The 144179-nt window shown below is 48.3% G+C and overlaps 1 protein-coding gene and 3 long non-coding RNA genes across 4 annotated transcripts; 1 reads left to right on the top strand and 3 right to left on the bottom strand.

The window, feature by feature from the left end:
• Nucleotides 1-74065: 74065 nt before the first annotated feature.
• Nucleotides 74066-105764, top strand: LOC144151484 (decapping and exoribonuclease protein-like). The gene is made up of 6 exons (XM_077682544.1): nucleotides 74066-74553; nucleotides 87111-87346; nucleotides 89018-89264; nucleotides 96116-96251; nucleotides 97945-98030; nucleotides 105247-105764. The coding sequence occupies exons 1-6, from the start codon at nucleotides 74195-74197 to the stop codon at nucleotides 105452-105454; spliced, it is 1272 nt and encodes a 423-aa protein (XP_077538670.1). The 5' UTR covers nucleotides 74066-74194; the 3' UTR covers nucleotides 105455-105764.
• Nucleotides 105765-109077: 3313 nt separating this feature from the next.
• On the bottom strand, nucleotides 109078-114175 carry LOC144153943 (uncharacterized). The gene is made up of 5 exons (XR_013319415.1): nucleotides 114038-114175; nucleotides 112750-112918; nucleotides 112414-112559; nucleotides 112205-112327; nucleotides 109078-111140 (listed from the first exon to the last, which is right to left on the bottom strand). It is a non-coding gene; the product is annotated as an uncharacterized LOC144153943 (long non-coding RNA).
• Nucleotides 114176-127520: 13345 nt separating this feature from the next.
• Nucleotides 127521-129324, bottom strand: LOC144153800 (uncharacterized). Its single transcript, XR_013319383.1, has 2 exons — nucleotides 129040-129324; nucleotides 127521-128557 (listed from the first exon to the last, which is right to left on the bottom strand). It is a non-coding gene; the product is annotated as an uncharacterized LOC144153800 (long non-coding RNA).
• Nucleotides 129325-139436: 10112 nt separating this feature from the next.
• Nucleotides 139437-140972, bottom strand: LOC144151652 (uncharacterized). The gene is made up of 2 exons (XR_013318931.1): nucleotides 140576-140972; nucleotides 139437-139791 (listed from the first exon to the last, which is right to left on the bottom strand). It is a non-coding gene; the product is annotated as an uncharacterized LOC144151652 (long non-coding RNA).
• Between the last annotated feature and the right edge of the window lie 3207 nt (nucleotides 140973-144179).

The raw sequence follows: 144179 nt of genomic DNA, 5'->3' as shown, positions 1-144179 counted from the left end.
CGTCAGGAGCAGCACCTTCACAGTAGACGGTGATCATCAAACTTGCGCGGGGTGGCAGGGTGACATGATCATCGGCTATCCTTACAGCTGCACGGTGTTCGGGGTTCGGTTCCGGCGTCATGGAGTGATCGGAGGAAAAAGTTATCGACTTGGTCTGCAGATCAATTATTGCGCCGTTGTCCGTCAAAAAGTCCATTCCGAGAATTACGTCGCGGGAGCAGTTAGGCAAGATGACGAACGCGGCAGGGTACGTCGTGCCGTCTATGGGGACGCGCGATGTGCACGTTCCACTTGGCGTCACGAGGTGGCCTCCTGCTGTGCGTATATGCGGACCGTCCCATCTGGTCATAACTTTCTTCAATTTAGACGCAAATGGTCCGCTCATTACCGAATAGTCAGCTCCCGTGTCTACGAGGGCGACTACGTCAAAGCCGTCGATGGACACCTTGACGTCAGATGCAGTCTTCCTCGAGTTCCGGGTTCGTCGGGGCGTCGTATCTCTGCTTGTACGTGTTGACGGTCGGGCACTGTGCATCGTCGTTGTCGTCGTCTTCTCAACGGACGTCTCGGTCAGGTCGGGTACGCGTCGCGCCGTGTAGCTGTGGTCGTGTTCAGGAGTCTCGTCAGGGCTGGGTCGGGTCGTCGGGATGAGGGCATGTCGTGAATCACTGTCTTCGGTGCGTCCTTGCGTCGTTGGAGGGTTTCCAGTATTAAATGCATAGCATTTTAGTAACTCACAATGTCACGCGGCGTTGGCGTGCCTTGTCGTAGTCCGCATGCGCGTCTTGTCGTAGTCCGCATGCGCGCCTTGTCGTAGTCCGCAGCCAGGAAGAAATAAAATAACAGTTTCCGGCGCCCGGTTTCGAACCCATGACGCCGCGGGCGGAACGCAAGGTGCCCGGCGCCCTACCGACCGAGCCACGAAACCGACACACATTTCGACGCACCGAACGCGCCTTATATCCTTCACTCATTTCTCGTTTGTTTCGAAAGCGCCACAAGTTGTCCCGCGCCTCCAAAAGATGGCGACACGGGTCCCGCAATCAAGAGATACGACTTGCCGGCGCACCCCCTCGGAAATGCTGTGCATTTGATCGTGCCCCTCGCGAGGGGGATGTCTTTTTGTAGCACCGCCATAGGCATCCAATAAGGAGTCACAATTTATTCTCGATGTTGACACCTACGGTGTCATGCATTGATTGGTCACTACATACAAAACCGCAAATGTGGCGATGTTACCTGTGGTGAACTGTGTAAGGTTTAAAGGGCCATTTAGTCTTATTCACTGCCATCTTATACAAACTTGCAAGTGCTCCCTCGTAAAGGTTTACAATATAGAAGTAATTTAACTGAAAGGCACAAGGATATGAACCGCTGCAGGCATTGTTGTCTCCAGAAAATTATTGTTGTCTCCGGAAAAATTTGTTGTTTGTACCTTACTGTCGAGAGCAGTTGCAAGGAAGTGTATCACTGCCGTGTACAATATATTTTTATGGCCAGGTTTTGCTGTATGTATGCAACAACCGAAATAAACTATTTTTATGCTTTTGAGGATCATGTTTGCGATTCAACAGTCGCTCGCGCCGGCCAGCTGCAGAACACAACAGTTGGCAGCTGTGAATGCTCTAAATGAAAGGAATGCAAAAAACAGGTAAGGCTACAAAACGAGAGGATACAGCTTGGCCACAGATAAAGCCCCGCTTATAAGATGTACGAAAAGGTCCTAGGGCATATGAAGCTCGTAAATTTGGGCGCCCACAAATTAACGTTTACTATATACCGCGGAGAGACAAGTACAGGCATCCAGCAGTGAACATCTGCGAATAGATTAAGACCACATACGCCACTGACGCGGGTGCGAGCCCTGCCTCGGGCCCGCTTTTCTTAAAGGCTAAAAGCGAAAACGCCCCTGCGTTTAGAGAGATTTCGGCCCACAGTAAGGATCCCCGGGTGGTAAAAATTAATTTGGAGCCCTCCACTATGGCGCGCCTCACGCCAGGTGTAGCTGCGGCGCGTCCCCCCCCCCCCCCCCGAAAAAAAAAGAAAACATTTATACCACTTGCAGTTTTAGGAGCACGCGGAAATCATGCAAAGATGGGTGGTTGCTTTCTCTTTCTCTCTTCACATAAGAACTACAGCCACCACTTGCAGGAATTACGTCTGTGACCTCGTGCCGAAGCACTGGTCAGCTGTTGTAAAATTCATTCTTGCGCCCTAACGCAGAGTGACGGCAACACATCGTGACCAGGGAATTGCCAATACGCAAGCATATAGTTGCAGTGTTACGAGCGTAAAGCCGTTGCGAATGCAGTGCCAACGCGTCTTTTTACCTATATGTAAACAGATGCGTTGACGCGACATTCAGGCCGACGAGTATAGGCACCAGCAATCCGTTAAATTTATCTAAATACTTATTTCGCCGTAGAGCAACTTCACCTCCAGAAGTTGCTGCTTTTAGTTTCCCCCGCGTGGGCTGGGGGACCTTCCACGTGCGAAATCAGCATTGCTACGGCGGTTAGGCGACTAGTATGGGTAGCGCGATGGCGATCGGTGTGAGCGGGCTGGTCCTCGGTTGGTGTTGGACAGGTATTCGTCGATCTCAGTAGGGCGCTGGCCGGGTCGGGGGCGTGGGGCGTCGACGGAGAAACCACGCAGTCCGAGTCTCCTGTACGGGCAGCGACGATAGATGTGATCGGCCTCCCCGCAATGGTAGCACAGCGGACGATGATCTGGCGTTCGCCAAACGTCAGTCTTCCTCGGCGTCTGGGTTTGGGCTGTGTACGGCGGTACGGTCGACGGCGGCGAGAGTGGGGACGGCGGCGAGAGTGGACGGCGGTACGGTGGAGCTTCTTGTAGACGGGTTGGAGCAGGGCGGGGTCGACGAACAGCCGCAGAATAGGTCATCGCCTGTGGCTCGCGGGGTGCCTCGGATGGCATAGAAGTGCCCAAAGCGTGTTGAACCTCTTCGCGGATGACGTCAGTCAGGGAAGCCACTTGAGGTTGCGGCGTCGTCGGAAAAAGCTTCCGAAGCTCCTCCCTGACCACTGCTCGGATGGTCTCACGCAGTGTGTCGGAGCTTGTAGCCCCGGCACCGATCGTCTCGGAAACCATCACGTTGACCGGGCGATCGTACTGCCTCGTTCGAGCTTCCAGCGTCTTCTCCATCGCGGCCGCCTCAGACGCGAATTCGGCCACCGTCTTGGGAGGATTGCGGACAAGGCAAGCAAAAAGCTCCTGCTTTACCCCTCGCATGAGAAACCTTAGTTTCTTTTCTTCTGTCATCTCCGGATCCGCACGTCGAAACAACCTCTTCATCTCCTCAACAAAGATCACTACCCCTTCGTTGGGGTGCTGCGTTCGAGTTTCGAGTAAAAGCGCTGCGCGTTCTTTTCTGACCACGGTAGTGAAGGTCTTAGTGAACTCGCTTTTGAACTGAGCCCAGTTTGTCAAGGAGCTCTCGTGGTTCTCGAACCAAGTGCGAGCCGAATCTTCCAAGTAAAAGAAAACGTGCCGGAACGTTTCTGCGTCGTCCCACCTGTTGAATTTCCGGACGCGCTCCAGTTTTTCGAACCATTCTTCTGGGTCTTCTGCGGGGGCTCCTCGGAATGATGGCGGTTCCCGTGGCTGCTGCAGAACGACAGGAGGATTGGCTTGGTTGAGCATGGTGCTGGTTGCGACGTCTTTCTTCTTCGTCTTCTCCGGTAGTAGACCGAACTCGGGTGGTAAATCTTGCACGCGGAGGCTGGCTCTTGTTGGACTGGCTTGGCGGCTTCCAGAGGTTGTAGTGGGCATGTAGGGTGCGTACCCCGCACCTCCACCAGATGTCACGAAGACAAGGACGAAGCAGTTGTCTTGAATGAGAAATACGTTTATTGGAGCGAACTTGTGCTCCCCTAACAACTCAAAAGAATACAGAGGCGGCGAAGCAGAGGTCAACAAAGTGACTTGCACAGGCGAGTGTCGTCGAATCGAATGCCCCGGCGTCCGCACTGCAGGCCTTTTATCTTTCGGCGCGCGTGGTTCTCGAAACGTCGATTCGCATCGAGAACATAGTAGATCCAAGAAGATTATTCTGGGCTGTTCACGTTAGATCGGAATGCTCTCCCTATCACAACAGATAACACATGCGGCACAGAAAGAAAGAATGGAACACGCGCTTCCCTTGGCGCAGAGATAAAGCAGACCGGCGCAGCCGGGCGGTAAAAGCAAAACACAAATAAACAAACCCAATGTATGGTTCGCGGCACTTTTCTCGGCAGTAGCCGCGGGCAAAATAAACAAAAGTGCGCCCCCCGAGCTTGCTGTTAGCGTTGCACGTATTTATTTCCTTTTTGTCGACAGCTCGTGGCAAGTTCGTATGTGCACACAAAAAAGGCCTTCAAAGGAAAGGGGCAAAGTGGTTTGAGGCTGACCACGCTGCGAGCACATTGCTACCAGCCAGGGAGTAGCGAAAATGAGAAAAAAAAAGGCAAAGGAAAAGGAAAAGGGGAGCTTCAACGGCCGCAGATTAGTCACGGAAACGTTCGCCTACTACCGTGACATTAATATGAATGGTACGGGTGACGGGTGGGTGCGGGAGCATCTGCAGGACGAGAACATATTTTGTGCACGAGTTCTCCGAAACCCAGATATTTTCGGGGGTGTGCCTTACTGCCATTTTTAATACGCCGAAGTGGAATACCACGCGGAGGACGCAGCAATTCCCCACTCGCTTGAAGTGATTTTGGGACTGACGTCGGGTGCCCATGGGGAAAAATGGTCCAATGGAGGCAGCGGAAACGCGAGTATGCAGGACAGTCCCACGGTCGAGGGAAGTTTACTAAAAAAAAGTTCACTGAGGAACCTGAGAACGGAACCATTCAGTTTCTGGATGTGAAGCTTTGTTTTACGGAGTGGCACATATGCTGGACGTACCAACCGCGCTCAAAAAAGCAGATTTTGAATTACCGTAAAAACCCGCGTATAATACGGACCCGTGTATAATACGAGGTGTAATTCGGGGACAGCAAAATCAGAAAAAAAGTTTTCATCCGCGTATAATACGAGGTAAAGAGCACAGAAAACATTTATTTGCACTGCAGTTACCCTTCAGTCATTGTCAGTTTTCGCCGGCACTGTCTCCTGACGTCCGTTCAGTAATCGTCAGGTTCGCTGCCGCTGTCTCCTGAAGTCGCCTTGTTGGAAATGTCTTGCCACAGAAAGTGGTCCGCAGTGCCATCAAGGGCGTTCGAGATGCCGCATTTCTTAAAAGAGCGACTGACGAGCTCCTCTGGGATACTGGCCCACGCATCCGCGATCCAGCCACAAAGCACCGCTGGAGAAGCCCGCGTCAGCCATCCGGTAGCTGTCACTTACGGGTCTCCTGATCTCATCCACTCTTGGTAGCAGGACCTGATGCAGTCTTTGAAAGGCTTGCTGATGCAAATGTCTAGCGGTTGCAGCTGGGATGTCATTCCTCCTGGAATGACAATGAGTTCGATGCGGGGTTCGCTCAACAACTTCTTCACGGAATCGGCCAGGTGGCAGTGAAAGGCGTCCAACACGAGCACTGGCGGGAACCCCCAACAGTGCTCCAGGCCGCCGACACCACACAGACTTTATCCAGTCAAGCACCAGTTGCTTTCTCCACCCGCGAATGCTGCATCACTGACGCCGAACTGCTGTCCTGCGGCGCAATTCTTGATGGTCTCAGCACATAAAATAACTTTTCTTTTAATTGCCGCTGAATACTGCCTTCGTATTCCGACATCGTGATAGACTTGCGGTGAACGTGCCGATCCTTCGCGAGGTCAAAACAATCAAAATGGCGTCGGCTGAGAGAAGCAGCAGCCAGCTAACGCCACCGCAAGATGGCCCACCCTCCGCTGAAACCGAAACCGAAAGTGAAAATTTTCGGCTGAAAACTTTGGGATCCACATATAATACGAGGCACAAATTTTACATAGTAAAATTTGGAAAAAAACCTCGTATTATACGCGGGTTTTTACGGTACGCTTCGGCCCACTCCAAGGTAGTTAAGCGCGGCATAGCGGCGAACTGCCTGCGCGGTGCCCTCCAGAAGTCGTGCGCTCACAAGGTATCTGGTAATGTGCAAGCTCAAGTGGCTCGTCTGACGCAAGCGGGCTTCCCTTTGGAGTTGGTGGCTTCGGTCGCAGAAAGCCTCATCAAGGAGGTTAAAGCCGATAAGGGCCCTTTAAGGGAAGAAGACGCCAATTTGGGAGAGGTTGCGACGCGTAGCCGTGCCATACGTACATCAGCTCACGCACCGCCTCAAAAAAGTGGGGAAAAAATGCGGCGTGGAAGTGCTGGCCACCGCGCCTGGCAAGCTGATGAGGATGTGCCCCGCCGTAAACGAGAAGCCACGCCAAGCTTGCACCAAAAAAAACAAAACAAAAAAAAACATGGCACCAGGTTTGTAACCTGCAAAGAAGGTGTCATCTACCGCATTCCGCTGTCCTGTGGCAAATGCTACGTGGGACAGACGGGGCGGTGTTTAAACGACAGGCTGAGAGAGCACCGTGCAGCAGTTTCGTCGCTTGCGGCGAGAGGCCATCTGGCCGATCATTGCAGGCGGTGCCCTGATTGTACGCCGGCGTTCGATAAAACACGTGTTGTAGGATCTGGACGTGACCAAACTAGTCGCGAGATTAACGAGGCATTTCAGATCTACAGGGAAGGAGTTAATTGTGTCAGCACCCCTTCAATCACTCTTACAGATAAGGAGATATGCTACCTACGAGGGCGCATGTGTGACACATAGGCTGGTGGTGTGTGGGGATGTGTAGAGGCAGATCGTGGTGATATGTTATCTTTCTTTGTTTCACGGACGCTATGTAAAATTTCAGTTGTAGTCTAGCGAGTGTTCTGTGTACTTCTTCTTCGTCCGCGTCTATTTTTCGCTAGTAAAATGCAGGCAGATAACCAACTAGCCCAACTTTATGCCTTAACAGTGCGGGACGACCATCGGGGCTGAGCTAAGTGCAGTAAACACACATATCATTTACTTTCTTTATTGATTCGATGCCGTTCTTTGTTTACAACCGTAATCTTTGCAGAAGCTCTTTCAGCATGTACATTTAAAATGGGCAATTTGGCGAGGCGAAGCGCTACGGAAGCTAATCCTGGCGTTTTAATAAATCGGGAGCCTACAATCGGTGCCTGATTTATAAGTGCTGCATAATTCGTGTACTACCTAAACATTGTTTCAAGAACTGAAATTTCGTCACTGGCCCTGGTAGCAAGTTCTAAAATGTCCTTATACGTTGAAAAATGGCGAGAAATTAAAAAAAAAAACTGAATACCGACCTTTCATAGTAAAAAATAAATTTCTCTAAATTTGTTTTTTTCTTAGATTGAATAGAAAGCACCGCCTCTCAAGTGTGTGTATATATATATATATATATATATATATATATATATATATATATATAGATACGGGACGAGGGACTCGGTAAAGATACATATCAAGGTTGCAGTCGTCATTGCCAGTGCTATTCGGCTTTTTTTTTTTTTTCGAAATATATAATAGGGCCGAATGACGTGTGCTTGTCACGTTTCTTTGATTCATTGATAAATAAGCGAAAATATAAGTCGAGAAAAAATCCGCCGTTTTCCGGGAGCGGGACTCGAACCCACATCTCCGCATAACCGGTGCGGTGCGTTAACCAATTACGCTATCCCCACAGCGGCTTCTCTCTCGACTTTAAAGCGGGGGTTTATATTTACAAGAGCTCTGAGGCCGGTCAACTAGCGCCGCCCCTCGACTACCGCGGGAGACGTAGAACGTCTTCTTTCCCAGCGGCCGCCACGTAGAACGTGGTCGGAGGTCGGGGTTAGCAATTGGCATATCCGAACTGCTGGAGCCAGTGCCTCGTAATGCATGTAGCAGAACAGAGAGATACGGGACGAGGGACTCGGTAAAGATACATATCAAGGTTGCAGTCGTCATTGCCAGTGCTATACGGCTTTTTTTTTTTTTCGAAATATATAATAGGGCCGAATGACGTGTGCTTGTCACGTTTCTTTGATTCATTGATAAATAAGCGAAAATATAAGTCGAGAAAAAATCCGCCGTTTTCCGGGAGCGGGACTCGAACCCACATCTCCGCATAACCGGTGCGGTGCGTTAACCAATTACGCTATCCCCACAGCGGCTTCTCTCTCGACTTTAAAGCGGGGGTTTATATTTACAAGAGCTCTGAGGCCGGTCAACTAGCGCCGCCCCTCGACTACCGCGGGAGACGTAGAACGTCTTCTTTCCCAGCGGCCGCCACGTAGAACGTGGTCGGAGGTCGGGGTTAGCAATTGGCATATCCGAACTGCTGGAGCCAGTGCCTCGTAATGCATGTAGCAGAACAGAGAGATACGGGACGAGGGACTCGGTAAAGATACATATCAAGGTTGCAGTCGTCATTGCCAGTGCTATTCGGCTTTTTTTTTTTTTTTCGAAATATATAATAGGGCCGAATGACGTGTGCTTGTCACGTTTCTTTGATTCATTGATAAATAAGCGAAAATATAAGTCGAGAAAAAATCCGCCGTTTTCCGGGAGCGGGACTCGAACCCACATCTCCGCATAACCGGTGCGGTGCGTTAACCAATTACGCTATCCCCACAGCGGCTTCTCTCTCGACTTTAAAGCGGGGGTTTATATTTACAAGAGCTCTGAGGCCGGTCAACTAGCGCCGCCCCTCGACTACCGCGGGAGACGTAGAACGTCTTCTTTCCCAGCGGCCGCCACGTAGAACGTGGTCGGAGGTCGGGGTTAGCAATTGGCATATCCGAACTGCTGGAGCCAGTGCCTCGTAATGCATGTAGCAGAACAGAGAGATACGGGACGAGGGACTCGGTAAAGATACATATCAAGGTTGCAGTCGTCATTGCCAGTGCTATTCGGCTTTTTTTTTTTTTTTCGAAATATATAATAGGGCCGAATGACGTGTGCTTGTCACGTTTCTTTGATTCATTGATAAATAAGCGAAAATATAAGTCGAGAAAAAATCCGCCGTTTTCCGGGAGCGGGACTCGAACCCACATCTCCGCATAACCGGTGCGGTGCGTTAACCAATTACGCTATCCCCACAGCGGCTTCTCTCTCGACTTTAAAGCGGGGGTTTATATTTACAAGAGCTCTGAGGCCGGTCAACTAGCGCCGCCCCTCGACTACCGCGGGAGACGTAGAACGTCTTCTTTCCCAGCGGCCGCCACGTAGAACGTGGTCGGAGGTCGGGGTTAGCAATTGGCATATCCGAACTGCTGGAGCCAGTGCCTCGTAATGCATGTAGCAGAACAGAGAGATACGGGACGAGGGACTCGGTAAAGATACATATCAAGGTTGCAGTCGTCATTGCCAGTGCTATTCGGCTTTTTTTTTTTTTTCGAAATATATAATAGGGCCGAATGACGTGTGCTTGTCACGTTTCTTTGATTCATTGATAAATAAGCGAAAATATAAGTCGAGAAAAAATCCGCCGTTTTCCGGGAGCGGGACTCGAACCCACATCTCCGCATAACCGGTGCGGTGCGTTAACCAATTACGCTATCCCCACAGCGGCTTCTCTCTCGACTTTAAAGCGGGGGTTTATATTTACAAGAGCTCTGAGGCCGGTCAACTAGCGCCGCCCCTCGACTACCGCGGGAGACGTAGAACGTCTTCTTTCCCAGCGGCCGCCACGTAGAACGTGGTCGGAGGTCGGGGTTAGCAATTGGCATATCCGAACTGCTGGAGCCAGTGCCTCGTAATGCATGTAGCAGAACAGAGAGATACGGGACGAGGGACTCGGTAAAGATACATATCAAGGTTGCAGTCGTCATTGCCAGTGCTATTCGGCTTTTTTTTTTTTTTTCGAAATATATAATAGGGCCGAATGACGTGTGCTTGTCACGTTTCTTTGATTCATTGATAAATAAGCGAAAATATAAGTCGAGAAAAAATCCGCCGTTTTCCGGGAGCGGGACTCGAACCCACATCTCCGCATAACCGGTGCGGTGCGTTAACCAATTACGCTATCCCCACAGCGGCTTCTCTCTCGACTTTAAAGCGGGGGTTTATATTTACAAGAGCTCTGAGGCCGGTCAACTAGCGCCGCCCCTCGACTACCGCGGGAGACGTAGAACGTCTTCTTTCCCAGCGGCCGCCACGTAGAACGTGGTCGGAGGTCGGGGTTAGCAATTGGCATATCCGAACTGCTGGAGCCAGTGCCTCGTAATGCATGTAGCAGAACAGAGAGATACGGGACGAGGGACTCGGTAAAGATACATATCAAGGTTGCAGTCGTCATTGCCAGTGCTATTCGGCTTTTTTTTTTTTTTTTTCGAAATATATAATAGGGCCGAATGACGTGTGCTTGTCACGTTTCTTTGATTCATTGATAAATAAGCGAAAATATAAGTCGAGAAAAAATCCGCCGTTTTCCGGGAGCGGGACTCGAACCCACATCTCCGCATAACCGGTGCGGTGCGTTAACCAATTACGCTATCCCCACAGCGGCTTCTCTCTCGACTTTAAAGCGGGGGTTTATATTTACAAGAGCTCTGAGGCCGGTCAACTAGCGCCGCCCCTCGACTACCGCGGGAGACGTAGAACGTCTTCTTTCCCAGCGGCCGCCACGTAGAACGTGGTCGGAGGTCGGGGTTAGCAATTGGCATATCCGAACTGCTGGAGCCAGTGCCTCGTAATGCATGTAGCAGAACAGAGAGATACGGGACGAGGGACTCGGTAAAGATACATATCAAGGTTGCAGTCGTCATTGCCAGTGCTATTCGGCTTTTTTTTTTTTTTCGAAATATATAATAGGGCCGAATGACGTGTGCTTGTCACGTTTCTTTGATTCATTGATAAATAAGCGAAAATATAAGTCGAGAAAAAATCCGCCGTTTTCCGGGAGCGGGACTCGAACCCACATCTCCGCATAACCGGTGCGGTGCGTTAACCAATTACGCTATCCCCACAGCGGCTTCTCTCTCGACTTTAAAGCGGGGGTTTATATTTACAAGAGCTCTGAGGCCGGTCAACTAGCGCCGCCCCTCGACTACCGCGGGAGACGTAGAACGTCTTCTTTCCCAGCGGCCGCCACGTAGAACGTGGTCGGAGGTCGGGGTTAGCAATTGGCATATCCGAACTGCTGGAGCCAGTGCCTCGTAATGCATGTAGCAGAACAGAGAGATACGGGACGAGGGACTCGGTAAAGATACATATCAAGGTTGCAGTCGTCATTGCCAGTGCTATTCGGCTTTTTTTTTTTTTTCGAAATATATAATAGGGCCGAATGACGTGTGCTTGTCACGTTTCTTTGATTCATTGATAAATAAGCGAAAATATAAGTCGAGAAAAAATCCGCCGTTTTCCGGGAGCGGGACTCGAACCCACATCTCCGCATAACCGGTGCGGTGCGTTAACCAATTACGCTATCCCCACAGCGGCTTCTCTCTCGACTTTAAAGCGGGGGTTTATATTTACAAGAGCTCTGAGGCCGGTCAACTAGCGCCGCCCCTCGACTACCGCGGGAGACGTAGAACGTCTTCTTTCCCAGCGGCCGCCACGTAGAACGTGGTCGGAGGTCGGGGTTAGCAATTGGCATATCCGAACTGCTGGAGCCAGTGCCTCGTAATGCATGTAGCAGAACAGAGAGATACGGGACGAGGGACTCGGTAAAGATACCTATCAAGGTTGCAGTCGTCATTGCCAGTGCTATTCGGCTTTTTTTTTTTTTTTCGAAATATATAATAGGGCCGAATGACGTGTGCTTGTCACGTTTCTTTGATTCATTGATAAATAAGCGAAAATATAAGTCGAGAAAAAATCCGCCGTTTTCCGGGAGCGGGACTCGAACCCACATCTCCGCATAACCGGTGCGGTGCGTTAACCAATTACGCTATCCCCACAGCGGCTTCTCTCTCGACTTTAAAGCGGGGGTTTATATTTACAAGAGCTCTGAGGCCGGTCAACTAGCGCCGCCCCTCGACTACCGCGGGAGACGTAGAACGTCTTCTTTCCCAGCGGCCGCCACGTAGAACGTGGTCGGAGGTCGGGGTTAGCAATTGGCATATCCGAACTGCTGGAGCCAGTGCCTCGTAATGCATGTAGCAGAACAGAGAGATACGGGACGAGGGACTCGGTAAAGATACATATCAAGGTTGCAGTCGTCATTGCCAGTGCTATTCGGCTTTTTTTTTTTTTCGAAATATATAATAGGGCCGAATGACGTGTGCTTGTCACGTTTCTTTGATTCATTGATAAATAAGCGAAAATATAAGTCGAGAAAAAATCCGCCGTTTTCCGGGAGCGGGACTCGAACCCACATCTCCGCATAACCGGTGCGGTGCGTTAACCAATTACGCTATCCCCACAGCGGCTTCTCTCTCGACTTTAAAGCGGGGGTTTATATTTACAAGAGCTCTGAGGCCGGTCAACTAGCGCCGCCCCTCGACTACCGCGGGAGACGTAGAACGTCTTCTTTCCCAGCGGCCGCCACGTAGAACGTGGTCGGAGGTCGGGGTTAGCAATTGGCATATCCGAACTGCTGGAGCCAGTGCCTCGTAATGCATGTAGCAGAACAGAGAGATACGGGACGAGGGACTCGGTAAAGATACATATCAAGGTTGCAGTCGTCATTGCCAGTGCTATTCGGCTTTTTTTTTTTTTTCGAAATATATAATAGGGCCGAATGACGTGTGCTTGTCACGTTTCTTTGATTCATTGATAAATAAGCGAAAATATAAGTCGAGAAAAAATCCGCCGTTTTCCGGGAGCGGGACTCGAACCCACATCTCCGCATAACCGGTGCGGTGCGTTAACCAATTACGCTATCCCCACAGCGGCTTCTCTCTCGACTTTAAAGCGGGGGTTTATATTTACAAGAGCTCTGAGGCCGGTCAACTAGCGCCGCCCCTCGACTACCGCGGGAGACGTAGAACGTCTTCTTTCCCAGCGGCCGCCACGTAGAACGTGGTCGGAGGTCGGGGTTAGCAATTGGCATATCCGAACTGCTGGAGCCAGTGCCTCGTAATGCATGTAGCAGAACAGAGAGATACGGGACGAGGGACTCGGTAAAGATACATATCAAGGTTGCAGTCGTCATTGCCAGTGCTATTCGGCTTTTTTTTTTTTTTTCGAAATATATAATAGGGCCGAATGACGTGTGCTTGTCACGTTTCTTTGATTCATTGATAAATAAGCGAAAATATAAGTCGAGAAAAAATCCGCCGTTTTCCGGGAGCGGGACTCGAACCCACATCTCCGCATAACCGGTGCGGTGCGTTAACCAATTACGCTATCCCCACAGCGGCTTCTCTCTCGACTTTAAAGCGGGGGTTTATATTTACAAGAGCTCTGAGGCCGGTCAACTAGCGCCGCCCCTCGACTACCGCGGGAGACGTAGAACGTCTTCTTTCCCAGCGGCCGCCACGTAGAACGTGGTCGGAGGTCGGGGTTAGCAATTGGCATATCCGAACTGCTGGAGCCAGTGCCTCGTAATGCATGTAGCAGAACAGAGAGATACGGGACGAGGGACTCGGTAAAGATACATATCAAGGTTGCAGTCGTCATTGCCAGTGCTATTCGGCTTTTTTTTTTTTTTTCGAAATATATAATAGGGCCGAATGACGTGTGCTTGTCACGTTTCTTTGATTCATTGATAAATAAGCGAAAATATAAGTCGAGAAAAAATCCGCCGTTTTCCGGGAGCGGGACTCGAACCCACATCTCCGCATAACCGGTGCGGTGCGTTAACCAATTACGCTATCCCCACAGCGGCTTCTCTCTCGACTTTAAAGCGGGGGTTTATATTTACAAGAGCTCTGAGGCCGGTCAACTAGCGCCGCCCCTCGACTACCGCGGGAGACGTAGAACGTCTTCTTTCCCAGCGGCCGCCACGTAGAACGTGGTCGGAGGTCGGGGTTAGCAATTGGCATATCCGAACTGCTGGAGCCAGTGCCTCGTAATGCATGTAGCAGAACAGAGAGATACGGGACGAGGGACTCGGTAAAGATACATATCAAGGTTGCAGTCGTCATTGCCAGTGCTATTCGGCTTTTTTTTTTTTTTTTTCGAAATATATAATAGGGCCGAATGACGTGTGCTTGTCACGTTTCTTTGATTCATTGATAAATAAGCGAAAATATAAGTCGAGAAAAAATCCGCCGTTTTCCGGGAGCGGGACTCGAACCCACATCTCCGCATAACCGGTGCGGTGCGTTAACCAATTACGCTATCCCCACAGCGGCTTCTCTCTCGACTTTAAAGCGGGGGTTTATATTTACAAGAGCTCTGAGGCCGGTCAACTAGCGCCGCCCCTCGACTACCGCGGGAGACGTAGAACGTCTTCTTTCCCAGCGGCCGCCACGTAGAACGTGGTCGGAGGTCGGGGTTAGCAATTGGCATATCCGAACTGCTGGAGCCAGTGCCTCGTAATGCATGTAGCAGAACAGAGAGATACGGGACGAGGGACTCGGTAAAGATACATATCAAGGTTGCAGTCGTCATTGCCAGTGCTATTCGGCTTTTTTTTTTTTTTTTCGAAATATATAATAGGGCCGAATGACGTGTGCTTGTCACGTTTCTTTGATTCATTGATAAATAAGCGAAAATATAAGTCGAGAAAAAATCCGCCGTTTTCCGGGAGCGGGACTCGAACCCACATCTCCGCATAACCGGTGCGGTGCGTTAACCAATTACGCTATCCCCACAGCGGCTTCTCTCTCGACTTTAAAGCGGGGGTTTATATTTACAAGAGCTCTGAGGCCGGTCAACTAGCGCCGCCCCTCGACTACCGCGGGAGACGTAGAACGTCTTCTTTCCCAGCGGCCGCCACGTAGAACGTGGTCGGAGGTCGGGGTTAGCAATTGGCATATCCGAACTGCTGGAGCCAGTGCCTCGTAATGCATGTAGCAGAACAGAGAGATACGGGACGAGGGACTCGGTAAAGATACATATCAAGGTTGCAGTCGTCATTGCCAGTGCTATTCGGCTTTTTTTTTTTTTTTTCGAAATATATAATAGGGCCGAATGACGTGTGCTTGTCACGTTTCTTTGATTCATTGATAAATAAGCGAAAATATAAGTCGAGAAAAAATCCGCCGTTTTCCGGGAGCGGGACTCGAACCCACATCTCCGCATAACCGGTGCGGTGCGTTAACCAATTACGCTATCCCCACAGCGGCTTCTCTCTCGACTTTAAAGCGGGGGTTTATATTTACAAGAAAAACGTATGCCTATTATTTAACTAGTGGGATAAAAAAATAGCTTTTCTAGTTTATGACCCCCCCAGAGCCATTGAGACACCCCGGGTCCCTTTATTCGATGCCTGGGGAAACCCCTGAGGGTGATGACGATAATGATGATGGACTAAATTCCCGTTCGGTGATCTATGGGTAGGAGACGGGTGATTCGTTCGTCCGTAGAGCAGGCGGTTATGCGGGCACGTGCTCGTGAGCGTGATCATGAGTGTGCTCGTGAGTGGCGCGCGGTCCCCGAGGTTCGTCAGGCGGAATAAGTGGAGGCCAACACAGGGTATTTACTATCGATTCGCGCGAGTTTTAGATTTTCCTTTAGGAAAGGGGCTGATAAGTTTTCTAATCAGCTATGAAGTACAGTCGAGCACGATTTGAAGGTCATCGCGCCAGGATCGAGCGGCCACGCGTGCTACCGTCCTGCGGTTTCGTTTCGGAACCTTGAAAATTAAGATTTCGCACTCTTCTCTCTCTCGTTGGCTGTTCCATGCTACAGCAATGGCCCGCACGACTGACTTGACACCCTTTGGGTTTCGAGCTTTACATTCGTTGTTATCAAGCACAGACTTGGTTGCCTTTTATCGATAAAGAAACTGGCATGGAAGATTTGCTAAAGCTGGTGTTCTGTCAGCTTCATTTGAAAGAGTAGTTTTCCCGCGATAACCTTCGAACCCAGGCGAAAAAAAACATTTGGAGGACCATTTGGGCCTGCCGAAAACATGGTTCAAATGGAACCATTTGAAATTGCAAATGATTCCATTTGGCCCATCCAATTGGGCCTCCAATTGTTTTTTTCGCCTGGGAATCGCAGTGGACTGTACCCAGATAACGCAAAACGTCCTGAGGACGTCCTCAAATGGTCCAAACGTCCTGGATCCTATTCTAGGCTTCCGGGGGACATCCACAGGATTAGACTTTGTAAATGATCCCTCAATGGTCCATCCTAAAGCTTATTTTGGATCAGAATGGATTGCGAACGATCCTTAAGTGATCCGTTGTATTACTTCTTCTGGATCACAATCCATATGGCCGTCTGACGCTGCTGTTACCGTGGAGGCTATTACAGTTATAAATTATGCTAATTTATTACCAGTGAGGTACAAAACACCCCCCCCCCCCTTGTAGAAAATGTTCAGTCCACCTGTGTAAACAGGTACAAAATGTCTCCAAAGTTGGAGGTCTCTTCATCCTTTTTCTTAGTTGGCGGTCTTTTCTTACACCCTTTTTTAGGCCCTTTTCTTTAGTTTCGAACACCCTAATTTGTAGCTTCACACCGTTCTGGGAAAAAAGGTGTTGAAATAATGAACACCCTTTTTGAAGGGTGTTGAGGTGGCGGTAAAGATTTGTTTGAATTTAATAAAATTCTACAAGTTATGAAACACAAAAACTATCTCGTGATCAAAAATTTTTTGCAAATCCGTGTGTTATTTTTGTATATTCTCATTGTAAAATCCATAATAACAAAATTAGCGCTAAAATGTCTGTTTTTTTCCGACAAGCCCACCGACTCGATCGGGGGCTTTTCTATGCTGGATATAAAAGCAAGAACAGCACATTTATTACTGCGTAAGTGTGCGCTCCCTGTTCCGCTTGCATCCCCATGGTATTCTTGCTCAATTCATTTGTGTTCCAAGTGTAACTTGTGTGTATTGACTGTTTGTGTTGGTTGCTGCGCGCTCCGCCGATTCACATTGCCACGCGTAGCTGCTCCCTGGCCACACCCTTATTTTAGGGTGTTAAGCAACCTTACACTGCTTACACCCTTTTTTAAGGTGTTCACACGAACACACTTTTTTTTTCATCTATACACCTTTTTTTTCGCTAAAGCACGTTTTAAAGTTGTTCGCCATGGGATAAGTTTCTTACACCCTTTTCGGCCAAAAAGGGTACAAGAAAGTTTAGTGTGTAGTGAGGCCCGTTGCTTTAGCTTGTAGGTAACTTCTGACTAAGAAAAAAGAACATTAGTTTGTATCCTGGAAGTGTACGAAAATTCTCCAGCAGCATCATTCTGACGACGTTCTGAGGATGTACGCTGGATGGACAAGCGGACCCCGATTGGACTGGCTGAGGATAAGATCTGGACAACCTGAGGATGCTGAAATGTCCATAGTCGGACATCCTGAGGATTTACCCCGGTTTGTTTTGCGTTATCTGGGTACGTGCGGCACATTCGTATATTATGGCGGTGAAGCTAGCAAACGTGCGTCTTCGTCCATAAGTAATCGCATTTTTGTTAATAGTAAACTTACGCTTAGCGGAACACCTTATTGCACTGCTTTTGAATGTTGAGCTTGATGCATGTTTCTTAAATTTCATTCTATTTCTATCCGCTAAATCGAACAGACATGGCTTCAGTAAAATTCCAGTTAAATAAATACAGAATGCTGATTCTAACCAAGAGGGAGGTCAAGAAAACAATAGAATAGTGCCAAAAAGACAAAGCTCCGCAATAAAGAGAATTGTACAGTTTTATTGATGCGGAGGAAATACAAGATGGGCAGAGCAATGCTTTCATACAGAAGAAATTATGGAACTACAATAGTCAATGAAATGCGATGTCGGTAGAAAAATAAACATATCTAGGATTGATAGTTGACTGAACAAAATACAGTGACATGCTCTGTCACGTGATTATACTTTGTACAGACCAGGAATGACACGCTAAAGCAGTGGCGTCGCTAAGGGGGGGCCGGGGGGGGGGGGGGGGGGGGGCGGCTGGGCCCCGCGTACCAGCCATTCGGTAAGGGGGGGGGGTGCCACTTGTGCCCCTACAATGTGTAATGCAGGCGTCGAAAACTGGAAGACAACTGTAACGACACCACAGCTTTGGCCTGTTCAATTTACGTCCCTACCAGTCTATTCAAATTTGTTTCCTGGTACAACGGAAGAAAGCGATCGTATCAAGGAATGTCGCGGTAGTCGAGGATGGGTTTGGCTTGAGGACTTAATTGGCTGCAGGGTGAGCGGAAGCGAACAAGGAACGATCCCTGGAGAGGGGTTGCCATCGGTATGACTGCGACGCTCGTAGAGGTGTAGCGAGCCGTGGCCTCCGCGATCGGCTACCGGCGGCGCGCCGCAACCGCCGGCAGCAGATCGCGGAGGCCGCGAGCGAGCGAGCGAGCGTGTTTTTTAAAGGGACGGCAGGGGCCTATCAAAGCCCCTTCATCACGTCCAGGACCACTGTTGGGGCGGCGGACAAGAGCAGTAGGGGGGGGGGGGGGTGATGGGGGGAGGCATCAGGGCCAACGAGACTTTGGTCATGTGCCCTCGGCGGCTTTGCACGTGGCTTTTTTTACGCAGATGGAGATGTTGTGTACGGGCTCATGGTGAATGTTTAGCATTTTCTGGAGTCTTCGCGGTGACGCGTCGGAGACCGTGTACCCCGGTTCGCTTGTCGTATTTAAAGAAGGAAACCCAGGTGAAAATGACTTGAAAAAAAAATACGGGGAAGATTGAATCTTGGGGAAGCGGGGACGGAGAATTAAAAAGAAATGGAAGTAAGTGTGAAACATGCAATGAAGGTTGGTGCGGAGGGGCTAACTGTACAGATTAAGTCTGTGTTGACAAGAGGGGCGCAAGTGGAAGGGGGGGGGGGGGGGGGGGGCTCAGGTGTCCACCAACAATGGGCGAGAAAAATGGGCCGTCGCGATTTTCCTTGGTTGCACCAGATTCCTTCAGTGCTTGCACTAACCAACCAATTCGCGATCCAAGCAGTCGCGAAGGATCTGAAATTGGGTGTTGATAGCTCATATTTTTTGTCGTTGACTTTCATTCATCGTGCCCAGCGACGCAGCCAGCACATGGAGATTGCACGAAGATGGCGATATATGGAAGGGGCGTATCCCATGCGGCCCCGTATAATTAAACTAAAAGAACAACGGACGTAGCTTCGAACAAATTATGCAAGTAATAGGACAGTTATGTAGGCATTTATTTTATTTACGTAACTGTTAATCAGGTAAATCTACGTTTTTTTATTTCATTCCCCTGTAAGTTAAAAGCAATATAAATGAGTATTCGCGTTGCGCACATAAATAAACCGGATAGCCTTGTGCTCATTTTCTTTCTATTTTATCATGGTTTTTGTGTGGGCGTCCCACGGAGTTCTAAGTAAAGAAATATTTCGAGCTGATGACCTAAATATTTTGCTATGGTAGGTTAATCTTTCAAGTGGAGGATGAGTAAAACAAAGGACAAGGTAATGAAATTCACTGCATAACAAAAAGATGAATGCCTGATACGCCACCCACTTTCTATGATGAGGCATTTGATCCGCTGAGCGCTCCCATCCCGGAAGGTGGGCAAGAGGGGCAGTTTCTGTGCTAGTGAAAGCGCTCTAGCTGCTGAGTGCTTTGTGAACATTATTAGAAAAAAAAATGTTATAGACTGTGCGACAAAGGACAGGACGCCCGGTGTCGTATACAAGATTTTTGAGCTGAATGCCCCTCCTCATGCATTCGGGAGAGTAAAAATCTACTGGAACGAGTGAGGCAGCGCAACAACGACGTCCGCTTGAAAAACCGTCGCCCAGTACTGCGAAACATAGGACCGCAAAATAGACTTCGGTGAAACGTTCCGGAAGCGTGACCAACTGGGAAAAAAAGATGCGAACACGCGGGCACCGCGCTCCACAGCGAGGCGCTTTGTGACTGACCGGCGCTACAACGTGACCCAGTCACCCCTGAAGAGGGAATCGAGCTGGTTCCCAAACGTCTTGTTCTTGGTGATTACTTTTGGTTGGAGAGGGCGATATTATCTCCTCAGCTTCTGGGAAAAGGTTGATTCATCTAGGAGTCATCTTGAGCTAGTCGACTGCACAACGACGTGAACCAAATCGTTGTCACTAACATATCGGGATGGGCGCGACCGAACGGTTGGGAGCCAGCGTGTGGCGCCGATACACTCAGGCCCGTACGAATATGATATTTTGCTCAAGAGTTCCTTCTTTATCGCTTCGTATTCCTCCATTGGCTGGTGGCTGCTTCGCTGGTAATCCCGAACCCCGTGTTCATTTTCCCAAGACGCTAATGTCAATTAACTTATTTACAATTGTGTGATGGAATATTTTTTACAACGCACGAAAGGAAACGACGACATCGTCACCGACAAACATCCACATGCACGACCAGCCGTGCACTGGCCGCATAGACGACTCGTGTACGGCCAGTCGTCTCTTTCCCCGCTAAATGTCCCCTTTCTATCTGCTTCCATTCTCAGTAATCAGATAAGCATTGAAATAAAGAGACCCGACAATGTATTTATTTCAAACGTACTGAAATGCTTCCCTAGCGAGATTTCCAGCATGCAGTTTCTGCCACAGAGGCTGCCTTTATACTGACAAAAAAACCGGTAGGCGGAGGCGGCTTTTCCTAATTTCTGGGGTGGTCATTTTTTTTAGCATGCTATACCAATTTTCCTGCACAATATTTCGAAATAGCTTTTTTTTAAGCCAGTCCGACTTCTGTTTATTTGCTGGGACAACATATCAATTTCTCTCCCAGACTTCTTTCCCCAGGCTCCGCCAGTGGTCTTTCAAGTTTATTTGTTTAAGGTGTGTTCCTAGACACACGAAAATTGATCTGAATGAAGCGACTATTTGTTTTGCATGTTAAACAGCCCTATCATCCCAGTGAACGCAAGCACGTCTTGTAGAAGTCTCAAACTTATCTTGTGCAGCTGTCCAAGACATCTTGATCTGCACATTAGGGCAGCTACCAAACTTCTATACGACATCTTGGCAAGACCTCCAAGATGTCTGCGCAACACCTGATCAAGATTTTTATAGACATTGCCAAGACGTGAGATAGCCATCCAGTAGCTCGGCTAACGCGACGCTATGCCTGAGCTACAAGACGTCTTGCAAGATATTCTTGACGACATCTCGGAGACTGCTAAAAATTCCAACAAGACGTTTACAGGACGAGTACTGAACACCTCATAGCTATCTGGATTGAAAGCAACAAAACGTTTATTCTTCGTTTTGACGACGTTCTCAAAAATCTTGCATAGCAATTCACGAGGTGACTTCTAAGCATGCCAGATAGAGAAATAATGTCTTGTGAAGATGTCTTCTAGTAGTTGTGGAGACATAAACGAGAACCTCTCACAGCAGTTTACGCAACCATTATTGTAGTCGTCTTGCTATCATCTTATTAAGATGTCATCAAGACGGCTGTTATAGCTCTTGTCCTGTTTTACACCCAGAGAATATATACAAATGCGGTTATCAGAATAAGAGTGCACACATATAACTGGTTTCATCTAAAACAACTTTGATATTGCATGGATGGGACAGAATTCCTTCATTTAACTGCATTTCATGTGGCCTGACAAATTTGAGTGAGCTAAAGCTTCTAGACACACCTTAAAAGCAACAATAAGCACACTAAGCAACTTTTGCAAGACTAACCATTTTATTATTCAAATAAATCATGACAAGTCAAAATAGAATAAAAGGTGACTGAAAGATGTGTAAGTAAATAAAAACTTGAAGCACTCAAATTGAAGCTATACAGATGTTATGCATAAAAGGCAAAAATTAGAAAATTAAAAATGAGAGAATTGCCATAGTGATTAAAACATGCTTATAAAAAATGACTAGATACTGAATGCCTTTCAGCCTTTCAATGTTATATGGGAAAAAAGTCAACTGCAAGAACTAAGAATGATCATCAAAAATAAGTTAGAGATCACAGAAAATGTATCAAAACATGTGCATTACAGCGAAAACCTAAAGTGGCAGAGTCTTGATGATGCTTGAAGTGCTGGAAATCCAGGCATGCTGATCCAATGACGGAGGGTTAACCTTCCTGCGATGAGATAAACACACTAATCTGAGTATACATAGACACGCACCCAAATGAAACACCAAACTTACACATTTTTGAGTAAGGAGGCTTTTTTTTAGACCACTAAGGCAGGGCAAAGGTAAATGCTTAAGGTAGCTACTATTTTGCGGGTAGCCAGTGAACTCTTGCTGAGAAATCTTTTTATTAACCATTCTTTCCTTCATACACCTGGAAGGCCTGGGTAGGGGAAGTCAACAGCGACTGATGATAGGGGAGGGGGGAAGTGGGTATACATTTCGGTGGTTTCAGAGTGCCACTTGTGCAAGATGCCAATAATATGGCCAATATGACAGCAGGTTAATAATGCAAATTAGTTGCAGGAAATAGCAAAATGTTGCTTGACAACTATGTTAGGCAATATAAAGCAGCGTAAAATCATTTGAGCAATTTCCACAATATTAAAGCAAATTTAGAAGAGGGGGAGCAGAAACACAGGCGGTGTGGAATATTGGCTGCAATCCCTTCCAGGCTACTACCCACAATAAAACATTTTTTTTGTGGTGGACACCTGATTATTTGGCAAAATTTTGCATCTTGTAATGACAAAATATAATGCCATTTCAACCCAACTTTCAATTATACTTGTTTTTTTTTCAGGTAAAACCTGAATTTACTGTATTTTTACCCTCAACATGTGTCAGAACTGGGTTAAACCCGCTTTCTTCCCTGAATAGACCTTTTCAAAGTAGCGATCTCCACAATCGTGGGCTGACGGTCTGCCATTTTCAACCAGCACTTACTGGAATTCCAGCAAGCCCCAGAAGAAAAGCTTCCAAAATCACTGAGTATTGACAGAACTCTACTGGTCACTACCGCAGGTCGGCAAATGCTTCACTGACAATCTTGTGCCTTGCTGATGGAAACTGGTATTGAGACGCCCTTTTCCAAGCAGAGATACATTCAACGATCAGAGAGATCTTGAATGGAGACCGAAATGTTGCGCATGCAGATGATATGTGCATAAACAAAGACGTGTAAAACACTATGACCAGGTTTTCGTGGACAAAATATTTCATTTTTTAAAATTTATCAATGCTCTCCACTGTAATCATTACTGATTCATTTCCCAACAAACGTCAAATTTTGGATGGTGTTCACTAGGAAGCCCTGATATATCCCCGGTTACCAGCGTGAAACAAACATCATTTTTAATGCGTCAGAGTTAAGAAGCTCATAATGCTTACTGATAAAATAAAGTCAAGTCAAGAGTTCGACGAAAGTTTGTCAGGTCAGGCAGGTATCATGATGAGGACAAAGATGCGGTCACTGACCAAGTCAAGGTGAAAACACAGACGTTTCGGGACCCGTACTGGTCCCTTGATCACACTAAGCTGGCGAGAGCGGTAACTCGCTTCTTATTCTAAAATGTGACGTAATGTGTAGCTTGCCGGCAAATTGCCATCTGTCGTATTGATAGTGTCCTCGGTCGTCTGAATAAACACGGATTCCACAAGCAGTGTGGTGCTTGAACTCTTTTCCTTGGCTATTAGGGCGGCGTTATCCCCATCGATGGAATGGCCATGATTATCGGCGTGCTGGTCCAGGGTGTTCGGCACTTTCCTGTTCTTGCCTGCGTCCCTTTGAGGTTCCTTCAATCTCCTGATGAAGTTGCCAGTTTCGTCGATGTAACTGCAGCTGCAGTCTGCACATGGTTCCTTGTAGACAACACTGGGGTATCCCTTGGTGTCCAAGCAATCTGTCACGTTCACAAGCTGATTCCTCAGCTTGTCAGACCGCATGTGCGCAACGGGAAGGTCATACCTTGCAAAGATACGGCTTAGAGCTTCGCTGACCCCAGGAACGTATGGGATGCCGGCGCGTCTTCCAAATCGCTTGCCCTGGGATGGCCTGGGATTGAGGTCGCGATCTTCAACATTCTTAAGCTTCTCCGGGTACCCGCTCGTCAATAATCCTTGATGTTTTGTCTGAAGTTCTTTCCTCATTTCGTCATCACTTGAGCAAATACGTGTTGCCCGCGTCACAAGAGAGGAAGCGACAGATTGCTTGTGACAGGCTGGGTGGCACAAATTAAAATTCAGGTAATGTCCGGCATACCTGCCAACCTGGTGACTTGGAAATTCGTAAAACCCGCGGTCCGGGGAAGGGGGGTGGAAGCACACTAATTGTTTACAAGTTTGAAAGGATTAACGTTCTGTGCCAAGAGCTCCCACGTTTTCGTGTTTTCTCAACCATGAGTGAAATTCGCAAGTCTTGAAGAGTAATGAGCAACAACGCAGGAGGAGCAAATTCTATCGTGTACGATTTTCCAAACACTCGGTACAGTATTGTCGCGGCTTCGCGTCATTGCACTGCGAAGCACCTACAGCGGTCTTGCCACAGGTCGAAGTGCATTGGTCGCGGCATTCATACGAAGAGCGACGTGAACACGGAGGTCCTAACCGGCCCCCGAACGACGCGCTCTAAACAGGCTGGTCGAGGTGGAAGCGAATTTCGGACATGGATGCGTAGCCCACCCCGAGAAGGCGACAAAGTCGCAGCTTCTGCTGATGATGATAACAAGAGTACGTATTGCCCTTTCGTGGCGGCGCAAGGTGGCACAGTGTTGTTTTAATGAATATTCCCTTTTTTTTCGAAAATCAAATTATTTTCTGTAAAATTTCGGGCAAGATTCGTAGAATCGTAAGACTGGTCGAAATTCGTACACTTTACGGAAAATTCGGAAGAGTTGGCAGGTATGGTCCGGTATGCGTCGCTTTCCTGTGCACAGCAAACGAAAGGCTAGTTCCGGTAAGGTTCACCTGGACATCGAGGAAAGGAAGGCTGCTGTTACACGCACATTCTACTGTGGACTGGATGGCGGCTTCTATCGAGTTGAGAAGCAGGAGCCGTGGGGCATCATTCCTATTGATAACGCAGAAGCAGTCGTCCACGTAGCGGACAAATAACTTGGGCTTGGGAGCGAAATCGATGAGGGCCTTCGGGTCAATGACCTCCATGACCATATTTGCAGTAGTAACAGATATGGAAGCTCCCATGGCAGTTCCGTGGATTTCCTTGTAAAACTGCTTGCGGTATGTGAAGTACGTGTTGCCTAAGCAAAATTCAAGCAACTCACACATGTGTTCTAACCCGCCGCGGTGGCTCAGTGGCTAAGGCGTTGGGCTGCTGAGCAAGGAGGTCGCGAGTTCGATTTCCGGCTGTGGCGGTTGCTTTTCTGGTGGAGGCGAGAAGCATAAATGCCCGTGTGTTCAAGATTTCAGCGCATGTAAAAGATCCCCAGGAGGTCAAAATAATCCTGAGGCCTTCACTACGGTGCGCCTCATCACCTGCGTTGCGTTGGCACGTTAAACCCTACAATCAATCAATCAATCAATCAATCAATCAATCAATCAATCAATCAATCAATCAATCAATCAATCAATCAATCAATCAATCAATCAATCAATCAATCAATCAATCAATCAATCAATCAGTCAATCAATCAATCAATCAATCAATCAATCAATCAATCAATCAACACACGTGTTTTACCTCCAAAGATGTGCGTTCCGCGAGTTTCGTCCGCTAGCAGGACCTCCTTGCATGTCGCTACGGCCAAGTCAACCTGAACCGAAATGAAGAGCGACTTGACTTCGAAGGACACCACTACCATAGGCGTGCGCACAGGGGGGGCAGGGGGGGCGGCCGCCCCCCCTAATCATCTGAATGGGGGCGCAAAATTGGCCCATATTTTGCCAATGTAACACATTAAAGTAACAATTTCTGCTCAGAAATATTTTGTGTGTGTTGCAATTCCATCGCATTGAAATAAAAATTTTATAACCATTCCTCTTTGCAGTGCGTTCGGACCGCTAGGCCTTTAGTGGGAAGAGTTCGGGAGTTGCTGTAAGAAAGGGGGGGGGGGCGCAGCGGTAAGACTTTGCCCCCCCTATTCGAGAACTCTGCGCACGCCTATGCCTGGGCTGTTTGAGAATTTTGAGGCGAGCTTGCTGTAGAGGGTCACTTGTCATAAACTGTGGGCTTCGAACTATTTCTTCACAGCACAAATTTGCGCAAGTTGGTTCGAACTGCGATACATGTGATGGGACAAAAAAGAAGACCACACAGGACTAGCGCTGGTCCTCTGTGGTCTTCTTTGTTGGTCCTGTGTGGTCTTCTTTGCTGTCCCGTCTTTAGTGTGCTACTTAACCATGTTTTGTATTTCTTCCCCTTTGACTATTTTGTTCACAATTTTCTCTTTGTCTGCCCAAATCAGTGGGTCTTCACTGCAGCGCCTAATTTTGAACACATGCACACCTTGCGATGATTTCCGTCACACGTTTTGGTTTCGCACAATCCCTCAGCTTCACTAGCTCAGACTGAGGAAGGCGAGTCTTCAAGCCATCACAAGTGTCATTCAAGCACTTCAACTTGCCTCACACTCCACAAGCGTGCAGCAGGCATGGATGTCATGTTAACAGCAGTGCCTCATCTCACACACCATTACCACTTAAAGGAGCACTGACACCAATTTTTGGCGTTAATATTATTGCACAGTTCGCTTCCTTCACTCAACAGAATACCCTGGCTGAAATATGAGCAGCCTGCGACGCGAAGAGCATAGTTCAATTGGATCTCATTTATCACGCCGACGGAGCAGCCGGCGGAGCGGCACTCAGCAAATGGAGATCAGCGTGACATCCCCCGTGAAGCCAAAAGAAGTGACGCGACAGTGGTCGTCAAAAACTCGTGAAGTCACTTCACACACGCGGCCCCACAAGCGGCGACAGGGCGCAACACACTCTCAAGCGGGCGCCGGTGACGTCCGCACAAAGCGGTGAGGTCAGGCTGGGATTCTGTCATATGCGCCGTTCGGGATGAAAGCGCGGAAATTTGAAACAAACGACTTTCAGCCTGTTCAATGTAATTAACTATCGCGCGCTGAAGTATTTGAAGTGCTTTTTCGGCTTCGCCAGATCATTAAGCATTGATAAAAGCAATAAAAGTGTAACATAACATTTTCGTGTCAGTGTTCCTTTAAAATGTCACCGCAGGCTTAAGTGCCAAAATTTTTGTAACTCTAGCCATGGTCGTTTGAAGCAACACAAGAAAAAATAAAATCAGGCAACAGGGACGGCTCTGAGCTAGCACGAAATGAACCGCATTATCCGCACCGCTGTCGGCGCGCCTGTCCAACCATACAAATGGAATCTGCGCTGCTGCTCCCATGCTAGCAAGCACTCGAGAGGCCAGTGCATAACCCTCTGAGAAGGAGCAAGAAGCTGGACGATTTTGGCTCTGACAAATGTAAAAATGTTTTGGGCTGTATTTGCTTATATCTGAGATGTTCTCTTGCAGCTTTGTTCGTTTCATTGTGGGAATCATTCATCTCAACATCCGACAGATTCAAGAAACTTACTCCATTTTACTCTGTGGTAAATGTTAACTTAAAATGTATGATTTCCACTTATTTCTGCACAAGACACCAATAAAACTGGACAAATGTGTTGTCATTGGCGCTATAAGAGAAAAATGGAAGTACGAAACAAACTGCATCACATCCTACTGATTGATTGATTGTAGGGTTTAACGCGCCGACGCAACGCAGGCGATGAGGCGCGCCGTAGTGGAGGGCTCCGGATTAATTTTGACCACCTGGGGATCTTTAACGCGCGCCGAAATCTCGAACACACGGGCGTTTTTACTTTTCGCCTCCATCAGAAAAGCGGCCGCCGCGGCCGGGAATCGAACCCGCGACCTCGTGCTCAGCAGCGCAACGCCTTAGCCACTGAGCCACCGCGGCGGGTGCATCACATCCTACTAATGGCTATACATCATGTAAAATATGGAAGGTTTTACGCACCAAGGACATATCTCGGCTATCAGGCATGCCGTAGTAGAAAGCTACTGAATAATTTAATGGGGGTTTTTAACATTCACGTAAATCGTGACAGTTGGGAAATTTTTTATAATGCTAATCAAAGATGGTTTAGGTGAATTTCCTAGCCAAAAATGCGATAAAAAAAAGAAGCACTGGTAGACACACCTCCAACATTAAAGCCTTACTGTGTACTGCTATAAGGCACACAGCAGATCTTACAAAGTTAGGTTACACAAGGTACTGGCTAGTTGATTCTTTATAATTTGAAAAGTACACTAACTGCATGATTACACGAGGACGGGAACACGAGGACGACAGAGTGTTTTGGCTGTTGAGAGTAATGATGGGAAGTACACGTGTTGTTGCTTCTTCAAAGAACAAGTTTGGTGCTCAGCCTGTTATCGTCCTGCTTGGCTATCAGTTAATCGTACAGTGTGTACTTTTTATATAGGTTAATCCCTTTGGGCTTAATACTGATACAGCTTATATTGATTTAGAAAGTGCATTTTCAGAAAGCATGCAGAGCGTGCCGAAAAAATACAAGATTGCTGCACCTTTTGGTGGCATTCCAAAGCTTGAAGGGGCAATTCCTCAGCAAGCCTTGAATGCCTGCCAGGCTCTCTTGCTATACACACTCCAGCACCGCCTGCAGTACAAATAACAAGCTCCAGTGAAGTGGGCACGGCCTTATCCTGCACAATAAAAAAAAAGAATACTAATGCAGAGAAATATTGCCTCCCAAGCATCATGCATGCAAAAACAAGCTATGACTCTTTGTACAGACAGTATCTCTGTTAACAAGAGAGTGCACTACATGTGTTGCACTGTCACTTCATTTCTGATAACAGAGAAGTTGATGCAACCACAGCAATATCAACCCCCTGCACTCAGCTAAAGCACCGCACACATTAACCTGACGCAGACATGAATAGATTGATCTGTTCACTCAATCCTCCTGTGCATACATAAACTGAACAAAATCTAGGGCGTTTAGGTAGACTCCATGAAAACAACCTTTTACATCAAACCAAGTTATGCACCTCTGCAGGAGGTGTAGGTTAGCGCAATTGTGCCTGCAGGCGCAAGTGGGCTGATGAGTGAGGCTGGAAGCATGGCAGAAGGGAGCGACACGAGTTGCCTAACTGCTTGTGACCTGTTGACTCAGCCTGTCTACTTATACATGTTCTTCACCAAGCAGACAGTGTCCAAATCAACTATACTCACCTCGTAGGCTTTCACACTCAACCCATGCACTTATTGGAATAAGAAGCAACTAAGAAGCGACTATCTACTCAACCCTCCTCCCCCCGCCTCCCATTTCTGTATGCAGGATTATTTAACAGTCTAGATACTATAAAGCACTGCCGACAAACAAACATGGGAAATTTTAACCACGTTGTCTTTTTTTTTGGGGGGGGGGGCATTATAAATGAAGATGCTTGGGCCTCCAGGTGAGCCAGCAATTACTGTTTGTAAGCACACATGGGCTTATTTGGGTAACGGCCACACAATGACCACAGACAGCTGAAGCCCCCAATGTTGAAACTTCAACAGTGTACACCGAACAATGGGCCGATTTTTCTGGTGCTCTCAACAAGTATTGATTGTTGCGACCATTTCACCCTTGCTTAAAGGGACACTGAAGTGAATTTGTCAAGCTCCAGGTTTTGCTTGCACTGCGTAGACTGGCTCAAATTAGCACACTTTTCATCGTTTATTCGGTTGACAAATCGGTAATTATTTTACAAAGCGCGAAAGAAGAAAAACTACCATGCGCGGTTTGCTGCGGCCGCACCAACTAAAGCTGTGACGTTAGGAGGAGCGGGCACCGTGATTGGACGATGCCCAAGGTGAGCAACCAAACAAGTTTCGGTTTCGGTTTCGGTTTCGGTTTTGTAAAACATAACCGTTGGCGTTGTTGGATGGGCATTCTCAATAACTCAGTAATCATCGTACCGCGCTTCTGCCATGTTGTCAGCTGTAAAAATGCATAAAGATAAGCCTCCTAGGACGGATTGGAATCGTAGCATTCACTAGCCGAAACCTACGCAGTGCATGAACGCCCTCCGCGTACCCGCAGACGCCCAAATGTCATGCGCTTTTCCCCCATATTTGCAGCTTGCCTCCCTCATGCCTGTGTCGTAAAAAGCGTGTTCGCACCACGCCAAGGGTCTGTTCATTCTGGCCTGTGCCCACTGCCTGCAAGCAGTCGGTGCTTATGGCAACAGCACGCCAACGAGAACTCGCTAGTGCGCCAGTGCCAGCCTGCGCGCGTTTTGTGAACTAGTTCGTGGAGCCATGAACGTTGCGGCCCAAAAAAGGTGAACTCAATATAGAAAACATCGGCGGGAAACGAAAATGTTAACACACACAAAAAAAAGAAAAAAGCACGTACCCGCGGGGATTCGAACTCGTGACTTGCAAAATACTTGCGGTGGCATACCTAGCAACCCAGGCCGCTCGGCCACGGAGCGGGCTCCGCTGGCGTTGGTAATATAGGGTATATATTGTACAACCAGTTTACACTTTTCTTTAGTTTTGACATTTCAAGCAGCTTAGGTGACTATTTGTTGCATTGCGCTGGTGCAGTAAGCGTCGCCCGAGTTTCCACAATAGCTCACGTCTAGCAATTGCATTTCGTAGACGGAAAAGCGTTCGCAGATGCGTAGTCGTGCTGCTGACCGCTGTGCTTGTTCGCCCAGCGCAAAAAAGTGCTTCCCGCACCCTAGTTTTACGCTGTACAGTAAAAATATCAGTTGATTTTATTTCCTTAGTACCTATATTGACTTCGCTGACTCTTCTCCCGCCTTCAAGAGGCCTTATATTTTCCTACTGGCATACCAGTCAGCGAAGCGTCGCATGTGCGCTTGTGCAGCGCTTGTGTGAAGCGACCTTGACTTGGAGCTAGATTCAGTGTACAAACTAACCAAGTAAAGAAAGGCAAATTCTACCATTCACAAACGTGTCCTGGCTTCGTTTCAACTGAGCGAACGAATTGCGACGACCCGTCGGCGGCCGGCGGACGAAACGCTGGGCCGACTGACTCTGTCTGAAGGCCGGGGAGCCGTGCAGTAGCGCAGCCAATTGCCAGCTTATCCCCTCCTGACGTCACACGAAAACCCGCTCATGACAGGCTATAGACGTTCGAGTCACGCCCCGGGGGTTAAAAAGAGGGTCCCCTTCTCCCCGTGTAGTCAGAGTAGCGCTGGCTACCACCCTCAAGCGTCAGATACACTTCTAGTAAATATAAATAGCCCAGAAAGTGAAGGAGAACACAGTCGCCCGGATAGCCGAATTGGTAAGGCAGTTGACATGTAATCGAAAGGCGTGGGTTCGGTCCCCACTCTGGGCGCGTGTTTTTCTTTCTTTCTTTCTTCTGTATAATTAAAAAAATGTTTACTTAATTAACCGTAGTGATAAGGAAAAGAGCGTCACCACACCCCTAGCTATGCCTCCTTTGGCGTTGTAGACTGCTGACCTATCTTTCTGTATTTCCTCAACGAGCCCCTCATTTCCTTACTATATTATTCTGCGAAAGCCTAGCGAGGGTCTCGGCTCTGGCAGCCTTGATGCCTAGGTAGCATAAGAGGCCTTCCCGCCAGTAACCCGCTCATGACAGGCTGTAGACGTTCGAGTCACGCCCCGGGGGTTAAAAAGAAGGTCCCCTTCTCCCCGTGTAGTCAGAGTGGCGCTGGCTACCACCCTCAAGCGTCAGGTACACTTCTAGTAAATATAAATAGCCCAGAAAGTGGAGGAGAACACAGTCGCCCAGATAGCTGAATTGGTAAGGCATTTGACATGTAATCGAAAGGCGTGGGTTCGGTCCCCACTCTGGGCGCGTGTTTTTCTTTCTTTCTTTCTTCTGTATAATTAAAAAAATGTTTACTTAATTAACCGTAGTGATAATAAAAAGAGCCTAACCACACCCCTATGCCTCCTTTGGCGTTGTAGACTGCTGACCTATCTTTCTGTATTTCCTCAACGAGCCCCTCATTTCCTTACTATATTATTCTGCGAAAGCCTAGCGAGGGTCTCGGTTCTGGCAGCCTTGATGCCTAGGTAGCATAAGAGGGCTTCCCGCCAGTAACCCGCTCATGACAGGCTGTAGACGTTCGAGTCACGCCCCGGGGGTTAAAAAGAAGGTCCCCTTCTCCCCGTGTAGTCAGAGTGGCGCTGGCTACCACCCTCAAGCGTCAGATACACTTCTAGTAAATATAAATAGCCCAGAAAGTGAAGGAGAACACAGTCACCCAGATAGCCGAATTGGTAAGGCATTCGACATGTAATCGAAAGGCGTGGGTTCGGTCCCCACTCTGGGCGCGTGTTTTTCTTTCTTTCTTTCTTCTGTATAATTAAAAAAATGTTTACTTAATTAACCGTAGTGATAATAAAAAGAGCCTAACCACACCCCTATGCCTCCTTTGGCGTTGTAGACTGCTGACCTATCTTTCTGTATTTCCTCAACGAGCCCCTCATTTCCTTACTATATTATTCTGCGAAAGCCTAGCGAGGGTCTCGGTTCTGGCAGCCTTGATGCCTAGGTAGCATAAGAGGGCTTCCCGCCAGTAACCCGCTCATGACAGGCTGTAGACGTTCGAGTCACGCCCCGGGGGTTAAAAAGAAGGTCCCCTTCTCCCCGTGTAGTCAGAGTGGCGCTGGCTACCACCCTCAAGCGTCAGATACACTTCTAGTAAATATAAATAGCCCAGAAAGTGAAGGTGAACACAGTCACCCAGATAGCCGAATTGGTAAGGCATTCGACATGTAATCGAAAGGCGTGGGTTCGGTCCCCACTCTGGGCGCGTGTTTTTCTTTCTTTCTTTCTTCTGTATAATTTTAAAAAATGTTTACTTAATTAACCGTAGTGATAAGGAAAATAGCCTAACCACACCGCTATGCCTCCTTTGGCGTTGTAGACTGCTGACCTATCTTTCTGTATTTCCTCAACGAGCCCCTCATTTCCTTACTATATATATATATATAGTCTGGAAAGATAAAAGCTCACACAGAGCGCGAAAAAATAAGGTTAGTAGAGACAGAGACACACGAGAAAGACGTAGAAAATAGAAATACCGTATTTACCCGATTCTAACGCGCACTTTTTTTCCGAAAAAATAGGCCGAAAAATCCCATGCGCGTTAGAATCGGATACAAAACCGAAACTGCCGAAACAGCGGAAATTTCGTCCAACCCATCGCCATCGCCTTCTCAAGATGGCGCCAAAGCTTTTAGGAAGGATTTTTCGGACGCAGCAAGCCTAGGCGCGTAGGCTTTTCTATCGGAGTTCACACAAATCGTCAAATCGTTTCACTTGCGCGCTTGATAACAGCAATGGCAGCAGCGGTTCCCAGGCGTTCAAAACGAGCGGTCGGCTGAAGCGTGCACCTCTGGAGAAGCTCTTGGGATGTGCGTGCGAGGCGTGGGCCACGATCCCATAGACCATAGTTGAACGTTCGTTCAGAAGTGTGGCATCGCGAACGCGCTTGAAGGCACCGAGGCCGAGATGTTGTGGTCAGCGGAGAGCGACGAGGAGTGAGATGAGTGAGATTGCTTCGGGAAATAAATCGCCCGTTTCTCTCGCATTCGTTTGTCTGGGTCACGAAGTCCCTTGCGCGTTACAATCGGAGGTGCAAGTTTTTTTCGTTTTTTTTGCCAGGAAAATCGGATGCGCGTTAGAATCGGCGGCGCGTTAGAATCGGGTAAATACGGTAGGTTTACTGACATTTCAAGAAGAGGACTTCCTTTCTTCAGAGTACAGAATAAGTTCGTTTCAGAGTGATATATATACAGAAAATGTAGGAAGGGCGAGGGCAAGGTAAGAGAAGGGAGAGTTTGTACAATTAGTTTGTACAATTGGATCATTGTTGGTGGGTAGCAAAATAATAGAGAGAGCGGGAAAAAAATTATAAAAAGGATAATAAGAACACACAGACACGCGGTACGAACATGGGAAAGAAAGAGAGAAGAACCAAACAGAAAAAATTAACAAGGTAATTCCCCCCTCCCCCGTGGCAACAGGGGTGAAAGAGGGGTCAAAATAAGATATGCCCATGCACGTGTTTGACAAGGGCAAAAAAATTAGTCACGCGGAACGAAGAAGGTCCAAACAAAATATGCCCATGCACACAAAGGGCGAATATCTGCCCATACACACCCGTTCTAAGAATCAGGGTAAGGTCATTGAAACATGAAACACTTGGCTTCTGTTGGTGGGAGGCAAGGGTCGCGCCTAAAAGCAGTAGAGCAGGCAGTTTCGACAGGAAATGAGTGTACATTGGTATACAAAGAGCGGGTAAAAAAAAGACAAGGTCAAACAAGTCATGAAACGAAAGCAGACAGGTGCACGAGTATGACGCGGCAGCAGGTAGTATGCATCTGGCCGGCGCATGGTACCAGGTCAGGGAATGCCGAGGCGGTCAGCAACGAATATTAGAAAACAACAATACGAAGAAAGAGGACATTAAAGGGACACTGAAGTGATATGTAAACATTGCGGGATTACTAGCGCAAATTGTAGTCCGGAGTCCCCAGGCCATGTTTCTACCACTCTAGGCGCGTTTACGCGATTTTATTTAGTAGAAAAACTAATTCGAAAATGCTGTCCTCCTCTCTTTACGCTCGCCCATTTTCTGTGGCGTTTTCGTGTGACGTCAGGAGGGGATGAGCTGGCAATTGGCTGCGCCACGGCTGCGCTACTGCACGGCTCCCCGGCCTTCAGACAGAGTCAGTCGGCCCAGCGTTTCGTCCGCCGGCTGCCGGCGGGTCGTCGCAATCAAGGAGGTTAAAAAAAATTGCTTGGTCGCAATTCGTTCGCTTAGTTGAAACGAAGCCAGGACACGTTTGTGAATGGAAGAATGTGCCTTCCTTTACTTCGTTTGTTTGTACACTGCATCTAGCTCCAAGTCAAGGTCGCTTCACACAAGCGCTGCACAAGCGCACATGCGACGCTTTGCTGACTGGTACGCCAGTAGGAAAATATAAGGCCTCTTGAAGGCGGGAGAAGAGTCAACGAAGTCAATATAGGTACTAAGGAAATAAAATCAACTGATATTTTTACCGTACAGCGTAAAACTAGGGCGCGGGAAGCACTTTTTTGCGCTGGGCGAACAAGCACAGCGGTCAGCAGCACGACTACGCATCTGCGAACGCTTTTACGTCTACGAAATGCAATTGCTAGACGTGAGCTACTGCGGAAACTCGGGTGACGCTTACTGCACGAGCGTAGTACAACAAATAGTAACCTAAGCTGCTCGAAATGCCAAAACTAAATAAAAGTGTAAACCGGTTGTACAATATATACCCTATATTAGCAAGGCCTTCGAATTACTCCCCAGCTCTCAGAGGGAGTAGTCATGGATGGAGACGGCTCCTCGAGAGAGGAAGGTGCGCGTTCGTCAAACCGGTCCCCCGCACCGCCCTCCGTGCCCGCCGCTGCGACAGGCTACCGGACGCTGCTTCCGACCCTGCCGACAGGCAAGTTAAGCGAAAACTCGGTTTTCCTTCACGGCGATCCGTCGGCCCGGCTCTACAGGATCGATGACATAGCAGCGGCACTCAGCGTTACTACCGACCTGACGAAAATCACTGGACTGGGACCATTCCAATTCAATCACGTTTGGATGGTCACTTTCCAGACAGCAGAAGACATGAAGAGTCTGGCCTCGAAGGGCGAAATCGAGGCCAAAGGGAAGCGGTGCCTGGTGATCGACCCGAACAACCAGGAAAAAGCAGTGAAGCTTCACTGGGTGCCGACAACCGTGCCCAATGAACTCCTCGTGCGGCATTTGGAACGCTTTGGTGAAGTGAAGAGCATTTCGTTTGAAAAGTGGCGCCGCCCGGGCATGGGCCACATGGGGAGCACCACGAGAATAGTACATATCGCCCCAAGGAACGTGAACTCGCTTGACGCGCTCCCCCATCAGGTGAAGATGTACGGGAACATGGTGCTCATAGAAGTTCCTGGCCGCCCCGCCATGTGTCTGCGCTGCCAACAACTTGGCCACATGCGGAGGCAGTGCACAACACCTTGGTGCCGGGCCTGCCGTGGTTTTGGTCACGACAGTTCAGCGTGCGAACAAAGCTACGCGGCCAGGGCCAGAGGAATGCGCACGACCCAACCACTGGACGATTTCATGGATATCGAAGAAATCCAGGAGACGATGACCTCCCAGCCCTTCTCCCAGTCCGAGGTAACTCGTGCTGCTGAGAAAAACGAAAGAGACGAAGCCCCAGCCAACGCCTCCACCCCAGGTGAGGTCACCACCACCAACAGCAGCAGCACGGAACGAGTTATTGCGGAGGAGAGAGACGCCGCGGTTGATCCAGTCGACAGTGACGCAGCCGCCGCCCCCTGTCCCCTCCAAAAGACCACACCGGAAATCGACGGGGTCCTGCAGACACAAAGCACCTTTCTCCCCCCGCCATTGTGCATCAGCGGGGCTCTCGGGACAGCGTCGGCGGAGCCGCCGACGGAGGGCAAGGAGGAGCAACTACTCGACGGCCCCGACAGAAGCGACGAAAACGCGGCTCCCCCCTCGGGGGCTTCGAAGACGGCGGAGAGGAACAACAACAAGGAGGAGGCAAGCAACGAGGACGAAGATGTCAACGGGAAAGAAGACACCGCCGGCCAGCATGAAAGCGTCCAGTGCCACGCCGAACCCCCGGGACCACAACGAGGGCGGCGCACCCTTCGGAGGCAGGCAGGCCAAAAAGACGGCGCCATCCCAAGCGTCAATGGACCTCTCCCGGGGTACGTCACGCAGCGGCCGTGACGTCACGGAAAGCGCACGTGCTGGGTGTGGCCGGGAGGGTGGTTGGCAAAACATTCGGACCGGTGCGGCGGGCGTATGCAGTGAGGCTGCATTAGACGCGCGCAAAAGTGGAATTTTTGGTTGCGTGTTGGCTTTTCTGATGCCGGTGGACTGCTGTGCTCTCGGCTACGCAAATCTTGCGAGCAAAATCAGCGGCATCAGACTTTTCTGAGTCTCCAAAGAGGTAAATTCGGCGTGTATTGTGGATGCGCGCAATGTGCCGAAGAGGCTGACAGCCAAAGCAGCGACATGGTCTGCTCTTACTCGTAGCAACATTTCCCAATCTCGAACTTCTGCTGCCCGTGTGTACGAGATTTCGGCGCACGTTAAAGATCCCCAGGTGGTCAAAATTAATCCGGAGCCCTCCACTACGGCGCGCCTCATCGCCTGCGTTGCGTCGGCGCGTTAAACCCCTATAATCAATCAATCAATGAATCGAACTTCTGCTGTTCTCCAAAGCGGAGTCATACCGTCTACATTGGCAGTCCGTGCTGATTCGTGCTATGAAATGATGCTGTTTATCAACCATCTGCTATCATGCAGCACCAGCAGAAATTTTGTGAAGTGAAATAGTGCCGGGGGTAGGGGGCACACGGGAATTTTCTTGCTGCGAAATATTGTCATGTTTTGAGGAGGTAGAGAACTGTATTAAAAACACAATGAATGCCTATCCTGTTTAGGCGATACGAAATAAATGTTTCGACGAGGGATCGCGATAGCCGCCTGCCGCCAGATCGACAACGACAAGTTTGGTCTTATGGGGAGATCTGTTCAAGACGAACGAAATTCATTGCTTGTAAGTGCAATAAATTTTTACCTTGACCAATTACATTCTGCCTTGAGGATGCGGCAAAACAGAGATGCTTACCGCGCTCACATGTACCATCGTGCCTTCGGCGCGAGATGGGCCGCTCACGCGACTCGAAAAAACTCGAAAAATCATGTGTTTGCCCTAAGCGAACAGACTCAGTGAATGTATTCTTTTGTTGCGGTCTCCCGACGCTTTCGTATTCAGCGGGCGTGCAAGGACACGAACTTTAACTATCATGAAATAATGACTACCGAAAATTATTTCAGTACACTGTCGCAAGCTATGCGCACTAACCATATATGGCTGCTATGTTACTCACACAATGACGATGAACCGTTTCGCGATTTCACTGGGGGAAAAGGTAACAAAACAATCGGTCAATCACGTAGAGAACGACATCATCGCAATATTTTTATTGGAATAATTTTTGGCTGTTGCTCTTCCTATTTTTGTTTCGTTGCTGCTTATTTTACTTTTTATTCCTTTCATGCTTTACCTTTGCTTTTTCCCCTCGGCATGAAATCGTGTGCACGCCACTGTCTCCGGGCGACGCAGAGAGACCAAGAACAGGGAGCGTATATATACGTACACTGCCTGAGGCACCGCGCTTAGCTTAAGCAGACCTCAAAATCAACAATGAATTAGCTTTCTTGGCATGTGTCCGAACACAAAGAATCATAAAAAAAACATTAATTGGAATGCGTCGCAACAGCACCAACCTTCAGAATGACTCGTTTAGGCTGTCGCGCACAGATTATCCGAAAGCGTCGCCCTTCAGTTCACCGTACGGTAAACGAAACTGTTGCGGAGGTTGTAGATGCGGAAAGCTACATGGAGGTGCGACGGGCACAGCTAGGATAGCTAGACCCCCACCTGCAATGTGGGCGGCCAGTGACGGCCCGAACCAACGGCACATCGTTCCTTTCTGACGCCGCGCGGCCAGGCCGGGCCGTCGCAGCAGGCGCGTTCTGCCAACCGCCACCGCACTTTGCCGCCGCGAGCAGGCGCCACCCGTCGCGCACGTGCGCTTCGTGACGTCACGTTGTTTACATACAGGGAGAGGTCCATAGCGGCGGCGGCCGCGCTTAACCCGAAACAGGTGAGCCCTCTCCCCCCAGCGAGCGATGGCCGTTTCCAAACAAATTAGCAGATTAGCTTCCATTAACGTAGTCAGCCTCGTCTCCGCAAAACGGAGGCGCTGGCTCCTCGATCTATTGAATGACCAAAGAATCGATGTGGCCCTTCTTCAAGAAACAGAAATTTCAACTGCTGATGACGCCAAAAATTTCGTGCGCTGCTTTGGACATGACTTTTGGTGTTTTCACACACGAACGCAAAGTCGTGCCGGCGGTACGGCCATTCTTATTCGGAAATCAGAATCCTGTAGCATTATCGACTGCGAACTGGGGGGAGATGGCCGATTCTCACTCGTTGACGCCATCTTTGGCGGTGAGATCACACGCTTCGTTTGTGTGTATGCCCCCAATGAACCCAAAGCTCGGCAGGCATTTTTTTCTACCCTTCGCCCAATCCTAAACGTGGCGGGAAATGTCGTTCTTGGGGGAGATTTTAACTGCGTACTAACCGCCAGCGACAGGGCGGGGAACCGTGGCAACGCCGACGTCGCGGCTCGCACACTGTCATCTGTACTACGCGAAAGCGACCTAACTGACGTGACACGTGATCGCGACTGGGGTGCACCCCACTACACGCGGTGGCGTGGCGTGTCCCAGGCACGGCTGGACCGCTTTTACGTTAGTGGCGACTTGCTACAGCGGGTAGCTAGCTACAATGTCATACCGATCGCCTTCTCCGACCATGGGCTGATGTCCTGCTCAATATCAATGGGCCAGGCGCGCTCACAAACGAAGTCCAGCAGTCGCTGGATAATGAACGCGAAGTGCATCGAACACCCTGATTTCACCGTAAGGGTAAGGGAGGCCTTGAAGATCTTGGAAGACAACTTAGATGATGATGTCGCGTGGGAAAGTTTCAAAACCAAGGTTAAGGAAGTAGCCATGGAGATAGGTAGGCGTGAGGCGGCCGAACAGAGAGCCAACGAGCGGCGCCTTATGGAGACCCTCCGTGGCCTCATCGAGGCGGACGAAGAACGGCCGGGAGAGTTCCGAGAAGACATTCGCCTAACTAAAGAAGAGCTCCGGAGTGAGCTAGAGCGGCGATACTGGGGCGCCCTTGTCCGCAGCCGCGAGCAGAGGGTCGAGTACGAGGCGCAGCCGTCCAAGATCTTCCGAGCTTTCGAGCGCGAGCGCATCGCCCGCAAAAAGATCGACGAGGTCAGCCACGGTGGCGGAGTCGCGCAGGGGCAGAAGGAAGTGGCGGCAGCCTTTTGCGACTATTTTAAAGACCTTTTCCGGTCTAGACCGACGCCAGACGGCGTGCCCACCGAGGTACTCTCTTCCTTACCCTCAGTGCCGGACGACGCAAAAGACCTAATCAACGCGCCTATAACCGCGTGGGAGGTAGACCGCGAAATAAAAAAACTGCCTAAGAACAAGTCTCCAGGTCCGGACGGCATCATCGCCGAATTCTATCGGGCGTTTCGAAAAGAATTGGGCCCCATTATAGTGACCGTTTTTGAAAAATGCAGGCAGGAAGGTCGGCTCCTTCCCTCCATGCGGCAAAGCCACCTCGTTCTGATCCCCAAAGAGACCAGCTCCAAAGCTTTACCGGCCGTAACCGACTTCCGCCCGATCACACTCCTATCGACCGACTATAAGATACTCGCTAGGATCCTAGCTCGACGCCTCGAGATGGCCCTCCGAGGCGTGGTTGGTGAGCAACAAACCGGCGGGTTCAAAGGTCGCTCAATCAACACCAATTTACATCGGATGAGGACCGCCTGCGAGGCTGCAGAGATGGCCGTGATGCCTATTGCGGTACTGCAACTGGATCTTCGAAAGGCCTTCGATCAAGTCGATCGGACATTTCTCTTCGCTCTACTTCAGCACTGCGGGATAGGGGAAATAATGATGAAATGGCTAGAAACGTGTTACGCAGACATCACAACAAGTGTGATGTTGGGGGGAGCACTCGGACCACCCATAGAGGTCAGCAGGTCGGTCCGCCAGGGATGTCCAATATCTCCTGTCTTGTTTGCGCTCTATCTGGAACCGCTCTGTCGAATTATCGCTACTTCCAATTCGATCAGGGGACTGGTCCTCGGGAATGAAGAACTCCGCGTGCTAGCGTACGCGGACGACATCGCCGTCGTCTGCACATCACGAACCCAGGTGAGCGAGGTCGCGGAGCTCGCACGTCGCTTCTGCCGCTTCTCTGGAGCGGAGCTAAACCTCTCGAAATCGGAGGGGTATTGGCTGGGTGAATGGGAACTCAAGCCCCCGAGCTTCTGCGGCGCTCGCTGGAAGGATTCAATACACCGCTACCTGGGCGTGAACATGGCCCTATGGGAAGCCAACGCAGCCAGATGGCGACCTAGGCTAACGGCAGCGGAGGCCAAGTTGCAACCATGGAGAACACGCCACATCGCCTTGGTCGCCAGAGCACACATCTGCAACGTCGTAGTGTACCCGGCTACCCTATACTCGGCGCGAGTCACCTCCATCGACAAGAAATCGGTGAACAAGTTACACCGACAGTGGGCGGTCTTCGTCTGGCGCTCCTCGTACGAGCCTATGAGACGCACAAATCTCTTTTGGGGACTAGATGCCGGCGGCCTAGGTCTGGTCCACGTGGAGATTAAGCTGACAGTCCAACATTTTATATTTTTCCGAGACCAGTCCGACCTTTTTCTCCGTGGAGCACTCCAGTCAATCGGCTCTGCCCACATATCAAAGTGGTAGGTCACAACTGTCCAACTGCACCATGGCACGCGAGCCGCCCCTTTCTATAGAGAAATCGCTGGCGCCATCACCCTACTGGAACAGCAGTTTTCATGGGACTACCTCCTAGCAGTTAAGCCCCGCCGGCTATACCGCGACCTTCTCGCAAAGCTCCTTCCCCCACCCCTGTACCGACAGCCACCAGTCGAGGCGGCTAAGCGGGACGTACTAAAGCGAATCATGTGCCTGCCGATTCCGACTGGGACGAAAAACTTTTTCTGCCGTTTCCACTTCGGGGTGCTACCGGTGGGATCAAGACAGGAAGAACGTGGCTTCTTTCTGCCGCGCGGTGCGTGCTGCTTCCTGTGCGAGAGGTTGGAGACGGCGGAGCACGTGTTCCTAGAATGCAACACTGCACGTTATTTCTGGGACGAGGTGCAGTGTTTTCTGGGCGTCTACTGGGACATTGACTGGGCAGGTCTCCGTTACCTGGACGTACCGATAGAACACTCGGAGCTGTGCGAATGCGTCATTACACTTGACCTACACTCACTGTGGCGTGCGCGAGTGGATGCGGTGGAGTGTACCCCCACCCCGAAGCCAGCGTGGAGGCATTTCGTCCACAAGATGGAGTGGACCGTCAGTGCGCTCGGGGCACCCGACTCAGACTCAGAACTAGGACAAGCCCTTGCGCGCTGCTGCCGTGCGACGGTAGCTTTTAAAACAAAGGAGCTGGAACGCTTTAAGTGGATGTGAAGCCAGCAACAGGCTAGGCTGCAACGACTCACAACTCCCCCTTTTTTTCCTTTTTTACCCGTAAATGCGCTCTCTATAGTGTATGAGTGTGATTTCTATTGAACAGCGTAACACGCCAGTCAGGAACGTGGCATCAACAATGTAACAAAGGCAGCAGCATGTATAGTAGTGTGTCTTGCCCAGTACATATTTGCCCTGTGTCTTGCCCTGTACATATTTATGATGTAAATAAACGTGGTTTTGTTAAGGAAAAAAAAAACGCTCCGTGGCTCAGTGGTCTGGGGCGCTAGGTATGTCACCGCAAGTGTTTTGAAAGTCACGAGTTCGAATCTCCGCGGGTACGTGCTTTTTTTTTTGTAAGTTAACTTTTTTGTTTTCCGCCGATGTTTTCTATATTGAGTTCACCTTTTTTTGGGCCGCAACATTCATGGCTACACGAACTAGTTCACAAAACGCGCGCAGGCTGGCACTGGCGCGCTAGCGAGTTCTCGTTGGTGTGCTGTTGCCATAAGCACCGACTGCTTGCAGGCAGTGGGCACAGGCCAGAATGAACAGACCCTTGGCCTGGTGCGAACACGCTTTTTACGATACAGGCATGAGGGAGGCAAGCTCCAAATATGGGGGAAAAGCGCATGACATTTGGGCGTCTGCGGGTACGCGGAGGGCGTTTATGCACTGCGTAGGTCTCGGCTAGTGAATGCTACGACTACAAGCCGTCCTGGGAGGCTTATCTTGTGCATTTTACAGCCGAAATCATGGCAGAAGCGCGGTACGATTATTACTGAGATATTGAGAATGCCCATCCAACAACGCCATTGGTTATGTTTTACAGAACCGAAACCGAAACCGAAACTTGTTTGATTGCTAACCTTGGGCATCGTCCAATCACGGCGCCCCTCCTCCCAACGTCACAGCCTTAGTTGGTGCGGCCGCCGCAAACCGCGCATGGTAGTTTTTCTTCTTTCGCGCTTTGTAAAATAATTACCGATTTGTCAACCGGATAAACGATGAAAAGTGTGCTAATTTGAGCCAGTCTACGTAGTGCAAGCAAAAACGGGAGCTTGACAAATTCACTTCAGTGTACCTTTAAAGCAATGACACACGCTCGCGTACACAAATCGATTACAAGGTGAGAATATCAAAGCTAACAATGGTACTGCAGCCTTCTACCCAGATCACAATGCCCAGACGTGTTTGTCAGATTTGGGTTAGTGAAGCCATTGTGCTAAAAAACACGGTGCTAGCACGAAACTATACCCATCTGCGGGAGCTCGCCAACTGATAGGAGAATATTATAGAGGGAAAGCAATCAACAGGCGTAACACTAGCCTGAGAAATGCAGCCGCAATTTTAATCGGAGGAAAGACACGTTAATTTCCCATCACTTTCATTGATGCCAAACGACTCTGACTTAAACTTATAGATGAGGTAGGACTCGCGAACCTCTCGATCGTGATGCATTTTAAAACTAGATTCAAGAATTGTGGCCTTCAGTTGTTCAAAAGAATGACCAGGAGTGTTAACATGCTTTGATAGAGGCAAAGAAGAGCAGGTTTTTGCATGAGAACGGTGATTGTAAACCTCAAACGAAAGGGTGTTTCAGTCTGGCCGATGTATTGTTTGCCGCAGAGGGTTCATCCCAGCAGGTATACGACGTTGGCGGAATCACAGTTAATGCTTTCTTTTACATTAACATAATAGTTTGAAGCTGTGCTGGCGGCGCGCTGTGTGGTGGTCATTTGTGGGCATACCTTACACCGTGGTTTGTTACAGGGCATGTAACCAGGAGTCTGTGGTCGGCTGATGCTGGATTTAGTGCGAACGTCGCCCAAATTTTTGCTGCGTCTATAAACAACGCGTGGCGGCTCGGGAAATATTCTCTTTAGGCGTTCACTTTGAGCAAGGATATTGTGATGTTTCCTTAAAGGGGTCCTGAAATACCTTCCGCCGATGCATGGATGTACATGTAACCAAATAAGACAATGTATTAGCAATCTCCTCCCGCAAGAATTTTGTTAAAGCGATGAGTATTAGCTGAGAAATCGTAAATCAAAAACCGCGCATTATCGTCGCGCCGTGTTTCCTCCTCTTTTCCACTGTTGACGGCGCGCGAGCACTCCCTCCCATGATGCTGCGCTAGTCAGCGGTGACGTACTTCCGCATTACGCTCCTCCGACTGCCGTCTGCTACGGGCAAGTTTTGTTGACACCATGAATTCCGCACTCCGCTCAAGGGTGGATAAGCGAACGAAACATCTGGCCGGATGTGTGCGGTGGCCTGGCCTTGCCCTTTCGCGGTGTGCGTTGCTGCAGTGCAGCACGTGACTTTTAATCGGCGGCGAACTCGCAGCCGCTGGGGAGGATCTTGCGCTCGGTCCCTTTCATGCACCGCGCACTGTTTATCCGAAAAGCGCCGTATCAGATGTGGCCCCGCTGGTGCCGGGTCTTATTTTGCGGTGGTGGCAATTCCTGCCGGCGCCATGTGAAAAAGACATTTTAAACCGATACAGAACCCGTGCACAAAACGCTTCAATCATGTGACCAGTTAAGCTTGGGGCGACGCGTGGTGGAGAGTGGCATCGTTGGCAAAACATGCTCTGGCGCGGCTCTGAGCTTTCTAGCGCTGGAGCGAGCGCCTTTCTTTGACGATCTCAAACATCGGTTGCCTTGGCAACAAGGCACAAACCGCCCCAGAGGTCAGTTACGCTTGCGTGATCCCGGTTCAGCTCGGGGCCCCACCTCGCGACATGTGGGCACTGCAGACGTACCACTCACTCTCATTAGGAAGTGTGAGATGCGTTTGGCATTACAGGAGGCGATGGTGTGTGTGTTGTGGACGCCTTTGTTTCGCGATGAAATGCGACGTTGTGCTTCTGCGGGTGGATAGTGCTTCCCATGGTCTGGATTATCTTTCTCGAGCGACGTACGACTCAACCTCGCATGGGGTATGTGCAGTGTGCGTGGCTAAAAGCCATCTCGGCTTGAGCGCCAGAGTTAAGTGACTTGCTGTTCGTCCCCGCAAACCGCGCGCGAGGTGAGTGCCGAATTTACGACGGGCAGGAGGAGGCAACCCATCGTCTGTCAATCGCGGTTCAGACTTGCAACGCATGTTGTGACGTTGTGTTCGTTCGAAACGCATCTCTGGATTGTTTTGAAGTGGAAAAAAATGTAAACCCGGGCATTCGGCTCAGGGCGTTCTCTGCGATTGCGCGAAAGAAGTGCCACGGGGCTTCAACGCTTTCTTTATGGAACGTACTCAGGTAAGAGAATAGTCATGTCGTGTTATGGCCGTGTTGCATTCAATACGAACGGTTAAGCGTTTGTTTACACTTGTTTCGTTTGTCGTAAAATGTCCAAGCACTCCGGCACTACGCTGGCAGATCAGCCGGCGAGTCGACGCTGAGCAGACGACTCATCTCTTTGCCGGAAGTGCGTGAAAAAGCCGCCCAATAGCAGGATGTCTAGCTCATGACGAACATCGGGGAATCGATGATGTAGACATGTGAAGATGGCGGCGTCCAAAAACACGAAGGAAAGGGTGAGAAAAAAGCGACAAACTTTGCAACAAAAGTGTGAGCTTTCCGCTGCGCGTAAAAGAGTAATAATTGGCCCAGATGACCTTGACGACCCAATCTAACGATTGCGCTACTTCATTTAGTGTGCTCAAAATGCCTTTCAGGGCCCCTTTAAAGGGGTCCTGAAATACCTTTTGCCAATGCGTGGATGTACATGTAACCAAATAAAGCAATGTATTAGCAATCTCCTCCCGCAAGAATTTTGTTGAAGCGATGAATATTAGCTGAGAAATCGTAAATCAAAAACCGCGCATTATCGTCCCGCCGCGTTTCCTCCTCCTTTCAACTGACTCTCCGCTGTTGACGGCGAGGGAGCCTTCCCTCCCATGATGCTGCGCTCCTCGGCGGTGACGTACTTCCGCTATTGCGCTGCTCACACAGCCGTCTGCTACGGGCAAGCTTTGTTGACACCATGAATCTCGCACTCCGCTCAAGGCTGGAAAAGCGAACGAAAAATCAGGCCCCATGTGTGCGGCGCCCTGGCCTTGCCCTTTCGCGGTGTACGTTGCTGCAGAACTTTGCTATCAGCGGCACGCGACTTTTTATCGGCGGCGAACTCGCAGCCGCACGGGGAGGATCCTGCGCTCGCTCCCTTGGATGCACAGCGCACTGTTTATCCAAAAAGCGCCGTATCAGATGTGGTCCCGCTGGTGCCGGGTCTTACTTTGTTGCGGTGGTAATTCCTGCCGGCGGCATGTGAAAAAGACATTTTAAACCGATACAGAACCCGTGCACAAAACGCCAGTTCAGCTTGGGGCGACGCGTGGTGGAGAGCGGCAACGTTGGCAAAACATGCTCCGCCGCGGCTCTGAGCTTTCTAGCGCTGGAGCGAGCACCATTTCTTTGACAATATCAAACATCGGTTGCCCTGGCAACAAGGCACAAACCGCTCGAGAAGTCAGTTACGGTTGCGTAGTATTAACTCTATGGGTTGCGTGATCCCGGTTCAGCTTGGGGCCCCACCTCGCGGCATATGGGCACTGAAGGCATACTACTCACTCCCATTTGGAAGTGCGAGATGCGTTTGGCATTACAGGAGGCGATGGTGTGTGTGTTATGGACGCCTTTGTTTCGCGATGAAATGCGACGTTGTGCTTCTGCGGGTGGATAGTGTTTCGCATGGTCTGGATTATCTTTCTCAAGCGGCTGTTGCGTCTTGTTGCGACCGCAGTCTGCTGGTAGCGGGGCCGGTCGCCGTCGCTCCGTCGAGCCAGGACTAGGGGAGAGCTTAGAGCAAACTCAACGGGTTTATTTACATTTTTACAGTGAGTTGTCGAGATGAAGACAGAAGACAGCTCTTGGCGGGCCGCAGCACGCCCTTTTTGTTGACCCCCGATCCCTAGTTCCCTAGGTTAGGGATCCCCATACAAAACAATGCGGACCAATGGTGATGTGTACGTTCCTCGCTGTGAAGCACCGCCCTCGGGTAGGGACACGCCTTTCAGGTATGTCGACAGATGCACGGCACACACACACACACACACCCTTGCCACTCGTCAGGAGCATCTAGTCGGTGTTGCTGTAGTAGAGGGGAAGAACGGAAGACGCGCGAGCGCCTCGTATTCTTTTGGTGTCTGCCGCGCGCTGCGTTCCCAGGGAGCCTAACAGCACAGATTAACAAGGTTCGTGGAATCACTCCGGGAAGGGTTAATGGCTTGACCATTGTTACTGCCTTCTTCGCTGTGTTGCCTCTGCCACTGGGTCCCATTGTCCGGTCGTCGCCGTCTGGGCTTTCACGCGCACACGCGTTCAGTTGCTTAGGCCGGGGGAACCGGCGGCTCCTTAATCCCTTTCGGGGCAACAACACTCAACACCGCTCAAAAGCCGCTGTCAATCAGTGGCTGCCGCGGCGTCGTGTCGGCCTCCTTTCGTTTCCGTCGACAAGCGGTGGGGTGGTCGACCGGCGGGCGACTGACCCGCGCAAACATGGCGCCAGTGAGTCATAACAAGGCGTACGACTCAACCTCGCATGGGGTATGTGCGGTGTGCGTGGAGAAAAGCCATCTCAGCTTGTGCGCCAGAGTTAAGTGACTTGCTGTTCGTCCCCGCAAACACGCAAACCGCGCGCGAGGTGAGTGCCGAATTTACGAGGGGCAGGAGGAGGCAACCCATCGTCTGTCAATCGCGGTTCGTACTTGCAACACATGTTGTGACGTTGTGTTCGTTCGAAACGCATCTCTGGATTGTTTGAAAGTTGAATAAAATGTATGCGTCAAACCCGGGCTTTCGGCTCGGGGCGTTCTCTGCGATTGCAAGAAAAAAGTGCCACGGGGCTTCAACGCTTTCTTTATGGAACGTACTCAAGTAAGAGAATATTCATGTCGTGTTATGGCCCTGTTGCATTCAATACAAACGGTTAAGCGTTTGTTTACACTTGTTTAGTTTGTCGTAAAATGTCCAAGCACTCCGGCACTCCGCTGGCAGATCAGCCGGCGAGCCGACGCGAGCAGACGACTCATCTCTTTGCCGGAAGTGCGTGAAAAAGCCGCCCAATAGCAGGATGTCTAGCTCATGACGAACATCTGGGAATCGATGATGTAGACATGTGAAGATGGCGGCGTCCAAAAACACGAAGGAAAGGGTGAGAAAAAAGCGACAAACTTTGCAACAAAAGTGTGAGCTTTCCGCTGCGCGTAAAAGAGTAATACTTGGCACAGATGATGTTGACGACCCAATCTAACGATTGCGCTAGTCAATTTAGTGTGCTCAAAACGCCTTTCAGGGCCCCTTTAATATGGATGCAACTTTCGTAGAAGAGGCCGAATGAGTCAAAACGAGGTTTGTTTATGGATTGGGTTTTGGAGCTTTTTTGCGGAGAATGTCGGTGCGGTTCAACTGGTTAGCTCGTGTAATCGCGTCATCGATCACCTGCTCTTTTTTTTTATTCAAGAGCGTGGTTTTAAGTTCTCTGCAGTTGGAATCGAAATCCGCCTGGCTTGTGCAGATTCGCCTAAACGGTGAGATTGGTTATAAGGTATTTCAGTCTTGCAGTGCCTGACATGGCCGCTGTGGAAGTGCAAATACTGGTGTTAAGAATTCCTCCGTTCTCGGAAGGCGTGTCTAAAGTTTACACGTCGCTGACGGGGAAGAGCTCAGGAGGACTTTGGAGGTCCCGGATCAAGTAACCGAAGACGAGGATCGGAACGAAAAGCGGCCGCTGTTTACACCATGCGGCGCATCCGACACCATGCCACAGACCCCGGACGGTGCGGCGCCAGCGAGCGGCGTGTGTTTATATGTGTGCGCGCTTGCAGACGAACCGACGCCAACCATCGCCATTTGAGGCACCGAGACTCTCCTCTTTGTTCGTGCCCTTACCCTCTTTCTGTAGTGTATACCTGTGCGTATAATAAAACAGAGCTTCAAGTGAACCCCACACTGTTCGCATCGTTCCTTGGAGATCTCCTGCGCGCGCGGCAACAGCCGCCCCGTTAAGTTACGCGCAGTCGAGCGGGAACACGCTAATATCTGAAGGCAAGTTCACGCCTGCGGTTTTCCGTACTGTTTTCGACAAAGAAAACACTACTCAACATTTTGGTGCCGAAACCCGGGAGAAGTCGACCAAGCGACACCGAGAGCATCATGGATCGACTCCAGAGGAAGCAAGCGGCAATTCGCAACAGCATCGACAAGACCCTTGCAACCGCCAACGAGCTACTGCAAGCGTCACCAGCAGCGATCGGTGAGCTGGAAGACTTGCTTATCCAACAATCTGAAGAGCTTAGAGTAGCTAACGAGAACGTCGAAAAGAAGATAGACATCGACCAGCTTGATGAAGAATTGGCCAGCTGTAGTGCGTACAGCACAAAAATAAGCTCGATGAAAACAATCCTTAAAAGAGCTATCAAAAAGGGAACAGCTAGCGACATTGCCCCGGCGGTTTCATCGCAAGTTAACACCAGTTCAACGAGCAACACACAGTTCTCGGCTCCCGCGTCAATTACGACGTCGTTTCAATCACAGGAGGCAACCACCAGACTTCCGAAGCTCGAAATTGCAAAATTCAACGGAGACGTGCGCTCATGGCCGAAATTCTGGAACGAATTCGAGTCGACAATCCACAAGAATCCAGCGCTTCCAGCCATTGACAAATTTAAGTATCTCTCAAGCTATCTGACAGGACGAGCTGCCGCTGCAATCGAAGGCCTTACGTTGACAGGCAGAAACTACGAGATCGCGGTCAAAACCCTTTTGGAGAGGTTCGGCAAAGATGAAGTGATCATCGAGGATCATATGTCGCGGTTGCTGTCGATTCGACCCGTGCTGAACGTCGAGGAAACAGGGAGGCTGAGGATGCTGTACGATGAAATTCAGGCTGGTGTCCGAAGTTTGGAGGCGTTGGGCGTGCCGCCGAGCGGCTACGGAGTGCTGCTGCTCACGGTCCTCCGAAAGAGCATTCCTAAGGAGCTTCGCTTGGAGTACTGTCGCAAGAAGACAGCTCGCAGTGATGGAACCGAGGATGAGCTACTGGGTTTTCTAGACTTCCTGCGAAATGAAATCGAGAGCAGAGAGAGAGCAGAGTACGGTACTTGTCGGTTTCAAGAGTCTCATTCGCCACGAAACAAACAGAACCGCATGGAAAACGACCAAAAGCAGGCATCGTCGTCAGTCCTGTCAGCGTTCGCGGATAAGAAGGAAAATGCATGCGCCTTTTGCAAAGCACGTGATCACCTGACAGCCGACTGCCAGGCGGGTGTTTCTCTCGAACAAAAGAGCAACATACTGAAACAAGAGAGACGTTGCTTCAAATGCACCAAACGAAACCATCGAGCAGCTGAATGTCGTACGGCAAAATGGCTCACTTGCGCGAAGTGCTCAGCTCGACACGCCACTGCTCTTTGCGGCCTCAACAACAGACCCGCCCGGGAACCATCGAGCCAGGTTGCGGCCCCGCCGGCGCCTACCGCAGAGTCGTCACTTCAGGCAGCAGCGACGGTTAGCTGTCCGCATTATGCTGCAAACTGCTCAAGTTTGGGCAGAGGGACCTCACGAGCGATCCAAAGTGAGGCTCCTTCTCGACGGCGGAAGTCAGCGCACATTTGTGAAACAAGAACTATCGCGACGGCTAAAACTCCGCGACCTGGGAGAGGAAAAACTGACAAATATGACCTTTGGCAACGAGAGGCCCACTGAGCAAAGAAAATGCCGCCCCGTCGAGCTGTGGCCGCGCAACCAACACAGCGGAAACGAAGTCCGAGTGGAAGCGTTGGAGGTCCCTCATATTTGATGCGACGTGATACCAGCTCCTGAGATGACCACCGTGGCATACCTTAATGAACAAGGAATGGAGGTCGCCGACTGCTCGGTTGATGGGTCCCGTCTCGACGAAGTAGGACTGCTCCTAGGAGCCGATTATTACTGGGAGGTGGCCACCGGTAACATCAAGCGCCTACAAAGCGGGCTCGTCGCCGTGGAGACGGTTTTCGGATGGACGTTGCAGGGAAGTGCGTCAACTTCGTCATCCGCTGTCGCCTATCACGCCAGCACCGGGGTCTTGCGCGTAACGGTAAGCACCGACCTGGATGACGACAATCTTTCCAAGCAGCTAAAATCATTCTGGGAGCTGGAGCACATAGGCATTACGGACAAGCCAGATAACACCCACACCGAGAAGCAAGTGCTACAGGACTTCAAAGAAAACGTCGCTTACAAGGACGGTCGCTAATGCGTTACCCTTCCCTGGCAAGAAAACATACACGAGCTTGCGGATAACAAGACGACGGCTCTTGCGAGGCTCTCCTCTCTGACTACAAAGCTTTTGCGCAGTGAAGGCACGGCTGAGGCCTACGACAGAGCGATGCGGGACTACCTCCTTACCGGACACGCTGAGGAAGTTCCCGAAGCGGGTGAGTCCCCGAGGGGGCCTGTTTATTACATGCCGCATCGCGGCGTAACGCGCCCGAGCAGTGAAACTACCAAATTAAGAGTGGTTTTTGATGCTTCGTCAAGCGCACCAGGTCAGCGGTCTTTGAATGAGGTACTATCTGCTGGGCCGAACCTAAATCCGAACCTGTCGGATATCATCATTAGGTTCAGGATGCACAATGTGGCCATCATGGCTGACATTGAGAAGGCCTTTCTCCAGGTTGGGCTTGCGGAAATGGATCGCGATGCACTACGCTTCCTTTGGTACGAAAGCGTTCCCAGACGGGGAGAAGTTCTTCCTCCGATCAAGGAGTATCGAATGACAAGAGTGCCCTTTGGAGTTACCTCTAGTCCATTTCTGCTCGCAGCTACCTTAAAGCACCATCTCGACTCTGTGCATAACTTGTTTCCTGCAACATCAGAGATGCTACGTGACCACTTGTACGTGGACGATCTTGTAACGGGAGCTGACAACCTGGAGGAGGCGGAAAAGATTTGTCGAGAATCACAGGAAATCATGCAGCTAGCTGGCATGAACCTCCGTAAATGGAAATCGAACGAATTCAAGCTCGAAGAGGCATTGTCGGAAACAGATCGAACCCAAAGCGGATTTTCCGACGTGACGATGACAAAAATTCTTGGAGTCGAGTGGAGGCCAGAAAGTGACGATTTTGTGTTTGAGATGAACACGCTGATTGACTTTTTAAGCAAGCGACAAGACACGAAGCGATTTCTTCTGCAGGCATCTGCACGCGTGTTTGACCCCTTTGGCTTCCTCGCGCCAATTTCGACTACTGCGAAAGTAATGTTTCAGAGCCTGTGGGAACGAGGGACAGACTGGGACGAAAGTCTCCCACCCGATATAGCTGAGACGTGGGACAAGTGGTGCCAACAGCTGCCTATGCTGAGGCAGATCGCAACACCTAGGCTGCTCGCTCGTGACCTCAGCCATGCGTGCACAGAAGTGGAGCTCCATGTGTTCTGTGATGCCAGCCCAAAGGCATACGGCGCTGTTGCTTATGTTAAAGCAAGGACAGAAAATGGATGCACCACGGTGACATTGTTGATGGCTAAAGCGAGAGTGGCTCCTCTCAAGCGACTGTCACTACCGCGACTGGAATTGATGGGAGCCGTTATCGGCGCACGGCTGGCAAAAAACCTGACGAAACAGTTGGGAATTGAAGGCATGACAGTTCACTGCTGGACAGACTCAACGATAGCCTTAAGCTGGATCAAAAGTTCCGCCTCCAAATGGAAGCATTTTGTTTCAAACCGAGTCCAAGATACAACAACTGACCAATCCCGCAGTGTGGAAGCACTGTCCCGGAAAGGAAAACCCCGCAGACATATTAACCAGGGGTATCTTACCATCAGTTTTGGTGAATGCTAAGCAATGGTGGGAAGGGCCAGAGTGGCTCAACAAAAGCAAAACGTACCCCGCCTTCGAACCCTGCCTTGCTGATTCCCAACTCTGGCAAGAAGAAATCAGAACGCCGGTGCTAAACACAACAACAGACGGCGAACCAGCTGTTCTGATAAACCTAAGCGAAAAGAGTTCCCTCACTAGAGTGCTTCGGACAACAGCGTGGATCAAGCGCTTCCTCTACAACTGCCGAACCTCTTCGGAGAAAAGGATGGGGAGCCTGTCAGCCGAAGAGATGACCGAGGCGGAGAGGTACTGGCTGAGGATTTCACAGGTGGAAACATTCGGAAATGAAGTACGGACCCTCAGTGCATCCAAGCCGCTCGACCGAAAATCCCCGATAAAAGATTTGAACCCGTTCCTAGACAACGAGGGACTGCTACGGGTTGGAGGTCGGCTGCAAAACAGTACAGAGCAAGAGAGAACAATACATCCGATCATTCTGTTTGCGAGGCACCCTTACGCTGGCCTTCTGATTCGCGGGGAACACAAGCGACTTCTACACGCAGGAGTACGAGATACGTTATCCCACCTCCGTGAGAACTACTGGATCATTCGTGCAAGACAAGCCGTGAAATCAGCCATAAGACGCTGCGTGCCGTGTCAAAGACAGAGTTGTCGACCTGCCGCGGAAACTCAGGCCCCGCTACCAGCTGACAGGGTGACTCAGGCGGACCACTTTGAGGTTACGGGTGTAGACTTCACGGGCCCCATATTTTACACGGACCAAGGAAGCATGCGGAAGTCTTATATAGCGCTCTTGCGCTACAACCAGGGCGGTACACCTAGAGCTGGTAAGAGACCTCACTACGGAGACATTTCTTATGGCGTTGAGGAGATTTATTGCGAGAAGAGGAATACCGGAAACTGTGTACTCGGACAACGCTCTCACATTCAAGCGAGCCTCAGCGGACATGAACAAAATCTTCCACGCCATCAAGGGAAGCGACATTCAAGCATACCTAAGTGACCATCGAATAACTTGGAAATTCATAGTGGAAAGAGCAGCATGGTGGGGTGGTTTCTGGGAGAGAATGGTACGTACAGTCAAGAACGTTCTCCGAAAGGTTCTTGGAAGAAGTGCACTCGACTACGACAGCATAGTAACCATTCTCACTCAGGCGGAAGCGGTTGTCAATTCTCTTCCGCTCACCTACGTGCACTCTCAGGCGGAAGAACTCACGCCTTTGACCCCGTCGCACTTACTCATCGGACGTAGGCTTACAAGTTTGCCCTCCCCCGGCGGTAATATCGTAACGACATCTACGAAAAGTACAGTCACAAGGCAATCGCAGCGACGCAGCGCCCTTATGGATTTGTTCTGGAAACGATGGAGACGCGAATATCTGCTGGAGCTACGTTCGGCGCACTTCGCAGCGGGGCTCCCGCAGAAGAGCGTCAAGGAGGGAGACATTGTCTTGCTCGGCGAAGATAAAACACCTCGCCAGCTGTGGAAACTTTGCAGGGTGGTCGAGACGTTTCCCGGACGAGACGGAAAGGCTCGGGCCTGCAGAATAGTTCTTCCTAACAAGAAAGAATTACGGCGGCCAGTTCAAGCGCTTTACCCTCTGGAGCTGTAATAAGAATGAGCAGAGGCTAATTAGGGGGGAGGATGTTAAGAATTCCTCCGTTCTCGGAAGGCGTGTCTAAAGTTTACACCTCGCTGACGGGGAAGAGCTCAGGAGGACTTTTGAGGTCCCGGATCAAGTAACCGAAGACGAGGATCGGAACGAAAAGCGGCCGCTGTTTACACCATGCGGCGCATCCGACACCATGCCACAGACCCCGGACGGTGCGGCGCCAGCGAGCGACGTGTGTTTATATGTGTGCGCGCTTGCAGACGAACCGACGCCAACCATCGCCATTTGAGGCACCGAGACTCTCCTCTTTGTTCGTGCCCTTACCCTCTTTCTGTAGTGTATACCTGTGCGTATAATAAAACAGAGCTTCAAGTGAACCCCACACTGTTCGCATCGTTCCTTGGAGATCTCCTGCGCGCGCGGCAACAGCCGCCCCGTTAAGTTAGGCGCAGTCGAGCGGGAACTCGCTAATATCTAAAGGCAAGTTCACGCCTGCGGTTTTCCGTACTGTTTTCGACAAAGAAAACACTACTCAACAACTGGCGCGTGTCCGTAGGTTTCCTATAGATATTAGTCTGAAGCCTGCATTGAGAAACTGTGACAGTAACATCCAGGAAATTTATGCTGTGCGTAGAGTAGGAATGAGAGAGGGAGATAGTAGGATGCGCAAGGTTAAAAGCCTCAATAAACGCAAGAAGTTCCATTTCACCGTGCTGCCATATCATGAATATATCATCTATATATCTTTTGTAGCACAGTGGCTTCAAATTTTGGGTTTCGAGGAAGTTTGACTCTAGACATCCCATAAAGATATTCGCGTAGTTGGGCCCTATTTTGGTGCCCATTGACGTTCCGCTGACTTGCACGTAATTGACACCATCAAACTCAAAATTGTTAAGTTCAAGGGTAAGGTGAAGGAAAGTTTCAAGGGTGAGAGAATCGATAGGTTTGTCACCCGCCGACCGCTCATACGCACATGATACAGCGGTGATTCCATCCATATATATTGAGAGGACCTTGAGGGACAGGTGCAGGAGGACGTTTATTAGGAAGCGTTGCAACTGTCGCGGACCCAGAACCAGCCTCTGATGACGATAATCTTCCCAAGAGGGGAATTGGTCGAATGGTGATGAGAATGATTATGAGGGGAAGAAGATGAAGCACAGGAGGTTGCCCACAATGTACGACCCGGCCACTGTAAATAGGACGCGATATATATAGAATATATATAGGATATATAGGATATATATATATATATATATATAGGATAGGATATAGGATATATAGGATATATATATGGAGCCCTGTTCGTCCAGTAGCTTTACCATGTGTCTTCGTGCCCTTTTTTGGCACTTTTCGGCTTTTAAAGGCTAATCACCACTAAAGAGGGTAGACCTTCAGCTGTGAAACAGTCTCGCTTGCAGTTAAAAGATAATACCTAAAAATGTCTTGTTTCGCCTTTCCCCTTTTGCATTTTTCTGTTTTTCGGGCAGCGCTGTTACCACTTGTCACTGCGAGCTGATATGTGGTTTTATAATAAATTCTCTTCTCTCATGCTATATGGTTAGTAAAAAACTAGGGAAAAATGCGGTGTCGAAATGAAACGCGAAGAGCCAATAAATAGCTAAACTGAAAATTATTCCTGTTCACATTTTGAAAGATGTGACTTCTGCATTCCCCGCCGCCTCATGTTCACAGATGGGGGGGGAGTGTGCACATGGTTGTGAAATTTTTTGGGGGGTGGGGGGTCGGAGGGGGTGTCGAAATTCTCCTGGGGAAGGGTGTTGAGGGAGGGATGTGTAAATCCCCGATCACGCCGATGCCGTACATTAATGTATACACAGGCAAAATTTCGCTTGGAGGTTGGCACACATCATGTCTAATAAAATGTGAGAGGACGGTGTTGATGTGAAAAAGTGAGCGCACTCATTTTGTCCTCATGTGAATCCCAGTTCCCGCCCCAACCTCCAGCTCAAATCCGTCAGGTGAGGTTGAAAACTCCGACCTCACTCGCTCAGCAGGTTACCGACTCTGTGAGGGTGAGGTTGTTGCGTACGGGCAGGCGTCCCCGCCCGAGCCGAGCTCCGTCGCCTCCAGCATGCGTGTGGTAGCGTGGAGAAGCGAGCGGCCAGTAAATGTTGCTGTCTTGAACATGACGACAAGAAGCCGCAGGCAAACTCAACTGGTTCACTGCATGGCGAGGCGAGAGATGAGGCGAATCAATGCCCTGACGGGTGAGGTTGCAGTACAGAACTCGAGCAGAGTGACAGCATTGGTTCACTGTTCAAACAGAAATGAACTTCAGCGCTTACTTATACCCAAAGTGCTAACGGTCAAACAAGCCTTCCCTCTGGTTTTTGCACACGGCGTGACATGGTACAGACACACACAACGCTCTTTCCAGAGTTCGGGAGGGGTCGCTAGTAGTGGCGCACGCTGAGTCCGAGAGAGGGGAGAGAGGAGGTCTCCACAACGGTGTCCGCGTCCTTCGGACGTGTCCACTCTAAATTTTTTCACGTATAGTAAGCGTGAAACACGCTCCTGTGCGCCGTAAACTTCATTTTGAGCGCCACTTGACGGGTGGTTTTCTTCGATATAAGCGTGAAGCGGGTTGGGAAAACCCGCATTCGCTTTCTTTTACGCGTGATGCAAGATTACATGCGTGTAAACCGTAAAAATTACGCTTAGAAAAATCTCGCGTCAGTGATCGCGCCTTTCCTAATCACGCATATACATATCCTGATACATATCCACAGCGGAGCCGTGGGGCGCGCTGCTGCATGTTGCTGCGACTTGCGCTTCTTTTCTTTATTTTGTCATGCGAAGGTATTGAAAGGTGGCGCTTGCTTCAGAGATTTTGGTGGGAAAACGGAGTTAGAGCCGTTGGAGGCAGTGGCGTAGACTTCTTATTTTTCCGGGGGGGGCAGACATGGAGTGCGCCTCGAAGCGGCAAAGGTAGGGGGGGAGGAAGCGATGGGGGGGTCCCTATGAGATGACACGTCATCACCCCGCTACAAAGAGGCTACCACTAATAATAATAATCATCATCATCATAAGGGGCACCTGCAGCAGTGAGGGCCTTTTACATTGTGTCGGCTAACTACGAGGTGTCCCCAAATAAGACGTCCCGCAAATCTATGAACCGTGAACTTCAGCGGTTTGACGCATCCAGAGAAATTTTTTTGAATACGTGTTTTACTGGTCACATTTATTCAAAATTATTGCATGACTGAACCATCAGCACAAAAAAACGAGTCGATTTGTTTTTCTTTTAATGGGCAGTTCGGGGGTAAAAGGAAAGGGACACGAGAAAGGGACACGACAGGGGCGCTACGCGCTGCTATGTTCATTTCCGTTAAGAGCCCCCGAAACGGCTCTGACTTTGACCACTCATTTTTGTATCCGTGTGTGTGTTGGGCCAGAGCGCCCGACACAAATTCGCTGCACCTGGCGACGTGCCGATGGCGGGGTTGATTCGCGCCTGGGTCAAACCGCCCGCGTCAGACGTGCCGCGACTTGGCGGGAAAGGCGCCGCCGAGTCTGATCTCCCTTTCCTAGTCCGGGCGGCTCGGCTGACGTAATCGCGCTTCGTCTCCATTCGCCAGATTCATAATGCGGCCAGTGATAGCTCCGACTGGAGGTATCGGAACTGCACGCGGCTGCAACGGAACCCTGGGGGTATAAAACCAGCCCAGAAGCAGCGGTGGTGCGGCGGCATCTCATCGAAGGCCCTGAGTTGAGAAGTGCTATCGCGCTTGTCTTAGCCATGTAACGCTCTTGCTACCTTTGTATATATTGTATATAAATGCTGCTTCAAATAACCGTCATCTCGGCTACTTCGTCGCTATGGTCTGCGCCGCGTCGATAGCGGACTGGGCAGGGCAACGTCGCAACACTAGTGACAGAGCTGGGATGGCCCAGTCCCAACAGTGTATGTGTGTGTTTTGGAGGCTTGGAGCGGGTATCGCTCGCAGTCGACGGCCGCAGTGCACCCAGTTGCTGCCGGTGCTTGGCAGCCGTTACAGCACTGTCCAACTGCTCTGGCGTGCTTTGTGACCTCGAAAACAAAGTTTGCAGACAGGCTTTTCGGAGGCGTGATAGCTTGCACTGACGTCACCGTATTCCCGTGTTGGTGCGTTGGTTGCACAGTGTAAATCTGCAGCTCTTGGTTCGAGAAGCACTGATGAAGCTGAGAGCTATCGATAAAAAAGTGCGGTGGCGTCGTTATGGGCAAGCAACATGTTTTACGAGACGTTCCAAGACGCGAGCTAAAGGTAAAAACCCAACGTCTGGCGTTGGCGTTCATCATATAAAACGGCCCTTTCACGAGGCCTTCCACAGTGCGAGCTTAAACTCGACACAAGTTGCTAGCGAGGAGTGGTCACCCCGCCAGTAAACAGCAGATGAAGGTAGGGGAAGAACGACCACCGAAATTCACCGTCGTCGTCAGCTTCATCATTACACGGTGGCATAAACGAGAAGCAGCGCATCGAGTTGCCATTCGAAAGAAAAACGATCCTCCAGCAGCAACATGCCAGCGCTGTTTGACAAAATATGCGAGGCGAAACAAGGCGTCACACGCGTTCGACTGGGCATTATGATGTCCGATTAACAACCCACAACCTGCACGCTGGGGCTATATGCTCACTTGTAAATGGACAGCACGAGGACATAGTCATACCAAACCTGAGCAAAAAGTTTCAAAACGGGAGCCTAATAAAACCATGTGGTTGATACAAACCATGCAGTCAATTTGACGCGAATCACGTAAACTAACTGCGACTGTTTAAATGAGCGGTTCCGCTCACGAAACAGCTCCAGAGCATGACATGCATCTGGAAACTGCTTAAAGGAGCACTGACACCAATTTTCGGCGTTAATATTATTGCACAGTTCGCTTACTTCACTCAACAGAATACGCAGGGTGAAATATGAGCGGCCTGCGACGTGAAGAACATAGTTTAATTGGATCTCATTTATCACGCCGACGGAGCAGCGCGCAGAGCGGCACTCAGCAAATGGCCATCAGCGTGACATCATCAAGGGATAGCCAAAAGAAGTGACGCGGCAGCGCTCGTCAAAAGCTCGTGACGTCACTTCATGCGCGCCATGGAGGAAAAAAAAAAGCTTAGGAGAAGCCCTGACGTCACACCCAGCGCAGCCGGAAACGCCATTTCTGTAAGTCGAATGGCGGACCATTGGCCCTCCATGCCATTGGCGGACTCTTTTTGCCTCTCTCTCTCGGTGCACCTTCTCCGCCTACTCCGTCCTGTATCGCCTCTCTTGTCGTCTGTAGAGTTCCTGTATATGCTCCCTACGGGAGCATATACAGGAATTCTAGTCGTCTGCATCTGCCAGCGCCGAGCCGGCGGAAATCAGCTGATAGGCAGGTAGAAGGCCGTTTTGCAGCGCGTGACCGTGAACCTAAACGCGCGGTTACACTGTTACACGTCTTCAGTGTGGCCGCAGCAGGTTTGCGAAGCGGCTCGCTCTAACAATGCCGCAATGCTCGGTGCCAGGCTGCAAGTCGCGATCGGTACCCAAGGAATTGGGCGTCACTTTCCACCGGTTAGTGCATCATTCCGCTGGCAAGTATTGCTGTACATTGGTGTGCATTCATCCTTTGTTTGCAATCGCCGCCGTTTATAGGTTCCCAAGCGATGGAGAACGCCGCAAACAGTGGGCGAACGCCGTGCGGCTACCGGACTGGAAAGTGCCCAAGTTTGCGTTGCAGTTTCACTGGCAATCCCAGAGATGACTAGTCAATTAAACGGCCGTTCTATATATATAGGTAAGCAGTACTTCATGCAGATTTCACGCTAAAAAATTGTGGAATGTTTTTACCGTTGTTCGCGTGCCTTCGATATAATTTTTTGCGGAGGAGGAGGAGGAGGAGGAGGAGGAGGCAAAACGTTTTATTGAGTAAAAAAAAATGAGAGGGTGGGTGGCGTCAATAAACTTTTTTTCGCCAAGTTTCAACTTGTCTCAGTGTCAATAAATTCAAGGTGATATCAGTTGAAAACGTTCATACACAGCTAACCTCGCAGTATGAAGCGTTGAAAAGCGAAATCCAGAGCGAGACCACAAAAAGATCCAGATCCAGCACTCTTCCAGTCAACAGACGGAGACATACTAAGGTAATAGGACGATGGAATTATATCAACTGGGAATCTACCTTGTAACAGTTACAAAAGCACCGCCGCGCATTGCCGGCCTAGCAAACTATATATTGCAGCGGCGATAACCAAAAAATTGAGTTGCGAATCGTTCGGTTGCAAGTCGCCTACGTACTGCACACCGTGTATCACTTCCCGAAAATCTACCTGACGGGTGTCCGCGCGTACGACGGGACGGCGCGTTCACGATAGCGTCGTGATCGCGACCGGAGCAATAGCTTGACGCGGTACAAGGTGCACTTGCAAGTAGAAATTAAATGACATATTCACATCGGCGCAGCTGTCGCAACTCGCAGCATCCTTTTCGAGTTCCGCAAGACCACAGCGCAGCAAAGCGAAGCAGCAATCTTCGCAATCGGACGACAAGGCAGGCGCTGCCTTTCCTCCATGACTGGCGAACGGCGGGCGGGCTGTTGCTAGGACGCCGTTGCTAACGCGACTTCCAATGGCCGCCGAAAACACGTGACTTCCTCCACACTTTTGCCAATGCGCGGGGATAGCTGGGGGCCTCTCCTAAGCTTTTTTTTCCTCCATGATGCGCGCGGACCCACGAGCGGCGAGCGGGCGCAACACCCTCTCAAGCGGGAGCCGGTGACGTCCGCACAAAGCGGTGAGGTCGGGCAGGGAGTCTGTCATATGCGCCGTTCGGGATGAAAGCGCGGGAATTTGAAACAAACGATTTTCAGGCCGTTCAATGTAAATAACTATCGCGCGCTGAAGTATTTGAAGTGCTGTTTCAGGTTCACCAGGCCATTAAGCATCGATAAAAGCAATAAAAGTGTAACATAAAATTTTCGTGTCAGTGCTCCTTTAAGACCGGAAATGAGCGACTTCGGTGCGCGTAGTGGATGCATTGTGAGCAGACCCCACCGCTTCCCATAAAACAATTTGAATGAAGCAAGCGGAACGAAGCAGATACGCGTTCCCAGGCCGCGCATTTGTAAACAAAAATAACTGCTCCAATCAACAGGTGCCGTAGAAACAGAGCAACTGTGGCCGCGCTTCCCACCGGGACCTAACCCCCTCGTTTTCCTCTTTTCACCGCGACCCCTTAGCGAGCGACCGCCGAAAAACGCTAACAGCGCCAAACAAGGACAGACAAAGGAGGGAGGTGCAGTTTTCGTTGCCTGATTTTACCATCCTTGAGAGTTGAGCAGCACAGCACCACCGCTAAATGTCTGAAACTCGTACACGTGCCTCCAGACTTGAGTTTGTTATAGAACTTGTTTGCACTGCTGTACTCACGAGTGCATGTACTCACGAGTGCAAGCACTCGAAAATACAGTATTCATGAGTATTGTAATCATGAGTACTGTGTACTCATGAGTACCATACTCACCAATACTCATACTCATGAGTACTCATGCTCATGAGTATTGTACTCATGAGCACTCAGACTCATGAGTAGTGTACTCATGAGTTCTGTGCTCACGAGTAGTGGACTTACCCCTGTACTCAATCGTCATCATACTCACTTTTTTAATCTGGATGTGTACTCACTCATCATTGTACTCACTCGTGAGTTTGAGTACAAATGAGTGTACTCACGAGTGAGTGCGCCGATCTATGCTCCCGACAAAATGTCGCTTTGCTGGCGTGCTGCTGAAGCCAAGCTATGGTGGCTAGCAGGGCCACCTAGCCACCATAGCAAAGCGCAGCGTTACATTGTTGTCAACAATCCGCACACTGAGCACGTCTAACTCACCATGAAGAAAAGCTACACGGCCCTGCGTTTCCCCCTGCCCGTCGGGAGGACGGAACTGTCTTTCAAGATCCCAACCCCTATTGTAAACAATAGTTGGCACACAGGACGGCCAACAGTCCGATGTCGACGGGCGCAGAGCCGAGCCAAGCCGTAAATCCTCAGCCGGGGCCGGAGGGGGCTCTGCCCCCCCGTAAAGCCGTCCGGGGGTGGCACGAGCCCCACTGCCCCCCCCGTAGTTGGCGCTTCTGGTTGGGGGCATCGGCAGAAGCAGGCGGTTTGTGCGTAGTGTTCTTCTGCCATTCATGTGTGTACTGCGCGGAGTGTTCGCTTTTTTGTGGTAAAAAGTGGCGGAGAAGGAACATCTGTTGGGTGATTGGATCTTGACTGGGCGGTGTGGTGTGCGGCGCGGTTGGTGCGAGAACACGGATTGTCGATTGCCGGGAATTCTCGCGCGACACGGCGCCGTTCACTTGGAATTTCACTTTTGCGGCCTGACAGCGTTCTTACAGTGGGCAGTCAGCTGTCATACACGGTCGCTTGATATATACAGGTAAGCAAATTATTTCCTAATGTCTTTGCTGATAATATATTGAACTGTTTTCTGAATAACGACGTTTTTAGTGTACTGTGTACATCTAACCTATCGACCTCGGAACTTCGCATTAGTTAGTGTCAGGCCAAGTTCTCTGTGTAGCTTCGGATCACGCGGTCGACCGGGAAAGATGAGAAGAAAGAAGGAAGGGGTACGTTTCTCGTTGTTGTGGCTGGGAGTCGTTTCTCTCGTTTGCCGTCCGGTTTCCGTCGGTCTCGCCGTATGACGTTCGGCATTTTTGGCTTGTTGGCGGTAAACTTCGCGGCCGCGCTTGCGGTTCGTGTCGGTGGGGGTTCTCGGGCGAGGAGGCGCTGCACCGCGGGTGATGGAGCCGCCTGCTTTATGCGTACTCCGCAGAGCACTTCGAAAGTGACGAAAAATATTGTCTAACGCAACTTCACACAGTCGACGCGCACATTACGAAGCGCTTGAAGTCGTGTCCCATTGTACAGAACCGCCGCTTTATGGTCGCATTAAAAATGTGGTCGTTTGCGCTGCACATCGCGGCAGGAGTGCAAACGCATTGATTGAAGCCGATTTTTATCTTCGCCAGGCTTCGCCCGTGGTCATCGTTTGCCGGTGCACTGTATAAGGTGACGTGAAGCAGCTGGCACGCGGCGCAGAACCCGGAGAAATCGTGAAGTTGCAACGTGACACGCCACTCTAAAAAGCCTTGGTGCTGTGTTTGTGTGTGTGTTACATAAACGACATTACGTATAGTAGCCGTACACGCGATGGCATCGAAGAAATTTCATGGGCGCTAAAAATGCTGCGCGATTTGTTCATGAAACTACACCTCGCATGAGTTAAGTTAATAGTAGTATTCACGTGCTGCTTTAAAGCGCCGTCAACAGTTCATCGGGAGCCTATTATATAGTTCCCGTATCTCTTTCGCAGATTTCTCTGTTCGGAAGCATTATTGTGAGTTATTGTGAATAAAAAGTTTCGCTCAAATTTCAAATCTGTTTAAATTTTTTTGACTATAAAGTTTGGTTCAAAACGTCAACCTTTGCAGCAATCTTCACCAGACTTCCTCACTTAATTTTCTTCACTAACGTACGGGTATAGGGGCCGAAAGAATGCACATCACAGGCTTAATTGTATGGGATTCGCTAGGTGCACTTGTTCAAGATGCTTCAGCAACGCTTGTTTTGTACTGTCTTCAACGGCGTTTGGGTTTATCACAACCGAAATTTAGTGGCGATCCTGAACTCCCTTGTTCCGCAAACACTACTAAGTTTGGGGCCGTGTAGAACGAAGAATTAACGCCGTAATTGCAACGTGAGGCTTTTAGATCCGGGACTAGCGACCTTCTTAGCGCTTAGTGAAGGGCAAAAAGGGGATTTGCCCTTTTTAAAAAGAGGATCTGAAAAAGAGGATCTGATGCGGCATTCTCCAGCTGTGTATAACACGCCTCCCTGACCGTCAGAAATCATTTTAAAAGAAAGCGAAAATAATATACTGTTTGTTTCGCCGTATTTATGTGCTTGGTGGGTGCTCCAATCTACAAAGACCATAATTACGGCACAGCAACAATTCTCTTCTTTAAGCTTTCTTTCTCGGCGATTTCTGACGGTCAGAGAGGCGTCTTATACACAGCTGGAGAACGTCGCATCAGGTAAGGACAATCCTCTTTTTCACCTTCACTAAGCGTTTAGAAGGTTGCCAGTCACGGATGACAAGCGTGAGCGCTTAGCGGGATAATTCAGCACGCCTAAAATAAGCGTGCAAAAAATATCTTGTACTCACGCTTGGCAAGCGTTACGCATCCCGCGCGTCACGCTTACAAAGCGTGATTTTTCAGCGTGAAAACACGTCACGCTTGTAACAAGCGTGCAAAAAATCATGGACACTCACGCTTGTTGAACGTGAAAAAAAATTCACAGCATATCCACGGGGTGAATGATGATGAGTGGGCGAAGCTCCTGAGGGGAAATCATCGGTAAAACCGTGACTCTTCAGTGAAAGTTCGCCCACTACATCTGTGTCCGAACGTAACGTCTAGAAAGTCTCGCTTAAACCGCGCGTCGGCACCTTGGGGCTGAGCTCGCCTGATGCGTTTTGCAGACGCCTCACGAGCTCTCACTGCATCGGGGTCTGCCTGCCGATACGCGCGCTTTCTCGCCGCTTCCCGTTCTCTGACGTTTTGGAGATCCTCTTCGCGCGCAGCCGTGCCGCTTCGCGTACGGCAGGGTCCTCGCGCCGTTGCCGTGACGCTTGGGCCTCTCGTTCTCGAATGCTGGGATCTTGGCGGCGTCGTCGCGCAGCCAGACGACACGCTTCGGCCTCCCGCTCTCGTACGGCAGGATCTTGGCGGCGGCGTCGCGCAGCTTCACGGAGCGCTTCTGCCTCGCGGGCTCGCACATCTGCAGCCTTATCCATCGGGCGACTCCGAGCGCGCGCCAACAGCGAACGGATTTTATTACAACGCTCCCCGCCATCTAGTAAACAATCCAAGAACTAAACTAGAGGTAGCCACGCCATCTAGTAAACAATCCAAGCGCATCTTTTCATCATATACAAGTACCGCCATCTAGTAAACAATCCAAGAACTAAACTAGAGGTAGCCACGCCATCTAGTAAACAATCCAAGAACTAAACTAGAGGTGGCTACATACATACGTCGAGGATGGACAGACCCACGCCCTAAGGAGCTTCGCCCCTAAAATTTACAGTGTACACGTCGCGTTCGCCGACGCCGAAGTTTGAATCACGCTGACAGCGAGGCGCTAGCGATCCGGCCTTTCCCAGGCGCGTTGCGGCGTGTTGGTATCCGTTGGCGGCAAGCCTGAGTCACCCACACACAGGCGCCCACTCGAAAGGTGCACGTAGTGGAGGCTCCACCACAAAGCAGCAGAGCGCTGCATAAAGCTTTAAGCACATGTGCGGCGCGCTGTTTCGTAACAGGGTCGGCTGCACCCTGCAATACCGTTTTGAATGTATTATCGCGAGTGAGTGAAAAACGTATATTCAGGAAATGGAGGGAGGGGAGAGAAAGAGATTAACTTCAAGGCTGTCGATACGACGAATAGAAGATTAGAATGTTGGTGGATGAAAAGCAGAGAGGGGAATATTGCCTAGGACAGTTACCACCTGTAACCGGAAAAAAAAGTATTTTGTGCCTAATAAGTTTTTTGTGCCTGCCCTAAGCAGTGCTAGTATTGAGCCAAGAGTGTAAAACATGGATAGATTAGTCCTTTTTGGTAAGATGACACGTCATCACCCCACTACCAAGGGGAAACCTATAGCAATCATCATCATCAGGAGCGGTGGGTGGCCATCCTATTCCGGCTGGCCGTGCAGAGACCCCGCCGCCTTCACCCGAGAGATCAAGGCTTCCTGGTACTCGAGCTGGAAACTGCGCAACGCGCTCTCCCATCGCTCTATAGAAGGGTAATTGGGTGGTGGAGGGTTCAGTGGGCACATCCAGACAAGGTGCGAGGTCGTGTTGGGAGTGTCGCAGCGGGAGCAGTTCGGTGCATAGCAGGTAGGAGAGATGCGGTGGAGGGCGACATGGTTGTGGTAGGTGTGAGTCTGAAGTCTTCGCCAGATGCGGGACACAGCTCATTTTTGCCAGCTCTTGCCTCGTCGTCTGCTAGGGACGCTCGCTCATCGGAGGTATCCCGCGCTTTCTCCCGACCAATCGCGTTGATATCGGCTCCGGAAGCCTCTCAGTTCTAATATGTGCCGACTTTTCGTCAGCAAAAGGAGAGCCGGTCAAGTTGTTGCAGGAAGGCGTAGCGTCAAGGGCCCCATAGCGCAGAAGAGTAGGCATCGTCGGCCGTGAGCGGAAAAGCTTGTAGCGCCACCTTGCGGCGCCCACTGAAACCTCGGGGATCGTAAGGCGCTGCCCGATTCCTCAGTACCCAGGAAATGGCACACTATCATACAAAGTACTCGAACTGGGTCGGCAATGACACCAAAACTTCGCTCTACAATACCAGGTACTTTAAAGGGGCCCTAAACAGGGTTCCAAAGGCTGCGATTTTACGGGCGCAATCGTTGAAGTACTATTTACAGAACGTCCTGCCGCAAAAATGGTATAAAAGCGTGCAGTATTAGCCGAGTTATCGTGCATTAAAAAGGGCCCGCAATAAGTCCCGGCGCATTTACTATCTCACCGCGCCTCCAAACCTCTGTGGAAGCGGTGACGTCACCGACATGGCGCGAGACCACCTAGGGAAACAGGGTTGGTTCGAGATGTGCGCAGCCATTGGCTTCGCTCGGCGGTACGTCACGCTTCTTTTTTTAGCAGACGACGGTCAAGCTCCGCCTTCTACACCCGCTACCGCTCAGCGGGGCCGGCCGGGGGTCGGCCCGCATCTAACTACTTCTCGCGGCGGCTGTGCCCGTGTCGGCACGTAAGGACACGAGCTTTCGAAGGCCAGATAGTGGGCTTCCAAACAGAACATGCTGGCTCACGACAATAATTCAAGATTGCCACCGACGACTATATATAGCGGCCCGCTAGCGTTTCTGCTTGCGACGCTGTAGCGGTGAACTGGTCCCACCGAGGTCGGAGAAAAGGCTTAGTATCCCCGTAGTTATCCAGACACTGCTTTGCGAGGCCGCGACGACGACGATCCCCCGCGCAATCTTTCACTGCACTATCGTTCACCCCGTTTCACGCATTTATAAATGGAGGTTCAGCACTAGCTAGTCCCGCTCTGGCGGGCGGTGACAAGTTTTAGCTGCTGCGGTGTATGCCGTATCGTGCATACACCGCACAATGGGCCCCTTGTCGACCGGGCAGGCAGATGCTTGCCGTGGTCGCGTGTGTAGCGGGCGTTTTTGCCCGCAGAGACGCTGCCTGTTTTTCAGCATTATTCATAGTTTCTAAACGGCGCGCTATATCTACAAACTCAGCTAAGCTCGTGTAACGGATGGCGACGATCGACATTCGTCCGTGCCACCGGTGCAGGACGGATACGCCGTGCCGCCGGTGCAGGAGCTCCGCGCGCAACCGCGTTTCTCCCAGAGCCGGGAACGCTGATTGGCTACAGCATTTAACGAGGCGCACCAATAGCGCAGCCGTACTGTTCAGAGCTTCGTGTGTCACAGCGTGCGTCACAAGCAGTCTTTCGCACGTCAGAGCGCGGCAGTGTGGCGGCGAGGAAGCGGGAGTGAGCAAGAAAAGAAAGAAAGGATATTTGTTGCGTGTTTGTGCGGCCCCGCTTTACGCAGAGGTGTAATATTTGGTATACGTTGTCATGACGGGGTACTCTAGCGATTGCGCGATTGAAATGGCGACCTTCAGAAGCCTATTTAGGACCCCTTTAAATGATCCCGAGTCCTTACGTTGCTCGGCCAGCTGATGACCCTGCACACATTCTGTGGGACTGCACTCGCTTTGCCGACCGCCTACAACAAGCCTTTGAAAAAGTAGGAGTGAAAAGCCTACCCACCAAGTCTGACCGACCCGCCTTACCCGAGCGAAGAACGGCGTGTGCCCACCGCTCTAAGGAGCTTCCTCGAGAAATCCGGCCTGCACCTCTTCCTTACCCCATAATAGGCAATATCTTATTTTTCCCCAATTCCCATTACCTACACGCTTTCCACAAGAAACGAAAATTGGCGAAAGCGTTAAACGCGTCTTTGCAACCCATGTAAGTAAAAATGCGTGTTACCATCATTAACAGATGGCGTGCAAACAGTATGCTATAGGGAAAGCGCGCGGTCACTGTGGTGGATGGGCCGCTATACATTTGTGCCGGATGCAGCACAGGGTTTTTTTTTCATACCGCTTGTCTGGTATTATTCTTCGCACTTAGGACAGGACCGACCCCATCAAACGCAAGAAAGGCCATTGTAAATCTAAAAGTCATTTGCACAAGACGATTCGAACTTAAAGATGTCTCAGCCAAGACGTCATTTATGCAAGCTGTCCTGAAGAAGTCTTGTAGCTGTGCTAGCGCCATGCTTATAGCCGTCTATTTGGCTGCTTGCAAGATGTCTACACAATTTCTTGCAGGATGCCGCAGAAACGTCTTGTCGACGTACAAATAACTTCTTTTCAAGCAGTTTCAGGAACCTTTCCAGAGGTATCACGAACTTTTTGTAAAAACCTCTTACTCAAGACTTAAAGGGGCCGTGTAGACAAAATGCATTTGTATGCCTAAATTTGTCGGCTTGAACGACCTCTTAAAAACATAAATCCCGAATATTTTCACAAATCATTGCTTCCGGAGTTTAGGAAGCGCATTTGAAATTCTCGTTTTTAGGCGCATCGCAAGCGCAACGCAAGCGCATAGGCGCATCGCATCACAAGCATCTTCGGTCAGCAGCGCAACTGGCAGTGACGTCACATCAAGAACATTCGAGAGTTCAACCCGTTCAACGTTCATTGCGTATATTGTTCTGCACTGCTGCGAACCCGATATTTCAAAAATAATGAATCCTTTATTCGTTGCCAAAAACATTTTTGTATCCACGTTAGCGGTATCGCGGCCGCTTTAGTTACCTGGCAACCATTGCAGCAGAACTCAGATCTAGTGGCTGTTTGTACGGTTTGTAGCCAGTTTCCCTGCTGAATTTCACGTTGTTTTGTCGAATTCTCTTCAGAATCTTACATTTTTGTATGAAATGGCACAAAACCGTTCAAGCAAAAAAAAAAAAAGTTCCCCGTGGGCGATTCGAGTTTCGGCCGCCGGGCCAGCCCAACGTTACGGCCAGCCTAGTCGGACACTTTATCCGCTACAGTATCGACGTGAGAAGCGCACGTGGTTAAAAAACTGCTGCGTGAAGGCCGCTTCGCATTTAAAGGGACCCTAAATAGGCTTCTGAAGGTCGCCATTTCAATCGCACAATCGCTAAAGTACCCCTTCACGACAATGTATACCAAATATTACACCTCTGCGTAAAGCAGGGGCCGCACAAACACGCAACAAAGATCCTTTCTTTCTTTCCTTGCTCCCCCACCGCTTCGTTGCCGCCACACTACCGCGCTCCGACGTGCGACAGACTGCTTGTGACGCACGCTGTGACGCACGAAGCTCTGAACCGTACGGCTGCGATATGGGCCCCGTTAAATGCTGTAGCCAATCAGCGTTCACGGCTGTGGGAGAAACACGGTTGCGCGCGGCGCTCCTGCACCGGCGGCACGGCGTATTCGTCCTGCACCGGTGGCACGGACGAATGTAGATTGTCGCCATCCGTTACACGAGCTTAGCTGAGTTTGTAGATATAGCGCGTCGTTTCCAAGGTATGAATAACGCTGAAAAACACGGAGCGCCCCCGTGAAAATGGAAAGCATTTTTAGCAAGAAATTATAATTTCCGGCTTCATTTTGACTAGATTATTAGATTCTAGCTGGAATCGCGCAGTTTCTAACTAGAAAAATTCTTAGTTTAGCTATAGACGAATATTTCCAGCTTGCGGGGTTTTTTTCTTTCTAGCTGGACTGACAAATTCTATAGCTGGAAGTAAATCTCAATCCAGCCAGAAATGAACTAGAAACTTAATTTCTAGCTAGGAATTTTGCTATTTCTAGCTAGAGGAAATTTTCGGTTCAATAATCCAGCTAGAAAAAAAAAACATAAACGTAAATTACAAAGGAGAGGAAAGAGTAGAGACGAGTAGTTTCACTGTGGTTGATCCCGTCGCACACAACAAGCCTCGAACGCTACTGGCTGGCGTCATGCTGCGTCCGGGAGACGAGAAGCCTAGATCGCAGGGTATTAAACGTAGAGGCAAGGGAGCGCGCGCTGTGACGATCGAGGAGCGAATTAAGTCTGCGGTGGTTATAACCACTTCGGAGTTCTCTGGAATGGCCGAAGTGCGGCCGACATGTGGATACTGCGGAGCGGGAGCTGGCACTTGACGGCTCACACCAGCAGGGCGAAAGCCGTGAGCATCAAAATCCATGGCGGCGGGGACGCCGAAACGAAGTCCCTCCGAGCAACGTTGCCTCCGAGCACGCCGGTGGCGGAAACAGCGCTACGCGATACCCGCTGGCTCCGTAATCAAATACGCGCGGCGGAAACAGGTGAGAACTGAGGGCGCATTCCGCCGCGGAGAGGAACACTTGCGGTACGTCGCTTACAGTGAAAGGAATAAACCCATGTTTCTCCATAAGGTAATGCTGTTGATCTCGGTCTGATGAGTGTGCCGCCATGATGGTGGCCGCGCGTCCCCGTTGCTAAGCCGACAGACATGGCTGCCGGCATGCGCGCCACGTCAGTGATTACAACATACACAGCGGAGGTATTCACATAAACTCACAAGAATTGAGATGTTTGATGCCAGCTCTGATGCGATCTCAATAAATATCTGTGTTATATCCTGTGTGCAGCAAAGTGATGGTTATGTCAACAAGTAAAACCAACCTGTGGTATTTTGAAAACCAAGCTATTCTTCGACATTGGGAAAACCTGTGATATTTTGAAAACCACCCAGCAGAATTATGCTGCGTCTAGTAAAAGACACTTAAAACACGCCCCGTTATCTTCAACAATGAACTGCGCCATCCAAACAAGTTCACAAACACGTTCATTTATCGTGGTGGCTTGTGCTTGAAGCTATTCTGCAAGCTAAAATCAATGAATGGCAGCGCGCTTTCTCTAGTTCGTGATTCGTAAGTAGAAAAGGGTGAACTGCAAGTGCAGGCAAGAAATAATAAAAAAAAAACCTGCCAGCTTACAGCGGATCCGTAGAACCGCAGGGATGCCGCATTTATTTCTTTACCCAACTGAATTCCCCACCGCAGCGCATGACAGCGCATGGCGCGTTCCCCCGGATGGCAGTTGCCTCATCCGGGGGAACGTTCCGTTTCGCGGCAACGAAGCTAATGTGTGTCAATTTCTTCCACGGCCGTCGACCACTCACACCGCACCCGCATAAACTGCGCGCTGTCCCGTCCCGTTCGGCTAAGGCTGGTCACAAGTCGCATATCCGTACGTGCGCCCGCTTGCTGGCGCTACTTCGAAACTTTGGAAACGAAACTTTCTACTAGCGATGACTTCCGCCAGGGGAGGATTCGGCGCTAGCGGCCAACACTGTGTCCATGGAGGAAAGAAAGCTATGCCGGATATAATGGAGGAGGAGGAGATTTTTTTAGATGCGAAGCCGCTTATGATCGAGCCTGTTCTCTTCGCCATTGTGTGGGCGTCCACAACCCCACTGCGCATGCCTGGCCAGGCACCGCTGATGATGATTGTGCCAGGATGCCCCTAGGGATTGGCCAACCAAAGAATCCATCGCGGCATAGCTTTGCGTTCAACCACCATCGTCATCTTCCCGTAGGGGAACCCTGAGTACCACACCCCCACTGCGCATGGCTGGCCAGGCACCGCTGATGATTATTGTGGCAGGATACCCCTAGGGATTGGCCAACAAAAGAATCCATCACGTGATAGCTTCGAGTTCAACCACCGTCGTCATCTTCCCATAGTGGAACCTTGAGTAGTATGCGAGCCATTCCTCCTCTCCTCTCCGGCATTCCTCCTCTCCTCTCCTCTCCGGAATTGCGCAACGAATGGCAACAACTGCGCGATAATGCGAAGCAGCTTAGGGTTAGATTGAGAAGCTCTATGGGGTTAGAGACACGACGGTAGCCGCTGGGGGCGCCACTGTAGCTCCGCGGCATAAATGACGCGCGTGCTTGCTCCGCTCCCCTCAATCGCCTCAATCTCCTCCCGCAACGCCGCGATCGAACTGAAAACTAATGGGAACTTAAGTCGACCCCATGGCTGCTTTGCATACTACTGAGGGTTCCCCTACGAGAAGATGGTGAAATTTTTTTCCCTCCTCCACGGCGGCTATGCTGTGTCACGCCCGGACTGGAGCACGCGACGCGCGCTCTGCTTCGGCCTGTACACGGGAGGCTGTTGCTGCCAGCCGCCGCAACTCTCCGGGGGCGCTGCGGGCCTGCCTTTCCGCTCGCGGGGAGCCGCTAAGCCGTTCGCTCAAGATAGCCTTGGCGCGCTCGCGTACACCTGGCGCATGTTGCTGAATGGCTACTCCTAACGTATAAAAAGAATTTAACAACCGTGATTTTTGCAGGGACCGCTATAAGCACACAAAGCGATTAATCTTACCGTTTTCTCTCACTTCGGGAACCAGTATAGAAAGGTTAAACCATTGCATTTAGCGCGCAGAAGTGATGACGCGTACTATTAGCGGTGCACGGCTGTATCATTTGTTACTGACGGGTGCAAAAAATGAAACAAGACAACAAGACATTTCAGTGAGAAACGAGGTTTAGGAAATATTTATTTTCATCCTACAGGCGAGAAAATTCTGTTCTTGTACTTGAAAATGAACAAAAAAATTGCACTTTTCTTTTTGCGATAATAACAGCATCTTACACTAGAAAACATTTAAACGCATCCATTCAATCTGTTCTCATTGCACTAACCACACTACACCAGAGGAAAGCTTAGCATTTTAGAACTCTGATAACATCGCACATGCCCAAAAGTACTAAAAGCCATAACAGGCGCGCTACAATAAACTCTAAAACACTGTCGTGAGACTCAGTTTGGTCTGTTAATTTCCTTGTATAGTTGACAAGAGGAATTCGGAGAAACTTTTCAGATATCATGCATGCTGACCTCTTGGCGTGACTCTTGTCAACACCCTCCGGGCAGTCTAGGAGAGGCGAATCTTCAAGATGTGCTTCGACGATTAGCTGCAAAGCTTCGAGGATTTTTGTTCGTGGGAGATGTTTGACTGCCTTTTCAAAAAAAAACGTCACAATCGTTTCCAGCAGCGCTAGAAAGTCCGGCTTTGGATAGTGATGTTCACCTGTCTCTTGTGTACGCAGAAGGTTGTACAGAGGACTGCTTGTACGTCTTGTTCGTCGTCACAAGCATGACGCAAGCGTCGCACCCGAGGTCACCGATGAGCTTGGCAATATAGCCACCTACGTACGCCAAGCCCGAATAAGCAACAGAGGCTGGTGGGGTTGCCCGCGCGCACACTGATTCCCCGTTCCAAGCCGCAGCAGAGAGCGCGCGTAGAGGTCCGACCGGGGCAAGGGTGAGCTCGCGGCGCCATCTCTCGGAGATCGGCGCCCCGGCAGCTCAGAAAAATTGCCCTCGCGGCGCTTGCCTCGCGGCCTTGCTCAGGCCGTAAAGGGAGAGCGTACGTACTCCAGTCCGGCCGTGGCTGTGTAGAGAGTTGTGGGAGTAGTGGGAGCGCTGCATTGAGGCTCTCAAGGCTTAGCGAGAGGAGCTCGAAATTGTGCTTGGCGGGAGCGGGAGTGACATGTCAGCGCAAGAGCAGCGCCTTGAAATGGACGCGAGTCCGGTGCCGGGCGACTACGTCGCGACCTTGTCCGTGTACGAGGCGGTGAGTCAGTCGGCCGGCAGATTTTTAACTGGCCGCAAGCCCCGCGAAGTCGGTTGCTTCTCGATAGTGGGCGAGCAGCCATGTTGGGTAGACGGAGCGGCGATGCTGAAGTACTTGCGGATGCCCAGCAGCCCGGACCAACTGTGCTGGGATTTAAACATGGGCTACGAAACGGCGGTTCGATGGGACCTTCTCAAGGGCAAAAAGATTCACAATCTTCTACGGTGGCTTGCTTACCAAGCGTCGAACCCGGCGGCAGAGCCATGGCAGCAGAGGTGAGTATACCGCGGTGTTGTTTAACTATCACTCAAAGTATTCTCAATATCGCAACAGTTAAGTTTCCTGACGTGCATTTGTGATTGATAGCCACCTTTCCGTGCTTTGTTTCGGATTGCGCTTTTCAGCCGTAGCCTACGTAGTACGTATGTGTGCTCGCTCGCCGGCAGTAAAAAACATTGGGAAGTCGTAGTTAACGTGAATAAAGACATTAATGATTTTTGTTGTGTTCTTAATTATCGCTTGCTACTTCGAAAAAGCATCTGGCCATGGAAATTAACAGGCATGCGTTGAACGAGTTTTTATAACGCCATTAATACCTGTGCTACACGAGCATTTGGAAGGTCATTTCAGTTGAATGGCTTTCGAAATTTCAAATGCCATTCGAACTGGAAGGAGTTCCGCCGATCTACGTGACTTTTCTCAAAGGCCACAGAACAGGGAGTCAAAGGCAATTGAAAGTTTCCGCGTTCGCCCGCCATGTTTTGGTGTCGCCGCTGCTGCCAAGTTTCGTTCTTGGCAAAAATTTAATTTTGGAGTAAAAAAAAAAAGCAATTATTAGAGACCAAACTGATAACGATCTACAAGCGCGCACAAGGCAGCGAGTTCTTTTTTTCTTTTTCCGCGCCGCCGGTGTTGAGAGTACGAGATTACCTTGAGTGACAAATAAGGAAAACAAGTGAAAATTTATGAAGATCGTGCACTTTAAACACCAAGTTTTACTCGTAAATAATTGTTTTTTTGTTGTTACGGCATGCAGAAGCTGTGGCCGAGGGTACAACCGTTCGCGTTTCAAAGGCCTTTGAGACTCTCAAAGGTCAGTTGTCGTGCTCCTTCGACTAAAACGCCATCACAGTTTCAACTCTGTGTTGTACCACCGGACCTAGCACGTTGATCGACCACGCCTTATCTAATCTTATTCCCGTACCCTCTTCTGGAGTGATTGAGGTAGGAATAACAGACCACTACCCCATATATGTTCAACTAAATATGTCCTCTAGCTAAAACGGAAGACTGGGCGAGTTGGTACTTGTTCATATTAACAGCGCTACCGACACAGATAAAAAGAAGAGGGCACAAACACGGCGCTAGGAACGGCTCTAGGAACAACAGTAGGAACAACAGTAGGAACGGCTCTAGGAACAACAACAAACACGGCTCTAGGAACAACAGTATGCTGTTCACCAAACAGAGTAGAGTCTAAACGCGCCCTTATTTCTTGAAGAAATCGGAAAAACTGACTGGTCAGCATTTCTGCTCCAGGACGACGTGGAAAAAGCATTCGAGCTATTCACATCTACCTTGTGTAATGCTCTTCAAATAACATGTACCACTGTCAAGTGCAAAAAAAGATTTTCGGCTCCACATAATCCATGGTTAACAGGTAGCCTCTTGAAATGCCTTAGAAAGAAGGACAATCTTCATCAAAAAACTAAAAAACAACTATTTAACTCGCGTCTGCTAGCTGGCTACCAAAGGTACTCTAAAGTATTGTGTAAGCTGCTCAACGACGCTAAAAAACTTTACTATGAGAGCGAAATCGCCAGTGCGGGGAATGACGTGCGAAAGCAGTGGAAAGTTATAAACTCCTTCCTAAATAAAACATCGGTGAATCCTTCAGACAACAGTACATTTGACAACCCATCTGACATCGCAAACGCTTTTCTAGATTCTTTCACACCCAACCAACCAGTTCCGCCTGAATCGCTCAACACGAATCTTCAGTGTTTCCCTCACAGTTTTTTTCTTTTACCCACTTCGCCTGAAGAAGTGTATAGGATTATTCACAATTTGAAGGACACAGGTCCGGGATTAGACAATTTTAAGCCTTCATATATCAAGTTGATTGCGCATCTCGTCTCTGGGGAATTCGCCCACATTGTGAATCTTATCTTTAAGACTGGTGTATTCCCATCTGTTTTGAAATACGCCAAGCTAATACCGATGTTTAAGAAAGGGGACAGACTTCACATATCAAACTACCGCCCCATAGCCGTATTATCTTTCTTTAGCAAAATAATTGAAAAGCTACTTGTTTTGGGGCTCACAAGTTACATATCAAAATTTAGCATACTACCGCCGAATCAGTTCGGTTTCAGGGCCGGGTATTCCACTGAACTTGCCTTGATATTTCTAACTGATAAATTTAAAGAAGCCATCGATGCGGGTTATCTGGTTGGTGCGCTGTTTATTGACCTGTCTAAGGCTTTCGAATCTCTGAACCATCACATATTGTTTAAAAAATAAATGCAATTGGAATTACCGGCCCGGCTCCCAATAAAAAGTTATTTATTCGATAGGAAACAAACTGTGGGCATCTCTGGTACTTACTCCGAATTCAAATTTACGAATATAGGCGTACCACAGGGATCTCTTTTTGGCCCTCTTTTATTTTTAATCTTTATCAATGATCTTCCGCAGTGCCTGCAATTTTCAACTGGTGTACATTATGCTGACGATACCACTATCTTCACAAATGATATGAATTTAGAATCGCTAATTGTGAAGCTTAAATGCTGATAGTAATAATTTAGCTACATGGTGCCGGGAAAACATGTTAACCATTAACTCGTCCAAATCTCGATTTATTATTTTTAGATCTCAACACAAAGTAATCCCTGAAAACTATTCCATTTGCCTAAATGGTACTCAACTTTTTTGCTAGGACTACGGCATATTTTTAGCCGTTGAACTTGATCAGCATCTCAAATTCCAAAAACACATATCTTTGTTAACTAAAAAGGTAGCATATGGAATACGAATATTTAAGGCTCGTACTTATTTTGGGCTGAAGACTATTTTCATTGTACTATGCTTTCATTCATAGCCACATTAGTTATTGCATATCGTTGGGGCAATACACACCTGACGCACCTGTCCCCCTTCCAGCATATCCAGAATCAAGCCATACGGATCTTACTCATAGTCAATTTCATTGTAGTTCTTCACCGCTGCTTCGTGCGCATAACATTTTATCAGTTTCTAATTTGGTGAAGTATTCTCTTTGCATCATAGCATTTAAATTCTTCAACGGTAGGCTTCCTATCGAAATTATCACCGCTAACCAACTTCCACTTCAGAGCTGCACTCGTTTTGCCCTGCATAACAATGTTTTACTTCCTAAAGCGCAAACTAATTATAGTAAACAAGCTGTGCATTTTTCTGCTGCTTACGAATGGAATTATTTGCCTAACTTGACAAAAAGTGCTTGAAATATTTATTCCTTCAAAAATAGCTTACGTGCTCATCTTCAGTCAATTTGAGTTCATTTTCTTTGCTTTTATCACATGTTTTGTTTGCTTTTTTTTACTATGATTGTGCAATCTCAGTTTGGTAATATCTGTTTTGTCTGTTTCAACATGATACTGTAACCACTGTTTGTTAAAACATTTACTTGTTGATGTTTGCATTATAGGAGGTCCCCCTGCAGTCTTTGACTTCGGGACCTCCTCCTGTATATACCCATTGTATGTTCTTTCTTTGTGATCAATAAAAACACCATCGAGTCAAATCGAAAGGTGTCATTTGAGTAAAATGACATTCGACTGAAAGGACTTGCTAGAATAACACTCACACAACTTGTAACGCAGACTTCACTCAAGCAAGCTGTATAGCGAACAAAACAGAGAATAGGCATTTTACATCCCAGCTACTTTTTCTCACTTATGACGCATCACGGGCAGCTCGTTGCGATTTGCTAAGGTCGACAAAATTCGACGCAAATTAAACATGGATTTCATGTTTGCTGACTCGAGCTATTTGGGCATTATATGCGGGCAAATTCATTTCACAGCAGTAGGAATGGTGTTGTAAACAATGAAAGTTAAGAACGAACACGTAAACATAGAAGCGCCTGTGCACACGGCGCGCACTATCCCGGCCTAAACTGCAGCCGGAGGGCGCGTTGGGCTGGTCTGACACGACACTGGTCAACTGGAATAAGCGACATTACGGGACCTGTTTGCCGAGCATGACCCGTGCTTCACGAAACGATTACTAGCAACCGTAACAGAAATCAGCCAAGTGCAATTCCGGATTAAAAAAAGACTGCGGAAAGCGGTCCTGATGATGATGATGATGCTTAGCGGCTTCCCCTTTGTAACGGGGCGGCGTTGCACAGCGGCCTTAGCGGCAACGCCACTGTACCATCACTTAGGCAAAAAATACAAACAAAATAACTAAAAAAATATTATCAAAATAAAAAGAAAATACTTTTACGAAATTTTTGTGCTAGTCTGACTTCTTTGTTCGCCTGTCTTCCCAGATTGTTATCTGCTCTTTTCCCACCAACATTCTAACCTTCTTTTACTAACCTCTACTGCTGTCCAATTCACTTTTCCGCTAACCTTAAAGCCAAGGGCTTCCGGAAGCTGGATGGCTCCATCACTGAGGACTAGACGGATACTTTTGCACTCCGTTACAATATATCGCATGATTTCTGGCTCATTTCCGCAGCCTGCGCATAGTTCTTCCTGTACCGGCTCGCGGATAAGCGTTTTTGTCCGGAAGCAACCCGCCGCGCTTCAAAAAGCAATGCACTCCCTTTGGTATTATCGAATAATTTTTCCCTTGTGATCTCCTGCTTCCCGATCCTGTAGATATCTAAGGACTTCTTCGCATCCATCCACTTTTTCCAGGTCGTTGTCTCTGTTCCTTTCACTTTATTTTTTATTGCCTTGGTCGTTTCCCCTGCACTTCCAGGTTTCATATACTTTGTATTGCCTTGGTCGTTTCCCCCGCACTTCCAGGTTTCATATACCTTGTCCTGAGCCCTCTGGTTCTTTTCCTCCACTGTGTGTCCACGCTTTTCATGTAAAAACACCGTAACACTTTGGCCACCCATCTCTGATCATCCATATTTCTAAGTCGTTCTTCAAAACATATTTTGCTCTGTGCTTCTCTCACTTCGAAGGATGCCCATCCCATGTCTCCCTGCACTGCCTCATTTGTTGTTTTACGGTGTGCTCCTAATGCCAATCGACCTACGGCCCTCTGATTTACTTTTAGCCCTGATTGAATCTCTGATTTTACACACACTACTGCGTTTGAAAAGGTGAGTGCTGGTACCATTACTCCCTTCCAGATTCCTCTCACTACTTCATATCTGTTATATCCCTACAGTGCTCTGTGCTCCATGATAGAGGCGTTTCTTCTGCCTTTCATTCTTAAATGCTCCTCATGAGTTTTTAGATAGCGTAACCTTCGTTTAACCATATGCCCAGATATTTCTATACGGTTACCGACGGTATTGCTGCTTTTTGAAGGAATACCGATTCATTGCGGGCGGTGTCATTAAAAACTAGAACTCCCGACTTTGCTGTGCTAAACTCTAACCCCATTTCAGTGGCTTCTTCCCCGCAGATATCTGTGAGCTGTTGCAGACACTGTTTGCTATCTGCTAGCAGTACTATGTCATCTGCATATATCAGTCCCGGGATATGTTGTTCCACTTCGTGTCCTTTGCGGCTATAACATAGATTGAAACCTATTTTACTGCCTTCAAGCTTTCTTTCTAGTCTAGCCATGTACAGCATTAACAGAAATGGCGACAGAGGACAACCCTGCTTTAAACCTCTATTTGCGACTACCGGTTCCGTGCACTTTTGGTCCTCCCAGGTAATTTGCACCTCGCTCTCATTGTAAATTCCCTGTAACAGCTGTATAAAGTCCTGTCCTAATCCCTCCGGCTCAAGTATGCTCCATAGAAGTTCTCTATCTACGTTGTCGTAGGCTCCCTTTACATCGAGAAATGCTATCCATAGTGGTCGTTCCTGAGCCATTGACACCTCTATGCATTGGGTTAGGACAAATAAATTGTCCTGTAAGCGTCTGTCTCGTCTGAAACCATTTTGTAGTTCTCCCAGTATGCTGTTCCCCTCTAACCACGCCTGTAGTTCTGCTTATATGGCTTGCATTGCCAGCCTGTATGTCACTGAGGTAACTGTAATAGGCCTGTACGAATTGGCATCAGCCCTCTCTCCTTTACCTTTATATATCATCTTCATCCTGCTCTTACGCCAATTGTCCGGTACTTGCTTAGTTTTTATCGCTTTTTCGATTGCTCGAATCAGTTTTGCCTTGCTTTTTGGACCCAGTAGGTTGACCAGCCATATAGGAATTTCATCCGTCCCTGTTGCCGTATTTGCTGGAACATTTTCTTCGGCTTTTTTCCAGTTTAGATTCTCCAACTTTATCTCTCTATCTGTACGCACCTCAGTTGCCCCACTCCATAAATGCTGTAGCCCTCCCTCCGTTCTTCTGAGCTTCTCTTGTATCATTGAGCGTATGTGAAATACCGCTTCTTCCCCTTTTAGTACCTGGCCTTCACCGTTTATGACATGACTGTACTTCTTCGGTCTTTTTCCTTAGTTCCTTTACATGATTCCAAAACTTTCTCGGCGCGCCTTTATCCTTTGCCCGTATATTCAAGACACATCGCTCACTTTCTCGTTTAAGTTTTTGCTGTACAAGTTTTTGTACTTCCAGCTTCTTAAGGCGGTACCAATTCCACTTCGAAGTTATTTCCTCTGTTTGCATTCCCACTCGCTTGGCCTCCCTGTGCTCTCTGGATGCTTGCTGCCTTTGTCTTATAGCTTCCTTCATTTCCTTGTTCCACCAGCTTCTAGTTTTTCTTTTTCCTTTCCAGTAGTTGCGTTCATTCGCGTTCCTTATCTTTTCTTGAATAAAACCAATCAGTTCGCTGTATTCCCAATATTTCGTAGATTGTCTCTCGATTTCTGTCTCCAGGCTTTTGGCAATATTTGCAATTTGCTGATCGTTTAATTTCAAGTCGTGTACCACCGTCTTCTGGTTTTGACCGTCCATTTTTCCAAAAGTCAAAGTTATCCGTTTGTGGTCACTTCCTAAGTTGTGGGCACCTATTTCATCTGTCACGTGAACGGATGGTGGAGTGGTCTTGACCAGCTTGGAGCAATGGACACAGGGAAGCCGTTGGCGAGTTTGACATAACACACATTTAATGCACACACACAAAAAAAAAACCCTCAGGCAAAGCACCAAATATTTAAACTGCACACAAATGATACACAACTCAAGCCTCTAACAACTCCAAAACACAACTCAAATGCGAAACCCTAACTTAACCGCTTAATGTACAATTCAACTCAAAACCCAAACGGCTCTACAATAAAGTCCTACACTAACTACCCTCTAAATACACTCATACAGTTCTAGTTAATCTCTCTCGAACCACAACTCCCTAGTTGTGTCCTTGCCAATTGCGTCCCTACTACTAAGTACCCTCTAAATACACTCATACAGTTCTAGTTAATCTCTCTCGAACCACAACTCCCTAGTTGTGTCGTTGACAATTGCGTCCCTACTGGACTGGCCTACCCCGGTCGTCAGCGCTGACGTGTCGCACCCTTGCGTGACCGCGACTCGGTGGTAGCCGTCCTCTTCTTGCTCCGTCGGTGCCGGCGTTCGATGCGCGCGGTCACGTTGGACGGCGTGGGCTCCGCGCGTCCTGACGTTTCCTCTGCGGCTACGTCCTGGTAGCCGCTCCCGATGTATGTCCTTGATGCCGGCGTTCGATGCGCGCGGTCATCCCTTCGGCGGCGCGCTTCCTCGGTGGCTACACCCTGGTAGCCGCTGCCGCTGGGGGTCTCAGGTAGGCTTTGCACGAACGTCGCCTTTCGGGGCCGTCGAGACGAACGTCGACGGAGCGTGGACGCTGGCCGCTGGTGCCCGACCGATGCCGCTGGGGCCACGAAGACACAGGTTCGTGGTGCACCGAGGATGACGGTGCCGATGCGAAGTCGGCCCGCTCCCGCCCAGGCTCGGATGGCGTGGTCGATGGCCTGGCCGCGTCCCCCTGGCTCGTTCGTTGAAGCGCACGTGCTCCGGCCGCCTCCTGGTTTCTTCTGTTTCTTGCCTCCTCCTTCTCTTTGTGCGCCCCGCTTTTATACCCTCTGGGCTCTCCCGTGGCGCACACCCATTGGCTTCTTGCTTCCTCCCTGTCCTTATATGGCCATCTCGCCACTTGTCACCTGCGTGGCCTTCCCCGATTGGCCGACCAGTGTGCTGCCACCTTTTCCCAGGATTCCTTGGTGCGTCGGCGCTGGCGCTTGCTGATTGGCGCGCTCCTGGCGCGCACTTCAAAATTCTCGTTCCTTTGTTCTTTTCTTCCATTTTTCGGGGGGTTTCATGCATCCCCTCTCGGGGGGTGCCCTGACACATGACATCATCTATTTTCATTAGAGTCAACCTTTCATACACTCCTTCTGAAAGGAGGCTGTAGTCTATACTGGACTGCTTTTCCCCTCGTTCCCAAGTAATTTGTCCCTCACATTTATTCTCTCTGTTTACTACAATGAGAGTATGTTCTTCACAGATATCTAGTACGAGTTTGCCGTTGCGGTCTGTGTATCCGTCCAGGTCCTCAATGTGGGCATTCATGTATCCCACTGGAATCACTTTTCCCGATTGTCTTAATTGATCGAGGTCCCGCTTAATGCAGCCTAACGGTATCGTCGCGCCATCTGGCGAGGCGTACGGTAAACAAGGCGACAAAAGATCGCGTTTTGCATTTCGCGGCAGCCGCAGTCAAGATATATTGCCTAAAGGCACAAGAGTCAAGGTAATACAGTTTTAGCATAGCGGCTAGCGTCCGTTAACGCTACGGTGGCGGGTTACCAGGACACGTATGCGCATGCGCGCGCGGGGAAGGCGAAGGTTGCCCCTCGCGGAACTGGCAAGGCAATGGTGTAATTAGTGTCGCATCATTGCGGCAATGGAAGCAGTCATAGTTGATTTTACCCAACTGGCCGAACCGCTTCCGCTCACTGACTAGCCAGAGTCACTGTTAATTTTTAATAATGACTCTGGCTAGTTAGTGAACGGAAGCGGTTTGTCCGGTTGGGTAAAATCAAGACAGACTGATTAGTTTGCAGTTGCGAAACATCACCGGCGAGGATTGCTGCACTGGATGAGGGCAGTCTGTCTTGATTTTTATCCAACCAGCCAAACCGCTTCAGCTCACAGATTAGACAGAGTCATTATTAATCATTACAGTGACTCTGGCTAGTCAATGAGCAGAAGCAGTTCAGCCGGTTGGGTAAAATCAACTATGACTGCTCCCATCGCTGCCATGATGTGACACTAATTAGTCTGTTGCAGGGGCGTAGCCAGGGGTGGGGGGTGGCACACCGCCCCCCCTCCCCCCGAAGTGTTTCGTTCCAGGCTGGGGTACGGTTTAAGTAGCCTGAAGAACCGCATGAAGTAGGCGAAGAATCTGCAGTTTTAATGACATTCTTGCTCATATAAAGCTGAAAACAAGGGCTACGTCAACGTCTGATCCCTGCGCCCGCTCCAGATGCTGTACATGCAACATATACAGCCCAACTGCATTTCGCGCCGGATACACCGAGCTGCGCCGGGAATCTGCCGCGAGCCGACCGAGGCAGTGCTGCTGTTTCGCTGGCGGAACAGCAGGAAAAGCCTCATATAGGCATACATGTGGTCTGTAATTTAGCGTGTCATTCCTTGTCTTTACACTGGTACGAAGTATAATCGCATGACAGAGCGTGTCACTGTATTTTGTTCAGTCAACCAGCAATCCTTGATATGTTTATTTTTCTACCGACATCGCATTTCATTGACTATTGCAGTTCCATAATTTCTGTGTATGAAAAACATTGCTCTGCCCATCTTGTATTTCCTCCACACCAACAAAACTGTACAATTCTCTTTCTTGCGGAGCTTTGTCTTTTTGGCACTATTCCATTGTTTGGCACTATTCCATTCCATTGAATCAGCATTCTGTATTTGCTTAACCGGAATTTTACTGAAGCCATGTCTGTTCGATTTAACGGATAGAAATTGCATGAAATTTAAGAAATGTGCAACAAGCTCAACGTTCAACAGCAGTGCAATAAGGTGTTCCGCTAAGCGTAAGTTTACTATTCACATTACTAGCACAAAAAATAACAAAAATTACGCCCACCTCCCCTCGCGGGAACCCTGGTGTGATGCAACGCATCTCATGGGGGGTTCCACTGGCGTTTCATTGGTTCCATTGGGGGTTCCATTGGCTTAACAAACGTCATTTTGTTCTTTTGCTCATAGCATACACAAACTTAGGGAATTGGCTAGGAATTGGGAGCTCTGAGGGGCAGTGCACCAGATTCACAAAATTCACGCAACTGTGAATTGTAAATGTAAGAGTTAAGTAGAATAGCGCGTGCCGCTTGACATCTGAACGTGGTGTCACGTGAGAAAAACAGCTGCACACCAGCCACGCAGAAACCAGCTGATTCTAGTGCCAGTCTGTTTGCTGCTCTAATTTTTATCACAAGACCAGATAGCTTGAGTAAGCTTGACCTATGCATTATAGCTAGCAGAACAACAGTTTAGACTTTATTTGTGGAGCACACATGGGTTTACTATGACCTAGTATATAAGATGGTTACCAATCGCACATACTCCATTTGCTCAGTTGTGTGAGGTGTCCGTTTGTCAGTGACCACATGCTGAAAGCTTGAAAAATAAAAGACATCGTTTGTGGACGCAGCTAAACGACAGCAGCCTGGGCGGGCACATTTCTTCTGATTTTAACCTCCCGACCTTTATTGAAGGTTAAAAAAACAATTAAAATTTACGCATGGTTCGAGTTAGGTTTTTGAGAACAGGTTTGAATGCTTATTTTTATCTAGTGTGGAACCTGAGTAGAACCAGTGGACAGACTGTAACGGAAAAGAAGTTAAGGTATACACTCGAACCTCGTTGTTGTGAACACTGATATAGTGAATATTCGGATATAGCGAACTAAATACGAAGTTTGTTTGGTCACACTTCATTTCAATGACACCTATTGTTTTTATAATAAAACCGAAACCTTGAGAGCCGCGCTATATCGGCTATATCGAAGAAATATTTGGTTCTCGCGAGGCTCAAATTTCAACAGCTAGCATAATAAAAGCATGATTTAAAAAAGTGAGACAAAACAACCATTTTTTAATAGCTTCAAGAGCTGCAGAATTAAAAAGGGAACTTTATTCTGTGGACATTGGTAACGACTTCCTTCCCCTCAGACTGTGAAAAGCCACCAGGCGAAGGCCACATCCTCAGTCGAGTAAATAAGAATTCAGGCCTGTTTTGCCGGACGAACTTTGTTGCAATTACTGTCACAGTATTGAGAAGTAATTTAGTGGCCGATGTCTCCGGGAGGAGCGACAAACAACTCCCCCCTGGATACGAATAGAGGATGTGGTTCGGACCTGCTAACCGGCGATAGGTCCACGCCTGATTGGCCGCTGGCGTGAGGCACGAGACGGGGCACGGGATAACAGTATCAAAACAAGGCAGATTTACTTTATCCACATACACAGGAATTCCAGAACAGACAGACAGAAGGTTTGACAACTTAATAACACACTGCAGTTGACACCCCGTCGGGGTCAGAGCTGCCAAGAGAGCGACATTGAGCACATTGATGAGAATGAATGAAACGGTACTCGCCGTTACGAGCCCAAGAAGGAGGCGACCGTAAATAAAGGGGATAGTAGAGTGTACAATAGGCGGGGTTGGAGGCTTCCCCCAACTGCTAACAAAGGCCCGCGAAGAACACATACAGCGTGGTGCACTGAAGGAGGCGGATGAGAAGCCCGTGCAGTTCACTTAGAGAAATACAACAGAGAAGACGAGTAGAAAGAGTCCGAAGAAGGGTGGAGAAGGGGAGAACATCTTAGCTGTGGTCGGGCTGATGGTCTCGCCGGGGTGACAGAGGCTGTCGGTCGTCTGTGGTGGGGCGCCGCTCATCAGCGACGCAATTTGGGCGAACTTCGGCCGCGCACTTTCACCTCCACCAGGCGATCTTCGGGGGCCCGGAGTTCACCGCCGTCGTCGCTCGGCCTCCCCAGCACAGCCCTCAAGGTCGACGCCGCGTCCCGGCCGTCCGTCCGGCCACCGCCAGTTCTCAGCCCATTCTCCCAGCAAACCCCGCGCTGCACCACGCACACAGTCCACCGGGCCGCGCGTCTTCCGAGAATTCGCGGGGCGCAGCCTTCCGTAGGCCGCGGCACTCTCGCCCACCTCTCTCCCCGAAACACATGGCCAGCCGACCCGGGTACGACAATGGCGGCAAAAACATTCCTTCTCTACGCGGTACGCCTCCTCTCGGCCCAAAAATGGCGAGCGGCAAGAAAACCCGTCAAGGAGGGACATGAATTTTGCGACAATTACACGTACTCATGTTCTGGTCTGTTTAGTGTGAAACGCCACAAGGAGACAGATAAGGATTACCTCGTTTACAGTGGGTTCGAAGCCTAGAACAATGTGTTTTTTTCATCTGGGATTGTTGCGCGAGCCAGATTGCTGATCTATTATAGCCGATTTTTACCTCTACGGTTACAACGAATATCGGATGTAGTGAAGTAATTCACTGCCCCGATACTAGTTCGTTGTAATGAGGGTCAACTGTACGACGCACTGCCCACCACCCTTTTGAGTTGTTCCCTCTTCCCCCTTCATTTTATTGCCTCCATCTACAAGAAGCAGTTGAAATGTACGTGGTTGTGTAATCCGCCTTCTCTCGCAGCCTGCTTGCAAACACGGATTTTGCCTGTGGTCGAGGGACGCTGGCGCGCATAGCGTGCACGCCCTACGACAAGAGCAATGACTGGAGGCTGGTGGCGTGCCGGCATCGTGGCACCATCTTCCTGTGCAGTTCACTCACAGACGCCTACCGACAGCTGCGCCTCGAAGACAAGGCTGACCCTGAGCGGGACCGGGCGGCCTACTGGGGCTACAAGTTTGAGCAGTTCATGGCCGCCTGTAAGTTGATTAATGTACCGATTTCTGTGGCTGGTCGTTCTAAAGAGGCCATGAAGACAGAATAAATACCAGATTGGTTCAGTAAAAAGACGGATTTTCTCGATAACAATGATACCAATTATACAGCACAGCTGCATACCTCTGCCCCCCAATGGTTTCATCTCAGTTGGAAAAAGTGCCAACGCGCCAAGGCCTAAGATGTCAAGCGCATGCGTCAGGCTAATCAGGCATTCAGCATTAGAGCTCAGAATTCTAAGGAAACCACAAAACAAGCATTGAAAGCGCATTATGAATGATATGAATGAACAATGGGACGTGTTCCTGGTAAAGGTTATGTTTGCAGATTATCTTTGAAGGATCAGCAGGATTAGTGTCACTAAGTAGAGCCGTTCTTGCCCCTGACGGCGAGCGCGTGCGTCAGGCTTGGCAGGACCCAGCATTGGCCGCCAGAGAATCTGAGCGTAGTGTCAGTACATGAGGTATTAGAGTACCGCCACTGAGGCACGCAAGTCAGCAACGGCAGCCATCTTGGCGTTTATCAGTGTTGTGAAATTGCCGCATCTACGGTCTCACCGTATATACTTCGACCGGGTCGTTTGTTAACAGCACTACCGAAGAGGCGCAAAACGGCATGCTTGGGCACACTTCTGCTGCTGAAACGCTGTTACGCGCGTTGTCTGTGATTCGCGTTCGGAACGACATCATTCGTATGCAGACGCAGAGCAGGGACAGCAAGCTAAGCCTACTGAGTTGACTAACTAAAACTCATAAACAACATAATGGTGGCGCCCATGAACCGTCGCAGTGTAAACAAATGTCACGTAATGCGAACTGACCAATGATCTTGGCGGCGGCGTCGGCGGCAGGGAACAATAGAAGAAAAGAGTGCCGATACTATGTACCCTTATCTAGTGACACTAGGCGAGCGCAAGTGAGAAGCCCGCTGAGACGACGAGAAGCATTTCATCCTCCATAACCATTAATAGTGATTTGCAACAGCTTTGCTGGACATCCACTTTTGCAGGCCGGATGGCGACCAATTTTTATTGGTGTAGTCGTTGAACTAGTGGTGACTTTTCCGCCGCTTCGCACTACGTTTCTGATCGTTCAGATTAACTCACGGAACAGACTCTACTGAGAACGCTAACGACAGCGCCCTCCAGTGAAGACGAAAGGAAGCTACACAAGTGGCAGCGACTTGGAGGGGTTCAGATGTTTCAGACTGTGTACAGGTGTCGTCAAAAGTGATTGGTGCACGGGAGCTGTGGCGAAACCACATATATGAGCGCCGTGTAGCTGCACCGGCGGCAAACGAAAGGACGAGAACACGCATGCTTGCCTGGCGATGGCGGTAGCCCACCCACACATCTTAAAACACTTCTTTTAACCTGGCTTCGAGAATTCTTCGCAGCATACTGGTCTTGGTTGATCGCTGAGAACAGTGGTACTTTTTTTCCCATTTATAAAGATAGGAGATTCTTATTTCCAAAGTGGTAAAAGGTATAAAAACATTACGGGTACACTTACATTGATATCTTGCACTTTCGAGGAAAAGACTTTTTTTGGCCGCGTGGACCCGCACGGCGGCATTGAATATCATTTGCAGCCAATGTCATTCGCTTCGAGTAACAGTGAGTTTGCCGAGTGACAGGGGTGTTGTTTTCATCCCAGCTGAGCCGTGCGGCGAACCCAATGTGCAAGCAATGGTGAACGAACGGGAGGCGTTCCACATCGTGGTTCGTAGCCGCCTCGCATCGCATTCCTTGCTTGTGGCTGCTCAAGTGGACTGCGCCGACCACCCGGTTTTGGAACGCTGCAAGCAAAACAAGCGAACGGATGGCAGCAGCTCGACTGCCGGCTACATCGAGCTGAAGACCTCCCAACTGTGCCCTGAACGCCAGGCCCACAACTTCCATAGGTGCGTCTGTGTCGTTTTGGCTTCCCCGCCACCTATGTCGCATTTACGCTGTAAGCACCAGACAGCCTACTCCAGGATTAAACGACCTTAAAGTGGCCATACAGACAAAACATAAGTTTGTTTCATTCGAAAGATTTTGAATTTATGGCTCCCCCAGCGCTTGTCCGGCAGCAAACGATGCCGTATTCACTGAGAATCAATTTAGGTTAAAATTCCGATTCTCCCGCCAAATCCTGTGTTTTTGTGACATGACTAGAACTGCGCACAAAAAACGGGACCGGGGAAGAGAACACACACAACTCAGTTTTTAATAAAATTTATTTTCAGAAAAAACACAAACACACATAGGCTCAGTCACATGACTTTAGGGACACACATGTGTACAGGGACTCCGCATACACGTTTTCGTGACGTTTGGCGGGAAGTCACAAGGGCGGGTATACAAACGAACTTCCAGTGCGTCTTTAGGCTCTGCAGCCTTGCTTACCGCCAGTCCTCCCACATGGCGCTACCTACGGAGCCGCGGACCGTTGTCCACTGTTGCTTTGTCTTTGATCATGTTTGCACATGACTTGTTTTTATTACGGTACAAAGTAATCGTTTCATGAAACATAGGGTATCCTCGACGAACAAGGTCACGTAAGACAACGTCGCTTATGCCAATCAACCAGTGTCATGTACAACTCCAAAGCGGTGGAGCTGAAACAAGCATTGTGCGCCCAGCACCAACAGTGGTGCGCATCAGTGCTTCTATGTTTACATGTATTTCCGTATTGTTTATCCAAGCATTCTTACTGCTGTAAAATAATATTCATTACATTTAAGCGCAAATAGCTCCTTCGGCAAGCTTATAAGCCCTGCCTAGTGTGTGTCTGCTTTTTGCCGGCCTCTGCCAATCTCATAGCTGTCACATATGACATCACAGGTTATGTTTCGGGAACCAATAGGTGACCGGTAAAAAGCGGAAAGGCTCATGGGTGCGTCGTCTGCTACCGCCACTTCCAGTTCGAGATCTCTCCTGCCCTCCCGTACGCCTGCGTGCGCCGGCGGCTGTCAGGCGCGTGTGTGCGTGTTGTTTACTTGTCACAGGGTGCTTACCTGTCAGATAAACCCCTAGTACGGTCAATCGTTGTTATTTATGGAATTCCCGATGCATAAGCGTTTTTTCCCCAGTGGAAACAAATAAACAACAAGCACACACGCGCGTGAAAGCCGACGGCCTACGGGAGGCCAGGAGAGCTCCCGAACCGGAAGTGGCGGCTCTCCGCGGGAGAAAACAATGCACCCATGAGCCGTTGCACTTTTTACCGGTCACCTATCTCATAGCTGTCACATATGACATCACAGGTTCTGTTGCGGGAAATGAGCTAGTGAGTCGCGTGCCCATTCCTTTTTTTCCTAATTGTAGAGCTTATTTGAATGAGGTTTACGTTAAAAGTGGTGTCAGTATGATTCTAACGAGGCAATCTTTTGACTGAACCAAACTAGTTTTGTCTGCATGGCTCCTTTAAAGGGGGCCGGAAGACAAAGTACAACTTCGTTAAGCTTAAAAGGGGCAACTCACTCACGTCCATTCCAGCAACGAACGAAGTTAACAGCGACGGTGCTTAAGCTGGTGTTGCGCCAACTGAACGTGTGCAGGAAAATCTCTCCGTGCAATGACATCAACGCGCATGCCAGCACTGCTCGGCCTTCGGGAACACTCTGCCCAGCATAGTTCTCACGGAAATTGTGCACATCTTGACGGGGCTCGCCTAGTGCAGTCAGCTGGCGTGCTAGGTGACAGCCTTCCGCTCTGTGTGTTTTGCGCTGCATTGTGCACAACGCATGTGCAGAGACCACGGTAAAGATATTTTCTTGTTTGCCCGTGTGCATTTGTTCATTATACAAACTGTCCATATTTTGATTGCATCCCTGCCGAGTGCATCCAAACCTGCTAACACCAACGCTGACATACAGGTCGTTGCAATAAATGACTCTGTTTAAAATTTTTTCCGAACAAACTACTTCTTTCATTTATACTCGAACTTTTGGCAAATGTCGCATTTTGTGGTACATACTGAACAGTACCAATAACGGTACAGGCAGTGACCTGCTTATATAGTATAGTCGATCGAAACGATCTTTGCCTATGAGGAATTCGGGGGCCATCTTGGAAAAATGACCACTTAAGAACAGTGGTGCCACCTAATGTATTCAGAATAAAACACGCGACGTGGTTTGCGGAAGGGCGGAATATTTTACAGCAGTTTTATATACAGTAGTCGTTCATTAACTCGAACTCGGCTATCTCAAAACATCGGTTAAGTTGAAAATTTTTCTCTCTCTGCATATACCTCCCATAGGCGTCATTTATTTGGCCCCGTTTACCTCGAAACGTTTTTTTCAGGGGACCGCGGATATCGGATGTTGACAGAGAGGACACAAGGCAAAGTCTGCAACAGATGGCCGATAAGGTCTCCGTTCTAACGCTTAGCTCCCATTACATGCCGAACGTGGTCATGAACAGGCAAATTTACGCTGTACGCGGCCGATGTTCCCATTACGGGAATGCTTTCCGATGCCTGCATTGTTGAGAGGGCTGTGGACGATGCAGCTGATGCAACGTGGACTGTGGACGATGCAACGACAGAAACAACAAAGATGCTGCGCCTGTTTTGCAACAAGGTATTATGTAGCGGTGGCGACCAGCAATTGATGCGATGCAATGAGCAGTTCGAGAACGCTTTCTGGGTGCACATACGAACGCGAAACAACAAGCATCGCGCAGTTCTTCGACAATAATAAAAATTCGTTTTTCCGGCGAACTTTTATTCCTTTAGTGTAAAAGCTTTCTAGTGCACTGGAGCTTTTGTTACCAGCATTAGCTCTTATTTCAGTGACCTGGCCGCAAATTTTCAGCATCTCTCTTAAGGGGGGACATGGCTCTTAAAACTATTTCTTTTAATTTTTAAGTGAACTCTGTGAAACTTGTCAGCCTTAATGCTTTTTTCAACTGATTTAAAATGTGCCAATATTTTTTAATTAAGTCATGTTACCAAGTTACCAAGACAATTAGAGGTATTTAGTCATTTTTGGAGGAACGATAGACAAAACAGTGGTGGTCATAAAACTGTAATTTTTACATTTTCCAACACTATGAACACTGGTGAGTGCAATAACAGAATCGGTTTCTTGGTGCACTGCTTGGAGCTAATTTTACAGCTCATTAAACTTTGGTGTTTGAAATGGGCATCAAAATGGTTCCTTCCCACTGGTGCCACCAAAGTTTAATGAGCTGTAAAATTAGTTCCAAGCGGTGCATAAAAAACACTTCTCTTATTGCATTCACCTGTGTTCATAGTATTGGAAAATGCAAAGATTGCATTTTTATGACTAACACTGTTTTGACTGTTGATGCTCCAAAAATGACTAATTATCTGTAATTTTCTTGGGAAATAATTGACTTACTCAAAAAATAATGGAATATTTGAAATCAGGGAGAAAAAAGCAGCAAGGCTGACAAGTTTCACAAAGTTTACTTAAAAATTAGTTTTTTAAAGAGCAGTACGTCCCCCTCCTTCCTAAAGGAGTCATGAAGACAAAACACGTTTGGTTCATTCAAAAGACGGTCTCATTAAAATCATGCTGACACCAGTTTTAACGTAAACTTCGCTCAAATAAGCTGTATAATTAGGAAAAAAGGGAATGGCCTTGCGACCTACTCGCTCATTTCCCGCAACAGAACCTATGATGTCATACCAGACTGCTCTGCGATTGTCGGAGGCCGGCAAAAGCAAACGCAAATTAGGCTGAGCTTATAAGCTTGCAGAACGAGCTATTTGTGATTAAATTTAGGGCACATTCTTTTTAAGACAATAAGAATGGTGCGAAAAACAGTGGAAGTTACGAAAGCACAGTAAACATAGAAGTACTGATGTGTACTGCTGTTGGTACTGCGCACACTATGCTAGGTTTAGCTACACAGCACTGCGGGGCTTTGGGGTTGTCTCAGACGACACTGGCCGATTGACGCAAGCAACGGTAGCACTACGTTTCACGAAACTATTATTTTCTCCCAGAACAAAAACAAGCCAGGTTTAAATACGGCTTGCCACGGTATGGTGGCGCCATCTAGGTTCAGTAACGTGAACAAAAGCAGTAACGTAACAAAAGCAAAATGTAAACAATGGTCCCGTGCCGACGCAATAGGTCACCGGTAAAAAGCGCAAAGGCTCACGGGTACGTCGTCTGCTCCCGCAACTTCCGGTTCGAGACTTCTCCTGCCCTCCCGTACGCCGGCGGCTTTCAGGAGCGCGCACGTGTTGTTTATTTGTCACGGGGCGCTTACCGGTCAGATAAACCCCTAGTAGGGTCAATTGGTGTCAGTTATGGAATTCCCGATGCATGAGCGTTTTTCCCCCCTGTAAAAACCGATAAACAACGAGCACAGACGCGCGTGAAAGCCGACGGCATATGGGAGGCCAAGAAAGCTCCCGAACCAGAAGTGGCGGCACTCCGCGGGAGAAAACAATGAACCCATGAGCCTTTGCGCTTTTTACCCGTCACCTATTGGGTCAACGTGCTCAACGCGTTGTTCTTTTCGTTTCCCACAAGATCCAGCAACGCGAAACAGATAAGATGATTCAAACGTCGCCAGTAAACCGCGTTGCTGCGATAATTTTAGCGCGGTTTTGATACAATGACTTGTTTCGGTGGCGAGCGAGTGACCCAAAATGGCAGCGCCAGCCTATACCATAGAGTTGCCTATACGTGTCTCCACCCTGTACGACGGACGCGTGAATCAATGGTCCCTAGGCTGCAGAGCGGTTTAGTGGGAAAAACACACGATTTAGCGGGAAAATCAAAATTTCAACTTATATTTATTAATTTCTTAGTGAATAAGGCATCGTTTGTATCCGGACAAGCACTGGGGGCACTATAAAACACGAAATCTTTCGAATAAAACAAACTTGTATTTTGTCTTCTTGGCTCCTTTAACTCTGTGAATCTTGGCCGTCTTGTTGCTTTTTTTCCCAGTGATTTCAAATATCTCATTATTTTTTTAGTGGATCAATTAGTTCCCAAGATAATTAGAGATAATTAGTCATTTTTGGAGGATCAACAGACAAAACAGTGTTAGTCATAAAAATGTAATCTTTGCATTTTCCAATACTATGAAGCCTGGTGAGTGCAGTAAGGGAAGTGGTTTTTTGATCCACTGCCTGGAACTAATTATACAGCTCATTAAACTTTGGTGTTGAAACAGACATTTGAAATGGTTCCCTGCTACTGGTACCACCAAACTTTAATGAGCGGTAAGATTAGTTCCAAGCGGTGCATCAAAAAACCGATTCTCTTACTGCACTCACCAGGGTTCATAGTACGTATTGGAAAATATAAAAATCACAGTTTTATGACTAACACTGTTTTGTATGTTGATCCTCCAAAAATGGCTACTTATCTATAATAATCTTGGGAACTAATTGTCTGACTCAAAAAATAATGCCATATTTGAAATCCGTGCAAAAAGGAGCAAGTCTGACAAGTTTCACAGAGGTTACTTAACAATCAAAGGAAGCTGTTTTAAGAAGGAAGGCTGTCTTCCCTTAAAGGGGTACGTTATGAAGGAAAATAATACTTTGCTCGGTTTGAAACAACTAGCCTTTGTAACTGCGCTCAATTCCAGCCATGAAATACCTTATTGTAACAAAAGAAACGGATCTCAAGAAATGTTGAACATTTTTAAAATTCTGTGCTATGGTGATGTGATACGGGCATGAGTGAACACCTTATAGCAACAAAAAAAAAAAACGAATCTCAAGAAATGCTGAAAAGTTAAAATTCCGTGTTGTAGTGATGTGATATGGGCATGAGTGACGCATTATGGTAAGCACTAAAAACAGTTGTCATTGGGCTTCCTGCATGTTAGCATTAAAGTGACATGATAAGCCGGCAGTAGAGGCCTCACACCACAATCGCGCCGTCATGCTTCTTAGCGGTGCCTTATGTGGGCAGCGTCCAGTTGCACAAACAAGATTTTGTGATGTCTTAGAGAAATCGTAAAAAAACTGGAAGGGGGGGGGGGGGAAGCAGCCACTGCTTTATCTGTTTTCCCTAATATCTGGCTGATTTGTTTGAAGTTTACGATGAAATTGGTATCATTGATATTGGGACAAGGCAGTCTTTTTACCGGACCGAACTTGTATTTTATCTTCATGGTCCCTTTGAACAAAAAAAATTAAATCCGTTCCGCTTAATGGGAAAGCTGTTGGAAGTGCAGAGCAGCGATTCGCCAAAATTTCCCACCTTCGCAGTGCTCCCACGCCCCTTGCCTGAAACTGCGCCAGCGGGAGTTCTGTTCTTTTTGTGGTCTCTTTTCCCCCAGCACGTGCCGGCGTTGCAGTGCCACTTTTTTCGCTTACTATTGTAAAAACCAACCCGACGAGCGTTCCTAACAAAAGGAACACGGGCGCTGCCGGTTAATTACGTATATTTTGCCTCAAATATACCTGTAGTTTTATTTGCGCGTAAACAACAGGGAGGTGTATGACAAGCGCCAGCAGTTCACAAGTTTCCAACGATTATGGCTGTATAAACCGCTTGTCTTTCGAAGTCTCTGGGTTACACCACGAGGACAGTGGCTACGATGGAACGCAGTGGGGCTCTACTTGGGTCCAGCGAGCGAGCTACGACAAGGCGCGGCCCTAAAGTGCTCTTCGTCATCATGTTCTCTTGCGTGCTCATCATGCTCTTCTTCATTCATCATGTGCCCCAAACAGCTTCAGCAATCTCAAGTCTCTTCTCGTTGTTTTTGTCTTGAAGCTTCGTAAAGGTTATGGCACAGTCGCTCTCCTTTTCCCCTACTGCAGGTTCAAGCTGCTTCGTTGGTGGGCGCAGAGCTTCTTCGCGGGCATCCCACGAGTCATCTGCGGCTTCCACGACGCAGACGGCATCGTGCGCTACGTCCAAGAGTTCAACGTGGACGAGATGCCGCTCAAGTGCGAGGTTAGCAGACTCTGCTAACATACAGCCTTTGAACTTTTCTTCTGGCAGTTTCAATCGTTTTCAGGGTGAGACGTGTCATACAGAACAAACATTAGCTTTCCCCTGAAGTAAACCATGCGGTTACAGTGGAATTACGCCTTCCCATTGGCGCAATTTGTCAGGCTCCTCCCACTGCTATGCGCGTCGCGCGTCATTTTCCGAACGAGGCACAGGCGGCCGCGGCCGTGGAATCACCGACACGGGCGTGAAAATATTGCGCGTGAAACGCCGACGTACACGAATCTCGTGCAAAAACGAACCTGTAGCGAGCTTGGGCGCCGCGAGTGAGGAGATGAAAGTCCAGCAAGGACCACTCGGCGACAGGGAGGTTAAAAAAAAGCAGAAAAACGTCACGGATTTTTTCATCCGAAACTAAGAAAAGAAATAAACAAAAACTCTTTTTAGTGGGCAATTTTTTGGTCTGTGTTGGTTCATACGAATTTCACATTATACGAATATTTTTCGCGGTCCCGTGAGATTCGTATCATCGAGATTTTACTGCATATGGGTGCACTGTCTCGATTTCATGTGTGCTCTGTGCGATTTCGTGTGCGCTTGATCTGTGAGCTTTGAAAGGGAAAATCTTCCTTGGGGCATAGTTTTCTTATTTTAGGAGTGTATCCCAATTCTGTACTGGAATAACCAAAAATAAAACTCGCTTGCTAGGCAGTGATTGACATGTAGTGGAAACTAGTTAAACTAAAATGTGCTTCTTGTCTATTTTTTATTTCAGACTATCACTTTTCAATGGGACTTACTAATTCATCACCCACAGGCTTTAAAAACCGTCGTTGTCCATTATCAAAGCTTTACAGATCCATAAAAATGTTCCTCAGAGCCTAGTCGGCTTATTTTGGGAATATACTTTTAAGTGCAGAGCACTTTAGGGGCTCGCCTTGTCGTCGTAGCTCACTCGCTGGACCCAAGTAGAGCGACACGGCGTTCCGTCATAGCTGCTGTCATCACGGCGTAACCCAGAGGCTTCAAACGCCAAGAACTTGATATAGTCATCAGCATTCGAAACTCTTGAACCGCTGGCGCTTGTCATACATCTCCCCGTTGTTTAGCGCAAAGAAAACTGCAGGTACATTTGAGGCAAAATATACGTAATTAAGAGGCAGCGCGTGCGTTCATTTGGTTGTCACGCTTGTTATGTTGGTTTTTACGATAGTAAGCGAACAAAAGTGACAGTGCGACGCCGGCACATGCGGGAAGCGGGGGGGGGGGGGGGGGGGGGGGGGGGAAGCAACCATAGAAGGAACAGAACTCCCGTTGGCGCAGTTTCAGGCAGGCGGCGCGTGAGAACTGCGAAGGCGGGAAATTTGAATTGCATTGGGTGGTCGCAGTGAGCAGATAACCGCGCTACAGCCCATTATAACAAGTCACTACTCTGCACTTCTGACAGCTTTCACATTGAGCGGAACGGCTTTAATTTTTTTATTCCACTTCAGAATTCAGACAAATTTCTAAAATGAGGAAGCTAGGCCTCCAGAAACATTTTCATGGATCTGTAAAACATTTTGTATTCGACCACGACAGTTTTAGCCCTCGCTTTCATTGAAGCTTCGCGCACGAGATGCTGGTATGTTAGCAAGGTTCATTCCCCCCCCCCTCCCCTCTTCTGCTTGGTTTGTGTGTGTGTGTGTGTGTGCAGGACCTGTGGTCGGACGGCGTCTGCCTGTTCTTCACCGACCAGGTGTTGTCGTTCATCAAGAAGCACGTAACCGAAGACAACCCAAAGTGAGCTGACTGCATGACTTTTGGGCCACGTTAAGTTGTGTCAGCTACGTCGTGGCTCGAAAGGAGATCGAATAGGAGAGACTATAGCTTGAGAATATAAAGGTTTAATAATTGAGCAAACTGAGGTCACAGTGGATAGGGACAGGGGAGCACGGGGAGAAAACGCCTGACGCGGTGAACAGCACACTCACGCACCACGCAAGAGTCCACAGCTCGCACCATACACGCTCGTTGGTACAGTAAAACCTCGTTACAAGAGACACTTGGTTATAAGAGACATTTGAATGAAAGCAGTTTGGTTGGTTTTCTTATGTTTGCCATGTTAGCAACATTGCGCACAAGAGACCTCGGTTACAAGAGACACGCTTCTTTGGTTCCACTGAGTGTCTCTTGTAACGAGGTTTTTCTGTATAAACATCCGGCCGCGGTCTTTGCGGCGGTGGTGGTTTCAAGTGCTTCGTGCTCCGAGCTTGGTCCCCCCTGGCAGGCCGCCGGTGTCTGCTTTCGTTTTCTTTCGTTTCGAGAATTCTCTGCGCGAGAATTATCCGAAGCTTCGGAGACTTCCCGGCCGCGGCGGCAGCTTTTCTGGTGGAGGCGAAAAGCAAAAACGCCCGTGTGTACGAGATCTCGGCGCACGTTAAAGATCCCCAGGTGGTCAAAAGTAATCCGGAGCCCTCCACTACGGCGCGCCTCATCGCCTGCGTTGCGTCGGCGCGTTAAACTCTACAATCAATCAAGCTTCGGAGACGGCTCACAGTTCTACAACTGCTTTGCAGACAAAGCATCGCGCGCAGTTTTTCTCGTGTGTGTGCAGAAGTAGTGGCCCTAGATCGGCTCAACCACGCTTTTATTTCTGAATTATCAGCTGAGGGGCAAAAAAGTCTCAAGTTGTAAGTACTACCGCCAGCAAATTTTTAAATGAGATTTAATGAGGTGCTTGCAATAATTAGGTAACCCGAGAACTACTGTCTCAATTATTTAAGTGTCAATGGGGCACTTGTAGATACCCACGAGATACATTTGACTGTGGTATTTTCAGCGATGTACTACAGTCTAACCCACTTATAATAATATTGAAGTAGTGCCACAAAAAAGCCATTGTTATGAACAATATTTGTTTCAACAGGTTTGGGCAGAAAAAGTTACTTTTGTAAGCGTTTAGGGGTTTTCACCCAGTATTTACAAAAAGGAAACGTAACTGCACGGCCGACCACCCAGGCTCAGCCATGCGTGTGCCAACCAACTCCACAGGGCCCCTAGGAAAGACCACCGGCTTTCACATAGAAGTCAGCCTCCGCATAAAATCCTTGAATTCTTTATTTTTTAATGATTGGCAGATTGCGTGTTACTAAAGTGACGTCATTGTATGCCTTTTTAAACATCGGTAATCAACAGTAGCCTAGCGGATGGCCTTTTACTCCACTGTAGCTTTATTTCAATATAGACAGTGTTGAAGAGGCATCCCTTGCCCCTCTTATCTCCTGTGCCAGCTGACAGCAAGAAAAGAGGCGCAGCGAGAAGTCTCCTCCTTCAGGGATAGCGCATGGCTACATAAAAGGCACCAACTTTTGCGGAGTGTTGGAAAGATAGAAAATGCCGCAACCTTCTTCATGCTTACAAGTCATCCTTGATCTCTGCCCCCATGATCTCTACCAGATCTCCAAGTACTACTAGACTTTACGTAGTCTCATACTGGCAGGCTCAGTTTTTATAACCAATAATGAGGAAAATTACCCTTGCTATAAGCGGTTTATTTTACCATATAACGTATAGCAAAGTTGATGGTGCCCACAACTGTTCATTTTTATAGCTAGTATATTGTTATGACCGGTATTTTTGTAAGTGGGTTGGACTGTAATTGCATTATCTTTTTTTCTGAACGATAAATAACCTCGCTAAATATAAAAAACTACCACGTGACAGCGCTCCCACCCACATCACAAAGCAGTGCCCTCAAATAAACTGATGGAAAGCAACTCACTTTGATAATGGCGTGGAAGAAGGAGCTACAGCAAGTCTCGCGGGGTGCATGTGGCAGATAAGCCACAAACTCGCTTGCGATTTCTCCTTTCTTTCTTTTTACTTATTTCATCCTGGTTAATCCAGAGGGAGCCTGTTTGAGGGCACTGCTTTATGATGCGGGCGGGAACACCGTTGCGTAGTATTTTTCTTATTTCGTGGGTTTTTTTATCAGTCAGGAAATATGAGTACGCAATTTGTACAACGCTGAAAATACTACAGTTAAATGTTCCTCGTGGGTACCTACAAGTGACCTGTGGACACTTTAATAATTAGGACAGTACTTGTCGAGTTGGATAAATAATTGCAACTACCTAACTAAATATCATTAACAAAAATAACTGGCCGCTACTTCATTGTACTTGATACATTATGCACTATGTTTTATTCGAGTAACTCTGTTGCTCTTCGTCGATTTGATTGATTCTGGGGTTTAACGTGTCAACGCTACGCAGGCGATGAGGCACACCGTAATGGAGGGCTCCGGATTAACTCTGACCACCTGGGGATCTTTAACGTGCGCTGAAATCTCGATCGCGCGGGAATTTTTGCTTTTCGCCTCCATCAAAAGTGGCATTGATCTTTGTAAATATCTTGATGCATGATACTAGTTGGGACCCCCTGTTGGGACACCCTGTATAATTAATGCATGTGTCGTTAATACGTGATGAGAAGTTACTAGTACATAGAGTTAGTTGCTGGTACTATAGGTGGTCAAGCACATAATCAGACAGCTACCGTATTTATTCGTTTATAACGCGGTCATGATTATAAGGTAAGGGTGCAGTTTAGAGTAAAAAAATCGTCATATATATATATATATATATATATATATATATATATATATATATATATATATAAGATAGAAATAATAATTTGCAGTCAAGAAAACCTCGGAAAGATAAGGGGAGGATGTAGTTAGTCAAGATAAAGAATTTGCACCAGACCGCACCAGACCGGTATTCTGGAGGTCGTGGGTTCGAATCCCACCTGGCGGGCCTTTTTTCTCCACTTTCTTATTTTCCAAATTCTTTATCTTGACTACCTACATCCTCCCCTTTGCTTTCCGAGGTTTTCTTGACTGTCAATAATTATTTCTGTCTTATTTCACGAGCCCCTCATTTCCTATTCTGATTCGCTACATGCATAGCGAGGGCCTCTGTTCTGGCAGTCTTGGTAACGCTGGTCGACCACTCTCGCCATGTTGTAGACGCTCGAGTCACGGCCCGGGGGTTAAAAGAAGGTCCCCTTCACCCCGAGTAGTCCGAGTGGCGCTGGCTACCACCCCCAAGCGCAGCAAACAAAAACACCTGAACATAAATACACCAGAAAGTGGAGGCTAAAGTAGCCCCGCCGGTAGCGTAGTGGTTTCACAGCAAGCCGGCCTAGTTGGAAACGATTCATGATTGGACTTGCGCAAAACAAACGGGGACGATGAAGGAACGACAAGGACTCCTTGTCGTTCCTTTCTCGTCCCCGTTTGTTTTGCGCAAGTCCAATCATGAAGGGTAGTGGTTATCGCACCAGACCGGTATTCTGGAGGTCGTAGGTTCGAATCCCACCTGGCGAGCCTTTTTTCTCCACTTTCTTATTTTCCAAATTCTTTATCTTGACTAACTACATCCTTCCCTTTGCTTTCCGAGGTTTTCTTGACTGCCAATAATTATTTCTGTCTTATTTCAACGAGCCCCTCATTTCCTATTCTGATTCGCTATATATATATATATATATATATATATATATATATATATATATATATATATATATATATATATATATATATATATATATATATATACACACATACATAACATACATACATACATATATATACTGAGCTTCGCATATCGCATATAAAGGTGTGTATGACTCTGACACTACGGGTATAGACCTTATGCAAAAACTGGCGCCCTCTTGCGGGAACCGCGTGCGCTTCCGCCATGTTGGGGGATTCCCGGATCTCCGGATACCGCAGTATACATGATAGCTCGGGGTTAGCGACGCGCACATCGGCATTTATCACTGTCCAAGATGCTTAAATACTGCCGTGTAACTTGCTGTGCACAAAGATGATACGAGGACGACCACGGAAATAGCGTACACATCTTTTCTTTTTTACTTCTCAACAGATCGAAGCATGATTCGAGCCGTGCGTGAAGTTGCTTGCGGGTGTCGACTTCCCTTCGCACAGTAATATTATAGCTAGATCGTATGCATAGTCACGAAGCGAACAATATGTGCAGGACTAGAAATGTCCCAAAGTGAGCTTTTTTCTAGCCCTGTATTTGCCGCCGACCACTCCTGCCTGCTGGTAGTAAAGGCGCACTACATCGGTTAGCTCGTACTTTACCGTGTGGGATGAGTTTTGAATCTGCCGTTCGTGCTTTGCGCGCCCGTGTTTTCTTTTTATTCTGGACGTTCGGTGGGCTTTTATGGACGTACTACGCATTCTTTCGTTTGCCAAACGTTACAGGAAATAAGGGATCCGCGAGAGTTGCAACCTTCACGTTGCGTCATGAGTAGCGCAAGTGAGTCAGTGACGTACGTATACAGTAACCCGTGGCACGTGCATCGGTCATTTACCTCTCGTCGCCCGCTGTTCGACCGTAGCCTATTTTCCCAAGATTAAATTTTTCGAGCGGAATTTTCTATGTGGTAGTGTGCACCCAGTTTTATTGTCCAGGGCGCGAGCAGGGGACGCTCAGCGGTTGCCGCAAGGCACGCGCTCACGAGCGCTCGGCAATTTCTCGCTCTTTAAGGTTTTCGCAGTTTATTTTTTTGCTGAAGAATTTCCGTGTGCTAGGGACGCTCGGCGGTCGCCGCGAGGCACGCGTTTACCAGCGGTCGGCAATTTATTGGTAATTTAATTATTCATTGGCAATTTATTGGTAATATATTGGCAATTTTTAACGCGTTACACGCCACACGCGTTACGCGCTACGCATTACGGCCAGCTACAACAGCTCCGCTTTTGAAAAATGCCAGGTATGCAATTTACCCGCCGCGGTGGCTCAGTGGCTAAGGCGTTGCGCTGCTGAGCACGAGGTCGCGGGTTCGATTCCCGGCCGCGGCGGCCGCTTTTCTGATGGAGGCGAAAAGCAAAAACGCCCGTGTGTACGAGATTTCGGCGCACGATAAAGATCCCCAGGTGGTCAAAATTAATCCGGAGCCCTCCACTACGGCGCGCCTCATCGCCTGCGTTGCGTCGGCGCGTTAAACCCCACAATCAATCAAATCAGGTATGCAATTTATTTTATTAAGTGTTTTTTGTTTTCAGGTTTCCTCTGCGTCACAGAGAATCCTTAGCGTATATCGCGGAGTGCCCCCCCCCCCCTCCATTATTTCAACCTCAGGGAAGCCCGCATCGGCTCGAAGCGTTTCAGGAATGACCTTCTGAGAAACCCGCAGGATGCGAACCTACACATATGTGCTTTCAATGTTTGCTTTTCAAAGCCAAAAAAAAAAGAAGAAGAAACACGACAGCCTCCAAAATCTTCCTGCGTATTTACGAAGTCGCTCGCAGATGTGGGCAACAGAGAAAGGTCCACAGATCACTCGTCACTCATTTTGCTGCGCTTAAATCTGAATATGAAAGGATCGCCAAGCCCAGAAAGCCCCTCACACGCTCCGTACCAAGCAATCCCGCGACCGCCATCCCCCAACATGGCGTCGAGTGCTCGTTTCGTTTTTCTTCCGGTAGATGGCGGCACTTTTGCATAAGGTCTATTGGAAAAAAACCTCACCAACTATTTTTGAATAGATACAGTACTGCTTTGAGCTTTGCTCCAGTGTCCTGGCTTCGCTAAAGGAGCCATGAAGAGAAAATACAACTTCGTTTAATTTGAAAGAACTAGGATTCAGTATCTCACTCAGCTCCATTAGAGCCACGAAAGATGTTTTTAACGAAAAAAAAGCAAGAAGTATTTAAAAACTTTCCAATTTTGCGCCACAGTGACGTGTTATGAGCGAGAATGACGTCATACCGGCCAACAATAAAATATAATTTTCAGTGCGTTAACTGCACGTTAGCATTCAAGTGATGCGGTCAAGTGGAACTAGAGGCCCCATTACAGACGTTCAGTCATGTGTCGTCGCGACAGGTCAGTTAGGCGGCCGCCAATCGCGCAAACAAGTTTCCGTGACGTCATTGAAAAGTTGCGGGAAATTGGCTAGGGGGTCGCGGCTGCTTCACACGTTTTCTATAATATATCCGCCATTTGTTCGAAGATTGCGATGATATTGGTATCATTGTTATCGGGACTAAGCAGTCTTTCTAATGAACCCAACTTGTATTTTGTCTTCATGGCTCCTTTACAAATAAATTTCTTAGTGTTCGGGGGCTTGACATTTGTAAGCATTCGTTCTTGGAAGGCGCACCTCACTTTCCGTTTGCAACTTTGACCCAAAACTCTACTTAATGACACAACTTAATGAATTGACACTGCCCGCTGCAGTGTCCCAGCTTCACACAAAAACCAACTAGTGTGCTGGAACAAAATGTAAGAAACATCGCAAAGGACAGGACGTAGAGTAGAAGACAAACACGCGGCGCAGGCTAACAACGAAGTTTTATTGCTTGCAGGCGGCTTATGTACACATCTACAAAGCAATGGAAATCTACGGCTCCAGGAGCCTGCAAATTCACTAAAATCGAATGTCGGCGGTCACCTAGCTGCGCACTGTCGCCAGTAAGTGCCAACCAAAATTTCATCAGTGTCGTATTATTGAAGGTATGCAAATTAACGCACACGTCAAAGTTTTGAAGCCTTTTGCATTAGTCAGAGGGGCGATAAATGTGTAAGCAAAGCTTCCCTGCTTCTGTATGAAAATGAAATCGCGTATCTTTCAAATGTATAACTGGGCCTTACTTATCGATGACCATGTGACAATAACTTGTGTAATTTCCTCCTCCCTTGATATCTGTAATTTCCTTTTCCCTTTCCACTGCTTTGTAGATGTGTACATAAGCCGCCTACAAGCGATAAAACTTGGTTGTTAGTCAGTGCCGCGTGTTTGTCTTCTACTCTACGTCCTCTCCTTTGCGCTGTTTCTTACATTTTTGAACATGCACCAACCTGCCCACTCTCTTTCCGTTCTAAGATGGAGCAAGCCATTTATACGCGTCGGCGTTTATTCTTTGACCAGGAACTCTACTCTGAAGAAGCACCAGCATTTAGTCGATGCATCTTCTCTGCAGGGAGTTCTACGTCTTCCAGTATGTGCCGTCTTCTGACCAAGTCGTCTGCACGCACCTCACCGAACCGGGGGAGTTTGCCTTCATGCCGACGTGGTACCTTGAGCCACACGACACGAAGCGACGTGTTTGCAGGCATGGTGAAACCACCTCCGTCCGTTTGTGCGACAAATGCAACGTGGATGTGGCATTGCATTCCGATTTTCAGTAAATCAAGGAAAGGACACGCAGCTGTGTCGGATTTTCACGGCAGCTGTTGTGCATTGTACTCAAAGTTAACAGTAAGGCAGTGAGTAATGAGACGTTATAAAGGAGTAGTCATAATGGGACACTGAGTGCCTTATAGTTCCAAAGAGACAATTGTATCGTTCTCGACATATACGAGTACATTTGCACTATGAGCATTGTAACATGGGCATTTTTAGCCACCATTGTCAATGTTGCTGCCCCAAGCTAGAGGGCGTTCATTCTGTTTTACGAATGTTTTTTCATACGAAAGCAAAAATAAAGTTCACCGAGTTTCTGACTGTTGTAACTTCTTTCTCAATACTAGGCTGAATGTTGCCTGATTGGGAAAGCAAGCTTTATTTTATTAGCTGTTTTGTTACTGCACCTATTCGAAATCGTTCAATATGAACGATACCTTGCGCGTCCCTTTTCGTAGCGTTCCAGGCGTTTCTGGAACAAGTAAAGCTATTTAGAGTTATCTCAGAGAATTCCCTCTCAAAATTAGTTTGGTTTTCATTTTTGCAACAAAAACATGATTTTTGGTACAATTTTGCATCACCTGTGTGTGGAAAAGGGGCGTGATCATCGCGCATCACTGCTACCAAAGAAGGCATGCCACTCGTAATCGCTCTACATTAGCGTTTGTTTTTTGTTATCAGGGCACGAATGGTGAATCAGAAGATGATTTTCAATTGTCAGGTGCTCTTTGACTAATAATTTCTGAAATCGGCTGAAAATATCGAGCAGTGCCTGTTTTCAGAGTTACTTCATGATTTTAGGCAGTTTTATAGCCTTTGTGCACGTTGTTCTAGGTTGTGTTGTGGTTCTACTTACCACAGGAACATTCACAAACAGTTTACGACAGTGTTCGTTTCGTTTCTGCATCGCGAAATTCATATTTGGCACTACTATGCAGTTACGCAACTTCAAGTCTACCTGCCATGGCGCCTTGAGCGTCTGCTACTAATCATTGAAGAAGCATGCCACTCCTGATTTCATTCCACCCTAACTCGATTTCTGCGATAAGAACTTCTGATGCAAGTCAAAAGATGGCACCCAGTTACCAGATATCAGTTCTGACGAGGAGAGCGCTTCAAACCGTCCTTACACACCGCCAGCTGTTCGCCTGCCAGTTTCGTTTCCATACGAGGGTATGTCCGGCGGTCTAGTGTTGCTTCTTAGTTGAACTGGCTATTCCAATGACGGAGTCTCCAAGTAGTATTCTACTGTTTCATTCCAAAACTGTGAAGTGGCGCTGCAATGCAGGAGGCTCGTAGTGCTGATCTTTTTTATCGCGCAACAGCTGCTCGGCCAAAGTTTGCAGGGAATGATTCTACCGCATCGCACTTCATTCCCGCAAGCAAGGCTACAATAGCGAGTAAGACGATGATAAGAAATTGCAAGTTTATGCTTTGAGAGATAACTGACTGTGAAGGTCAACAAGCATCAATTACGGGGTTTCGTTTTCAACTCCATGCATGTTTTGCCGCATCGCGTGCTTGTCCCGAATACTGTGCTGGCCGTAAATGCAAAGTCGGTCATTGACAGGATGTTTTCACGTTACGTGGGGGCACGTAACATGCGTCTGATAATGCCAAACCGCCAGATTTTGTTCCAGGGAACCACCCAAAATTGCACATTTTGAAATGGAGGTTGGGCTTCAACGCATGGCACGAGCACCATGGGTGGTAACGTTCTTTTTAATATCTGACAAACTGTTCTGTGCAGTTCAACATTTTTTCTAGGATGTGTTTGTCAAATGTTTCCCTACAAAATGCATATTCAAAATTTTTTATACTACCGACGGTTTGTTATACCCAACTCCTTTTTTGTCATTTTCTTCGGCAACTTGACAAAAAGTGACGATATTTGGCTGTGCACCGTGTATGTATGTTACATATCTAAGCAGGCAACGGACTTGCGATTCGGTGCTTGATTCGCGTCGTTTAATCGCGCTCAATAAATTTATTCGACGGTATTGCCTCACCTACTCGCTAGTATACGTGTACCCCACCGTGCGCAAACCGTGTGGCGTAAAATGTTAAGCAAGAATCATTTAGTTTGCGAAAACACAAAACAAATTTTCCGCTCGTTTTCAAGGCGTTTCCAGGCCAGCAGCGCCCGCTGAATCGGCTGCGCTCCTTGTGTCCGCTGGCATGCTCCTGCTGAAGCGACCATTTACAGTTACCTCAGGCTCAGCAACGTTCTGTTTATGCTACCTGTGAACTTTCCTTTGTCGTCCGCACGCAAGGAGAATGAACGATAATTATCGTCAAGAAGTTAGACCACCCGACCTGGCGATACTGCCCCACGCCGCAACGATCACGACAGCTTGGTTTTAAGTTCCGACTACTGGACATTCCTTCGATAAACGTGTTCATGTAGTAAATTAGCTCATTTTAAGCATTCGGTCAGTTATCTCGTCAGCTCAGAGGTTTTAAGTTCGCGCAACTCACACGCTGCGTGAGACAGACATCGGCGCAAACTTGTGCAAGAATATCGGCTAGCAGAACGATAGTCGAGAAGCGTGCGAAACAGCGTAAACAGTGTACAAATAGCCAGTTTACATCAAACGTGGTTACAATTCTGCTTGCGCCACTCGCCCGCGTTGTTGACTGAAAGTTCGAGCATGTCGATCAGTCGTATCAGAGACCAGACATCTCCCGTTCAGTTGCAGGGCGAGTTCCATCATGGCGCCGATGCTGTAGCTTTATCGGACCCTTTGCAAGCCCGCTCGGTGCTCTATGCCGACATGTTGTGCAGACGAGGGAGAACTGTGATTGGCTACTTACTGACTTACTGAAATGTCACTTCATGAGTTGAAGAGGAAAGCCTCAGTGAAACGTCCGTAACTGCATGCATTTATTTTCCTGTTTGTCGATATCGTGCGGGCAACACAACGGGTATGCATTGTTTGTTTATCAAGCTTCCACGGTGATATGACGTCAGAACAGAATGCCAGGAAGCCATCGAGAAACATGGTCAAACTGTTAATGAGCAACTTGGTGCTCTCATTGCGCAGGTTAGCTCACTTGCACAGATTATGGCACAGTGCCAGCAAACACATACGCTCATACTGAACCGCCTTGACCACTTGGAAAGTCAATCAACGCCGTCCCTAGCCGGTCATCTCGGAAAGAAAAGCCGTACCATCGACTGACTACGACAGACACGGCAGGCAAGGACCTCTCTACGTCCCTCCATGCACTCTTAATCTGGTTCCACGTAAGATCCACTTAGTAACTGGAACTTTTTTGCAAAAAAGTTCCAGTTATATATTTGGAACCGTGTTCCACATATCTTGAAAATTAAGTGGAACAGTGCCCCACATATTTTTGCAACTAAATTATGTGGATCGGTGTTCCAAATAAAAGTATGCGGATCACTGTTCCAAATAAAAGGGCAGTTTAAGTTACTGGAACATTGATCCATGTAAAATGATTATAGAATTTATCCGGTGCGCCGTTCCAGGTACCTTCAGACCAGCTGTTTATATAAAACGGTGTTCCTATAGGCATTGGGAAGCTGTCTATGGGACTCCACTTTTCCAATATTTCTGCTTTCCTGTCGGTATACAGCGAGGTCATATGCCAGGCTGGCGGATGCGTTGGTATCAGCAGGAGACCGCAAGCACCATTTTAACACAGCCTTGATATATGACCCGCAGTGATACCAACAATTGGAAAGCAGAAACCATCGCAGCAGTGTGGTCCCTGACAGTTCCCAACAGTTGCCTATCGGAGCACAGTTCTATATAAAAGTTGGTCTGAGGCACCTAGAGCGGCACACAGTCTTTGGCTTCACCCGCAGAATCCTCTTCTGACTTTCAGCTGCATGTAAAATAAACAATATACTTGCATTAAAATACGCACGAAACCAACTATTATGACTCATACACTGCTTTTCAATATACTATACAACTTTATTGGGTGTTAGTATGCATACATTTCAGATTTGAATAGCTGTCTATTTTAAATTGCACAGAAAATGACCAACGTACAAGGAATAAATACCATAACGATAACAATAGGCTCCAAGTGGCATTTTCACATATTGACCTTTACTCAGAAACATGGTTAATAAAGACGGTATTAAGGGCAACTGCTTCAAAATAAATAGACGTGTGCGTCTACCGCGGCACTGACACAGACATTATACAACAGTGAGCATCAAATATGCTGTCTTATCAGATAAACAAAGGTAATTCAAAGGCGGAATGACTCATTGCGCTTGCCATACTATGTTTACGCAGAACTGTTTGGGAAAATGCAGTTTGCTATTAAATTTATGGAAAGGCCTAAAAACAAGCCATACACGGTTGTATTATCACAAATCTACAACAGTGCAGTGCAAGAGTTTAGGAAAACAACGCTCGAGCCAAGATTAACGATAAAACATTTTGACACGAGAGGTCACATGTAGCAGTATGCCACCATCAAAACATGATTATTAAAGATAGTAGTTTCCTGACACCAGACGTAAGTGTACCATCAAGCTATTTGTAGGCAAAATAGACTTTATGAGCGTCCTGAAAAGGCCTGAATTAAGGCACGTTACTTGCCCAAACAATTTGTAGTTTAAAATAATTCATCCCTAGAAATCTCACAAAAGCCAGCGTGAATCTTATATAATTTTGCAAACCAGGTAGCTGGAAGCATGTTACACATATTAAAATTTAACAAGCAGACTAATTGTATACGTCATCAATTCAAGCGAGAACAAGTCGGACATCCTTAAGAAGCAAACAAGCCAGCGTTGAATCATAGAGGTGACCAGTTTTACAAAGTAGACTTGAAAGCATTTTTTCCAACCTCAACATTTTACCTTAGGTGAAATTCACAGTTGCGTGCTATAAAAACCCTCCCGTCTTGCTATCAGTGCAATTGTGACCAAAGCCGTGCTTCTGCCAAGCAAGAAATGCAGATTTATTCAAAGAAGAAACCTGTTCAAGCCAAATACGCACATTTTCAATTCTTCTAGGTCATGGGTGTCAGCTCATATCCGGTACTAAAATTTATCAATGAAGGCGAAAGCCATCTGCGTAAATAATCACTGTCACTTTTGCATCAGCAGCAGCACTGCCATGAAAAAAAATCTCATGAGATACACTTGAATAATAAGGACGTTATAATGCGGTGCCATGAACTACATTAACACCCACTATAGATTCAAAGGCAGCCTGCTCATTGTGCCAATGATGAAAAATAAGGAATGACTTCAGTGTTCAGTTGACATGAAACTTGCATGTGCCAGTAACTTAAACCTCTTCATCTGATTTCACCCCCTTCATGCCTTTCATCTGACCTCCTTCCTGCCTTTTAAGAGATACGTTAACCTCTACCAATAATTTAGAATCCCAAGTATAGCTGAACACTTCAAGTATTTCAACAGAGACTCCAACTTAAATGACACGAGGCCACTGTCAAACTTCTCATGCTTTCCAAGAACTCCCTGCAAAAGTCCCAAGAACTCTTCAAAGGCACACAACCATACGAACATGATGACACGATGAAAAAGATGACATATGCGGCGAAGAGGATGACCACATCCTGAAGTGACAATGCAGGCGGCGAATCCGTGATGTGTTTCTTGCGGGCAATATTGATGGCGCCGGTCCCTTCTCTCAGAATAACTGGGCCTCGAGAAGACTTACTGCTCACCTAATGTACCTTCAAGGAAACAAGAAAATTTTGTTACTGATTGCTCTAAATGAGTGAGTTGCTTAGTCCCTTTCATAACACAGTAATTGATTTAAAATCAGTGATTTCTTGGGTTTTTTTTCTGGGGGTGCTGCTAAAGGTGAAAGTGCGCTAAACAATATCACCACAGACAATCAATGAAATTGCCCTGATTCTGGAAAGTACCAACTTTGCTGCCTCGGTATCCTGAATATAAGTTTTTTTTATCCTTGAGAGGTTTCGTTTATTAATCAATTTATTTATTATTATATAATAATTACTATAATCACCTTTCGGCATCATATTTTACACACCTTCTCTCTGCAAAAAATGTTCTCTGTACTGTATAATGTGCTCCCTAGAATGCTGTAGTGAAACTGGCTTATTATAACTTACAGCTAAACGATGTTTCTACCACAAAGAAATAAATGGCCAGTCATAGGAAATCATATATATCGCACTGCGGCACAAAAATTTTTGGAATTAGTTCCCCCTAAAATATTTCCCTCTCGATATGTATTACCTACATGGTTCGTAGTGGTATGAGGCAGAAGTTGAGCTGACTAATGCTGAACTAGGCTGTTGCACAATTTTTTTATAAATCGCAACTATAGCACATTTTCTTGCAGACGTCACTTTCTGTGCTCTAAACAATTCCCTTTAAAAAAATTACCCCTTATTTAACCACCTGTCAAAATCCAATGCAAGCATTACTCATGCTACGCCTGTGTTTGGGAGTATTGTTGGTTCTACGGGCGTATTAAAAGCGGGAAATTTAAATCGTCAGTTGCCACCGTATTGTTGTAGCAGGAACCACGTTGGGCGTGTCCGTGGTGCTGGCAAATCACAACAACTCTCAAGGTGTAAAAGCTAAATATTTACAAAACTAAAATACAAAATAGTGGTTTTTTTGGCCACTGTTGGAGCATCCGTAATAGGCGGAATGTGACCACAATGGCCAATATTGGCGTTCACGATAACTTCTTAACACTGAGATTTTATTAGGACGAACAGACCCAGAAATTGAGTCTCGGAAAAACAAAATTCCAGCTTACCCAACCAAAATTAAGACCCGGGTGTTTCTGCCAGGGCAGTCTCAAAGTGCACTTCCAGGAACGTTTCGCTAACGTGTTCCGAAAAGCTCCTACTGTCACCTTGAGCCACAGGCCAAGCTGTCACTGAAAAGAAGTTTGAAACTATTAGTTGTAAAGAAACTACCTAAAAACGCGCCATGAAAGACCCAAAAATGGCAGTGCGTACTTACTTGTAGAATGCAATGATTTCATCCTGTGCAAGAGCTTTAATGTGTTGCCTTCTGATGACACACTTCCAAGAAGGGGTCCAAATACAATTAAATTGGCCACATGCATTCCTTGCACCACTGTTTTAGGTCTATCTTCGACCTATTGCCTAGAAAATAAACAGTACAAAAAAATCAGAATAAATTTATGCCTCGCTTTACCCAGGGAGCACCAGAAAATATTGAACAATGTCTGATTCGTTCCACGAAAGTAGAATGTCTTTTTTACAGCGGAAGCGCTGGTAATCTTTTTTTGCTAAACAATTTGAGATATAAAAATATTTGAACATACTAGCTCACCTGTCCTTTGTCTATGCGAACTGGTGAATATCTGCACAATATGCACAACTCAAAAAGTACTCTTTTGTGGCTTATGAGCTCCGCAGGGCATTCATAATCCGCCACACTCTCCCCGATGACCCTTCAGCATTCCAAAGATGTCTTCAGCCAGTGAATGCCACAGCCATGACTTCGCAGGAGCATGTAAAGAAAGGAAATATTTTTTTTTTTGCAGAGCAACAAAAACATTTGTCACCACCTATCAGTGGAGGGCCAAATGTCTCCACAGTCAACCATATACTCTTTCTGAACAGGTCATAGAGTATGAATACAGAATGTAGCAATCTGCTTTTGCAGTATAATTTCTACGTTCAAAGTAGAACAGAAATGGATTAATGTTTGGTGCACATCATGATGCAACAACTTTGCACCCGAGCGTTATGAAAATTATTCCAACTCTCGAGCTGCCACTGACATTGATAGCATAAAATGTCAGGAATGTATTATTTTTAAACTTACTTTGTGACGTTCAAACTTCTGATAGTCCACACATAAATTTTGTGGGTAATTATTCTGAGGTCTCACATTACCACTGACTTTGACAGCATAGAAACGGCACCACACTTTCTGCGTGTTTCCACCTGCCTTCCCCTCCAAAAAAGGAACGTTTTGTTACTACGCTACTGCTCAGACAACCACTTTCCCTTGCATTTCACTACACGTCAGGGAGCCAACTAATGTTGACTAGTGTAAATAGACCATCTGAATTCATCGAAGGCATTGGAAGAAACAAGGAACAACTACACACACAGCACAGATAAACGTAAGCAGTGCTGCCGCCAACGCCTTGAACGCGCATCAACATTAGGCGGAATAGCGTGATTAGCACAGTAAATTGATGGCTCTCAGAAGACCAACACAACGCAATTAACACGGAAGTTTGAAAATACCGATAAGTCTAAAGACAGACGCTCCGACAAACATGTTGTGCAGTGTGTGCGCGTGAGACAATAGCGTGCGACTAACCCGAGAAGATTCAGTACCGCTGACAGGTACAGCAACCGATAAGGGGACATGCAGACTCGAGAAATGCGCGCACCAGGCACTTTCTAAATAGCACTAGCTAACGTACGCAGTCATAAATGTCAAGCCGTCTCCGACCCACAAACACACAAGCTTAATTAAGTGAATAACGGCCGCAAACGTTTCTCGCATTGAAGAGCAAGTGGAGCGGCACGTTTATCGGACGCAGTGATGAACAAGTCAAAGAACAACAACCGTTACCAGAACATAAATAAGCAGCACTGACCTTTTTTGCGCCTCCCGGCAAAACTTCACTTCGTCGAACAGTAAATACAGCCCGAGGACCCGAGGACATGAAGAAATCCGTAGTTTCACGCCACAACCAAACTGGTAACCGTTCCGGCCAGTCTGACCGACAGTTCATTTAGTACATCAGGCGCATAACGCAAGCAATCGAGAAAACCGCTATAGAAGGCCACTGGTGGCGCTGCAGGCGGATGAACAAAAACTAGCTTCCGTAAACGTTGAGACGTAGGGGCGCTGCTGTCGTTAAAAGTGTTCACGCAGTCCCGTTTTTCCCTCATCGTCGTTGTACCCGTTGCCGTCCCACTATACCATGCATCAACGCAAGCGGCGCACCTGCCCTTCAGGGGAGGAATTAACCGACCATTTCGGCGGGTGAGGAGGAGCGCTAGGCGGATGTGACGTCACGTTTGTTCCCAGCGCTCCCGCGCGGTATGTTTACATTTTTCCGAGTGCTGCCTACACGGCGTGCGCGCCGTAGAGATTCAAGTAGCCGCGTTGGACTTTTGCTGTCAACGCGAGTGTGGATGGTTGTCGCCCTGTCAATCGTCGTTCAACAGCTCCAGCGTCTTCTGGCTCTACGGCTGTGCAATCAGCCGTGGGCGTTCAACTGTCCACCATCGGCCGACTCAGGTGAGCGCTCCTTTTTGGCGGGTTTGCAATCAGTTCGCATATCTCCTACTGAAAAGCTCAATTGCTTTCTGCTCGCTGCAGTTATATTAGCGACGTTTACGAAATTCTTAACGGCGCGTTCTCACCGTCTTGCGTCATTGTCACTGTTTATGCTGCTCTGTTCGCCTCTGTCGGCGATCGCGAGCTGTTGACGGTTTGTTGCACGGCGCAGAAACTCGCTCGCATGCAAACCCGTCTCGCCCATGGCGTTTCTTTGTCTCTTCTTTAATGTGGCGTCATTAAAATCACTTGTTAGCCTCGAGGCTTTTTCTAGACAACGTGCCTTGTGCTAACCGTGTTGTAACGAAAATGAACTTGCAGTACGATCTATTGGTGAAGTTAGGAGCGTGACAGGACGCTGTTGGGAAGGTTTTCGTGTGTGCGTGTGGTTCGTGAGGGCGTTGTAACACACTGCTTTAGCCTGTTGCACTCGTTACTGCATCCAGCACTTTTGCTTGCCAGGAGTGCCTGCCAAGGGATGCTGACTTCGTTATGTGTTTTCATCTTTAATAGTGAGGCCAGTCGGCGTTCAATAACCAATGGAAATTCAGCGGGAACGACCCGGATAACGCAGGGCGGGCAAGAGCACTGCTTGTGTGGTCTTCCCTGTCGTTTGACCTTTTTTTACTCATCCTAGACTGTTTATTTACTGCTGCCTGAACGGTGTTTCATTCCTCATGTTCCATTTCTTTCTCTTGCAGCATCTCTTGACTGCAGTCACGGTACCCCTAGCCTGCCTGCAGCACTCATCCTGCCATTCCAGTGGGAACTAATGTTCGCAGGCCACTTGTCACAACCTAACGGGTTCCCGCACTTGCATGGCTTGTAATTGATGGTATACTTTAGATCCACCATTGCGTTCTCACTCTGCGTACATTTCAAGTGAGGGTTTACAGTAACACGGTAGTTGATAGCCATGAAGACAGCAGCGTGTGTACTGGAAATCAAACTCAGTTATTTAGGCCAATGTCAATACCACCCTGGTCTACGTATCCATTCCAGCCTGACATTTTCAAGCACAAGTTTTTCAGTAAGTAGTGAAACAATGAAGAGGTAGGGATAGATAGCTTATGCACTGCTTATTTACTACCTTTATTTTTTTTACTGTTGAAAATGTATGGACGATGCTATATGTACCACCTAGTGAAGTCCCACCAGAAATTGTTATATGCACTATCGATATCGCGCAATCTATGAGGCAGGCTGGCGTGGCCTTCGTGCAAACGGCATCGTACGTGGTTTCCGTCACGACAAAGTTTGCACTGTAGTCTTGGATGTGTAATGGGTTATGGCTGACCACAGGGCTGTTTACGGCGCCTTTCACATTCCAGTGGAGGCAGGCACAGAAATTACGTGGTCGGCCAGGACACAATACATGGTGTTGGTCAACACCGTAGATTTACCGTGCCTTGGCTGCCCACGTCATTTTTTTTTTACTTTTGAGTTTTGTGTAAGCAAGTATGTATCTAGTGCCCCTATGCTGTCTATCCTTGGGTTTTGTAAACCTTCTAAATAATATCACACGGTAGCTTTATTCATCTTCATGAGATTTCTGAGGTGCCAGATTGCTCAGATCTCTCAAGGTCTCCTGTGGCTGCAGGGATGTACAATGTCTGGGGTTCGATTCCTGGCTGCCGAGGCTGCATTGAATTTACAAAGCCAAAAAAATTACCTTTTGTACGCGATGTCTTGGTTTACGCTGAAGATCCTCGAGTGAGAGGTCTACTACGCTGCCCTGTGCCTCATAGTGCGAAGTGCCTTCAGTTTTACTCGATTATGCAGCAGTCAATTAATGCCTGCTCATGCAAACTCTTGAGTGCAAACGGGAGAAGGTGCGCCTACCTTGCCTTGAGCTGCTAGACCAAGTTGGCTTTTTTACACGACGTCTAAGCTGTGCGAGAAAGCCATACAAGGCTAAGAATGTTGTAAAATACGCCTTTTATGTGAAGCAGCTCATCCATAGCATTTAAAAAAAAAGCTTAAACGAGCCATGGAGACAAAACACAAGTTTGTGTTATTCGAAAGATTTCGTGTTTATAGGGCCCCCAGCGCTTGTCCGCATGCAAACGGTGCTTTATTCACTGAGAAATTAGTTAATGCAAGTTAAAATTTTGATTTCCCCACTAAATGCGTTTTCGTGGTCTGCAATGACATCACAGGGCCTTGTTTACCGTTAGTGAACCTAGATGACACCACCACACCGCGGCAAGCCATTTTCTGCCCTTGGTTTTTTTGTGAACGTATTTGTACCTGGCTTGTTTTGTTCATGGAGACAATCGTTTCGTGAAACATGGTGCTCCCTCGACAAATACGGTCATGCAAGACATCATCACTTGCGTCAATCGGCCAATGTCATCTGAAACAACCCCAAAGGCCCGCAGTCCTGTGCAGCTAGACCAAGCATAGTGCAACAGCAGTACGCATCGGTACTTCTATGTTTACGTGTGCTTTCGTAACCTCCAGTGTTTGTCCCACCATTCTTAGTGCTTTAAAAAGAATGTGCCCTCAATTTAAGCGCAAATAGCTCGTTCTGCAAGCTTATAAGCTCTGCCTAATTTGCGTTTGCCTTTGCCGCTCTCCGCCAATCGCAGGGCTGTCTGGTATGACTTCATAGGTTCTGTTGCGAAAAATGAGCTAGTGGGTCACATGGCCATTCCCTTTTTTCCTAATTATGTAGCTTATTTGAGCAAAGTTTACGGTAAAAGTGGTGTCAGTATGATTTTAACGAGACAATCTTTTGAATGAACCAAACTTGTGTTTTCTCTTCATGGCTCCTTTAAGGCACATTATTTTTCAATGCGATCATTAAACGTTTTACACCCTCCTACCACCCTGCTTTTATTGTTAATAAACGCGCTTTGTATTGTAGACACAGGAAAATGAAGCAGGAAGACTTATAGATATTTTTTTCAGCTGCACAGTGTCCCAGGCTATGCACCTGATGTAATGCTGTTTCTTCATCACGGTTTGCATTGTGCTTTGAAACAGTTTGTTACCAAGATCCAAAGACTCAGTTCGAGATTTCATGTCATGAATGATACAAAAAGATCATCTGTGGAAGCAATGCCCATCTTATTCTTGTCATTTTGTAGTTTATGAGAGCTGCTGCATCCAAGCATTGTATGGTATATTTATGAACTAGAAAATACATGGAAAAGGCAGTCGCTAAGCTGGAGGAAAACTGTCGAGTAGCATCTGCATTTAGTTTAAATAGTGGCGTGTTGCCCAACTGCTGGGCAACCGCTACTAATTTTATGCCATGTGAACTCTTAGGCGGTTACATGTTGATAAAAAAATTACGTGCTATCTTCAGTCATTCACTGCAACTCGTTTGTGCTCATGGGGAGCATTCGGAGTGTGACGCTTAGCATGACAAAAATCAGAACACGCCTAATCAGTTGGACTCAAGCTATACCTGATCATGATGCGTCTACTTCTGAATGCTTAAATACCTGGTCATATATGAAAAACGGCCAACTTAACAAGCTGAAGGAAAAGAAGCAGCCCCACCCCTTCACCGTAAAATAAAAAGAATGTTTGCTGGTAATTAAAAATAGGTCTGCATCCAAAAGGTCCAAGGGAGGCTGTTGTTTCTTACGCATTCAAGAATACATCAATACTGTTATTGTTTTACAATATAAAGTGAATTTTTTTTACACTACTTCCTCGGCTTCAGTTGGTGTTGTCCTTTCTGGGTGACCTATGAGACCAAAGGTACAATGTAATTAACAGCACGGCAATACTGGTTGTAAACGTGATACAGAAAGAGCACAAAAATATCCATGGCAAAACTCAGGACTTCTGTTGTGTTGTTTTTAATTATAATTATTAGTTAATTTTGTTTCGTCCTATGGCACGATTCAATTCTCGAAACCAGCTTTCCTGCGAAACTTATTGAGCACATTTTTCATACCAGGCAATATTATGTGCAATGGTTTGCACAACACTTTCTGCCTGAATATAAATGTGGCCAAAAAATGTCTTTGTTATTTTGAAGCAGGCAGTTTTCATTGCCAGTCAGACAAAATGGGGCCAGATGCCATCTGTGCAGAACAGCATGTGACCGCACCATGGGAAGTGTTGTCCAGTTTTTTGCAAATCACTTGTTAGCCCTACGGGAACCACAGCACGTCTAGTGACCGCCATAATCTTTTTCTCAGCCATATAAATTGACGTGAACCTTTCTCGTCCTTATTTAAAACAGATTTCCTTTTTTATTGTTTGAACCCTTTTTACAGTAAGCGCTATTTTTTTTTGTAGAGAAAAGGAACTGCCACCTAAAGAAAACCACCTCTGTTTCGAAAATGATATGCTCAAGATTAGTATCATACTACACAATGAGAACATATAAATGTTAAAATGTAAAAAATTAGCCATATACACAAATAACTTATGAAGTGTGCCTCTGGGCAAATTGGTTTTCAATACATAAACAAAGGAGTGCTTCAAAAAGAAAGAATGGTCTGTTTCACCACAACCTAAAATGATGTTTTGGCTCTGAGGAAGATTAAGTACACTATTTATATGGTACTAGGAAATGTCTAAGCAACATTCCTGACTCGCCCAGTCTTTCTCCGAGCATTACTGACAGTTTCTCTCTTGTTGATCGAAGGAAGTAGTGAAATGCCCTGAAAGCATCAAATCTGCATTCGCACCGTTCAGTTGCATGGTCTCCACACGACGTACAGACATGCTCGCACGTCAGCTCAGAGTTGTGTATCGAGAAAGTCTGGGCGAGCTAGAGAAGCTGTTGAGGAAATATAAGCTTGCCAGTCGACACAGGTGTTGTACTTAAACATCAGTAAAGCAAGCATTATGGACCAAACCAACGATGCCAGAAATAGCTACATTCATACTGGGCAAGTGTTCGAACCACTGTGGTGGGTTGACGCCGCGATCATAAAGTTGCCCCGCCAGCTTGACAGCCCTGGCGCGGATTTTGTGTGTCAGTCCAGCCCACAATTGAAGACTTCCACGTTATTATTGTGATTTGTGGCAGCCAGATTGGTGGGATCAGCCCATGGATGATCAGTCAGAAGCAGTGACAAGCAGCCATGTTGACCCTCCGAATGCTTAAAAGTACGTGAACACATATAAAAAAGTGTTTCTGACTGCACCTAGATAATGCTATATTGGTGTTGGGTATAGCAAAATCTGGTGGGACTGTGGGACTTCACTACGTAGTACATATAGCATCGTCCAAAATTTATAATAGGTTACATCAATACTTTTTCACACTTATAGGTTTTGATCATGGAGTATCCACAAGCTCGAATCCACACATTGAAAACTGGGAACTTTTTACTGCAAAGCAGTATATGTCTAACCCCCCCAGTTTTCATTCCGGTGTCATCGATTTACTCGGCGCTGCTCCGGGGTTCCTCACCACCGCTCACCCCTCTTTCACAACTATTTTCCCCCTCGCCTCTGCCGATGCCCCTTTGGCAAGTTACACAGTCGGCAGCTAACAGCGGTAGTGCGGTTATCAGATGATTGCGAAAAATAAACAGAAGCAGGGACTGGCGTAAAAATGCACTCATGATTACTACACTCCCCAATATGAAATATGTGCGCAGCACGAGCTGCAGTCTTTTCGGTCATGGCGCATTTCTGCTGAGTCTCAGGAAGTGTTCGCGTTATCAGTGAACATACGGCGGCGTGGGTTACTCTGCTGCTACCTCGTAGTACGCCGCCGCCGCCGGCCAGCATGTTGCAAATCATTTTCAAACCTCCCGCGCAATAGTCACATGGTTCGGATTAGCCCCGCACAATTGAGCAGCGAGCATGTTGCTGCATAACCACCCGCGCAAACGTCACATGGTTTGGATTAGCGGAGAATGGAACAGCGTCTGGGGAAAGTGTCAGGGGGAGGGCACTCCTTGGTGGCGGTGCATAAGACGTGCGAGGGAAAGGCAGTGAAAGAGGTGATGCCATAGCCGCACGTGTCGTACTCCCCTTCAGCCTTCGCCAGACACTCCTCTCCGTTTTCTTCCTTTCGTCCCTGCTGTGTTCGCTCACTAGGATACGTGGACAAAAACATACGCCGCTCTCGCGAAGCCCAGGTAGCGGTTACCAAAGGGCAGCCCCCTAAAACGACCGAAACTCACCGTCACTGTTGACGCTCAAATTCACTTCGCCAAATAGCTGCGAATCCCTGCCGGTAGAAGAGAAACTTCCCCAGTGGGAATGCCGGCTTGAGCCCATATTTCTTTTTGAGCTTGGAAGGCCTTCCGAGCGACATTTTCGCTGGTGTCTTTCACGCCTAAGTATGCGCCATCATCGGTGGCCGGTTTATGCGTGCACAGTTTGCGGGTAAAAAAAGGGGGGGTGTGCATGCACAGCTAGGCTTCTTGCCGCTGCTACTGAAATGCCGGTGGCGCTGGTGCGAGATTTAGATGTCAAAATTACATGGCTCAATGCAGTTAGTTGGCTGTCCTCCTTAATCCAGCGGTTCGGGTGGTGGGGGTTGATGTGTTACACATACATCTTACACACACAGGAAGATCCATACGAGCGGGAAGGAAAACGTACAGCCACATCTTTGTCCTGGAGAATAGAGCTCAAGGGCTTTAAGGTTTTAAATCGTTATGTGACGGATGCATGCCGTTTGTTTGGAGGACGAAGAGCAAGAATTGAAGTGTTGGCCCGATCACAAGCGCCAATGGGCACAAAAACAACAGAAAGCTGCTGGCGGCGCCGTTACCGCACCAAGTTCACCTCTTCGAGTAGCGACAAATCCCTTCCGGATGAACAACAGCTTGCCCGCTTGGAATGCCAGCGTGAGCCAATATCACTTCAGAGGGCTATCAGGGGATATTTTCGACGGTGTCTGTCACTTTTAAGCACGTGCACATGTCTGGCTGCCGGTTTACGCGTGCGCAGGTTTGTAGTGAAGAATAGTGGGAGGGAGGAGGGGGGGGCGGGCACGCGCAGCCATGGGTTTCTTGCCCGCCCTGATGGATGGAATGTCCGTTGTGCTGGTGTGAGGTTTAAACGCGGACGTTAAACGGCCCAATGGGAACTGTCCGGAGCCCTTAGTGGTACAGCGGATTGGGTTTGTATGTTAAGCTATGTTCAGACTACCGACGCAAAAGCCGCATCGTGATCTATGGACGAAAAAAATGGCATGTCACGCAGTTCGTTTGGCTGAGACGTGAAATGACGTCATTCTTTAAAGTTATTACGACAGTTGTGGCAACAGTCTGAACCCGGCGTTACACAAAGAGTAAGATGGTTACGACGCGGGAGGGACACAGGCAGGACCATGTTTATCTGCAAGAACAAAGCTTGGATCCTTCAGAGGTTCATTCAGCTAATTGGCTAGGAAGGATGCTCCATCGCAAATTACGACAAACGTGTTTTGTTTCGTGCACTCCGTGGACTGCATCCAGCTTTGCAGGTCATCATTCACACAGTGGAAGGGCACTCATTTTTTAATTGAAATTCAGTGCAGATGAGGTTGACAGAAAACAAAAGGACTATGCTGCACTTCAAAATAATTAACACAGAATAAAGCTTCTTCCCACCACAACGAAGCATGTAAAGTTGAGCAGCTTTATGCGGCAAAAATGGTTTAATATACCAATTAACACAGAATAAAGCTTCTTCCCACCACAACGAAGCATGTAAAGTTGAGCAGCTTTATGCGGCAAAAATGGTTTAATATACCAAGTAATTCGGAGTACGAGAAACTGCCTACAAGAAACATGGTAAACCTTTCGCCAGTTCGTACCTTTCGTGTCTTTCGTTACGTGTGTACTCTTCATGCAAGTACCAAGAATTTTATCACGGTAGTTGATAGGCACACTTAGCTGCCAATTGTTGCAGGGGTCCAAGCTGAACGGAGATGCATGCCTTCTGTGAGCGAAAAGTTCGACATCCTTCTGAAGTGCAGCCGTACAGTAACAAAGGAAAACTGCACACCTTTGTGGGAAACTTGGAAGTAAGGAAATAAGAAAAATTTGTCCTTCGGAATTGTTGTCAAACATTTTCATCGCAGAAGCTTGCTCCGTCTTAGGTGTTACCCCGTTTGTCCTAGATGAGTTTTGTAGTAGAAATTGTACATTTTTTTCTAGTGGGTTTCACAAAGCGATCAGGGTGATAAGCAAAAGCACATCAAGCACCTCAATAAGAAACGCTTCCCGTGGTCGTAATGGAACCAGCATCCCTTGCATTATGAAACCATTGTCTGTCAGACTGCGCCATTCTGACACGGTCGAAGCAGTTTAGATTTCAGACTTTGACTCAAGTTGCAAGAGTGAAAGCTTCGAGTTAAGGAGGCACATCGGTCTTTGATCAAAAACATTATTTTTACAGGTATGACATTAAATTTTGGGGGACATGTAGTTTTTCATTCTGAATATAGCTATCAAATTTGTTTCTGTGTAATGCGATTATATTCAAATTTATTTGGATTTTTATGTTTGATTTTACGACAGCCTTTATAAAAAAAAACTGCTGGAGGGACGCTGCTGAACAAAGTACCAGTGAACTGTGCACAAGTCAAGGAGTGCAATAATACTAACATTATCATTCTGTAGCAGAGGTTACAACCATTTGAAGTTTGGGCCTAGAAGGTGGGAACCAGAAAAACTGGTGTTGCCGTCCAGGCCCAAACTCCAAACAGCTGTTACTTCTGCTACAGACCATATATTATGATAATGTTAGTCTTATGGCAGTCAGTCCTTGATTTGTGCACAGTTCACCGGTACATTGTTCAGCTGCATCCCTCCAGCAGTTTTTTTACACGCTCTCTCTTTACCTTCTTTTTGTACTGCTTTTCATCTTTTTTCCCATTGTTCCCCTTCCCCACGTGTAGGAAAGCAAGCTAGGCCACAGCCTGGTTGACATTCCTGCCTTTCCTTTACTTTTATTCCGTCCTTCCTTCCTTACAAAGGCTGTCAAAAAATCAAACATAAAAATCCAAATAAGTTCGAATATAGTTGTTTTACACAGAAAGAAATTTCATATCTACAGTTTCAATGAAAAATTACACCTATCTCTCGATTTTTATCGTCCTAACTTTAAAACCCATGTTTTTTTGGTTTAAGACCAGTGTGCCCCCTTAAAAAAAATAATTTGATTTTTGGTAGACAGCTCGGTAAAAGACCTCCTAAAAGCAAAGATTGAGGTGTGTTTCCACTATACTACTGTAGGGTGCTGGTGGCAACTGCCCGGGATGAACCTCTTTTAAACTTTATTTCAGGAAATGAGTGAAGGTCAATCCCCTTTTACGGTGGGGCGCTACATGAATGGTTCATTTTTAGCCACTAGATCCAAATGCCATGTCTTCATCTTCTCTCTAAGGTGTTTTGGCACCTCCCCTTAAGGGTGATTGACCTTGACTTGTGACAGCCACGCAGCACTTTTTCCATTTGTAACATCCTGCCGATTTGCAGCCCCACTTCCAGTTTGGTTCCTCCTACTGTGCACTGTGGAGTACAGACTACTGGGTGGTAGTAGTGTTGCCAGCAAGCAGTCCTCTAGCTCCCACGTTGCTGTTCATCTATTCCATCCAGCCACACGCCTGGTTGACAGGAAAGTACAGTGGCTACTAAGACTCCCAACCCTTAATTTCGTCCATTTGCCTCATTCTCCCTCCCTGTTCGGCTGTGTGGGAAGGTTCAGACGCAACTGCTGTGCTCCTCTACTGCTCCCTTTCCTGTCCAGACAGTGCCTCTCCAGATTTCCTTCTCTGCAATAGGCATGTGCAAATCTGTGGCTGTTGTCAGTTTCATCATTGCTCCTTGCTCTCCGTTACTTGTTCTTTCATGTGTTCATTAATTGACATAATTACAAGTAAAAAAACATGCACCCCTTTGTCTTACGACAACAATGGTTAACTCAGTTTTCTCGTGAGGGATTCCTTGCTTTATTGTCATCTGAGCTTAAACATTGACTCGTTGAGCTATCACTTTGACTTGCACGCAGTTTGGACTTTTGTTCGCAGTGGCTTTGAAACTTCGCCGCTTGATTTTGCATGACGAAAGCTTCGCATTCAACTGCCGTCGTCGTTAGATTGCGAGGTACACTATTTTTGTCTAATTTCAGGACCCTCACACCGCAGAAACGAATCAGGACCCTCACACCGCGAGGGTCCTGATTCGTTTCTGACTACAGGAAGCGTTTTATTTTCTGCACTTCTTCACCCACGATCACTATCATTGTCAGAGAAAGTTGGCTTTTCTGCAATGCCTTTTTGGCATGGCATATTCCACTGGTGAGACATAAAAAGTTTTGCTTTAAAATCAGGGGTCTTCCAGGACTTTTGGTCCAGTGAGTAGCAATCTGCACCTATTTAGAGCCATACAATACTGAGCAAGCACCCTTTGGTCCTTCCTGTCTTGTGCTAGCAGTCTCGTCATCTAACACATAAAGGTGCTCTCGACTTTTGTCCACACTTTTCACTTATCCCACAAACTGACCCAAACTCTTTTGTTGATTTCCAGTTGTGCACGTCACATTTGCATTCAGGGTCACCTTGGGGCAGATAAGTGCCTGTTTGTATTTTTATCAAGTGGTATTAGCCACAAAGCATGCTTTGCACTCTTGCGTGAGCAGCGTTATGGGGCCTTGTTGCATGTCCAGCAAGTGATGTGATGCCATGTCAATAAACATTCTTCAGTGTTTGTGACGACTTTGGTGTTTTAATTTTCTTGGCTTCACTTTCACATAGTAAGAGTTCCTATCCATCAAGAAGCATACACTTACAAATGCTAGGTACGTATTCTTTTTTTTTTTCTTGGAGGTGACATTTACAGTTTCCTTGGCAACACAGCATAACATCAAAACAAACAAAACCAACTAAAATGGCAAATTTGGCGTATTTTTAAAAATAATAAACAGTGCAAAAACAACAAAGCACGGGAGAGAGAGAGAGAGAGCACGAAAAGTGACAGCACTGCCTGTTTGTGTTTTGTTGTTTTCGTGCTAAAAATTTTCAAATAAATAAATATGCAAGTAATGCAGATAAAGAAGGGTAACTTTTTATTCGAGCTCGTTCCTTGGACATACAAGTACATTTCTTGAATCAATTGCTGGAATCCTGGATGCAATTTTCGATATTAGGCAAGCACTGGATTCTCGAAGGGACACAACAGTAAGTTGGTTCAATTCTTATTTGCAGTTGCATAGTGCAGTTTCACCCGTACAAAACATTTTGGCCAGTCCAAAGCATTGGTTTAGGTAGAACAAAAAAATGCCTGTGTGCCAAGTTTTCGAAGCATGTCAAAAGATTCATAGGTGGCCTGACTTAACCTATAGCCCTCCACTGCAGTACACCTCATAGTTGGCCCAAGCTATGCCGAGCTTTGCCACGTGAAACCTAAAAAGTCGAATTTTGACGTTTACAGCTACGCTGTGCAATGTATATAGCCAAGCATAATTTACTCTTCAGTATTTTGGCTCTATCCAGGTTTTCTGTTTATTACACCACAATCAAAGTGCGCAGTCAGTGTTGAATTGATGAGAGTCAACCCATTCAGGTTGAAAGCACGAAATGCTCTCCAACAGAAATGGCAGTCTTCACATGTGATCAAATACATAGTTCTTTAACACTAAACAAGGGCAATGCAGAATGCCAGGAGCGTAAAATATACTCGACGAGGTGCAGTTGGCCAGTGTGTAATTTAAGCAGCATTGTTTTAAGACAAACGGGGATTGGTGAAACAGCCGTGAGCTTCTGACAGCAGCTATCATCGTGACTGGCCAATTCACCTGAGTGGGGATGTTATGGCTATGTGTTGTAGCTTGAGCGTGTGACCTAATGAATCGCCAAGAAATTTCAAACTCGTAGTATCTCGGGTTGCTTGTACCTCTGGACGTTTTTTCAGTTTAAGGTCACAATGCGCTCCCTGGGTCCACCTTTAGTCAGCTAGAGCCACTGAGCTATAGTGGTGTCAAGGATGTAATGCTGGATTTGCACTAGGGACGTCCTGGGTTTGGTTCCCATGCGGTTTCAACTCTTCCCAAAGTTGTTTTGAACTCAATTCACTCTTTGCACTGCCGGCCAATCTAGGAGCTGTTGTGCTAGCACAGACAGTGGATAGTGGCTGCTTAGTCAATGGGCCACATATTGCTTTCGCGTTGATAAGGTAGCGTTTTCAAGATTATGTGTTATGGTCGGCTACAGTTGCTACATTTAGGGTGCTTAAATCCGACCATGTGCAAGTTGCAGGCCTGTGATAAATAGGTACAGGTGATTATCTAGATGCACAAAACTGCGCTTACTGTCAAGGCATGCCGTGAATTTGTTGGTGGAATGGACATTTACAAACATGCATTGGCATGGTTTACACTGCAGCAAAAAATTGAGGCTCCATATATGATGACACAAAAGGTGCATTGTACGATTGGACTACGGTAGCGTTGTCTATGGGTCAGCCACTAAAACATTCCTCAGAATGCTGGACCCTGTGCCTCATCTAGGGCTCCGTTTGGCATGTGGTGCCTTCCGGACTAGTCCAGTTGAAAGCATGTATGTGGAGTGCAATAAATGGAACCTACAACGCCAGCGAGCATACACAGATCTCCTTTATGCTTTTAAAATTTCATCCATGCCTCGCCATCCTTTTAAATCAGTTTTTCATGACACATCGATGACTGAACTCCTTTAAAATCAAACATCGTTCTCTGCGCCCTTCTCTTAGAGTTAGAGAGGAAGCGTCAGAGCTTGCTGTCTCCTTTTTAGATACAATCCAAAGTTCTCTAACATATTTTATAGCACCATGGCATCTCCGCCCTGTATCATGCGACACATCTTTCACACACGTAGATAAAAACCGAGCTCCCACATGTGCAAATCTGCAGCACTTCTTGTATTTGCAGCAGAAGCATCAGTGTTCTGAATTTTATACGGATAACATGACAATTCCAACAGGGACAAGACCACTTTGTTTTGGGGAGCTTTACCCAAAAAGACCATGGCACTTGGCAACGAAAAGAGCCCCAGCAGAAAACAGAGCAAGGCCTCACGGCTTGTAGAGGATGCCCTCATGGTAGAATGAATGATCCAGCAGTAACTGCCTGACATCATGTGATTTCGATTGCCGAGGCGTCTTCACCGCCGCTGTGTTGGCATTGAAGGAAGGTGACAGGAAAGTGTCCACAAAGTCGTGCGCCAAGGCTACTATTCCTGTTGACAATGTCCAGACAAAAGCCAAAATTACTACTAAACTAGTTTTCTGCACAACAAAGAGGTCACTTTCTTGCTTTGCCAGAGTTAATAACTTGCCCTTAAATAATCCATGCACAACGTACCTTCATCACAGATGGGTTTAGGTGCATCAAATTATTTGTTATACAGAACCTTTTTTACTGCACTAAGCAGTGCGAACTCGCAGGAAGCAGTTTTATTTCGTGTAAAGTATTTCCAAGAGCAACGCAATCACTTTTTTCTCTGTCTACCTTACTCATACTATCAATTCTTAAATTTATACCAGCAAATAGATAACAAATAGAAGGAAGAACACAATTCTGCACACGAGATATCCCCAGCTGTTCATTGCTTTGATACTCGCAGAAAGACTTGTAACGGTCAAGCTGGCATAGATCCGTAGATCGTTTGGTTTTGTTTTCACTGGCAGGCATTTCCAGTACACACGCTGCTGTCTTCATGGCTATCTACTGCCACGTTAGTGTAAACACTCGCTTTAAATGTACGCACAGAGTGAGAACGCAATGGTGGATCTAAAGTATACCATAAATTACAAGCCAGGCAAGTGCGGGAACCCGTTAGGTTGTGACAAGTGGCCTGCGAACATTAGTTCCCACTGGAATGGCAGGATAAGTGCTGCAGGCAGGCTAGGGGCACCGCGACTGCAGTCAAAAGATGCTGCAAGAGAAAGAAATGGAACATGAGGAATGAAACACCGTTGGTTACAACGCCCTCACGAACCACACGCACACACGAAAACCTTCCCAACAGCGTCCTGTCACGCTCCTAACTTCACCAATAGATCGTACTGCAAATTCATTTTCGTTACAACACGGTTAGCACAAGGCACGTTGTCTAGAAAAAGCCTCGAGGCTAACAAGTGATTTTAATGACGCCACATTAAAGAAGAGACAAAGAAACGCCATGGGCGAGACGGGTTTGCATGCGAGCGAGTTTCTGCGCCGTGCAACAAACCGTCAACAGCTCGCGATCGCCGACAGAGGCGAACAGAGCAGCATAAACAGTGACAATGACGCAAGACGGTGAGAACGCGCCGTTAAGAATTTCGTAAACGTCGCTAATATAACTGCAGCGAGCAGAAAGCTTTTCAGTAGGAGATATGCGAACTGATTGCAAACCCGCCAAAAAGGAGCGCTCACCTGAGTCGGCCGATGGTGGACAGTTGAACGCCCACGGCTGATTGCACAGCCGTAGAGCCAGAAGACGCTGGAGCTGTTGAACGACGATTGACAGGGCGACAACCATTCACACTTGCGTTGACAGCAAAAGTCCAACGCGGCTACTTGAGTCTCTACGGCGCGCACGCCGTGTAGGCAGCACTCGGAAAAATGTAAACATACCGCGCGGGAGCGCTGGGAACAAACGTGACGTCACATCCGCCTAGCGCTCATCCTCACCCGCCGAAACGGTCGGTTAATTCCTCCCCTGAAGGGCAGGTAAGCGGCGCTGCCTTGTATTCTTTCCTCCATGCTGTGAACGCATGCGCACGGCATGCCGCACTGAAGTGGCGGTCGTTTCCATGGGCGTCCAGAAGGGGGGGCAAGGGGGGGCAACTGCCCCCTCTTGGAAATTCAGATATTTTTATGCACTACAAAAAAGCTGCACAGCTTGGTTGGGAAGCACGGAAGAGAGGAGAGAACGATACCGACGTTTTCTCCTTTGTCTCGTCCTTTAGCGCAAAGTTTTTTCTAGTCATGCACGTGAACCAACTAGCGCAACAATCCACACTACTCAAATGATTAGCACACCCAGGTCACGCGTATCCGTATGGAACGCCCTTCAGGACTGCGGTCAACATTGCACTTAAGACACTGACTAACGTTGCCGGTCATGTGACGGCAGTGAAACAGACTGCCTGTGCTGGCTACTGAAGATAGCGAACAATTCTGAGAGGTTGACGTTTTTTGTTGTTGTTTTTCGAAACTCTAAATTTATGCAGTCTTACCGCAAGAACTTCAGTTTTCGGACAAAGTTGCAGCTATATCTAGCAAAAAATCTTCACCGCTACACCTAGGAGGGAGAGTGTAACATCCTCCCGTGCCGTCCCATCACCTTGTACACCCTTTCCTTCGAAATTGCAAAATGTTGGCACCACCCAAGCCCTGAAACAAAACCTATAAATCAGCCTCTCAAAACGCTTGTACGCCTTTACTGCATTGAAAGCCAGGGAGGCGAGTAGTATCTTTATTGCGTGAGCCATTTCAACAGACTTCATCACACATATCATCTCGCAATTTGCGCAGAAAAACCCGAGGCGTCTGCAGCTGCTATTCAAGGAAGATTGGAGTGCAGTTCTATGTGTGGGAATGTATTGTACTGTGTGCTGGTGATCAGTGGGCGTGAGTCGAGAACCCTCACGCAGCGAGACTGGCCACTCTTCTTTACAAAGTGACAGTAACTTTTCGCATTTTCTTTAACTTTATTGCTTTGTTCGGTAATAAAATCCAATGTATATCCTCCAAGTCTGGTTCTAATGCTCTGTTCGTACTTTTTGTAACCACAAATAGCGCCTTTCTAGTGCTATGCAACCGTACCCCCCCCCCCCCCCCCCGCTTATGGATGCCCCCCCTTGCAAAAAGTTCTGCGGACGCCCTTGGTCGTTTCGTAATTGTTTCGGCCAACTTTTTCTTCCTCCGTGCCTTTGGCGATGCACGCCGTGGCCAGTGACCAGTCCGCGGAAGAGATCGCAAGCTCGGCACCCTTGATCGCTTATATTTGCTTCGGAAAATGGGAGTAGGCCTGAGTAGGCCTCTAAGCGGACGTCTGCGCTGCTCTGAGGCTGGAACAAAGAGCTCAGATATTAGTCAATTTAACACGTTAGTTGGGCTAAAGTTGTTTCTCTCCGCGGTCCGTGAGCGCGTGCGGTATGTGTGCATAAACTTTGATGACAGCTTTATTTCTTTCTTTGCAGTGAAAACAAAACGACTCTTGACAAGTCTCCAATATCAATAATATATACTGCGACGCTCTTTGATACCCACGTTATAGAAAACTACTTCCGCATAGTGAACCCAGTGCGAATACTCGCTAATTAGCGAGTAATAATACATCTGCCCGTTTTCCAGCAGTTTTTCTTCATGAACACCAATAGTGCAGGAAAAGAGCAACGGGGGGACCAGCAGGAGAAGGCAGGTCATTCCGTGAACTTGAATTACTACGGCAAGTAACAACATTAGGGTAACACTGCGAATTTTCGCGATACTGCAATGCATAATTTGAAATAAGAATGCCAGTTCAGTATAAATATATAGAATGTAAGGCTGATGCCGCGGGGTAGATTTAGTTCTCCGGGTTTTGTGTCATTCTCCTCCTGCAAAGAGCCTTTCGTTTTTGCTTGTGAAAATTACTAGCCGTGACGAGACAAAATACAAAAACTAACTTCTAAGTATATAATTGCATGCGTAGCATGATGTGTGTGGTGTAAAATGTGACGCAGTCGGTTACCATTATGTATGCACCCCATCACAACATAAGTAACGTGGACAAAGTACCATTGAGCGCGTACTACACCACAGCGAGATGATGACTGAGTGTTAAACAAAAACGGCCGTTTCTGCGACGCTTTGTAAACCAAATGCATAAAATGTAACGGCCTCAACAAGTATTTCGTAATGAAGATGTTCACAAAAGCACCACGAATTTGTCAGCGCTATAGCAGCTATGGCTTTGCCCGAACGGCATATGGGGAAAGGGAAGACGTTTAGTCCTTCTCAAATTGAAGTCACTGGTAATTTTGTACTTGACGGCTCAAATTAGAAAAATACGATGTTCACAAAAGCGGTTTGGGTGCCGCCGAACACCTGGAAATGGGTTCCTGCAATTTCTTCTTTTGCCTAAGATATCCTCCTCTCGACATTTTTAATGCTATGTACGGCGTTGACAAAAAAGTGGGATTTCGTTTTCTGTCAAAGGACGTCACTAAAACTACAGCTTAGCCGTATTATAAAAGTTAACTGCTGCAAGGCAGTATCATAGATGTCGGCGAAGTTCATTAAATTTTATGTGCGGGGTGCGCGTGTATATTAAACGCGCACGTGTATCTTGGGTCAAGAAGCACCTAATATACATGCGGTACATTGTTCCAGTTGATGCATGAAAGAGTGCATACTTCACTGCCATGCACGAGTTATGTGGAACAAGACGAGAGCAAAAAATATACAAACGCACTCTCCCCAACCGTTCACTGGGACATAAGTGGAACAGTAACCGGAACCGCCGACATCGCATGACCCCATTTCTTCAGTTCCAGATAAAAACCACGAACATAAAGAAAACAAGCTGACGGTTCCAGATAAGATCCACCTATATGCCTCGTTCCAGTTGTTCTTTCGTTCGGATCCACATAAAATATATGGATCACCCTTTTTAACTGGAACTTATATGGAACCAGATTAAGAGTGTGGGTAGGCAGGATGCAGGAACGTCCAAAGAACTCATATTCTGGCAATGGAATTGCAGGAGCATAAAATAACAAGATTGGCCTACTCCAGCAGTACATTGAATCAGTGTCCACTGCACCCGACGTCATTGCGCTTCAAGAAACCAACGCACGCGCTAGGCTTCCAGGATATATCACACATGAAGACTCAAAGGGGTTTAATTCTTGCACACTAATCAGGAAATCCATCACTGCCATACATCACGCTATAACACAAGCAGAACAAACTGGCATCCTGACCGAGCTCATCCCGAGGAAGGGACACAAGGGGAAAAGTCTGTTTGTCCTCAATGTCTACTACCGGCCAAAAAATAAGCAAGATTGCATTGACCGCATAGTGCAACAAGCAACTACAACCGCGGGCTCCAATCCCCTCATTGTCCTTGGTGATTTCGCGGCCCACCCCATATGGGGATACCGATATGCGAACAAGAGAGGCAATGAGCTCCTCCGCTGCGTGGGTGAAGAGGGTTTGGTGCTACTTACGGACTGCAGTACGCCGACGCAAATGGGCAACAGCGTAACTCACGACACGTGCCCGGATTTGACTTTTACTAAAAACGTCAACCACGCCACTTGGGTGAACCTGGAGGAAAATCTAAGTAGTGACCACTCAGTCGTTTCAACGACCCTTTACGGGGAAGAATATCGAGCCCACCGGTCTTAGGCGAAGTTAGAATAACGAACTGGGACAAGTTCCGCGAGCGCAGGGCTGAGCTGCCTAGCTCCAAGATCGAGGACATCAACACCTGGACGCAAGCGCTACGAGCTGATGTAAAAGCCACAACGCAACAGCTAAATGCCACTACACAGGTTCCGCATATAGACACCAAACTACTCCACTTATGGGAAGCTCGCCGGTCACTCATCCGCAGATGGAAGAGGCAAAAGCACAACCGCAAACTCAAATTGCGAATTGCAGCCCTGACTCAGGACGCGGCCAAATACGCTGCTGAACTTTGCAAGCATAATTGGCTCACGATCTGCGACAGCCTCGGTGGTACTCTCACCACATCTAAGACGTGGCGACTACTCAGATATTTGATTGACCCTTCAAAAAGTAAAGGCGAAACTACCAAGACAATGAAAAACATTTTGCACACTTTCCCGGGCACCAAGGACGACCTCCTAAAAAAGCTTCAGCAAAGATACCTGCCTCTATCTCCGCCATACTACGCTCCAGACTACTCGGGTGATCCAAACCTCCACCTGGATAGACCCATTGACGAATCGGAGGTGCGGGCAGCGCTAGCCAAGACACAGAGAAATACCACACACGGCCGCGACCGTATCACAAAGAAGATACTGACCAACCTTGATCATGACTCCGTCAGATCGCTCACACAATTCATGAATGGCTGTTGGGAAAAGGGAGTCATACCGCCGGAATGGAAGGCGGCTGAGGTTCATTTAATACCGAAACCAGGAAAGGAGCCAAGCGTCGAGAATCTCCGCCCAATTTCATTAACATCCTGCATAGGAAAGCTACTCGAGCACGTCATCCTCGCTCGCCTACAACAATACCTAGAAGATACTTGCCGAATTCCTACATCCATGTACGAATTCAGACCAAGTCTCAGTGTCCAAGATATTTTCTACTCTTACGCTTGAGCTCTACCCCTACCGGTAGAGCCATTCTATCTCAACTACACCTGCGCTCTCCTCTGCAACACCCGCAGGCGGATGCGACTCAGCTTCCCGATGAGGTTCGCAAGTTCATTGATGTGGCCCCACTACCACGCAACATGCATCCGACACATCACGAGGCTCGTAGGGAAGCCAGAGCGAAAGCTATTCTTAATCAATACGGCCGAAACTCTGCCACAGTCTATACAGACGCCGCTTCATATCCCGGGCGAAGAGCTATGACCGCTGTTGTTTCTACTACCGAAAACCTCGTTACATGCGTATCAATTCCCACCATCCACTCTCTGCAGGCGGAGGAAGCGGCCATCTCCCTAGCGATTGCACAAACTTCGGCAGAAATAATCATCACGGACAGCCAACAAGCCTGTAGAACCTTCTCCAACGGTTTCATATCCCGACCTGCCCGAAAAATTCTACTCGAGCATCCTCCTCGACATCCCGTACGGATTATTTGGGCTCCAGCCCACTCCGCCGTGTCTGGCAACGAAGCTGCCCATCAGCATGCCCGAGAGTTGACCCACCGGGCAAGCCAGGAGTTCGGCGAGCAGTGGCAGGTCTCCCCTCTCTTGTCGTTCCACGAAGTCACTCAGCATTACCGTCTGGAACGAATGCTATATCCTCCTGCGCACAAAAGCCTCACCAAAGAACAAGAGCGCCACCTCCGAGGCATTCAGACAAACACATTTCCCCATCCCACTAGAGCCCCCATTCTGGCCCCCACCCTGTACTCCTCGCAATGCCGCTTCTGCGAGGCTCCGGGCACCCTCTACCATATCATTTGGGGCTGTGATAAGAACCCCCCCTACCCCCCCCCTGCCTTTCCCCTCCCCTGAGCACTGGGAGAGAGCACTGTCCAGCTCGGACCCTGACTACCAGCTTTGGCTGGTGCAGCGAGCCCAAGACGCCGGACGGACTCAAGGGGTCCTGGAATGAGGACTCTTCCCCAGGGCTGACAGCTTCAGATACACGTTTATTCCTCCTCCTCCTCCTTCTTCAGCTCAAAGAAGAAATCATGATGCAGGCCAATAATCACACGCCTAAAGCAATTCTCGCCCTTGATTTAAAAGGAGCGTTTGACAATGTAAATCATCAAACGTTTCTGAACAATCTCAATAACCTCCACTGTGGAGCCAGGATTACAATTACATCAGGGATTTTCTTACAAACCGGCAAGCAGTCCTGAAGGTCGGTGACGCGCAATCACCTCCCATTCAAGTTGGAGGTCGAGGCACGCCACAGGGCGCAGTTCTTTCCCCACTGCTATTTAACAGCGCCCTCATCGGCCTTGCCAAACTATTAGATGCCATCCCTGACCTTCGACATGGCCTGTATGCCGATGATATAACGTTATGGACGGGCGCAGGGTCGGTAGGGGAAATGCAAGATCGTCTTCAGCAGGCTGCTGGCATCGTGCAAGCTTATGCAACCAAGTGTGTTTTATGCTGCTCTCCAGAGAAATCTGAGCTTCTCCTTGTCCGGAAGCGCCAAAGTCGAAAACACCAAGACCCAGGCATCGAAATTACCCTTGACGGAGCTACGATTACGCCTTCCCCACACATAAAGATACTGGGGATGACCTCTCAAGAAGACTGCTCCAAGTCCATACTTCTTCGGCACCTCACTCAAACAACAGGACAAATTGTTCACATGCTCCGCCGAATCACCACGAAGACTAGAGGGATGAAGGAAGCAGACACACTACGGCTTGTCCAAGCTTTCATCATCTCTCGCATCAATTACGCCATCCCGTATGCGATCCTCTCCAAAAGCGACGTAACCAAACTTGATACACTCATTCGGAAAGCATATAAACGAGCACCAATTGGTCTCCCCGTCAGCACGGCAACGGACAGACTTCTCAAACTGGGAGTACACAACACTGTGGAAGAGCTCATAGAGGCTCATTTGGTAAATAAGCACCACCGTCTAGCGACTACAAGAACAGGACGCCAACTGCTTGGTCGCCTTGGATACAATACCCCAGAAGAACAAGGCAGTTCTTCCATGGACATACCCACAACCATAAGGCAAAACATCTATGTGGCTCCCATTCCACGGAATATGCACGCTCAGTTTCACCAAGGAAGACGTGCGGCGAGAACACAGGCATTAGATATAACCCATGGATCAAACCCCAAAACTGTGTACACGGACGCTGCCGACTACGCTCGCATGGATACGATGACAGCGGTCGTCACTACATGCACCGAGCATGTCGCCAGTGTCACACTTACTGGAATTAACACTACCCAAGCAGAGAGAGAGAGAGAGAGAGAGAGAAAACTTTATTTAGTGGCCCGATAGTGTTCAGAGGGTCAGCGGTTGAGCCCAGCTTGGACCCGACGGTGACCCCCTGTGGCCGGGCCGTTCATGGAGGTGGTTGCTGTGGCGGATCTCGCTGAAGCACTGGAGGTCCCGCACGGATCGCTAGAGCCACAAGCGCCTTCTGGATGTCCTTATTGGGGCTGAGCAGCGCGGCCTCCCAGTCTGATTCGTTGTGAATAAAATTGTCGGTCTGCATAGTGGGGCACTGCCATAACATGTGTTGCATGTTGGCCCAGACACCACAGGATGGACAGAACGGGCTGTATAAGCTAGGGTGTATTCTGCTGTACAGTGCTGGGGAAGGAATGGTGTTCGTCTGGATTTGACGTAGTGTGGTCGCTTCGTATCGAGTGAGTGAGGCGTGCGGGTGTGGGTAAATGCGTCTAGCGTCCTTGTAGTAAGCTAGGACATCTTGAAAGCTAAGGAGGGGTGCTGAGAGCAGAGTAGTGGCCGGATGATCTGACGCCTGGTTGGTGAGCTCGCAGGCCAGCTCATGAGCCACCTCATTCCCCTCCAGGCCCGAGTGGGCGGGGGTCCAAAGGAGACGTATGGGAGGTAAGTGCGGGGTCTCGGGGATGGTGCGTAGTATGCGAGCAGCTGGGGGACTGCACTTGCCGTTCGTAATGTTTCGCAGGGCGGTCTGACAGTCAGTTACGATGATTCCAGGAGAGCCACTGCGAGCGATTTGTACAACCGCAAGGGCGATGGCTGCCTCTTCTGCGTCTGTGATGTCCCCATGGGGTAAGGTGCATGCGACTTCCTGGTTATTGGGAAAGTTAGATGTGGCAGCGCAAAGGGCGGGGCGTCCTTTATATGGGGAGGCGTCCGTATACCACACATGTGAATGGGTCTTGAGGAGGCGGGTGAGGTACCTCGTTCGTGCCCGGCGCCGACCATCCTGCGAGCCCGCTTGCATGTTCTTGGGAAGAGGGGGCGCTTCTATCACCGCTTGTAAAAAGGCAGGCACGGGTTGCGCAGAAGGGTGTTCAAATGGGACCGTGCGGCCTAGCCGTTGTAGGATTTTTCTGCCCGTAGGCGTGAGTGCGAGGCGGTGCATGTGAGAAGTGCGCTGAGCCTCGATGAGCTCATCAGCTGTATTATGGATGCCAAGCTCCAGAAGGCGGTGGGTAGGGGCCGTTCCGGGAATTCCTAGCACCTGCTTGTAGGTACGGCGTAGAATTATATTGAGCTTTTCTGTTTCAAGTCGAGTCAGCAGGAGATAGGGGGTGGCATAAGTTATCTTGGAGAGTATGAAGGCTTGCACGAGGCGAAATAGAGTGTGTTCGGAAATTCCCTGCCGCCGATTAGCTACCCGAGTGAGCATGCGCCCGACCTGGGTGGCATGAACATCGAGGCGGCGGATGGTTTCTGAGTTGAGACCGTTTGCTTGAATGTGCATCCCCAATATCCGAATAACGGGAACCTGAGGTATGGGCGTTCCCCTGCTAGAGTATAACTGAATGCTCTGGTGGGGTGGAGGGGTGTGACGGCCTGGGTAGATAACTAACAATTCAGATTTTTGTGGAGAGCACTGTAGCCCCTTGCTGTTGGCGTAGCATTCCACTGTCCCGATGCCGGCTTGAAGGGCGTCCTGGATGTCGCCGTCTCTGCCCCCGGCTATCCATAGAGTAATATCGTCCGCGTATAAGCTGTGTTGGAGATTAGGTATCTGGGCTAGGGCTGGCGGGAGATCCCGCATCGCCACGTTAAATAGGAAGGGCGAGAGCACTGATCCTTGGGGAGTCCCCACATCGCCCAGCAGGATGGAATCGGTTTTGAGGTCCCCGATTGCAAGGCGTGCCGTACGGTGAGATAGAAAATCCTGTACGTAGTAGTAGGCTCTTGGGCCGACGTTCATGTCCGTGAGGCCGCGTAGGATGGCGTCATGGGCTACATTATCAAAGGCACTCTTGAGATCCAAACTAAGGACGGCCCGCGTGTCCCGTGGCGAGGTTCCGGTGCCCAGTATGATGTCATGGTGTAGCTGTATCAATACGTCCTGCGTGGAGCGTCCCTGGCGGAAGCCGTACATGGTTTCGGGGAGTAATTGGTGTGTTTCCACATATGCAGTAAGACGGTGGAGAACCATGTGCTCGAACAACTTCCCTAAGCATGATGTTAGCGAGATGGCAAGAAGCAGCCATCACTCTTGCCATTGCCCACACCTCAGCCGATACAATCATTACTGATTCTCAAGCAGCATGCCGAAGCTACCTACGCGGAAGAATATCAAGACCAGCTGCAAGAATCCTTCTCCTGCGACCCCCTCAACGCAAGATCAGTCTGGTTTGGGCGCCTGCCCACTCGTCCCTTCGCGGCAATGTCATGGCCCACACGACAGCCCGAGAATTAGCCTACCGGGCACCGCGAGACGACTGGCTTCAAGCGACTCATCCCCTCGTAACATACCAAAGCATCACACAGCACTACAAGCTGAGTCGGCAACAATATCCTCCTGCCCACCCGTCACTCACCAAGGAGCAGGAACATAAACTCAGGCTTCTGCAGACAAACACGTTCCCACACCTATCTAAACTTCACGCCATCAACCCCACCCTCTACAGCGCCACATGCTCACACTGCGGTGAGATCTGTACCCTCTACCACATGGTCTGGGCCTGACAGAAAAACCCACCCAAGCAGCAGAAATTGCCAAGCCCAAGCATGGCAAAACATCAGTGGCCAATGTGTCCGAGCTTGGCAATACCTCGGCCGCCAATATTGGCTGGTGTTTGGGAAGGGTGACAAGCCAACAATTGGCCAAGCCCTGGAAGGCCAATATTGGACAACGCTTGGCAAAGTACCTTGCCATGATAATGCCAATTGGTGGACCCCACGCTATTTTCATGCACATTTTTGGCTTTGTGACCAGTCCTTACGACCACTGCTTATTTTACGAGTTGCCTCGCGGCCCGATTTCTGCTTTATACATGCCAGTATACAGGAAATTATTAAACGGGTGCGCATTATTTATTTAATGCGCACTCGATAAATAATTTCCTGTACAATGGCATGTATAAAACAGAAATGGGACCGCGAGGCACAATAAGCAAACTGCATCAACTTTGCGAACCAATTATACATACGCGACTTGCCAAAAACAATGGAGCAACACAACACACCGGGTCTCTCTGTGTAGCTTTTTTATTATTTTCATCAAATATACGAGAAACCTCGCTTAACAGTGGCAAGAATACGAACACAAACATGAAAGCAAACACAAACAACAGTCGAGAAAAAATTTTAAAAAGCGCTGCTCATGAAGCGCGAACCGATTATCATTCGTTTAACTGCTTGAGATGCCTACAAAACAGAAGCATTCAGGTAAATGAAAACAGGACCCTCATTCCCGGTAATTCGCCGACCTGCCAAGACCACAATATGTTTTTGAACAGCACTATTGTAGAATAGCCCAGCTTGGAAAGCTTGTCACTGCTGCATCCGCCACTTGTCCACGGGAAACACCTGTGCGTCGTAGCGCCTGCAATAAGTAAAAAAAAATAGTTCACTATAATGCTAAATTCACGCTGCTTACTAAATACAGCACCTATACAAGCCTTACCACATATCCGTGTGAAAATATTCAGCCTAAAGTTCTAGCTTGTTAACACTCGCTATGAAACATAAAACGTACTGCACTATTCATTTTTCAAAACTGCGTTTTTTACGGTAGCAGTTACTTGGCTCGTTCTGGAGAAAACAGTCCGGAATTTCACCGAAAATGGGCTTCACTCTTATTGCAGTAGCGCAAAGTAATATAAAAAGTCCAATAGACAAAGCGACACGCCAGCGGTTCCGTGAAATTTTGTTGTGCCTTCGCTCACTTCTGCCCCGTCAGACGCGGAATTCAGACGCGAACGGAACCGACGGAGAAGCCCAGCGGTAGTGTAATTACTTTGTCGCTCGACAATACCTTTACGTTGCTCAAGAAAATAATGAAACGAAAGCTTCATTAATAGGTAGAGTTTAATTAAGCCAGCGTAATACATCCGCAACTCTTATACTGCACACGAGTCTTGCTTCAACGCATGCTGAACGTCGTGAACCTGCAGTGGGAGCACGGCTGCTTATTTGGAAAACACATAGCCGGAAAAAGGATAGCTAGAACTGGCGTCACACAATTGGAAGCACATGTATGTGACCACTTTTTTCTTCGCAAGAACCAACAACACTAAGCAGCACTCGCGAGCGCCAGTACAGCTGAAGTTTTGGCGGGAACGAGCGCGAGCACTCCCGCACCGCGAAAAAATGAAATGGTGACTTACGTTTTCAGCGGCGGCCGTAGCAGGCAAACGATGTTATTACACCAGTCAGGTATACTTCACACAGCCACCGACACCAAAACGCACCTCACAGACACGTACAGGAGTACTACCGCAGTTTCAATGCCACAAAAGAGACGGAGCCGTCGGTGCAACGCGCCCGTGCACCGGCCCCGCCGCGGGTTCAAAGAACGCGCAAAGGCACAACGCTGAAGTAGTTCGACGTTCACCGTTGCGTTAGGACACACAAATGACCAATTCCTACTGAACGTTTAACACTCTCTCTCACGCTGTTTTGAATAAGCTGCACTTTAGTTTAAGTACGCTTTGTTTCGTGGCACGGTGCTGTGGCTCTTTAGGTAACTACTTTTTGCTGCGTTTTGGCCTGTGCACCGCGCTCTAACCGTCTGGGGAACCGCCGCGGGCAACGACCGCAGTGCTGCCCTCGAGTGGTGCTGCTTGCGCGCCGGGTGCGCATGTACACACGCAAAATAACGCACACGAGTGCTCTACAGTGAGACTTCATGTAACAATATGCAAAAGCAGGCAAGGCTGTCGGCATTTACACCTGCCAATACTTTTTATTTAAATGTGCTACTTGACACAAGCTTGAAAATGATTTGGAACTACTTTTTTTGTTGTGCGCTGCGCGTGAAAACAAATTCAAAAACACGCAAACTTCAGTAATATTTTGAGTGAACTTGAGTGGTCATTCAACTAACAAGAACATGCCAAGACGTGCGTAAAGGCACTCATAAATACCTGCGTCACATATATAGGCTACTACTCTTCATAAAATTTTATGATCAAAAATTACGTCTGAATGAGCGCGCTGTCCAGTGTGATTTTTTGCGCACCGGCCAATGCGTGTCCTCAAGCGCCTCAAGGCCGGTCGTATAGCGCTCGTTGTCCACGAATGGCTTTTGCGTACAGGCCGGCGTCTGGCCAAGCTATCGGCTGTCCAGTGTGATTTTTTGCGCACCGGCCAATGTGTCTCCTCAAGGCCGGTCGTATAGCGCTCGTTGTCCACGAATGGCTTTTGCGTACAGGCCGGCGTCTGGCCAAGCTATCGGAAGCCAAAGGGAAGCCAAGGGGCGTCCAATGATTGGCTATCGGCCAATGCTGCTTGGGCAAATGTTCACCCAATTCCCAACCCTTCTTATGAGCAGTGGGAGAGAGAACTGGCCAGCTCCAGCAGCGAAACTCAGCTTCGGCTGATGGAACGTGCGTAGAAGGCAGCAAGCTCCAACGGGATCCTGAAATGAGGAATCCGACCACGTGCTCCCCCCCCCCTTTTTTTTTTTGCAAAATAAAGTTTACTCTCTCTCTCTCTCCACGGTGATAAGTGTTAGAACTGTGCGCGAACCTTCCTTCCAGTCGTGGAGCGAGAGAACAGAGGGACGACAACGGCCGGGCGCAGAAAAGGAAAAGCCATTAAGAGGCGCCTCTGGCCGTAACGGGACATCACGACTGGAGGGAGGGGGCCGCTCGCAGAATTCCGGGAAGCGAGGGAGGGGCCAGGCGCTTGGGGACCGCGAAAGCGGTGAAAGCAACGAGAACGACTCGGAGGGGCCCACGGACGAGCATCGCTCCGGCGACTGCTCCAACGAGAAGTGTGAATAAACAGTTAAAACGAACCAACGAAGTACTTCTTTTGGGTCATTTCAAAAACGTACGACGACATAAGTACTCTTACATTTTGGTGACGAACCCCGGGAACGGATTATCACATCGACCGGACCCCATCGATTCCACTTGAAGCACCGACACGGAGATTCAACGAAAGAAACGACGGGCCGTCCGACTCCAGGTAACCCGGATCGTTAAAGAAATCGATGAATGCCTTACGGCCAGCGCCGAACCGACCGTTGACGCATTGAAGGCGATGCTGCGCAGCGCCTTGAAACGGCCAGCGTCAAGCTGTCAGAAGTGGACGCGGCGATCGAACGGTGCCTGACAGATGAGGACGCCGACGAAGAGTTCGAGCAGGTTCTGGAATATTCGGACAAGATCGCCAATTCCTTGGGCAGGCTCAAGCACAAGATCGAGACGCGGCGTCTTCCTCGTCAGGCAAAGACTCCAAGCACGAGCAGCAACGAGCCTCAACCGCAGAAAACTTCAGCCCCAAAAACGAAGCTGCCAAAATTAGAACTCATTCGGTTTGACGGCAAGCGGAAAAATTGGCAACCGTTTAGGGAACAATTCGAACAATCAGTGCACTTGAATGCGGACCGCTTCCACTACCTGAGGTCTTTGCTCACCGGAGATGCTGCGGCTGCTATTGCAGGACTCCCAGCGACTGCCCAGTGCTACAGCGACGCCGTCGATCAGGATTACCTGGCGCGCCTCCCTCACCTGAGGGACACTAGCTAGGACTGAGCCTCGTCAGAAATAAAGTTATTCTCTCTCTCTCTCTCTTCTACAGCAGCGTTTCAGCAGCCCAGCGGCGTTGATACAAGAGCACATGCAAGGCCTCATCGACGCGCAGCCATTGACGTCGTCAAAGAATATGCCCGCCCTGCGCGCCGTCTTTACGAAAGGCTATACAGGTGCGCATGCGGGGACTCAAGTCGTTGGGTGTGGCGGACGAGTCGTACAGCGCAATGCTCTACCCCGTGCTGCTACGTGTGCTTCCAGCGGACATGATTTTGGGTTAGCACCGCCGGCAAGCCGAGGAGTGCAGCATCAACGAACGGCGACTCTGCATCAACCGGCTCATCAACGTCATCTCAAGGGTCTCCACTCCGATCTCTCCTCCACTTCTACCGACGAGAGCTGGAGAGCGGCGAGAGGGCAGCGGAAAGCCGACCCGACGACAACCACGGTAAGCATCCGCCTCCTTTTCGCAAGCATCACGCGGCATCAAACAAGGGCCCCCTTAGAACCCCAACGGTAGCGGCCTTGCACGGGACGTCGTCCGACACACAGTGCCTACTTTGCAATCGAAGGCGCACGACACTCCCGACTGCAACGCAAAAATAGACCTGAGGGAAATGAAGGCCATCCTAACATCGAAAGGCAGGTGCTTTCGCTGCACCAAGCGCGGACACCTTGCAAAGCGTTGTAGGGCAAGCATCGAATGCAAAGCTTGCAAACGACGGCACGCAACGACGATGTGCGACCCGGAGTTCTCGAGAAAAATGCATGCGCATGGCGAAGAAACGAAGGTGAAGGAGGTGTTTAACGCTCCCGTCTCTCTGCATGCATCCGAGAATGCAACCGATCGCCCCTCTGTGCGTATGCCGACAGTGACAGCGTGGAGCAGTGGACAGAGCACAAAGAGTCTCACAAGTATTCTTTTCGACAGCGGCAGCCAACGATCGTTTATTACGGAGGAGCTGTCTCAGACTCGGCTCAGACTCAGACTCTGCTGTCGGCCGCTCCGCACGGAGAAACAGATCTCGATTGGAGTGTTTGGAGGGCAGAGCGACGCACGAACATTCCGGGTGGTTGAGGTTCGCCTCGTCAGCAGGCATAATGCAAACACGAGACGGGTAATTGAGGCGCTGGAAACACCCTCAATCTGCGAGCAACGAATTCCCTGCCCTGACGACGAAATTCGCAAGTCGCTAGAAGAACTTCGCTTCCCAGTGGGTGACGACACAAC

The sequence above is a fragment of the Haemaphysalis longicornis genome, unplaced genomic scaffold (genome assembly GCF_048455015.1).
Source record: "Haemaphysalis longicornis isolate Haplotype H1 unplaced genomic scaffold, Haemaphysalis longicornis Haplotype H1 scaffold_9, whole genome shotgun sequence".
Lineage (NCBI taxonomy): Eukaryota > Metazoa > Arthropoda > Arachnida > Ixodida > Ixodidae > Haemaphysalis > Haemaphysalis longicornis.
Note: the sequence above shows the minus strand (reverse complement) of the source record. Positions and strands in the feature narration are given on the sequence as shown.

Bases quoted from the DNA above. Each gene is read 5' to 3' on its own strand.
- LOC144151484 (XM_077682544.1), top strand. From the start codon at position 74,195: ATGTCAGCGCAAGAGCAGCGCCTTGAAATGGACGCGAGTCCGGTGCCG. The intron at 74,554-87,110 runs GTGAGTATACCG...CTTCTCTCGCAG, and splicing joins GCAGAGCCATGGCAGCAGAG to CCTGCTTGCAAACACGGATT. The intron at 98,031-105,246 runs GTGAGCTGACTG...TCTTCTCTGCAG, and splicing joins GTAACCGAAGACAACCCAAA to GGAGTTCTACGTCTTCCAGT.